The sequence below is a fragment of the Barbus barbus genome (assembly GCF_936440315.1).
Source record: "Barbus barbus genome assembly, chromosome: 12".
NCBI classification, from domain to species: Eukaryota; Metazoa; Chordata; class Actinopteri; order Cypriniformes; family Cyprinidae; genus Barbus; species Barbus barbus.
In genome coordinates, this window is record NC_136740.1 from 17,566,120 (window position 1) to 17,709,773 (window position 143,654).

Here is a 143,654-nt window from a genome sequence, read left to right on the forward strand (position 1 = left end):
CAAATACACAGGTTTGCACTTATGGTGTCTTTACATGAGGAATAACAACAACAACAATAAAAATAACAAGAACATCAATAATAATAATAACAACAATTATTATTATTACTAATATAATACTATATTATTGCAATTATAATAATTATTATTAATTACCATTTCAATAATTAAGATATTAAAAATAATAACAATCATAAAGAAAACCCATGTCACCCTGGACCACAAAATTAGTCATGGGGGGCAATTTTTGGAAATTGAGATTTACACAAGTTGAATAAATAAGCTTTCCTTTGATGTATGGTTTGTTATGATAGGACAATATTTGGCTGAGATACAGCTATTTGAAAATCTGGGATCTGAGGTTGCAAAAAGATCTAAATATTGAGAAAATCGCCTTTAAAGTTGTCCAAATTAAGTTCTTAGCAATGCATATTACTAATCAAAAATTAAGTTTTTATATATTTACAAAATATCTTCATGGAACATAATCTTTACTTAATATCCTAATGATTTTTGGCATAAAAGAAAAATTGATAATTTTGACCCATGCAATTTATTGTTGGCTATTGCTACAAAATATACCCGTGCTACTTATGACTGGTTTTGTGGTCCAGGGTCATATATGCTGCTGTTTACACTTAACTATAAAGTGCTTATTTGCAGAGATTGTCCTGAAAACATCAGGAACGACAGAACGTAAAAAGTTTGCCTGGGACATACAGTGCAGTGCAGTTCTTCTGGATGTTGTATCACTCAATGACGGCAGTGAAAATGAGGAGAGAATAGACATCAGCACCCTTGCAAATGATACTGCAGTGGTCATTACAGCCTGCACTTAAAGTGCGTAACGTCACCATCAGTGGACTTCAAGAGGACAGGAGCTCAAAACCACTTGCAGCAAATCCATCCTAATACAACAAAACACCAACCTACTGAGTAAAACTCCAAGTAAGTGACAGACTGACTATTAGTCTTGAGAACAGATGTAATGCAGTGACACGACTCAGTGGGCTTGTGCCTCTGAGGGGAGATGATGCAGCACAGTTTCACCTCGGTAACTCAGGTATGGCCATTTAAACAGGACTAAATTAACATGGTGTTTTATATAACACCCTTGAGATGAATGAGTAATCTCTCTCCCAGGGAGGCAGTTTGAATCACACACAAAAAATGTGGAAAAAACAAGGTGGAAATGCTCAGCAGTGCATTCAAGGTTACATTGTCCAACCAAAAAAAAAAAAAAAAAAAAAAAAATAGGCTTACAGAGACAACTCGACTGGAACAGATAACCAGAGGGCGTCAGAGTCTTATCGTTCCTCTCCCAGTTCTAGTTGTTTTAGTCATGGTTCCATGAAGGGACTACACACAATGGCCTTCACATCTACAAGCACAATGGCACTGAAAAGCTTTTCCATGCACCAAAATAACACAAAGTGCGACAAACAAGTTTCTGAACATGCACATACAGAACCAAACCGACTGAACCAGGAACCATCTGACAAAAATACCCAGAAGCACAAATGACTAGACGTGTGTAACATGCGCACACCAACAGAAACTGCAGAGTAACCAAGATTTGGTATTTCCAATCTGTCACCAGAAAGGAGCAGCTCTGACACGGTGAAAAGAGCAAGCAAGCAAATCTTTTTATATCGTGACACTCTTATAAACTCTCAAATGCTGCAATCAGCAGTAGATGGAGCATTGTTTTCTCTCAGCACATAGCTCTGGGTTAATCCAATCATAGACACACCAATAAAGAAGAGGCCTTTGCCAGGGATATATAAAGTCCCAAAAGACATGTCGCGCTGTGCCACTTAGCTGAGCGAAGCTTAAAATGACAGCAAGTTGAGTTTCATAATAAAGTCGATAATACTTTAAATAGGATATGTGCGCTATACAAAGCCACGAGCTGTCACTCAGATAAGCTGTGCACACAAAGGCACAAACCTCCCATATAGCAATAAACTTTATGGAGTGGCAAAACGTTGGCTATTTTGTTTTGGATTGTCAATAGAGTCAATTAGTGCCAAAGAGAGAGGCGACCTGATTCAAATAGAGACATGCCATCACAGCTGTATGCATCACACATGTGCAGGCTGAAAGAATTCATTGGCTCAAGGTTGCTGGGTGTTAAGGGATTCTGCTTAAAATACCTCTAGGAAGGGGGTTTGGGTGAGAATTGAAGAGTGTGCCCAAAATGGGTCAGTGTGCACAGGGACAGATGACACGATTGTTAACAGAGGGAAACAAACTGAAGGAACAAGGGATAGAGAAAAATAATGGAAGCTTGCGCTGACATGTCAGAGTACGACCCAGAGGGAAAGGCGGTGTCCAGTTTTTTAATCAGTATACATATATTCTTGTCTTTTTGACAAGCAAACTAATCTATAGTATAACTGTACAGATAAATGTGATTATAGTACGAGTATGATAAACAAACAAATCTTAACGAGTCAAATTATGCCACTTCAACACCACTTGAGACTTAAAAGGGAAATTCATCCAATACTGAAAATTCTGGCATTATTTACTCACCTTTGCGTCATACCAAAACTGTATGACTTTCATTGTTTTGTGGAATATATTCTCAGTTTTTTTGCCCATACAATAAAAGTCAAAGGAGCTCCGTGACGGTTTGCTTTGGACCCTAGTGGTTTTCATTGTTTGGGCAAAAATAGCTGAAACATTCTAAAAGAAATAGTCATACAGGTTTGAAATGAGGTGAGGGTGAAAAAATGATGACAGAATTTTCATTTTTTGGTTAACTAGCACTTTACAGCAAACCAAACACAATTTACCAAGCCATTATGAAGATAATATATAACAAAATGGACTATTATTTTAAGTATAACAAGACTGGACACCATAGAACATATATATCACAAATTCGGTGTGGTTTTGTGTAACTTGAGCTTTCCTTCCACAGAACGCTTGTGGGAAATTTGATCACGATTATCTGCATTTAATAAACACCCAACTCTATGAAGACAAAGCAGCATCAGAACGCTACTCGCACAGGACGTCCTCTAGGAGCCGAGAAACAGGTAGATTAATAAAGGGTGATTAACATACACAGTAGTAACACCACATTATAATTCGGTGTCATAATTCAAAAGCTACTATAAAGAAAAAAAATAAAAATAAATCAACCATTAATAAATGCTTTTGTCAGTTAGCCCCAGAATGCCTAGCAGCAATGCATTCTATGGAGTCTAAATTGTAGCACACGGGTATAATATTGAATCACAGTTTGTAGACCGTTTTCATTAACGTATAAGAACAGTTGTAGTGCTGTAAGGAGTGAGTGTTTGGGTTTATACATCCATTTGTAATGTCTTTCAATGACGGTTATGTGCTGGGATGTTTTTGTAGAAGGCAGGATATTAGTTTTTGTGCTGGTATAACGCAACAAAAGGCAAGGTAGTAAACAGATATCATTCAGGCCAAAATCTAAGCTGGAATCTTTTCAGCTTCAGCTTTAGTGGGATGGTAAAAACCAGTAAGCCCCTCCTCATCCACAACAGAGGCCCCTCCCCCAACAAATAGCCCATCCTCCTCCTCCTCCTGCACAGTCACTTGCGAAAGCGGAGTGTGGTCTCTTTTGGTAGCAGAAGGCTTCTGGTTGGTCCGTTCCAGTTTGCGGTGCTTGCGCATCTCTGGGGGAGGGTCTTTCATGGTGAAGACATCCCTGATTCGCTCCATGCATACGTTAGCAGCTTCCCGAGTCTCCCTCGAGAGCTGGGACAGACTGAGGAAGCCATGAGGAAGATCATCCACGACACACAGGGTCACTGGCTGACCGATATTTCGCAGCCTTTTGGCAAACATCACAGAGTCATCTAGCATGGGGTCCAGATGACAGGCCTGAGAAAAGAGGAATGAGACAGATGGTACAAGACACAAGACAAAATATGAGCTTATGAAGTGAACGTAAATCCTGAAAATAACTTTATTCTACCATATATTCTTGAATTGGTCAATCGAAAATGACTATGGCCACGCTTACCACTATGTGAATTGGAGGTAGTCCCTTTAGCATGCTGTCTGGAGCCAGAAGAGGGGACATGTAGGGGTTTCTGACAATGGGAGAACTCTGCACGTTCATCTCCGCTAACTGCTCCGAACGCAGAGGCTCGAAGCCCTCTGGAAACTCCCGCGGATTGTCAGAGTCCTCCTCACCACAAGGGGGCGGAATGGCCACAAATGAAAAGGATTCTGATACTGAGGGATCCACTTCTTTGCAGTGGAAGAAACTCACATCCTCGGGCTAGGAGAGATAAGATATGAATGCAAGGTGATAAGGTTGGATCAACGACTGATGATTTTTTAAAAATTATTATTTACGCCACCATTCATATGCTTAAACAATTATATTATAATAAACATTTTATAAACAAAATATACTTTATTCCCCGTGTGAAAACTGAATTATACTCTAGAAAAATGTATTCTTCTTATAAATGTTGAAAACTGTTGTGCTGCTTTTTGTGAAAACAGTGATACATTTTTTCCCCCAGAAAAATATAGATAATTGAATGCATTCTTGCTGTACTAAAAATATACATTTAAAAAAAAAAAAAACAACAACAAAAAAAACTTTATATTAGCAGTATATTAACTGTATAAATACATGTCTAATATAAATAAGATATGTCTAATATAAATATAAATAAGATTCAGAATGCAGCAGCACGACTGATCTTCAACGAGCCCAAAAGAGCGCATGTTACACTTCTCTTCATCTCTTTGCACTGGCTACCAGCGGCAGCTCGCATCAAGTTCAAGACACTGATGCTTGCGTACAGAACTACCACAGGCTCAGCACCCTCCTACTTCCACTCACTATTACGAACCAACATCCCCTCCAGAAGTCTGAGATCTGCTAGTGAGCGACGCCTTGTGGTACCATCACAGAGAGGCTCAAAATCACTCTCCAGAACATTCTCGTTCACCATTCCTGGCTGGTGGAATAATCTTCCCACCCCTATCCGGAACGCTGGATCCCTGTCAATCTTCAAGCAACAACTGAAAACTCATCTCTTTCGGCACTACTTGACTTCATCCTAAACTCAAAAAAAACCTTTCCCTCCATCTTTCTCTCCCCTTACTAGCTTGTACTTATTTGAACAATGACTGAGACTTGGTGTTAAGAGCACTTCCTCTGTCTGATTGCCTCTTCAAAATGAATCGCTTTTTGTATTCCCCAATTGTAAGTCGCTTTGGATAAAAGCGTCTGCCAAATGACTAAATGTTTTATATTAATTCACATATACATTTATTATAATTTTCTATATACATTTATGTTAAAAAAATACTAAGAAAAATTTCTTATTATCAATGTTGAAAACAGTTGTGCTGCTTTTTGTGGAAACACTGATACATATTTCAGGATTCTTTGATAAATATAAAGTTCAAAAGAACAAAATATTTTGTAACATTATAAAACATCCTTTACTTTTGATCAATTTAACGCATTCTTGCCATATTAAAAATAGAAATTTCTTGAAAAACACTGTTTATTAGCTGTATATTAACTATAATTAAATACATGTCTGATATAAATTATAATATCAATTCACATTCACATTGCTATATACATTTATGTTAAAAAACTTTAGTTATTGCATTTTTTAAATAGGACAGTGGATATTTGTAAGGAGTGTGGAAGAAGGGAGGAATGGGTTCAGGAAAGGCTGAGATGACTCATTTGGACCAGGCAGCAAAAATGAGCGTTTCAAATCCTGCAATTATTCACACATCTGACGTCATGGCATCATGGGATTCTCTGCGGGCTTTGAACACATACTTGAACAATGGCATGCAAAATCCAAATGACATCATTGCAGCATAATCCTTTGCACTTTCTCAGAGTTGTGCAACTAGATTTAACTCTCAGCACAATCCTTTCTCACTTCACTAAGCCAGACAGAGAGGAATACAGGGAATAACTGCGTGGAATCCAAAAAAAAACAAAAAACAAGCAAAGTGATTTATTTGCACGGAGTGTACCGGACTGAAATAACCAGATCAACAATTTACTGCAAGCTATTAAAATCAGGCAGTGTTAAGAGGCTAGTTAATTCTGTGCATTAGACAGCCTGCGTTCTGCCACAGCTCTGACTCTGATGCTAATTATGGCATAACAAACTCCTGTTTTTCTGCCACCGATAGCAATTTGATACTCTTTACAAACATCTGTGCTTCACTCCAGCAAGCATACCAGATTCTCACTAACAATGGGGCTGTCTGTTATTTAAATGTTATGTTTGACTATGATATAAGCAACACTGTTAAACTGTTGAAGGCTAGGTCATTCTCACTCGAGATAGCAAATTAATCAGCGCAAATATTGGCATATGTTTCACACACTCATAAAGCCATGAAAAACAGCCTGATGGATGCTGTGCAGCAGAGATTGGCATCCTAGTAGAATGCAAATCAGCCTGTTGATTAATATAACTCACTGTTGCAATCTGTAAAAGAGAGACCTTCGACACCGCAGGAGCTGTAGGGACACGGTGAAAGCAAGAATTTGATTAAACCCTTCTAAAGCACTAGATGAGCTGTACCTTGCTCTCGGGTGTCAGTGTGATGTCAAGGATGGAGTTGTAGTTGGCTGTGGTGATGCTTAGGTGGTTGGCATTTTTCTGTACGTTGCTGGCACCGCTGTTAGCGTGTGTGCCCAAGTCCTGGCACGTCTGGCTCTTCAGAGACCCCTTCTCCAGGGAGTATTCAGACACCTTGCCGGACACCGGAGGGTCTGCATGAGGAGAGGTCAGAGACGCTTCTGAAACACTCTTTCTTACAGCGTCTAAAAGGGGAAGAGTAAATATTTAGGTCATTTTTGGTGGTTATGATAACAAGAGATGCCATTTTAAAATCATTCTGGATATATAGATGCTTTATAATCACATATATTGACTGATGATGATCTCATGTTATTGTTTTCTTAGATAAATGTCTACATGACATATTAACAGGCCCAAAATGTGAAGGTGGAAAAAACAAAACCACAAAACTAAGGTAATTCTGATTTCCCAAAGCAAGTTAAGCAGTCAGCAAGAAAGGAAATTCCTCATAAAAATCTCATACAGAGATTTCGTAATGCAAATACGCAAAAAGGCAAAATGAGAAAGTAAAGAAAGGAGTACAAATGAGCAGAGGGTAGGAATTTTAAGCACAAGGGGTGGGGGTTTACAAAGACCCTCACACAGACATTGGTGGAGGCTGTTGGCGAGGAAACAGTTGCCAGGGAGAGGTAAGGCATGTGACTGGTTGATGTGAAGTGTGTGTGTGGCATTAAATAGACACTCAGGAAAATATTATACTATCATACAAACTGACATAAACACATATGACTGACAGACACACCAGTCACAACACAGCTGTATCGCTCATAGCCATAATCTAGTGAAAAAATATTCTCAGCAATGTTAGTATAGTGAATAATGAATTCATGGTCATCATGAGGCAATTATAATGCTTTGTGTTGTGTGACACACCACACTAATGATGCCTTTTAGCCACACTGCATTGACATCCTGCACAGCCCTACTCTTTCTCTCTCTGTGTGAGCTAATGAACTCAAATGATATGAGATCTGGGGTTGATAGTAGTCCATTTAAACCACTGACTTCAAAACCAACGGGCATTTGGCACAACAGAGTATGTGAAGCCATTACAAAAAGCTTTGTTTGAGATGGTTATTATCAGATTTCAGTTCAGCTGTGTGAATATGCAATCAAAACCACAATAAAAATGAACTGAGAAAGAATAAATATGCAGAGGCAATCAGAGCGGAGCACTTGTGACAGTTTAGTTAGAAATGCAAACTATATAGGTACAAATAAATTGGTTTCAGCTATCAGACAGCTATCAACACTCCACGATCATTAAGATTACCTTCGCGTCATCAAAAACTCACTTGAAAACTTAAAAAAAAAAAAATTATTAAATAAGACTTATGTAATCTTTAGCAAATCGACGATATACATTGTAATGTTGCACTGCCTAAATTCACTTATAGCATTTAAAATATTGATTTTAGAATTTACGGCCAGTTTTACTTAACAAGGCAAATTAGCACAAGAGCGCAATTCCAAAACAGCGCAGATGGGTGTGGAAATTTCTGCAGGTGATTTACTAACAACACGCAAATTAAAGAACACAGACGCAATATAGTAATAATATAATATAGACGCAAACGCAATATACCAAGTGCAGCACAAATTAGCATAGTCGCAAATAAAGAAATAAAGAAGCAACAGTATGCTGAAAAGAACCGGAGGCCAAAAAATGAAGGGTTGCAAAAAGTTGATAGAATTAATATTGTGTCACTTCTAGTTAAGGGTTTCCAAATCGTCTTTTATTTTCTTTTTTTTTTCTTTTTTTTATTTTCATTTCTGGCATTCTAAATAAATTAATATACGTGGAAAAAATCCTCTCTCTTCTACCACGCGCTCTCTGTTCCCTGCGGTGCCTCCTAGCAACAAAAATTGCAGCCATTTCACGCGCAAAACAGTTTAAGACATGTTTTTTTTGGGGCGTCAAATTTGACTAGCGCAAACGTAAGTAAATCTCGTTTGAACACTCTCCTCCCATAAATTTTGCATCTGAAAGAGACTCCTACAAATGCATATTCAATAAGGTGAGGTGCAAAAATAACTGTCCACACCTTTTCAGCGCTAATTCGTCACTGTGCATCTTTAGTAAAACCTTACTATTTTAACACCAAGATGGTTTGCGCTGACGCAAGCTGTTAGTAAAACTGGACCTTAGGGTTTTAGTTTTTATTTTGGCAAAATAGTATAGAATTATATTATAATTTTAATAATCTTAACATAATTATTAGCTCCTTTGTGTCATCAAGGATTTTAATATTGTTGCATCCCCTAATTTTTTTGTGTTTTTTTAATACTTTGAAATCATTCAGTAAGCAATCAGTTAAAACTGCAGCAAAGAAAGAATGGCAGCAAAGCAATGGAGGTGAGGCTACATTTCTGGTGATGGAATACTATGGGGAAGATCACAGAGGTCAAAGGGTTACCAAGTTAGAAACACTTAATACAAATGTGACTGCTGTAGAGAGAAGCGGAAAGAATCATGCGGTTGTGGCACCATAGGCAATTCCCTAGTTCCCTGGGACTTCCAGGTATGATTCATCAGCCTTCTTAGATGACGGATGCAGACTGAGCTGGGGCCTCCATTCAGAAGCATTCAGTCTGCACATGCTCAGAACCACCACTTTCCACAACACTATCTGTGGGTCACGCACCACAAGCTGGAGAGTGAGTTAGAGAAGCTACGACATATAGCTCTGAACAAATGGCAATTATCACCATGAAGCCAATTATATGAAGTAAAGCAGAGCGCTCAAGGCTTTGTATGCGTTAATTTAAACCTAATTAAAACAGATCAAATAATTAGCCAGCTGCACTATTACAAAGGCATCATCATCAGTGTGTGGAGGGATTATAATCATAAAAAGACATATTGATAAATGTCATTTAGACACTCAGCACAATGAGTTAGAAAACACAATATATCTAATACAGGTACCTGCACTCCCTCTGTCCAGCAATGAATGGATCCAGTTGGAGGCCCCCTGTTTGAAGTCTCTGAGCAGCAGGGCAGTATCTCTCCTCACCATGCTCAAAGTGCTCACCTTCTCCACCTGCTTCTCCACCTGCGGATCTGTGCCTACACACAGCAGAGAAGGAAAAAGGGAAAAAGTAAATAACATACAGTAGGGGTCAAAAAATCCAAACTGAAAGTGTGGGAATCAAAGAAACAAACAAACAAAATTGAATAAAAGAAAAAGAAAAATTTGTAGAAATAAGTAAAAAATTTAAACAAAAGAACAAAGCCTTTTTAAAACTAAATAAAATGTTAAATGACAAGAAATTCTCCTTTTTTTAGGTCATCAATGAAATTAGCAAATTTAGGACATGCATGTGAACATTTGTAAAAAAAAAAAAAAAAAATTTTTAGAGCTGTCATTAAAGGAAACAGGCGAGAAACCAAACGCTAAGTGATTATGATATTACAATCTCAAAAAATTATTATGAATCATATTGTGTTCCAGTTATTTAGAACTGGAGCAGATTTTATTTTTCCAGAAAATGTTAGTAAATGTTACCGAAAAATTCATAATTTTTGTACTAATAATATAATTTTTGGTAATTTGGGAGGATTTTTAACCCACTTTATTACACTTGTGTTCCAAATTCACCAGCCTACAAAAAACTGCTTTTAAATTATGGTTATGCAATATCATTATCAAATATTTGTTTCAATATTTTTATCAACTTGTTTTCCTTCAATTAGCACAGGTTTTGTATTTATTTTTAGAACTGATTGATCATAAGCCCATCGATCAGAGTTAATGCACCTACATTTTTTAATACAAAATAAATAAAAAACCTGTGATAAGCTGACAAAAAGATTAAATCCAAGACTTTTAATAATACAGCATAATGAGATTTACAAGCAATTTTTAAAAAGCCAGTCATTTCTGACAGGAACACCAAATTAGGTAAAGGATTTTCAGCAGAGCACAAGCGTTATATAATAAAAATGCAAAATAGAAGCATTTTTAACTTAATTCGCTGCTCTGTTCTCCGAGAACGAATCAGAACAGAAGAGATATAGATTTGAAATATCCAGTACTACTGTAACACAAAGACAATATTGCATTCATTCTCCAGCAGAGGAAAGAAAATACAAGCCGTGGGCCACCGATTTGACTTCACCATTACTTTGATTGAAAACACTACTAATCGAATCATTTATAACAAAATACAAGCCTATTAATCTATTCCTGACGTGTGTGGCTTCACTTAACTTTACTTGTTGAAATCATTCATCATCATTAAGGTGTCTACACTTCCTAAATTGCGAATATGCTAAACTTTTACCAGCGATAAATTACGCATCGGACCTGACCGTTCCAGCTCACTAACAACCTGAGTCACAACACAGCACTATTTGTCATAAAATCCTATTGCGGCCCCAGACTGACCTGCGTAAGCACTGAGGCAGCGTGAGAGCACACTGAGGGGCAACAGAGGGTCCATGAGGCTGAGTAAGCGGGATGGCGAGGCGTACACAGTGAGCAGGGTGGCAGGGTACGCGGCGACGATGCCATCCGGCATGCGCACACCGTGAGCAGCGGCCCGCATCGACACAGTCACACACAGATTTCCTCCTGCGCTGTCACCGGCCAAACACACACGCTCACCGGTCCAACCTGAGGAGGAGAAGGGCCAACAAAAGAGATTTAGGAAGGAGAAGACCAGAAAATGAAGTGAGCAATAGATCAAATAAAAAATGATTGAGAATCAAGAGGATAAATATACTCAATAATTTTCAACTTCAAATGAGGTCACATTTTTTGCACTGATTTGAGGCAGTTTTCACACCAAAGACACCCAAAGAGAGTTATTAGCAGCACGTGATCCGCGTCATGATCCTGAGATAGATAGCAGAGGTGAGAGAACACTGAATGATGAATATGTTTACGCTGCTGTGGTCAGACCGAGTGTGAGCTGAGTTTCAATAGGGGTCTTTGTTCCCTGTGAGATCTTGACACCAGCACAGCACAACAGTATGACAGATCGTCAAGTCGGCCGATTTTACTTGTCTTGTATCTTAATCAGTTTTCTTAAGGACTAATCAAGTGCCTGAATGACACAATGTCGAAAAAATTGAAATAATCATTTAAAAAGCAGTCTGGGAGATGGATGATGCAATTACTGTAAACATTATATTTCGTGTTTCATTAAAGTGGTAATAAAACTAACACAATTAAATTAATAAAATATTTCTCTACAAAATGTGATCTGGCATTCTGGAGCGAACTTTTTTTCTTTTTTTTTTTTTGTGGAGTGCAGGTTTTTTACCTCAGATGGATGAATGTCAACCTCAAAGAAGACAGCAGTCTTGCATGACAAAGCGGCAAGATTTTTGCAACAACAACAACAAAAAAAAAGTGTTGACAAGTGCTGCCACCTCCCACTGAAACTGGGAATGTTGGGTTATTGCATACTGTCTATAGCATTCAGTCTTAAAAGCATACATTTTTTTAAAAGCATAAAAGCTTAAAATCAGCATGAAATGGAAATTCACTATATTTTGTAAGTTCATGTAAAATACTATTGTGAAGTCATGTTTCTTATTTTCCACACAATATTTAATCAAAATGTCATAACTGGACCTTCCAGTGACTTTCTTCTGTTGACGTATGCCAGACTTCTCCAATAAGTTAGTCTGCTTAACCCCTGTAAGTTCACATTCATCTGCCTCCACTTTTGAGTGCAACATCTGCATCTCAAAATCCAGCAGAATGAAGTGCCCACCCAATATATTTTTCTTTTTCAATAAGCCATTACACACTGATGTTCATCACAATATGGAGAAAAAAGATATGTCGTTACTTTCATTTCATTGCAAATTTAAGAAACAAATATGAAATCACTGGTATAATGTGATCAGGAAGTATAAAGACAGGGCTATTCCCCTCACCTAGCAGGTTGTGGTTCTTGATGGCCCAGCAGTAGGCATAGAAACATTCCTCTAAAGCCCGAGGAAATGGGGCTTCAGGGGCCAGAGAATAGTCCACAGAAAGGATGGGGGCATTCAGGTCTTGAGACCAGCTTCTCAGATACGGCTGGAGGCAGAGAGAGACACACAAATGAAGAATCATTTTATGATGAATTATCATGAAGAATTTTTAGGATCTGGAATTTATAGATATTGTAGAAACTTAACTTTTATTGTAGTATTTCTAGTCTGTTTAACTCAAAAATGTCACAATAGGGAAGAGAAATTGGTTGCAAATTCCAGATAATGCTGACTTCAATGTTTAGCACTTAATTGCCTGTTTTACCTTAATTTATTACCTTAAACTTAATTTATTTACCATAAACAATTATGAGGCCACATGAGTTGACATTCAAAGCTGCCATTGATGAAGACAATGTCAACATGGTGAATGAAGTTTGTCCAAATTGAATTTATGTCATGCATTGCATATTTCTATAGTGTACTTTATTAGTGGTTAAGAGGTATGTTTGAAATGAAGTACATATTTTGCTTTATTTCTCTGGTGTGTTAAAGTGGTTCTAGCATTGCTGACTGATGGTAAAGATCCACATTTTCAAATCCTAAACTGCTTTCCTAGCTCACACCCCTAATTCCTCTCTGAATCCTGACATCTTGTAGTTCCCAGCTTTAAGACAGTGATTTCAGTGTGATTGAGCTGTAGAAAAGAGCCTGAATTACGATCCTCTAAAAGCATTCACTTCAAAAAGCTTCTGTCACCCTAAATACACGCCTGACGGCACCTCACCATGCATTTTCATAAGAGAAAGCACTTAAGGAATTAACATATTTCTTCTTCTCTGATATTTCAGTCTCTTTACCATGTTTTTCTCGTTCTCCCTCTCTCAGTTTTGTTTTGAAGTTTAAAGACATGATGTGTGCTGACAGGCATCACAAAATGTTGCTCTGACTGCCAGTTACATCTCATATCAACGTGTCCATTGTTGAGTGGCGCTCGTTCAAGCAGCTAATGCATTGTGTCGAGAACGCAGGCTCCCGCTGGTGAGTGTTTATGTAACGTGAAGGTGAATTTTGCATGAGAGCGGTGATAATACGATACTTTAACAGAGCAGCAGTCTCATACTTTGCACAAGACACTGGACACAAGTGAACGCAAATGACCAGTATCTTATTCCTCTTGCCAAGAAGCTACTCTGCATAACACTCAACAGAAGAGACACTAATAAAAACCACTGAATGAATGTTCAGACATATAGGTGGGATCCCGGGGGACTGCAGTTAATGCAAAAAAAAATTTAAATTCAAAACATTTATGCCATTAGCAATTCAAATCACATGGATAAGATGAATCTAAAGGTTAGAAGAAGCTCTTTATACTGTATCTTGGTGTTTCTTCAACTATGGGCACTTTTGTCTTTGCGGACATTTAGAAAATAACCTCTCATTAAAACAATTTAATCGTCCACTAATTATGACAATCAGTGCACAAAAATGTTTAATAGCCGACACCTTTATTTTGCTATGGAAAATTTCACAGTTAACATTTTATGTATTCTAAATACACAGAATTACATAATATTTTTGCATCATTTGATAAAATTACAGCTTGAAGTGATGCATAATAAAAAAAATATCCTGCAAAGTTTTAATTTTCTTCATACATTACTAGTCTAATTTTATATGAGTCAATGACACTGATATAATTTTTTTTAAATTAGCAAACAACTGTGGGACAGTCTTAATATTTTTAATCACATATTAAATATAGCAATATGTTATATTTGTTCCACTGTTTTTACTGTTATGTATTCCCACCTCACCTCCAAGACTCACTATTGGAGCCAGTTTAACTATCAACTTGCGCCAGTGCATACCCTCATTTGGCTCTAAAGAACTACTCAGGATTTACTAAAGACACAAAGTGGGAAATTAGCGCTGAAAAGGCCGTGACACAGTTGTTTTTGTGACTCACCTTATTTAACATGCATTTGTAGGAGTTTCCCTTTCGATCAGTAAATTTACAGGAGGAGAGAATTCCAATGAAACACGCAACACGATTTACTAAGATTTGCACTTGACAATTCACTGGTATTTGTGGCATTATTTAAAAGCCTGTTTTAAAGCAGGCGGTAATTTGCACTAATCTTGGTGGATTGCATTGGTCACTATGGAAATTAGATGTTGCGTCTGTGTTCTTTTAATGTGCACCTTGTCAGCAAATCACCCGTTGAATTTTCCCCTCCCATTGGTGCTTTTATGGACTTGCACTCTAACACAAATTTGCCCTGTTTAGTAAATCTAGCCCTTGGTCTACAAGTCTATTTTTTTTTCACAAGGAGCCAATCATATGCCGGATGACTTAAAAGTAACAGGTCTGCATGACTCAAAGTAGGATGAAAAAGAGGGGCATATCGAAAGTATAAGGAGAAAGAGACAAAAAGATACCTCATGTGATTTGGAAGTCTGTGCCACAAACCCTCCTCCGTGGAAGTGCAACACCAGCCATGGGGAAGGAGGACTGCGCTTCGTCTTCAGGCCCAAAGAAAGAGATATCGGGCCCCCCTCTGAGCGACACAGTGCTAGTAATTTCTCACTGTCCTGAAAATGGAGTACAAGCACCATAAGAATGAAGAGCAACATATTAAAAATTTTGAAAGTTTATTTCATTACAATACATCTTCTTGAACAATACTTATTTTGAATCTCTGTGCCCCACACATAGGCAAAAACTCTCATTTAGACAAGAGATGATTAATTAAACGTTACAGACTTGTGGTTCTTAAACACGTTTACACTGCAGCTGGATCAATAGGAGTTCAAAGGGTATGAAGCAAAGTCAAATAGGCTTTTTTAAACCCCATTACATCCAAGTCATCTATACTGCAACCAATTCAAGTCCTCCCATGACACCGAGAGGTATATCGGGAATTAAAGGGCTTTGAGTAAAGGATAAAAGGAGAAAGAGTCAAGCTCAACCACTTTATTTAGCTAAGCACACCTCATTACGACTGGCGGTGCTTTTATTCATTACTCGCTATCTGTGCATATTTATTGACAAGATAAGAGCATGTAGAGTGGAAAATTGACTATCTTTGAAGAACAGAGAATTCAGTTTGTGAAAATGAAAAGTTGCTTGAGCTTCTGTGAGAAGGAGAAGGAAGACGTAAGTGGGAGATGATTATGATTCAAAACTAATTAAGTCTGTCAATGACATTAGTGTGAACTGCTGTACCTGTCCTTCCCTCAGCTCATATGAGATCAATCTCATCTGCACAGGCCCCGGACCGATATGAGCTGCAGGAGGAGACACAGTCACCGTGTGGGTGGGATCTGCCACCAACGGAAGGTCAAAGGGCATGGGGGGAACAGAAAGAGCTCGATTCACCTTCACCTGCGTGGCCGTCATACACACCAGACTCTTGAAAGAGACAGAGAAAGATGAAATAGAGCACATATTAATTTCAGTTTCATTATTATGTGAATAGAACTTTGCAATATGAGAACTTACGCAGGTTATAAGTGCTCAGTGTGCAATCTGATCGGCTATAGCATAAGATTGTCAAGTATATTAGAAAAACACTGGTGCAAGGAGTACGTCAATTGAGTTTTATTACTCAAGGGAATAGCTTTGAACAATTCTGTTGCCTGAGTAGAGTACTGCAAATAGGGCAAAAAATTAATTTGGGGATTATTCTGACAAATATATTCATTGCAATTTGAACTGCTATGAGTACTCTTATGACAGAACTCTTTATGTGTTCAAACTCAAAAAAAAAAAAGTTTTCTGAGTTAAGCCAAACGTGAACAGAGAAAAAAAAGGAAGCCAGTTCTATTCAAACCCACATTGGGTTTAAATTTTTCATAATTTTTCATTGTATTTCACATTTGCCTGGTATACAGAGTTCATTTAGTATCTAAGCCTCAGCTTACTTTTCATTCACAGCTTTTTTTAATCCCAGTAAAGTCAAATAATGTAAAATAATATAATACAAAAAATAATAATAGTAATAATTAATCATCATCATCATCACTGTGAACAGTGTGAAGGTTACAGTTTCATCATTACAGCGATAATATGCTTTTGGCATAATTTCTTCACTTTCATGCAGATTTGTTTTTGTTTTTGGTTATTCGAAAGAAAATCATTTTGAGATGTGATTTGCATTATTATTAAAACTGAAGGTCATATAATTTTCTTTCAAATAATTGTGGTGTCTTAATGAAAACTGGCAGGATGGTAAATACTAACTGATAGAAATTCAGTCTCCGTTACGTTCCAGAATGTCTTCCAAAAATGAACATCCAGGTTCTGAGTGATGCGTTCATACTCCTGACCTCTCAGTTCAGGGTCTATGGCATACTTCCCAGAGGTCAGGAAAGAACTGGCTGCTACACCTGAGAGAAACGCAGACAAACAGACAGATAGATGAACGGCTGTCTACATACAGTAACTGGTATATCACACCAAGGCATCATACTTCAACAGTAAAACAGAGGGGAAAGATATGAAAGTGGGCTCCCAATCAACAGAAACACGCAGATAACCAGCTGGAAATCACATGATCTTACCTTGACAAAGATACACGAACAATAAGTTTAAAATTTACAAACATCACTAGACCAAAAAAAAACGGATCTGGAAATCTAAAATTCAGCATATTAACTAGAGGTGGGAGGAAAAAATTATCTGATGCATTGCAATTCTGAATGGAATCTACAAACTTCAGAATAGATCCTCATTAGTTTTTTTTCCTACATATGTGCAAAGGCACTTGTGTGCACTAAAGAGAGCCAGTATTTCAGTGTTTTCTCTTCATAACAGTTATGATTTAAGGACAGGACAAAACATCTGATATTCTAAAACAGATTTGTGCATTAGTGTGAATGCAGCCTATTAAACCTACTGTCTGTCATCAGTAATAATCAATCAGCAATAATGAGAAAAAGAGAACAATCCATCACTGAGCTTGTCTGGAAAACATTCAGATACTAAAAGCACTCTCAGATAATGAAGGCACTTTTTGTTTATTGCTTGTAATGTGTTTCTTTGTTCCTTTTATTACAATATATTAGCTTGAAGCTATAGTTATTAATAATAATTAGTTAATAATTCTTCACATACAACTGTTTAATTTATTAATTGGTAAAGTACTTATAATTATATAAGTCGTAATTAAAATACACAATTAAATTTAGATATTTAAATACAAACCAGATTCCAAAAAAGTTGGGACACTGTACAAATTACGAATAAAAAAGGAATGCAATAATTTACAAATCTCATAAACTTATATTTTATTCACAATAGAATATAGATAACATATCAAATGTTGAAAGTGAGACATTTTGAAATGTCATGCCAAATATTGGCTCATTTTGGATTTCATGAGAGCTACACATTCCAAAAAAGTTGGGACAGGTAGCAATAAGAGGCCGGAAAAGTTAAATGTACATATAAGGAACAGCTGAGGACCAATTTGCAACTCAATTGGTCAATTGGCAACATGATTGGGTATAAAAAAGAGCCTCTCAGAGTGGCAATGTCTCTCAGAAGTCAAGATGGCAAGAGGATCACCAATTCCCCCAATGCTGCGGCGAAAAATAGTGGAGCAATATCAGAAAGGAGTTTCTCAGAGAAAAATTGCAAAGAGTTTGAAGTTATCATCATCTACAGTGCATAATATCATCCAAAGATTCAGAGAATCTGGAACAATCTCTGTGCGTAAGGGTCAAGGCCGGAAAACCATACTGGATGCCTGTGATCTTCGGGCCCTTAGATGGCACTGCATCACATACAGGAATGCTACTGTAATGGAAATCACAGCATGGGCTCAGGAATACTTCCAGAAAACATTGTCGGTGAACACAATCCACCGTGCCATTCGCCGTTGCCGGCTAAAACTCTATAGGTCAAAAAAGAAGCCATATCTAAACATGATCCAGAAGCGCAGGCGTTTTCTCTGGGCCCAGGCTTATTTAAAATGGACTGTGGCAAAGTGGAAAACTGTTCTGTGGTCAGACGAATCAAAATTTGAAGTTCTTTTTTTTTTGGGACGCCATGTCATCCGGACTAAAGAGGACAAGGACAACCCAAGTTGTTATCAGCGCTCAGTTCAGAAGCCTGCATCTCTGATGGTATGGGGTTGCATGAGTGCGTGTGGCATGGGCAGCTTACACATCTGGAAAGGCACCATCAATGCTGAAAGGTATATCCAAGTTCTAGAACAACATATGCTCCCATCCAGACGTTGTCTCTTTCAGGGAAGACCTTGCATTTTCCATCATGACAATGCCAGACCACATACTGCATCAATTAAAACATCATGGCTGCGTAGAAGGAGAATCCGGGTAGTGAAATGGCCAGCCTGCAGTCCAGATCTTTCACCCATAGAAAAAATTTGGCGCATCATAAAGAGGAAGATGCGACAAAGAAGACCTAAGACAGTTGAGCAACTAGAAGCCTGTATTAGACAAGAATGGGACAACATTCCTATTCCTAAACTTGAGCAACTTGTCTCCTCAGTCCCCAGACGTTTGCAGACTGTCATTAAAAGAAGAGGGGATGCCACACAGTGGTAAACGTGGCCTTGTCCCAACTTTTTTGAGATGTGTTGATGCCATGAAATTTAAAATAAACTTATTTTTCCCTTAAAATGATACATTTTCTCAGTTTAAACATTTGATATGTCATCTATGTTGTATTCTGAATAAAATATTGAAATTTGAAACTTCCACATCATTGCATTCTGTTTTTATTCACAATTTGTACAGTGTCCCAACTTTTTTGGAATCGGGTTTGTAGTTTGTAAACTCATTAATTATTAATAATAATAAAAAAGATTCCCACCCCTAGCAGGAACAGGGACTGACCATCTCTCTAGAGGAAACAGGATAATCTACCAGCAGAATGGATGACAGTTTTGGGAAGGACGCAAATTTCTCTCATCCATACTGCCCTCTTTTGAGAGCTACTCACCATATGGAGCAATATCTCCTGCCTCCACTAAGGTGCAGCATTGAGCACAAGAGACAATATTAGAATTCCTCTGCAGGTCAGGGTCTATACAACTGCACTTTTGTGTCTTAAATTAACACTAGAGGAAAACCTGCTGTGCAGACATTTGCAAAGATTAAGTAGTGTGAAACAGTGACCTCCTCACATAAATCAAGGGGCATATAGAGAAAGCTATATCAGGGCATACTGAATGTGACAGCTCTACTGACCTATCCCTGACTGATGCTTCTTGTAGTTGTCTCCAAAGGCAACCAGGCTAATAGCAATTGACTGCAGGCATGGACGGATGGCAGGAGTAAACTAAAAGTAAAGAGAGCAAGATATTCAGATGGATAATTTTCACCTTAAAACAAGAAACATTATGCACCACAAAGTTGACAGCAAACACAATAATACTGTGAAACATTATTACAATTTAAAATGGTTTTCTATTTTTATAGATTGCAAAATGTAATGGTAACACTTTAGTTTTAGGGTCTCTTAACTAGTTGCTAATTAGCATGCATATTAATAGAATATTAGCCATTTATCAGTAGTAATATTAATGCACATATTAATGCCTTATTCTACATGACCTTATTCTACATCCCTAATCCTACCCAATACCTAAACTTAACAACTACCTTACTAACTATTAATAAGCAGCAAATTAGGAATTTATTGAGGGAAAAGTCGTAGGTAATAGTTAACAAGTGTTCCCTATTCTAAAGTGTTACCAATGTAATTTATGACCCTGGACCCAGTCATAAGTGTCTATATTTTCGAAATTGAGATATATACAACATCTGAAAGCTGAATAAATTAGCTTTTTCCATTGATGCATGGTTTGTTAGGATAGGACAATATTTGGCTGAGATACAACTATTTGAAAATCTGGGATCTGAGGGTGCAAAAAAATCAAAATACTGAGAAAATCGCCTTTAAAGTTATCCAAATGAAGTTCTTAGCAATGCATACTACTAATCAAAAATTAAGTTAATATATTTATGGTAGCAAATTTGCAAAATATCTTCATGTTACATTATCTTTACTTAATATCCTAATGATTTTTGGCATAAAAAAATTAATAATTTTGACCCATACAATGTATTTTTGGCTATTGCTACAAATATACCCCAGCAACTTAAGACTGGTTTTGTGGTCCAGGGTCACATTTATCCCTGTGATGGCAAAGATGAGTCTTTAGTGAGTACTCCAGGCTTTAGCGTCACATGATCCTTCAGAAATCATACATATATGCTGATTTGGTACTAATGTTTGGAAGCATTTCTTATTATTATCAATGTTGAAAACAATTGTGCTGCTTAATATTTTTGTGAAAACCGCATTCAATTTTTTTAGGAGCCATTGATGAATAGAAGAAATAGCATTTATTGAAATAGAAATGATCAATTTTATGTAACCTTGCTGAATAGTATTAATTCAGTTAAACTGAAATCTTATTGACCCTAACATTTTGAACAACAGTGTGAATATATTTTCACATATACATATCTGTGTGTGTCTATCAATGATTTCTGAAGGATCATGTGACTCTAAAGAGTGGAGTAATGGCTGCAAAAAAAATATCAGCTTCGTCATCACATGTATATTCAAATAGAACACAAGTCATTTTAAATTGTGATAATATTTCACAATATTACTGATTGTACTGTATTTTTGATCAAATAAATGCAAACATGGTGAACATAAAAGACTTCCTTCAAAAACAAAAAAAATTAAATGTGTTGTTATATCATATATTATTATATATTATATAAAAGCACATGGGAATACCTTTTTTTGGTTTTTAGTTTTAGTTCTTACATTTTGAATCCATTTGCCAACAACAATTGAAATAACTTTGGATTTCAACCTTATATTAAGTGTATAAATCACTGATAATCATCGGTCAATTAAATTCTGTAAGCCATAAGCTCATGTGCTCATAAACGAACACACCTGAAATCCAACACAGCGACCGTAGAAGCAGCCCTTGTGCATGGAGGCGTACTCTCTCAGGAAGCTCTTACTGAGGCCACTTTCCTCCTGGAAGAAGAGGTTACCGTGGCTGTTGTCATGAAGCAGTCTCTGAGCTAGATAGAGCAGCGCCCTGAGCTGACACAGAGCGCTACAGTACGCCTCCATCTCTGCTACATTGTGGCTCGCACGGAAAAAGATGCTTCGCCTGTTGGATGTGATATAGCGCCCTTTGTGAATGATGTGGAGGAGGCAACAGCGCACCACCTAGAGAAGAGGGTGACAAAAAGGGAGATGAGGGCTGAACGGAGGTGTATGCTGAAAACAATAAGCAAACGCATCATGCAGGAGAGAGGAAGAGCAATGTAAAAACTTCTTATTGAGAAAAACAAAGTCACTGAAATGAGATGAGGGGAAGGACAAGGACACACACCCAAAAATGAAAATTTGCTGACTCACTCTCAGGGCATCAAAAATATTATTTATTTCTTTTTCAGAACAGATTTGGAGTAATTTAGCATTACATTATTTGCTCACCAATAGATCTTAAACAGTGAATAAAAACACTTTATTCTTATATTATTATTAAGTTGTTTCTTTTTTTGGGGTTAACTATTCCTTTAACAACTGTAAGGTTTGTAAACCAGTTAACTGTGATGACTAACTGCTGAAAATTATGCACTGGGAGCAGCTATTTTTAACCGGGAGGAAATACACAAATGACTTCTCTTGCCCTCAAGCTAACTCATAATAATCATAAAAAACACAAGACGCACCTTAACAAGGGAGCGATATCCATTGGCGGGGATATGAGGGTCAAAGTCAAAATGGTGATAGATGGCAGCAAATCCAGAGATGACAGGCTCCAGGCTCCGGGCGTGTTCCTGGATGGTGGTCATGGCGTCCACCAGGCGCTGAGCTGTATCCCCAGCTTGGCCCTTTGTGGCCCCAGAGAAGAAGGTGGCATTTTCTTCACACACATCATATAAAGCAGTGAACACTGCCTTGGTGTCCATCACTACAGGGAATCAGATGGGTTGAGGACAGAATAATTACTTCAAATTGGCACATACTCTGACACACTTTAAAGCCAATATAGAGTGATTAAGCTCAGGACAAAAGCCAAGCACTTGCGTAGGCTGTGGTTATAAACAGCACTATAAACATTTAATAGATTCGTCAACTGGAAAAGCTTCAGCCAAAGCACTTCAGAAAATATTTTTTTTCATTAGCACTTTGTCATGTTTTCCAGTAAACATCCTTAAAACAAGATAAATGCACTTAAGATTTTATTAAACATTAGGATTTGTTTTAATATGTAAGGGTGTGAAAATTTCTTATCACGATTATAGTGACCAAAATGATCAAGGATATCAGTATTATCACGGTATTGTTAAAATGTGCTGGAATTGTTCAAAAAGTAAAGTAAGTTTTATATTTAAGAATTAACAAACAACAAATAAAATGACTTTTTGTTTGCATAATCACTAAAACAATAAAATTACCAATGATGTTCAGATTTTAAATGACTTGACTGACAACAGTTTAATAGCATGTTCAAATAAATAATGTAAATGTTCAAATAAAGCTTTGAAAAAGCTTCATAAAAAGGTAAACCTCACATTTCAGCCTTTAAATAAAGAAAAGGGTTAAGTCAAAATGATAATTAATACATGATTATATGTATTTTATATGCTCCATAAATAATTCTAGATGGCTTCTCTGAATTGTTTAAGTGTGTAGAATCCACATAAGCTCGTTTTTCATCAACCGGCCAAAATTTATAGCAGGGCATGCAAATTCGGTCCGACAGAAACTGCACACAGGCTGAAGGTAAATATAAGTCTCTGTAAATCCACTCACAGACACTAGGTGGCGCTTATGGAAAAGCTGAATTACAAACCCCTTGGACAAAGCAGTATTGTGATTTAAGAACACTTCCTTTAGGAGTGAACTACATGGAGCGAAGATGAAAACAAAATGCCATCAAATCGTTTCTGAAGACAGTCAGAACCTTCAGAGCTACATTCATACAATTCACTCATTCATTGTATAATTCCCTTAGCACTCTTTTAAAACCTCCCAGCTTTTCCGCCCTGTTTTCACTCAAAACTAAACTACTCTGCGTGCTGTGACTGTTACTTAAAACTCTACTTTATGCTGGACAGTATTTATTTATCGTGAGTTGTTCAAATCGCGGTAATCAGTGCCTATGAAAACACACTCAGCTAATAAGTCCTACGACTATCACACAAAGAACTACACATTCACGACTCTATGAGGACACATTATGATACACTTTCACCTTGAAGATGCTGACTCTTAAGAAAACTGCAACTGCATGTTTTCTCTATAGGAAAAGACAGGAGCAAACTAAAGGGGAGAGACGCTGTGGACAGTTTCACAGGACATACTAGTGAGTAACCATGGGCATCAGCCTACTACTGTACAGTCATTCACACACTCGTGCACATTTATCTGATCAGGATTGACATGCATGAAACAGAGATAATACAGGTGAGTAAGGTCTCTCAGTGACAAGATTATGACTAAGTAAATCTGTTGTACTCCGTGACCGACCAGACAACTGAGAGAATCACAAACAACTTTACAACACTAGACAATGACATTATTGGGATATTGACAACATTGGGACCCAAAACAAACCTTATTATGTTCTCAGACAAAACCAAAAACGCAAGCAAATACATCTTTAGCGTAATAATTTATATTGCAGGTACAAACTTGGGTGCTGCCCCACAACTAAAAGTGGTCAAACCCTAAACTTTCAGTCTTACTTTACATTGGGGTGGAAAGACATTTTACAAACGGCATAAAGGGTTTGTGCTTTGAATGTCAGAATCCAAAGTGCTTACTTTTCTACATCAAGAGAACATTTTTACTTAAATGAAATACATCTCCAGTGTTATTTAGAGCTGAATTCCCCAGATACCCTCTTATCTGTAGCACGGTCCCTTTTTCTTTCTGCCCTTTACCACAGATATGGTAAAGGGCACGGTTAGGCACGGTCCCTTTTTCTTTCTGCCCTTTACCACAGATATACCCTCCCAGCATTCGCCCAGTCATTCTCTTCTCAGACTTTCCAAACAGACTTTTTCCCCTCTGCCAAAGTATCCCATGTTGCCTCTCTACCTCTTCCCTGACTGGCGGTAATCTCTTCCCCTCATTGTCAAAAACAACCAACCCATCTTCCTCTCTCATGGAGGATTGTCCTCTATTCTCTTCCATTTTTGTCCCGTGTCCTCATTGTAAAGGCTGTAGCCAGACCCTGAGAGATTAGTGTCCTAATCTGTGCACGGGAAACCAAGTATGTTTCTGTCTCAACTGCTTCCATTGAGAGACTATAATCCAGCAACTGTTGTAAAACTACTCATGTGGTTTGAGAAATTACTTACTGCTATCCTGGGTTTCAGTTCAGAAGCAGGTATTGAAGTACTGACTAAATGAACTTCACGCTTGTGAATTATCTAAATCTTTTATTATGGAAACATGTGCAACAAGAGAACCTACCACTCAACCCCTTTACTCACTGAAAGACTTCCAGCACCCGTTTAACACAGCAGGACAAACACATGGACACTTGAAAACATTCCAAAGTTAAGAATTTTTAACTTTCATAAAGAATTCTTATCTTTCAATAAGAATCCCCTTACAATGGAAGTCCCTCACAGACATTCCTGTAACTACCACAGCACTGCTGTATTAGAAATTAATGTTAAAAGTAAAGAGTACAACTGTAAAAAAAACACTAGATTAAATATTTTCAAATTTAATACGTTTTAACATGTAATTTTTTACCTTTGATGGCACAACTTTATTTTCAGTTGTCTTCAGTGTCACATTATCCTTCAGAAATCATTCTAATATGCTGATTATCATCAATTTTGTTCAAAAAGTTCAAAAGAACAGCATTTTTACTTTTGTACATTATAAATGTAAACTTTTGTACATTATAAAATGTTTTAAAAAAACTTAGTGACCCCCAACTTTTTTAATTGTAGTACATACACACAAACACAAACACCAGAATTAAATATCTTTGCTACTATTCTCAAATTTAGTTGATGAACAGAAGATGCGAAGTAGAACATTTATCAACAACAGTCAATTGATCAATCAGCACTGTTCATTCCAAGTAGAACCAAAATCGCACTTGAAAAATCCATCAAAGAACTAAAGAACACAACTGAAGCCAGAAAACTACGTATTTTGCTATCTGGTTTGAATGTGATAATTCAGGTTTGCACTATACAGATCTGCTCAATTCGTCCAAACACAATACATATCTACAGACAAAGCCTGACCTAACCAGCTAAGCAAAATTACTCTTTCAGTGACACTGCTTTACAATATATGAATACAAGTTACCCATAAAGCATATAGCACAATCCACAGCAGAAGAGCAACAACACACGTTTAAGGTGAGGGGGTGAAGCGGAGCTTAAGTGTGAGAATCTACAACCTAAAAACATGCAGAACAGAGCACATACACACACATAAATACACAGGGACCGATCCCTGGAGAGTCTGAACGTTACCCTCGTCAGAACTCATGCTGGAGTCCTTGTGCGTCCTGTCCCATCAACACCCGCACAGCCATGGAGCCAGAGAAATAGAGACATAGGAAGGGGGAGGTAAACAAAAGGGGAAGACAGTAAGATAGAGTTTCGATTGGATGCCTACTCGCCCTCCCTCCCACCCGTTTCTTCCCCTCAGATCACAATGTGACTTTCTGTCACTTTCTATTTCCTCCTCTCTTCTTTTCTGTGAACTCTTCTTCCTTTATTCTCAGTCGCCTCATTCCCAGGAGAGAACAGCTTTGTTATTTTCTCCCATACCAACTGTCTCTGTTGTGGTAAGATGACTTTTCACCCAGTGTACAATGAAAATAAATTACTCACTGCAACATGCACATATGTGTGACACACACACACACACACACACACAGCCGTTTAAAGGATCCAGGCTAACTGTGTCCTAGGACCAACTAGCCTCCACAAAACCACAACTGCCTAAATAACCTTTGTCTCTATTGGTTGTATCACCAGGGGGTGGCCAGTGACCTTCAACCTAACTGGACAATCCAAAACTGCCACCTCTCTTTGACACAAGAAGGTCCAGACAGAAACAAACAATGACCTCTAATACATTATTTTTGTTATTGCTACAACAAAAGTGGTGCATTACACAGATGATACTCCAGTTAGGTCATAAATTGTATTAGGCAATTGCATTAGGTCATATGGTGAGACCGTAATATCCATGTCGCACCGTATAATAAATCAATTGCTAAAATGTATTTCTGTTGAAATTACACAGTAAACAACGTTGAGCATAAGTAACATTAGCATAAATCCACCTTCAATAACTAGGAATGCACCAATATTGAAATTCTGGCCGATACAGAACATTTTCATGCTATGGATGATATAAAAAATAAATTAAATGGAAAAATAGAACACTAAACATCAATTAATGCAAAAAATGTCAAGTATAGGCCTATTTAAGATTAGATTTAAATGAAGAAAAAAATATTTATACAAAATATTAATTTAACAACGTAAATAAATGATGTTAATTAAATTACTGTCATATGGTAATATACATGTCACACTGTATAATAAATTACTATAATTAATATACTGTCAATCAATTACTAAAATGTAATTCTGATGAAATCATATAAAAACTATACAGTAAACAACACTGACATTACTTTAAAAAGTTCACCTTCAATAACTGAGACACACAGTACAGATAATTATTTTTATTTCATAGATGATTCAAAAATCACAAAAATAACCCTAAAAAAATATTAACGCTAAAATCGTAAATGCTATAAGTGAATTTCCTCATTTTAAATGAGAAAAAAGATTTAGGCTTAGGGATGTGCAACAGTGATCGAGTACTTGAGTACTATTATGGAATATAATTAGAAATATTTCTTTATTATTGTTAAATATATAGCTTGTGTCACATTGCTCATGTAAAATGTTCTCACTATTTAGGTTACAAAAGTTCATTGCTCGAGATTAGCTGCTGGCAAATCAGAATTTCTCAGATTTTTTATGGTACAAACCCATCTTATTTTTAGCACAAACTACAAAAGGCTTGCATCCAGATGGATTTCCTAATATTCTAATGGGTCAAAGACCACACATTTCTACAAAGAATCTTTGTAAACCAAAGTAAACTGACCAGACCTGAACTTTCTCTCTCCATTCTACATACGTATCCAGGACCACATCCTTTATTCATTTGGCTAGCAATAAGGAACAATGAAATGACCTTTGTCCCAGATTATTTTGTAAATGTGGTAAAATCATCTCAACAGGAAAAGAAAAACAATGCGCTGGCCCTGACATCAGTGAAGAGTTTCCTCTCACTCTCATCCAAACCTGACAGCAGCAAGTAAACAACTTATCTACACATACAGATGTGATATGGTTATATGAATGTACAAGACTACAGATCTTTTCATGATGTTCTTCTGCACATCTGAGAACTCGGTTAAAATGGCTGAGTGAGGCTTTTATGGCAAATCCTCTCACTGATCCCTAGACAAGGCAGGGGTCTATGGTGAAAACCTGAAACCCAGACAGCCAGTGACGTACTGGCCATTGCAACACAGAGAACATGGGAACCATCTCAATAACACTGTGGTGAAATAAAAAGTTATTTAAAAGCCCAAAGTGGCCAACAGTTGCATTTAAATGAGGTCTAAAGCGGCTTTACTTACCCTTGTGCCGTTTTACAAAGCCTTTGTTTTGTGGAAGATAAATTAAGAGATTTTGGTAAATGTATCAGTGTTTTTGTCTATCCATACAGTGGAAGTCAATGGTCACCAAAATGGTTTGGTTACCAGCATCCTTCCACAAAACAAAAGAAAGACATACAGGTTTGGAACAACACAAGGGTGAGTAAATGATGACAGTTTTTCATTTTTGGGTGCACTATCCCTTTAAGAGCATCTACACTTACTACACATCTTTACTGTGATTATAAAGTTAAAACCACACAGACAGACGTCAATCTAGAGTCAGGTATCCTAAAGCATATCCTGATGTATTTCAGCAAAGTTTAGGCAAATACTCACAGGTCATTCAAACGTCCGTATATCCTCTCCTGTCTAAAACCTGCTGTCAACACACTTTGAATAAAAAGTCATCCTTAACTAGAATGCATAACTGCAATGCATAACTGCAACACTACACTACACTACAGTGTTACAGTTACCGTAGCCAATGTATTGCATTACACAACATAGTTCAAACGTAATTCAAACCTGTTGGAAATCATACGAGACATTTTAAAACCTATGTTTACATATTAGTAAGGAAAACAGTGCTCTCCCACATTGCACCAGCATTACTGTACAGTAAGCGCTCGTGCTTTAATCTTCTGTTTGACACTTCTGCAACTATCTAACCGGGAGCGCGGATGTCATTTACAAGCGACAACTCCCCCCTAAATAAAGCGGTTATGTTTATCAAATGAGAATATACCTATTGGACCCTCTTTGTTTTTTGACGAGCGTCTTCTGTTTACTGCTTTTTCAAGAACACCGCTCCCAGACTTCTTTGCAGACGCCATCTTCCTCAAACACGAATGATTACCTCCCCCTCTGTTCTGTCTGGACATACCTTACAGGCGCCACGCCCACATCAAAATCTATAGCCAATAACGCGTTAGAGAATAATCAAAGCATAGTACTGCCCATCACGCTGCCCATATTGAGCCAAATGGCACTCCTACAACGTCAAAATAAAATAAAATAAAATAAAATAAAAAACAATAAAATAAATATGCCAGTTTCTCTGGTGTATTGTCTTTAATTGCCAATTTGAGTATCCAGTGCATTTATTTAGAATCTTCCTCAGGACATACTTAAAATGTCACATTCATCAAAATGCTAAATGTTTTAATTCATTCAAACCATTAGCAGATATATTTGATTTACCACTGCAACATACAAACAAGCTTATCTTCAAACTAATAAAGAGATGCAAAGACATACTGACAGCAGGCTCATGAAATTACGACTCACAAAAACAATTTATCACAGTTCACTTTTCCATTGACTGTCTTTCTGGTTCCTTTTCCTCTTTCTCCAGCTCCAGCTACGGCTTCTCCAGCTGAATGTCTTCTCCACAGTTGGCCACATCCTGATAGGGGCCTTGCTGACTGGTGCGTTGAATTTGATGATAAGCTGAGTTGCAGTCATCCAGGTTTAGGCCCTGTTGAAGGTCACTTTTGTGAATACGCAGCATGCTAATAAGAAAAGAAAATGTAGTGGAAATAGACATACCTCATAGATATTCTCCTCCTCCCTTCCTTTCTTCCTCTCCAGTTCATTCAGCCTCTTTGACTAGAGGAATAAACGTCTATCATCATCATCATGGAATCACTTTATTTATTGTTTGTTTAATGTTTTGTCTGGAATGCATCCAATATGCCGAATCAACATTAAATCAACATTACACGATCAGTGTGTCTGACCTTACAGAGGAGCATGGTGCCAGGGAGCAACACACACATCAGCAGCAACACCCCTTCGGTTGTAATGATGCTGTTCTTCACACTCTCGCTGAGGTTCAAGGTCTTCTGCAAAGGTACTAATTAAAGAGAATGTCTTAACTCCTGAAATGACATGTAGATCAAACTGACCAAGGACCATTGTCCTAAAAAAAGGCCAAAAGAGCTGAAACTTTCACTTCATCTGTCAGTAAAACTTGCATGTGAGTTAAGAAACACAAACTTAGCATGAATGAGAGGAATTTGGGTTTATGTCATTGAATGGGTTATTTGTGTTTGCCTAACTCAGCCAATTGAATGATTTGAGGGGATTATTGCACAATGCAGCCTCTTAGAGAGCTTGAGTGCAAGCATAAGTATCTTTCATACTTATGCAATTAAGAATAAATAGTGGGCCTATGCACCAGATTATGTATTACATTAAAATGCATAACTATAAGTTATATATACAGTATTTATTATAGACTACTGTTCAAAAGTTTGAGGGCAGTAAGATTTTTTTTGAAAGATTTAACAAGGATGCAATAAATTAATCAACAGTGACAGTAAAGACTTTGTTACAAAAGTAATTATATTTCAAATGCTGTTCTTTTGAACCTTCTATTAATCAAAGAAACCAGGGGAAAAAAAAAAGTTCACTCTTTCCACAAAAATATTAAAGAGCGTGACACTGATAATAACAATAATGTTTCTTGAGCACAAATAGAAGGGTCAGTGGAGTAAAGGCTGATGAAAATTCATCTTATATTATAAACCGTACATTATAAATTATAATATTTCACAAAATTACGCTTTATTGTATATTTCTATATATATATATTTTTTATCAGTGATACTGACAAGAAACAAAATTAAACATATAACTGTGGCCTGACTCACTGTATACTTGAAGGTAGGTACCATGGGTAAAGATGTGAAAAGAGCTAGATTCCAGTTTACACTGGTACAAGCCGGTATCATTGAGATGGACCGTCTTGAAACTCAGCAAATGGCATGTGACTCCATCTCTCTCATCTAGCTTGTTCGTCAGAGAGTCGGACAGATTTACTAAACTGGTCATTGTGGTAAGATTGGTGCGAATATTCATGATCCAGGTGACACGGGGTTTCTTATTCCAGCGGTAACAGCAGCGGATGGTGGCTTCATGGGAGCAAGCCACACGTACCAATGGCTTATCTGCCTCCAGTTTCAGGCTTCCAAAACCAGTGTTGGCAACAGCTTATGCAAAGGACAATAAAACCAAAAACCATAGAATATGCTTTAATATTGGGTGGCACAACAGCACAACAAAGTATTCGAGTGTATCTCAAATCTTTAAGATTTGTTCATGTGTTATTAAAACCCTCTAACATCAAAGCAGCTTAACATATAGCTTTAATTTCCCCCCAAAGGGCTTTAACTTCAATCCACATGATATCAGCATGTTTAAATCGATTAGCTAAACTGAACACTTCCCACCCACAAAAAGCTGTATAGACAAGACTAAGCTACTTAATACAGTGTAAAATTAAATTAGACCCTTAAAATTGTACGTCACACTAAAAAAGACAAAAACTGGTGAAAAATCTAGACTGGCAGCAATAAGATGCAAATTTTAGCAGCTGCTCTGAGAGGAAATCAGCTTCACTGAAGCAGAACAGACGTGCAGATGGAAACTTTGTGTACTTTGTAGGAGATAAAAAGTTTATTGCTGAATTTGAAATGGTATGCTTTCGAAAAACTAAATTTTAATTTCTCTATACATATATTTTTTGTGCTCAAAGTGAGCTTAGATTACTTTATAACCAGTTAATTATACTGAATGCTTAACAAATATTAGAATTTTACAATAAAACTAACATTACATACACGCATGAAACACGTTAATGCTTACCTGCCCAGAAACACAAGAAAAAGACCAGTGTGAATGCCATTTCTTCTAATAAACCAGATACACCTTTAAAACCTTCTTTCTTCTCATCAGTAAATGTGCCGTTCAATCGTTTGTCTTCTCTTCCTGTCTCATCTACACCCACCCATCCTTCCATTTCAGTTTGTGGTTAGCACACGCAAATACAGGGGTTGGACAAAATAATATGAACTCCTGGGAAATAGGCAATAATTCATTATTAAGGTGTTTTACCACCATTTGCCTTTAAAACAGCTTCTAATCTTAGAAAAGATTCATACTTTATACTTTTGAATAGTCTCGAGTTTAATGTTGACTACAAAAACATCTGCCAGTTGCTTTACAGATGTTGGGGGAGGGAATCATTATCTCCAAAACTGCCTACAGTAGTCAGTTTTTGTGGAAACATGGTCTTCAAGGTGAATTTTGAAGTTTGCTGACACTCTGCTGCAGAAGTTCTGCATTGTTTGGCCCCGATCATTTACTTCCAGTTTTCATCCACCATTCTTCTCTGATTAGTCTTGCCATGCAAATGGCATACGCAGTTTACATAATGGATGTTCCCATTATTTAGTCCAACCTCGGTACATTCTTCTCTTTTTTGGATAATGCGATAATATAAACTGAATGTTGCTGAAAATATGGTCAATACAAGCTCAAGTCATTTTTGATAATTTATTTAAAAAAAGAAAAATTAATTAAAAAAAACGTACCTAAATTTTTCGTATGTATCTTACATATAAAATCAAAGCCCAAATACACCGAATAGTCCTTGCATAATCATTTATATAGACAGACAGCAATGGGATGCCTGTAATGAGTGGACTCCTGTACACATAATTACATAAAAGACAGTCATGGATTGCAGAAGGTTTAAAAAAAACTAACAAAGAGCACTCAGTACTAAGCACTCAGCCATTTTTAAGAACTACAAATGAGTGGAACTGCTATAATTTGGCGGGTCTGGAGCAAAATATCAGATTAATATTTAACACTGAAGATCACTAAATGAGGAGAAGGCAAGTACGCCTGTGGCTGTCAACTGGATTAAAAGAGCCCTTTAGAAATTAAAACAAACCCAATCTGCACAAGGCACCCTATAAATAGATTTAAACATACAGATATATCACTATGTATACATATATGTGACAGATACATATGAAAAGTTTAAGGAATGAGAGAGAATGACACCACACCCCAAACCCTGTCTTATCAATTATCAAGAGTTGAAGGGAATATCCAAGGCTCGATTTGAAACACACTTTCTAATCGAATCTAAACTGTGGTCAGTTCCACATCAAAAATAAGACTCTTGCCATGGGTAAAATTCAGTGAAGCCTTTTGTAGTTGTTCTGGTTAAGGGTGTACTTTGTCCCTCTCAGTCCTTCTTTTATAACAAGCAATGCACGTAGTATGGTAATTACATAATTTTCTAAGAAAACCAGAAGAACAAACTCTAAGGAAATGAATAAACTACCCATTCAAGCAATCGAAAATGAACAAAAAAAATTGTAGGTAGGTAGAACAGATCTTGCACCATGATAGTTTCATTACCAAACTTTAAACAGCTTCATTTGCTACTTCTAAAAGGAAAAAGCTACGAAAATTAACAAAAGGTCTTATTGACATTTACTAGGACCAACACTGCTGGCCATTATGCAAGACTTATGGCAAATTGTTCTGGTAAACCATTTAGAGAAGGAAATCAGCTGTGAAAACAGCAGGAAAAGGAACCATGACCTTACAGAAATCAACATGATCAATACAATCACAACTTAAAAATTAATTTAAATCACACTAATGTAACAAATAGGGTCAAATAAGTTGCATAAATTTGGAAGTCGGTCGAGAGTAGAAAGACCTGTTGCAGTAGCATCGTGAATCCATGAAAATAATTACAGTACTAGTGAAAAAACCTACAGTTTGTGTTCCTGTCTCTGAACTCTGAGATATAACATCATTTTAAACTCCTGCAAGTGCCTGATTCTCTGTGTTCTGGATTCATAATTAGATAAAGAGAACAAGAGAGAAAAAGCTGGTCCCTTAAGCTAGAAAAAAACTTCTCTATTACTCGTACTGCAATTCATTTCTGAACCAACTTAATTCCTTCTGTTTTAAATAGGATTATAAGCCAATCCATCCACTTCACCATTTTGTGGGTTGATCAAGGTGAGCACTTTCTCATAAAAAAAGTGTCAAGCCATTCCGATTGACAGCTGACCTTCCCATGCAAGGCAAAAGTGTTTTTATATCTAAACTTTGTCCCACTATCATTTCTTTGGTCCTGCTTATAAAGAAAATGAATTAAACTGAGAAACAATGACAAGCAATTACAGAAAAAAACAAATTTTGCAAACTGTGCTGTAGAACATAAAGGTAGAAAAAATGTAATTATCTGAAATGACTGATGCGTTTTACAGCCACAGAAAAAGAACTTGCATAGTGCACAAAAATAGGCAGTGTGTGATGATTATCATATGACCTGGGTCGATCTACTAGCGTACAATCTGCAACACCTGGGTTAGAGAACGCTATACACTGTGCATGCTTCACTTTATAACAGCACCGGTGTGTAGATGTTCCTACAAGCTGGTCATTCAAAATGCTACGTAATATGTGCATATTTCCTCACACCCACAATGTCAAACTCTAACGGTATCTCTTGACATCAATGCTTGCCTTGATTTCACTTCTGAGGGGTTAGGCATTACAAAGCAAGCCCACCTTACTCAAACCGTCTCTCTACTTCCTCTGCTCATCTGTTGATCTATCCTACTTAGCACTTCTTTTCTCATTCACAGAGCAACAACAGAACTTCTGGTAAGAAGACAAATCAAAACCAAAACAGGGTTAAAAAAAAAAAAAAAAGTCCATGTTTTTACTTTCCATTTTACTGCAATTTGGCCAATGCATGCTACAACGGCTAAATACTCTGCTAAAAGTCGACATATCTCCTTTTGAATATCTATTATTTTTGAAAATACATGTAATATAGTACGGTAGTAATTATTAGGATGAATGAACATCTTGAAATGCATTGAAAAAAAAAAAAAAAAAAAAAAAAAAAAAATGAAAGGGCACATATTCTGCTTAAATTACCCTTATTGAAAACCTGACTAAAGTACATTCTGAGAAACAGACAAAGATGCAACTATACTTTTCTATGAATATAGATAGTCTTTTGATACTAAATTACTTTTGACATGCTTAGACAGGCTTATCGTTGTGTGTGTGTTTGTGTGTGCGTGTGTGCATGTGCGCATGTTTGTGTATGTTACAGTGCTTTCACATGCACTCGTAGCATTTTGCGCTGGAATCTCTCTAGGTGTTGCACATTTCTTTGGCATCTTTTGGCAAGACTGTCTCTCATACCTCTCAACAGAAACACATAGGCCCTCATTCAAGGTTAAGGATCACTATAATTTCACAACACCCACTTCATTTCATTTCTCAGTGGCATAGAAAGTGCTGGAGGCCTGCTGACAATCTTCTGAAAGGACAGTTGAGAAGAGAGAAGAGATAGAGCAGGAACATTCAGGCAGAATTAGTCAATCAGTGAATCCCTCGAAAGCAAGTCTTGAGTCCAGCACATACAGTGATCTGAGGACAAACAACACAGATGATAGAAACTGAATTGCTGTACTTACAAAAAAAGAGAATGGTGCTACATAAAAATGAAGATGATAGATATAAAAAAATGGGGTTTTATATTAAGTATGTGGTAGTACCTTGTAACAGCAGGTTGTGATGTTTCTCAGTTATAATGGCCCCCCTGAAGTGAATATTTAGCAAGAGCTTCTTGCAACTTATAATGGTCCTCCTCGACAGCCTGGGAACAAACACAACACCAGAGATGTGTAATAGAAAAAAAAAAATCTACATTTCCTCCTCTTCAAGATCTAAAGCTTGTTCTGAGCCTGTTCTCTTTCACAAATGCAATCGCTTTCTCCTCACCTGCAGTCTCTTCAGTTGCTCCCCAAGAGTCTGCAGTCTCCTCTGCACCTCCTCCAAGCGTTCCTGAGAAAGCACTAGAGGAGCGCTGATCCCTCTAGGCTCTTCTTTATTCCCTCCATCTCCCCCACTCTCTTCTCCTTCAGTTCTTCCTTCTGTGCTGGATTCCTCCACTAAGAAAGAAAAAAGGAATTGGAGAACAATTAGAAAAGACACCCCAAGGCAAAATCTACGACTGTCTTCTACGGTTGGCCAATGTCAACAAAATTGCCATCGGACGATGTCTACAGTGAAACATCGCGATTGCGGGGGGTTGGTGGGTGTTAGTGGGTGTGCCCGAAGCGTGAATCCGTATTCAGAAAGGCACGGAAAACAACTAGCAATTGCTAACGGTTGCCTGTTACATTACATACATAAAATTTCACTTACCACATAAACAGAGTAAGAAGAGATGTCTGAGGACAATGGCGAATGATTTGCAGATCCTGAATACCACTGACAAACATCTTGTAAAATGTGTGATAAGCACTGCCACTCCATAGTATGTGCGATGGCGAATCTCGAAAGTGAAAGTGAAACTAAAAAGTGATCATGGCTCCCTCATGCCCGCTTTTATATAGGCTTTTCTTTCCGAACACAGTATTGGGATGCGGCGGATTGTGGGGGGTATGGGGGGGGGGGAGGGGGGGATCACAACGGCAGCTCAACATCGTGATATCTATCTATCGGTCTATCGGACCAACACTACCGGCTTCCATCTTTTCTTTTAGAATTAGAATAAATGACAGGCTGTTTGTAAGACTTTAAAGTACATTTCTTCTTTTTGCATGCTGAACTTATTCAGAAACTCCAGGTATTCAGCACAGCTGTTCTTGCTGTACTATGATTAAAGGGATCATATGATACTTTTTTAAAGATCATTATTTTGTGTATTTGGTGTAACAGAATATGTTGACATGGTTTAATGTTCAAAAAACATATTATTTTTCAAATACTGTACATTACTGTAGGTCTTCTATTCCTCCTCCTCTCTCAAACGCGTCTTTTTCTACAAAGTCCCTCCTTCCGACAAGCGCAGCCTGCTCTGATTGGCCAACTGGCACAGTGCATTATGATTGGTCGAACACCGCAAGCACTCGTCGGAAATGTAACGCCCCTTTCCATAATCGCTTTAAAAGTTTAAGACAGTTAATAATGTCCTTAGTTTTACCATCAGTTCAAGCCCGAAAGGGGAACAGAGTCGCGTGACAGACACAGTGAAGCTTGTATGTGTTTGCACACAAACCGCGATTAAGACAGCTGACTCCACTGTGATGTGACCCTGTTTCTCTCTCTCTCTCTCTCACACACACGCGTGCGCACACACACCGCGTAAAACTCTGCATTTGAACAGTCCATAGCAAATACTTAAACTACTAACAAACATACTTACAGTAGCTGATTCAGAAGCGCCAGATTGTCATAGCCAAGTCAGAATTACCTCCTCTCCTAGGTTCACGAAACTGTCGTCCATAAAATGCGTTGCTGTTCTGTTGTAAGTAATCTTAATAATTCCTAAATGCATCTACTTTCGGAAGGCTAAATAAAGTGCTTTTGCTTTCATCTAGAAACAGTCTCCCTGACATGGCTGCATCAACACCAACTGCGGTTACTGAAACCACACCTTATTTCTTTGCATAAACATTTGGGCAGCATTACGCAAATATATCCACATCGTAACTTAGACATGTGGGGGCGTGTTTGAATGAGCCGTTTTAGGGGGGCGTGGCAGTCTTAACTTTGATAAAGAATATCTCTTTGGTTTTGAGACTTTAGTCTTTGCAACTTCAGGGATCTTATCTATGTGCAAACAGCTTGTAACACTCCAAAGAAAAAAGGAAAACTTGAAATCGCATCATATGACCCCTTTAAGTGTGAGGTTGAACTTCGTCAGCTTAAAACCTGAAGTAATATGTGTGCAGTACCTGATGACTGACTTCCATCTGCCACCTGGCTTTCAGATGCCATCCCTCCATTTTCTCCAAGAGTCTGAGAGTCATCTGACAGACTAATACTCCCAACCATTAGCCTCTTTAAAGACACGACTGCAAGAGGTATACAAAAAAAAGAATAAGTACAGCATGAAATTGTAGGTGTTCACTGCTAGACCTGGATAAAATGACATGCATTCTGACCTTCATCCAAAGCACCAATAGCAGCCTTCTCTGGAGGGGCGTGGCTATGGCTAAGCAGGTCAAAACCATTGGCCGCTAGGAAGTCTATGAGTGAAGAATCAGTTTCTCTACTCTTCTCATCAGTAAGATTGTCTTTAAAGTCTTTAAATCGACCTATGGTGAAATAAAACACGGTCACAATATTATACTATGGTAAAATTACTTGGACAGACTTGATATCTGTTTCCAAGAGCAAAAAGTCTCACCTCCACGACTTTTCAACAGGTCTCCTCCATTCTCAGTGGGGCTAAGAGGGGGAAGAGAACTGAGAAAAGAAATGGAAAGGGTTTTAATGACTGAAGTCAGCTTTGAGTTTGCTAGTTCAATGCCACCTTCAAAAGGATCCCTAATTACTCTTATGGGCCTTGCTATTTGCCAAAAACACACTCACGGGCTGTATGCAATGCCACCGGCGCTGCTGGGCATGCTGCTACCTCTCTCTCTTTTCACCTTATCCCCATCCCTCTTCTTCAACTCGTCAACCGTAGACTTAATCACCTCTGTCCAACTGGAGCATAAAACAGACTGTGAGTGTCAAATGACATGTTTTGGATTTCAATTTTAAAGCAGGATTTCATATGATCTGCCTGTCAGTCATTCGGATAAGTGTTTCATTGAAATGACTTTATATGGTCAATACACTCACTTTTTCTTCTCCCCGACAGACTGAGTCACTAGTTCATAGATCTGTGCTCCACTGTCCCAGGTGAAGATGACATAGAGGGCCTTTGGGTCTGATCGAAAGAACAAAAGTAACTATCAGACTGATGTTCTTCAGAATACAACATGCCAATTCACTGAAACTCACTCACCAGTGGCCACGTCTCTGAGAAAAACTGATTCTAGTTTGATGATTGGACTCAGCATCTGTTTGCCTTCCTGAACTGCGATGTTGCTTTTGCTCTGACACTTCAAAACCATCTTATCATCCTGCTTCTGAAGCAAGACCAGCAGGTCTGACAGCAAAACACAGTGCACATCTGCAAACACACACAAAAATAGGGTGAGTAACAGGCCATATTCTTGATTACGGTAGCACTGAAAGCTAAACACATTTGTTAATTTGCAAGAAAATTTTAAATTGGGCAATGTGTCGAAGGGGCTTACCGATCGCTTTCTCCTTGGTCACCCTCCATGTCAGAGGTCCTTCAAACAGCATCGTTCTGGTGCTCAGATCAATGTTCTGATGAACAGAGAAAAGAGTGGATCACATCAGCCCCAGAGTGTCTGCATTAATAACATTAGTAACTCACACATGAAACATCAAGATGTTTCTCACCTTGTACTCACTGTAGAGGTCATTGCACGATTTCAGTCCCGAGGTGTCCAGCCGGCGCTGGTAGTCTTTCAAAATCTGAGTTGAAGATGGGCAGATATTTAAGAGAAAAAAAATTAAAGTGGTGGTTGGTAAAATGCATACTAGAAATTATGAATTAAGTTCAAACGATCCATATAGGGTGGGCAGTATGACCAAAATCTTATATCACAGTATAAATAATTTAAAGGTATTGTTCACCAAAAAATTTTTAATTCTGTCATTAATTACTCATCCTTTTATCATTCTAAACCTGTAAGACCTTTGTTCATCTTCAGAAAAAAATTAAGATATTTTTGATGAAATCTGAGAACTTTCTGACCCTCCATAGACAGCAACGCAACTACCACATTCAAGGTCCAAAAAGGTAGTAAGGACATCGATAAAATAGTCCATGTAATTTTATGACGCTATGAGAGTACTTTTTGCGCACAAAGAAAACAAATATTGTTGTCATTATTTTTGCTTTCTTTGCACACAAAAAGTATTCCCATAGCTTCAAAAAAATATCTTAAATTTGTTTCCAAGATGAATGAAAGTCTTACGGGTTTGGAATGACATGAGGGTGAGAAATTAATGACTGAAGTTTTATTTTTAGGTGAACTATCCCTTTAGTACAGTATCACACTAAATACATACATCACAACATGCTGTAATGTAGTAATGCCTGTATACTTCCAGACCACACATCCTTACAGTAGACCATGTTAATTCGAAGGAACTTCTACTGAATTCTCACCAGCAGGTTCTCCATTTGTTTGACTTGTTCATTGACATGGTTGAGGATCTTACGGCAAGATTCTGCTGCTTGGATAATGTTCTCTTTTTCTGCTTTATCATCTGTGAGAAATGGACATTGGTTATACACCAGTTTTTGTCTAATATATTGCATTTCTTCAGTATGCTTATTTATTAATGCTTATTTATTCCTGTGATGGCAAAAATTTCAGCAGCCTTTACTCCAGTGTTTAGTGTTACATGATCCATCAGAAATCATTAAAACATGCTGATTACATCCTCAAATTATTTATATAGCTTTTTATTATCAATACTATGGCTTACTAGAATTGTGGAAATCCTTTTTTTTAGGATTCCTTGATGAATAGAGTTCAAAATAACAGCAAACGTTTTGTAACAACGTAAAGGTCTTTACTGCCCATTCTGATAAATCCAATCTTGCTAAATGATTATAGTCATTTGATTATAGTATATATATATATATATATATATATAATACAACATCTTACTGACCCCAAACTTTTGAACTCAAGTGTATTTTATTTAATTGAGAAAATCAATGTGTTAAACTGATCATTTTATATTTGTAATATTTTTATTTAATGTGTTATATACGTTTATACAATTTGCAATGGTTTAGCAAGTGTTTGGTACAATTTGCCACAAAAGGTTTTATAGAAATAAAGATTTAAAACACTTACCTGTGTTCTTGGCAATGTTTTCCAGAAGAAGAGGATACTTGGTTAATCTTTGCATCTCTATGGGAATGATATCCTTCAGCTGTAGCCTCCGACACTGTGGCTTACTCTCTGCCTCCTACAACGCAAACACAGAATATTTAATTAAAGACATTTTAAGATGCAAGCCTCCAGCAATGTTTTTTACCTATCACAATATATTTATGTGAAAAAAAGTGTTTTAAGTGTAAAGGTACCAGTATGAAAGCATTAAAACGGGGATCCTTCTTCTGTCTGCTCTTTATCTGCTCCAGAGCCCAGGACTGGTAGCTACAGAAGCGTGCGGTGAGCTTCTGAAACCATTCTCCTTCCGATCCACTGAACTACAGAGATAGAGACAGGTCTATTTGTGTAACAGCTAATATAAGCTCATGTTGTCAAGTTGAAATGCTGAATGACAGTGTTTAGAAAGCATTTAAGGGGTCATATGATGTTGCTAAAAAGAACATTATTTTGTGTATTTGGTGTAATGCAATGCGTTTATGAGGTTTAAGGTTAAAAAAACACATTATTTTCCACATACTGTACATTATTGTTGCTCCTCATTGGCCGAATACCTCAAGCGTGAGATGGAAATGATGCCGTGTCCCACCGCGACGAGACAAAAACAATAAAACTCATTATAAACGAGGCATTTGTTGCATCCAGTAGGGGCATAATTACTGATTATAATGACTTATACTGTCTTTTTTAACATTACCATGTCTGCATTTGTGATCGGAGAAACGACAAACAACAAGTGAATCGTCAGTGGCAAATTCTTTAAATAAGAAAACGTACTTACATGCTGTGAGTCAGAAGCGCCAGGCTATCCTTGCAAATTTGGAATTGCCCCACTTTATAGAAACAACCTTTGTGCAAGCCAGCATTGTAGGTTACTCTTCCAGGTTAAGGAAACAGTCCTCCGTAAAATGCGCTGCACAGTGCACACACTCTAATATTTGGGTTGAATTGTTCTGGAAGAATGTTGTAAATACAACTTAACCACTGATTTCTAGTCGTGTCCTCTTTTGGAAGCCCAAACAAAGTACTTTCACAGCGTCTCCACGACATGGCGCCGGATAATAGTTCCGCCTTCTTTCTTTACGCATACATTTGGGCGGTGTTTTGCAAATCTTCCTACACTGAGACGTAGACATGTGGGGGCGTGTTTGAATGAGCTGTTTTAGGTGGGCGTGTTCGAGTCTTAACTTTTATAAGCAATTTCTCTTTGGTTTTGAGACGTTAGTCTTTGCAACTTCAGGGGTCTTACCTATGCACAAACAGCTTGTAATACTCCAAAGAGAAAGTAAAATTTGAAAATCGCATCATATGACCCCTTTTAGCACACTCTAAGCTACTTACCCTGTTGAGAAGTGGCGTGCTTATTATTTTGACAATGTACCCATCCTCCTGCCGCTGTATTTTCAGGTTCTCATAGAAAGCGTCTAGAAAAGAATTTATTAAAGCTATATCACAGCTGTTCATAATTTGAAGGGCCATCAAAATCTTTTATAGCCATGCAGATTTCAGTGCATTAATATATTTGAAGTGGATACGTACAGTGCATCTCTATGATCTCATCGAGGCTGGGGAAGATGGTGGCCAGCTCAGTCATGCTCATAATCTCTTCCCTCTCCAGCGGACGAGAAAACACAGTCTGCAATACACTCAGCATACGAACATGAGCATGCTCTGTCGTAAACAGCTCTGACAGACACAGAGAGAAAAATATGTTCATCATTGCACCCTGCTTCATAGCAGATTCAACAAAATAAGGCACTGAACGTATCAATATTTTCTCAACAATCTTGCTTGTATTACCATTGATGACTTCTTGTCTTTTGATTTCCTTCTTGCTCAGTTTTTTCAGGTCCTCAGGAGAAGCAAGGCCCCTCCAGTTGGGCGGGTCCTGCTCGAGCTCCAGGAGACGGGGCTCCATCTCCTCCTGCTGAGGGAAGGGGCCAAAAGCAGGACCTGTGACGAGGCCGTCAGGCAACAATCCACCTTCCGCACTAAGAAAGTCAAATTAAGGGAAAAAAATTGAAAAGGGAAAGGCGTGTTAGTCATTGTAAAATAAATTGTTAAGGTAGTGATGATTACAATCTCTGGATTCTATCAGTTAATGAGAAGCCCCTTGTGCTGCTGTCTCCTGTGGACAGTGTGTATGAGTTTTTCTAAATGTGAGTGATGGTTAGTCTTTGCCTTACGAGACTGAATGCTGTGGGGAGGGTGAGAGGGGGTGAGAGGTAGAGGTTGACTGCAGATCCACGTCGCTACGGGAGCGAGACTGCTTGGCCCGGGTAGAGCCACTACGGCGAGAGTGACGGCGCTCCACGCAAAGGCTCTCGCTGCGGCGCACATTCCTGAATACCCAAGAAAAGTGAGGGTGGGGGGGTTGAGGTAAGGGAAAAGGTAGAGGAAAAAGAAGAACCAGAAAAGGAAAGAGAACAGAAAAAAAGTGGAAGCAAAGGAATAGAAAGGGAAGGAAAAAAAGGAAACATAAAAAGAACAGGAAAATAAAGATAAAGAGATAGGAAAAATAGTAAGGAAAGACCAGGGAATGAAAAGGGGAGGACAGAAGATGGAAAAAGGGGAAATAAAAAGAAAGGAATGGGGGAAAGTAAATGAATTAGGAAAGAATAAGGAAATAAGAAAAGGAAAATACAGGGAAGAGGAATGAAAGGAAAATCAAACGGAAGGGAAAGGGAAAGGAAAAAAGGGAAGGAAACAAAACGAAAGGAAAGGAAAAGGAAAGGGAACAGGAAGGAAAGCAGAGAAAGGAAGGAATAAGGAAAAGGGAAAGAAAAGAAAATGTAATTAAGTTAGAGGAAGGAAATTAAAAAAAGGAAAAAGGAAATGAAAGGGAAAATGAAGGAAAATTTACATGGAAGAAAGGGAAATTATGGGACGGGACGGGAAAGGAAAGGAAAGGGGTAATGAAGTAGTAGAAATACGGAAAGAACATTAAATGACAGTGAGGTTAGAGACCACAGACCAAAGGTAACATGAACAGATGGTAGAAACAGAAAATTGAACAGTGATGAAGAAGAAACCGTAAGTGAAATGTTCAAGACAAATGATGACAAAACCACTATGTAACATGTTATTAGCACTAGTTCACCAGGGAGATTCATTCAGCCCCATCAGTTCAAAGACCCTTCTGGGATCCACATTAACAAACATCTCCAGCTCTTTATAATGTGCCATTAAAGCATCTCAGTGCATTTGAACACCTCAATTATACTGATATAAAAAAAACTATTGGCTAAGCGGGTTCCATTCGTGCAAAGCATCCCAAAAAGCAGGTACTTCTGCCCTCAATCCCTAAAGCCCAAAAACCCGAGAAGAACCATACTTAGCCATGCAGTGAGTATGAGTGTCTGTGTGAGTCTAAACATGAATTTAAATCTTAAAAACCATGACATTCATTGTACAATATTTTCTACTGTATGAATAATAAAATGTAATGTAAACTGTGTTTAGTAAAAGAACACGTGTGCATCAGTAGCAGTTGAGGCTGGCAGAAAATCCCAGAGACAATCACGCAGACCCACCTTGTCTTCTTTCTGTAAAAACATAGGGCGAACGAACAGTTACAGCATAACCAAGAACAAATCATTTATTAACAAACACCCAACCAAAAATTCCAAGTATAAAGCAACTAACCTCAACACTACCCTGAACAAAATATCAAGGCCAACAAAGCAGCGAGACAGAGCATACAACAACAGACACCAGCAATAAACAATGCTTCCACATGAAGGACAATTGCACGAGCAAAATAAAAATGCACAGCTAATCCATTAATGCTAGTTTTATGCCATACACTATAAACAGTAAGTAAAGGAGCTACATTGAGTTTTTAAAGGGTTAACTCACCCAAAATAGAAAATTCTGTTATTATTTACCCTCATGCCGTTCCAAACCCGTAAAACCTTTGTTCATTTTCAGAACACAAATTAAGATATTTTGATGAAATCCAAGAGCTCTCTGACCCTGCATAGACAGAAAAAAGCTACGAGAATACTTTTTGTGCACAAAGAAAACAAAAATAACATAACTCATTCAACATTCATGCATGCACTTTCCCCAGAACATAATCAACATAATCAGCGTTGTTTATATTCAGCATGCACGTGCTTTCTCCTGAGCGTAAACAACGCTGATTATGTTGATAACGTTCTGGGGAAAATGCGTGCATATGTCGCAATACTCTCCAAAATGGAGGAAGACGTTAACTCGGGGAGAATAATTGTTGAATAAATTATGTTATTTTTGTTTTCTTTGTGCACAAAAAGTATTCTTGTAGCTTTGCAAAATTGAAGTTGAGCCACTGATGTAATATGACCTGTTTTAATCAATGTCCTTACAACGTTTCTGGGTCTGGGAATATTCCAGTTGTGTTGCTGTCTATGCAGGGTCAGAAGGCTCTCGGATTTCATCAAACTATCTTAATTTGTGCTCTGAAGATGAACGAAGGTCTTGCGGGATTGGAACAACATGAGGGTGAGTAATTAATGACAGAATTTTCATTTTTGGGTGAACTAACCCTCTAAGTTATGTTTATGTTTGAAAACCGAAGGTTGTTGGTTCAGTTCCCACAAGTAACTATCACCACTGTACCATACCTGCAGAGCATCAGGTTACTACAGCAAAATTAGTCATACGTGCACAGTAAGTCACTTTGGATGACAGTATCTGCTAAATATCTACCTATTAAATGAAGAAGCAAAAACATAACTTTTCAAAAAGTTGGGCAGTCATAATGTTTGCTCAAATTCAGACAGAATCCATTTATTTTTATAGCGTCGTGCCTTGGCGCAACATTGCGGGACATAGCGCTGACTGGATGCGAAGAAAGACTGCGGTACGGATAAACTGTAAACTCAAAGCTAACAAAAATGACTGACACTGCAAAACATCAGGTGGGACAAGGAACAGACAGACAAAGAGGTAAAAAACAAAAGGAGGCGGCAAAATGCAGAGAAAAAAATGAAAGTGGGAAGAAAGGGAGTTGGGATATGAGGGGAAAGGGAGGGAGGCACGTCTGCGCAGTAAGAGATTGTCTTGGTCTTTGTTGTCCTTAAGGAGGGTAGCATATATTGCGGGCAGCAGCAGGAGCAGCAGCACAGGAGGGACACAGCACACTCCCCGAGACAAAGCAGGCAGGGAGTTTTTCCATCCTCCCTTAGTTATGTAGTACAAAGTAAGACTGTAACTATTTCTGTACAACTTAAAAGTATGCTAAATGTTTGTTTAATGTTTTTAATTTTTCTTATGTGTTTTTATATCTTCTGCTCATTGCTTCTCCTTCTTTCTTACCTGCCACTGTCCTGACTGTCATCTGGAAGCATGTCAATGACAGAGAGAGGTTCACAGATGGAGAGACTCCCACCAGTACTGACAGGAGATGCATCTCCACCTTCTAAAACTGGTTTGGGGTCTGAGCGATTGTTGTTGACACCTACAGGAGGAGACAACATTTTTGAAAAATAAACATTAGGGGGACATTTAATAATATCATAGCCCACTTATAGTGTTATTTATTTGTATTTGTTGTGTTTCACAATGAATCTAGGTATCATGACATATTGGTACCATACCAGTTATCAGCCAAGATTACTAATTTTTAAAAGATTTTATTGCTATCAGCTCATATTTGAGATTTAATTGTACAAGAGTTATTATTGTTAACTGAAAACCATTAAAACAATTTGATTATATAAATTACAAAATAAATAAATAATATTTATTTAGATCTGGTGAATGTGGAGGCCATTTGAGTAAAGTGAACTCATTGTCATGTTCAAGAAACCAGTCTGAGATGATCTGAGCTTTGTGACATGTTGCATTATCCTGCTGGAAGTAGCCATCAGAAGATGGGTACACTGTAGTCATAAAGGGATAGACATGGTCAGCAACAATACTCAGGTGGGCTGTGGCATTTAAACGATGCTCAATTGGTACTAAGGGGCCCAAAGTGTGCCAAGAAAATATCCCCCACACCATTACACCACCACCACCAGCCTGAACCGTTGAGACAAGGCAGGACGGATCCATGCTTTCATGTTCTTTACGCCAAATTCTGACCCTACCATCTGAATGTCACAGCAGAAATCAAGACTCATCAGACCAGGCAACGTTTTTCCAATTTCTATTGTCCAATTTTGGTGAGCCTGTGAGAACTGTAGCCTCCGTTTCCTGTTCTTAGCTGACAGGGGTGGCACCCGGTATGGTCTTCTGCTGCTGTAGCCCATCTGCTTCAGGGTTCGACGTGTTGTGTGTTCAGAGATGGTATTCTGCATACCTTGGTTGTAATGAGTGGTTATTTGAGTTACTGTTGCCTTTCTATCATCTCTGACCAGTCTGCCCATTCTCCTCTGACAACAACAAGGCATTTTCGTCCACACAACTGCCGCTCACTGGATATTTTCTCTTTTTCGGACCATTCTCTGTAAACCCTAGAGATGGTTGTGTGTGAAAATCCCAGTAGATCAGCAGTTTTTGAAATACTCAGACCAGCCCATCTGGCACCAACAACCATTCCATGTTCAAAGTCACTTAAATCCCCTTTCTTCCCCATTCTGATGCTCGGTTTGAACTTCAGCAAGTCGTCTCCACCACATCTAGATGCCTAAATGCATTGAGTTGCTGCCATGTGATTGGCTGATTAGCAATTTGTGTTACAAAGCAATTAAACAGGTGTACCTAATAAAGTGGCCAGTGAGTGTATATTATATTTATATGTATATATGTATGTGTGTGTGTATATATGTGTGTGTGTATAGAGATATATATATATATATATATATATATATATATATATATATATATATATATATATATATATGTGTGTGTGTGTGTATGTATGTATATATGTATATATACATGTATGTATGTATGTATGTATATATGTATGTATGTATGTATGTATGTATATATGTATGTATGTATGTATGTATGTATATATGTATGTATGTATGTATGTATGTATGTATATATATATACACACACATATACATGTTTACAGTCTACAGCAAAAATAAAGGAATTGACCTTACTTTTCCTATACTTTGAGGGCACTGTATGTATGTATGTATATATACATATATATATACACACACATATACACATATACATATATATATATATATATATATGCTAATTTAAAATAATAAAATATAAATATTCTAAAATAACACTACATTGCACACACTCATTTTTAGGTCACCTGCTAATCTAACACTCACTAAATGTCAGTAATTAAAAACACTAACTACGTAATAATAATAATAATAATAATAATAATAATAGATAAATGTAATCTTTACCAAATCTAAAAATGAAATCTTTTTTTCACACTGAACATTATAATAAATATAAATAATTAACAATTTTTATGTAATTATAAACACATTTTTGTTCTCATGTAGTCATTAAAATTATTGATTTTAGTTAGTGTTAATTATTTAGACAAAAGAGTACAAAACTAGGATATTGGCCATTTATTTGTTATCGGCCATAACATTAAAATAATTATGGACTTGTCTGTATAGAACAAAATTTTAATATTGGCGCATCCCTGATTATGTATGGTGGCAGTGCAGCTTTGTATAAATTGTTTTCATTCAAATTTAGATTTCCAGAAGACTCACATAAACCATGTTAGTCGATTTCCCATATGTCCAATGTGCTTAAATCTAAAACACATATGATGCATTTTCTGATCCTCACCCGTGTCACTCTGAGAGTCGGGACTAGGAGTTACACTGACGCTGATGGTCAACTCTTCACTGCTCTCCGAGCCATGCGTGCTAACTGACCCTGCCACACCAGGTTTCCGCCCTGAGGTGGCGCCACTATCAGTTATGGACACTCGATGAGGTGGGACAATTGGTTTGGTTGACTTTACTAGACCAAGAGAAAGAAAGAGAACAGATAAGAGGAAGAATCAAAAGCAACATGTCAAACATGTGCAATTGTATGCAATTATCAAAGATTGACAGATGATCGTTGTGTGGTTCTAACAAGAGGACAAGACAGATGGACAACTAGATGAAGGAGAAGGGGCAATCAGGAGTTTGATCAAATAGTGTTAGTCATTCACTGGCCAAGGGCATTTCAAAGGTCAATCAAGCCCATAAATCTTAAGTAAATGGGGACCCAAACACGAACAAACAACACACACAAAAATCTGAAATCTGTTCGTGAGTACATCACCTGTGGTATATTAAGATCATTAAAAGGTTTGTAAGCAAGCATAAAAAAAAACACGTTTTAAAAACATAATCACAACCAAAGTCATCTCAACCAGAAAACCAAATCAGATTTGATAAATAGATGGATAAGGAAACGAAAAACTACAGACAAACCCATGTGTTTGAAGTGTAACATGCAAACATGCATTAGATTTGATTAGCAAGGGAATGTACCATCCAAGAGGACAGAATCTACACAAAGAACAGACCATAATACCTTCAAAGTCCAATCTAGTTTGCTTACCATCATCTGCAAGAGGAAAACATGGCAACATAAACAAGTTCCTTTAAATTCTACATCCATCTTTGATCTTGCAGGTATTTCAGTAAATATATGCTGAATGTTTCTCATACTATAAGCTACAGAAGCGCCTGCTGGTTTCTGTATACATTGGTCTCAATGATCTTAGCAGGTTTCTGAGATGTTATGGGTAATTAGTGTAAATGGTTGAATGCACAGTGAAATAATACAGGTTTGGTCAATGAGCGTGTGATGTAAGTAGGGCATGTGTTCTGAGGGAGAGGGATGAAGAGATTTTATTGAGTACGTACGGGTGAATGTTTTCTTATTGTCTATTTTATTGGGTTTGTTGGTTCCCCATGGCTGTTCAACAGAAAAGGAAACAATACTATTAGACAAGATAACACAAATTCAGTTTGTAAAATGAAAATCAGAGGAATTATGTTGTATAATAAACTAAGCTTTAAGCATATCATCTAACCTTCAGCACGGAAGGGACAGAGGGCCGCCATCCTGACTTAGTCTTCTTGTTGTCAAGTGCTCTGGTCTTGACACCAAGGTGCTTCATATAAAAGGCCACTGCTCCAAAGATGCAGTTGCTGAAAGAAGGAAAAAGAACAGAACAGGTTACAAAGACTATTGAAATTTGAATACTGAAAAAAAGCTGCTTTATAAGCTTAATGTGTAATCGGCACCACTTCAACAACATACATTGCAAAAAAAGCAACAACAACAACTACAAAAAGGGTTTCTGAGACACAATTTAGGGTGGTTCATGAAATGTTGGTATTTTTAGTATTCTAAAACTCAAAATGTAATTATGTTATGAACACAAAGTGCTTAAAATTCACAATTGCATACATTGTGTGTATATGTATGTATATGTATGTATATATATATATATATATATATATATATATATATATATATATATATATATATATATATATATATATATATATATATATATATATATATATATATATATATATATATATACACACACACACACACTTCTTTTTTTAAAAGTAGACTTTCATGCTCGTTAAGGCTGCATTTATTTTATACAACAGAGTAAAAATTTTAAAATTTTACAATATTGTTCAAATTTTACATATCACAAATTTACAAATTTAAACATTTTAAAACAGAATAATAAAAAAGTAAATCTAAAAATGTAAAATGTAATTTATTCCTGTAATGGTAAAGCTGAATTTCCCAAAAGACATTACTCTAGTATTCAGTGTCACATGATCCTTCAGAAATCATACTAATATGCTGATTCGGTGCTAAAGAAACATTTCATTATCATCAATGTTGAAAACAGTTGTGATACTTAATATTTTTGTGGAAACCAATACACATTATTTTTTTCACGATTCTCTGATGAATTGATTTTTATTTTTTTTTACATTATAAAATGTATTTACTGTCAATTTTAATCAAATTAATGCATCTTTGCAGACAAATTCATTTCATTAAAACTCACTGACCCCAAACTTTTAAATGGTAGTGTATATTTTTAGCCCTCAAAGTTCACTATACAAAAAATTATGAATGTTACAGTGAGACGGTTGAGGTATTTTCCTCTGTGCAACTCAAATCATGTGATCTGCGACTACTCAGTGCAATCCCCTAGTGTATTATCAAATTGTCCAAGCATCTCTGAGGGGATCTTCAAGTGCCATCAAGCCATTTCCTTCACTTTAAAAGAACAACACACTCTCCATTGAAGGAGGAGAAAGAGAGGAGGGAGAGGGAGGAGGAAAGGGGAGGGACAGAAGTCTGGAGGAGGAGACTGTGCACGTGCATGTCCATTGTCTCATGCACACATGGATTAAGTGACACAGCTGTGCATGACAAAATGAACAACTGCAACAGCTGCAAGTATCCACTAACAGTCTTTCTCAGGGACACATTGTGCACCATCTAACTCCAGCCTGGAGGTTTTTTTTTTTTTATAATACATGCTTATATTGCATTTCTTAGCAATCAAATCCAACCAACCAAACAATATAAACTGTTATGAATGACTGATAAATTCATGAAACTTTACAACTACAGAAAAGTAAATAAGTGACCCTCAACAAAACCAGTCATAAAGGATACATTTTTCAAAATTGAGATTTATAAATCATCTGAAAGCTGAATAAATAAACTTTCCACTGATGTATGGTTTGTTAGGAAAGGGAAATATTTGGCCGAGATACAACTGTTTGAAAATCTGGAATCTGAGGGTGCAAAAAAAATCTAAATATTGAGAAAATTGCCTTTAAAGTTGTCCAAATGAAGTTCTTAGCAATGTATATTACTAATTGAAAATTAAGTTTTGATATATTTACAGTAGGAAATTTACAAAATATCTTCATGAAACAATCTTTACTTCATGTCCTAATGATTTTTGGCATAAAAAAAATAAATCTGTAATTTTGACCCATACAATGTATTTTTGGCTATTGCTACAAATATACCCCAGCAACTTAAGACTGGTTTTGTGGTCCAGGGTCACAGATATACTTTTACAACTACATAAAAGTGACTGAATTATGACTTTAATTTTATAAACAACAATGATCACAGAAAAAGACATGCAACTGACTTTTGCATTCTGCACTTAGAAAAAAAGAAGATAAGATGATAAAGAAAAAAGACTCACCTTTTGTCCTTGTCGGCAACAAGTGAGGGGCTGCAAAAAGCAAAACAGAAATAATTAAAGAGATATCAAAGGAAAAATGCAGAACAATGCTGGTCTAAAGGACTCACCGCTTAAAGTTAAGTAACATTTTTTCTTCCTCGTTCTCGACCGGTTTTTAACTCTGTTTTAGGACGATGGAATCTAAAGGTTTCTTGCTTTTCCTGACTTAAAGTGACAGTAACTGTTGTATTGTTTGTAGAATTCAAACTAATGAACATATTCTGTCACTTGCAAATGAAAAAAAAATAAAAAAATAAAATCTACAAAAAATGGTAGTGCATCAAAAATGCACTCGGGCTAATTTTTTGAAATACAAAACAATGCAATGAAACAGTCTCTTGCAAAACTAGATATCTGAGCTACACTATCTCCTCAAACTGCAAAACTATGATGGCACTCTCCTAAGGCACTGAGGTTGTCCTACGGCGATGTCCAGAATGCAAGCGAAGCAAGTTCTACTGCCAGATCGCTATTTAACTGTGTTTTTGCCTGATGCAACCGGCATGCAAGAACATGGAAATCGGATACTTATGTTTTCCTATGATAATAAAAAAGGAGGAGTGTGATAAGGAATCCCCAGCGTCTGGCCAATCAAAAACCTTGATCCGCCTCTCAGATTAAGAGTGCAGCCAATGAGAGCGTCTGTAAGTGAGGTCATTACTGTTGTACTGAGGGAGGAGAATGAATGAGGTGAAAAAAAACTGTGCGAGAGGAAGCGGATAGTGTTTGGGAAAACAGAGGACGATTGTGTGAAAGCATATGAAGACTGAATACCCATATTGAAACCACTAGACATCAAAAGAATCCGTGTGAAGTCTATGAGGATGCATTATGTCTCTAATAATGTCACTGAATGTGAGAGACACAATGCCTTCCATGCATGTTTTTGTCCATGCAGACACTATATCTCTTTACAATGTCACTTTAGTCTAGAATATATTAACTATCCTGTCTCGCTGCAAACCGGCTTTTGTCCCACGCTCTTTCCCTCTCTCTGCTGGCCTTAAACGTGACCCCTGCCTCATCCCCCTTTCCATCATTCTCTCTGGCAGACAGCCAGAGAGCAGAGACTTCCTGCCAGCGTGGCATTTCTGACTCCATCCTCTCTCTACCACTTCCTGTCTCTTTGCCACCATTTCGTGCTTCGGAATTAATAGGACAAACTTCAAGTTGAAACATTGTGTGTTTTTAATAGAAAGAAAGGGTGTGCCTAGGCAGAGCATCCAAACCACCTTGGACTGCATGAATCACTACTGCTGAGCACTAAAACAAATGGAATCTGAATCAAACGTTAAAGTATAGAGATGGCAAAATAAAATGCAATAAAATGCAAAAACAACACCTCATTCTGTCTGGCTGCATACTGAGCTTCTGATTCCTAAACAAATGACTCTTATAAGTCAGTTCTTTTGAGGGATGCACCGGTTGACCTGCCATAAATCAGATTTTTGTCTTTTTTTCGGCCGATTTTTCCAGAAGTGCGCCCGTGGGCACACTACATTGTAATCATTCACGAACAAATAATTTGTGGGGAAGACATTGGCACAAGCACAACAAACACAGAAAAACAGATACCAAGACGCAAACAGCTGTTGGTATACTGGCACACAAATAAGAGCCGCTTTCCTGCGCTCGCTGAAGTTGAAGTATCTGTCCGCACCCTGCACAAGCGTAGACAGTGAACGGATGTTCAGCGCAGTTTCTCACGTGTTGGATGAGAAACTAAACAGTTAACTTGACAAAGCTGAAATGCTTCTTTTTGTAAAGAAGAACTACATGCACTTTTGAAAAGCCAGACGTAAACGTCAGTTCTGTACAGGATGAATATTTTTATTTGACCTCAAAATTACATTGACTTAATTTAATTTAAAAAGCAGCTTCTGTAGACCTTTTTTCTTTACACCAAATTTTAAAAACAAGAACAAATGCTGAATGCTGATTAAGTAACATCTTTGTTTGGACTGTTGAATGTGTGCTGATTGTGTTATTTGGATTGCAACTATGCAGTTGTTGCCTTTATTTTCACATGGTTGCAGTTATTGTTTTCATTTAAGGCCAGTTTTATGTAGTTTCTACCCAATTTAAAAACAAAAGCTAAATGCTGATGTCAGTACCATCTACGTTTGTATTGAATGTGCTTACTGCGCAATTACTGCCGTTAATTTCAGATGGTTACAGTTATTGTTTTTAATAGCCAAAAGCCAGTTTGGTCTGTTAAATACCAAATAAACATCTTGTTTATGTATACTTTTAATTCTTTCTTGTTTGTTGCTTAAAGAAAATATATCAGTATCGGAATCCACCATGAAAAATCATGACTAGATCGTGCATCACTAGTTCTTTTAATCAATCACTTAAAAAGAATCCCAGTTTAATGAATCCTTACTTGGGCATTACTGAATCAACATCTTACTCACTATTCTCAGTCATGCCCGACACATTAAAGGAAATTAAAATACAATTTTAAAAAATAGAAAACACATTTCAAATTGCAATAACATTCACAATATTACTATTTTTACTCTATTTTAAAAATGCAGCCTTTTGAATGCTACTGTATATATTATGTATTGTTGTTTTCATATATGTAGATAGGAACTACACTTATCTGTACAATGGTGCACATGATAAATCTTTCAACAAAGGGACATGAGTGCTTCTTTTACTATATAGTGGGCAGTGAGCACCAGTTTATCCATGCTGGCTTTCATTGTGTGAAAATAATGAACTGAATCCAGATTGGCAATGTGTGTTCAGCAGAGGCGAAAGGCTCAGCGGTCTCCTCCTGTCTTACTTCCTGCACGGGGGTCCTCACTTTCTGTGGGGTGCAATATTAATACTTACAGCCCAGTGTTCACCCTATAATGTGATTCTAATGCACTCATCGACCCTATGTGATGCCTGACAATTAAAGAACCCAAGTTGCTTTGCTTAAAGGAACAGTTCACAAAAAAATTGTGTAGTTTTTTTTTTTAACTCTCACTCACATCATTGACTTTCTTTCATGGAGCACACAAAATAATTATATGAATTGAAAACAGAAATGTTCTGGAATTAGATTATGTACATGTGATGCTGAAAAATCACATGATACATGCATATATTTGCATTTATTTGATCAAAAATACAGAAAAACAGTAATATTGTGAAATCTTATTGCAATTTCTAATAGTGGTTTCCTATTTTAATATACTTTAAAATAGAATTTATTTCTATGATGCAGTGCTGAATTCTCAGCATCCTTTCTCCAGTCTTCAGTGTCACATGATCCTTCAGAAATCATTCTAATATGCTGATATATTATGAGTGAAACTGTTGTGCTGCTTCGTATTGTTTTTTGGAACATGTGATACTTTTTTTTAATTCTGTGATGAACACAAAGTTCATCAGCAAAAGAGCAGCATTTGTTCAAAATATAAATCTTTTTTAACATTATAAGTATTTACTATAACTTTTTATTTATTTAACACATCCCTCCCGAATAAAAGTATTAATTTCTTTAAAACAAACATTTTTTATTTTTTTGAATAGCCTTGTATATTGTAACAAAATGTATTTTTCTGAATAAATACTATTCTTTTTAACTTTGTATTAATCAGAGAATCCTAAAAAAATATATATATCACATGTCCCAAAAAAATATGAAGCAGCACAACGGTTTCCAACATCGATTATAAATCAGCATATTAGAATTATTTCTGAAGGATCATGTGACAATGAAGACTGGAGTAATGATGCTGAAAATACAGCTTTGATCACAGAAATAAATTATACTTTAAAGTATATTAAAATAGAAAACTGATATTTTAAATTTCAATAATATTTCACAAAATAACTTTTTCTGTATTTTTTTTTATCAAATAGATACAGCCTTGATGAGCAGAAATAATTTTGAGCGGTAGTGTACATACAGTCAGGTCCATAAATATTGGGACATCGACACAATTCTAACATTTTTGGCTCTATACACCACCACAATGGATTTCAAATGAAACAAACAAGATGTGCTTTAACTGCAGACTGTCAGCTTTAATTTGAGGATATTTACATCCAAATCAGGTGAAAGGTGTAGGAATTACAACAGTTTGCGTATGTGCCTCCCACTTGTTAAGGGACCAAAAGTAGTGGGACAATTAGCTTCTCAGCTGTTCCATCGCCAGGTGTATGCTATTCCCTCATTATCCCAATTACAATGAACAGATAAAAGGTCCAGAGTTAATTTCAAGTGTGCTATTTGCATTTGGAATCTGTTGCTGTCAACGGTCAAGATGAGATCCAAAGAGCTGTCACTATCAGTGAAGCAAGCCATCATTAGGCTGAAAAAACAAAACAAACCCATCAGAGAGATAGCAAAAACATTAGGCGTGGCCAAAACAACTGTTTGGAACATTCTTAAAAAGAAGGAACGCACCGGTGAGCTCAGCAACACCAAAAGACCCGGAAGACCACGGAAAACAACTGTGGTGGATGACCGAAGAATTCTTTCCCTGGTGAAGAAAACACCCTTCACAACAGTTGGCCAGATCAAGAACACTCTCCAGGAGGTAAGTGTATGTGTGTCAAAGTCAACAATCAAGAGAAGACTTCACCAGAGTGAATACAGAGGGTTCACCACAAGATGTAGGAAGGCCAGATTAGAGTTTGCCAAACGACATCTAAAAAAGCCTTCACAGTTCTGGAACAACATCCTATGGACAGATGAGACCAAGATCAACTTGTACCAGAGTGATGGGAAGAGAAGAGATTGGAGAAGGAAAGGAACTGCTCATGATCCTAAGCATACCACCTCATCAGTGAAGCATGGTGGTGGTAGTGTCATGGCGTGGGCATGTATGGCTGCCAGTGGAACTGGTTCTCTTGTATTTATTGATGATGTGACTGCTGACAAAAGCAGCAGGATGAATTCTGAAGTGTTTCGGGCAATATTATCTGCTCATATTCAGCCAAATGCTTCAGAACTCACTGGACGGCGCTTCACAGTGCAGATGGACAATGACCCAAAGCATACTGCAAAAGCAACCAAAGAGTTTTTGAAGGGAAAGAAGTGGACTGTTATGCAATGGCCAAGTCAATCACCTGACCTGAATCCGATTGAGCATGCATTTCACTTGCTGAAGACAAAACTGAAGGGAAAATACCCCAAGAACAAGCAGGAACTGAAGACGGTTGCAGTAGAGGCCTGGCAGAGCATCACCAGGGATGAAACCCAGCGTCTGGTGATGTCTATGCGTTCCAGACTTCAGTCTGTAATTGACTGCAAAGGATTTGCAACCAAGTATTAAAAAGTGAAAGTTTGATTTATGATTATTATTCTGTCCCATTACTTTTGGTCCCTTAACAAGTGGGAGGCACATATGCAAACTGTTGTAATTCCTACACCGTTCACCTGATTTGGATGTAAATATCCTCAAATTAAAGCTGACAGTCTGCAGTTAAAGCACATCTTGTTTGTTTAATTTGAAATCCATTGTGGTGGTGTATAGAGCCAAACATGTTAGAATTGTGTCGATGTCCCAATATTTATGGACCTGACTGTATATATGTGTATGTATATATACACACACACACACTCAAAACACTAAGAAATAAAGTAAATGATTTTACTAGTTATTTTATTTACATTATACATTATAACAGTATAGAAAAAATGTAATAAGCAACAACTAAGCATCTAATAACCAATACATTATTACTGGCAGCTAATCAATACGGTACTGATATACCGTGTATCCCTACATAGTAAGAATAGGATTATAGGATTAATATTAGGATTATAGCAGATAAATCTGATAAACTAGACTTATTGTTTTGTTTGTACTTTTTGTTCAGGGAAAAGAGCAGCCTGGTGATTGCACTATATATCTCCGTGTCATGAAAGACAAAAATTATATTGGTTTTGAACCATGCCCATTTCAGCTAAGCAACCATTTAACTTTTGCCTTACGTTTTCAAAAGGTGACTGAGTTGCATCAGTTTAAGCAAAGAAAGGCCCAATGCACAACAAAAGAACAATTTTAGAGCCAAGAAAGAAGCTTTAATGGATGCGTCAGCTGATCCTCAGAGTTAATTGAACTGCATATAAATCACAACAGTGAGTGGAGTGAATTCTGATACTGCTATTATAGAATTCACTGCAAGGGGTCAAACAGCCCAGCAGCAAGAAGATCCTGTGCCGTATGACACATTCAATAGGCATCACTTAGCAGCCGGTGAGTGAATATCGACAGAGACTCGGGGGTTCTTATCCGCTGTGAATGCAGATTTGACAATAGCTGTATTCTGTCTAAGCGAATCGAGAAGGAGAAGTGTTTGTGATTCTCTTCCCCACTGCATACATGGTGTTTGTCTCAGCAGGCCACCAAAAAAACACACAGCAGAGTTAGAAATCAGGCTTGGATTATAGGTTAGGCACTGCGGAGGGTAGCAAAAGGCAAAGGTCTGGCTCTGTGTTTCAGACAAGACCAGAGCACCTGCTGGGTCTCTCTCAGCCATGACAAGAGAGTCAAAGAGAAAACAGACACCCTGAAAACTGACCATAACAGATGGGCTAATTCCACTAAAACTAGGGATGCATTAATGCCAATTCTGGTAGTAATATACAGACATGAAATTTACTATAATAACAGTTCTTACTTGGCCTCTACCATCTTTTCCAGCAAGGATTCAGCTACTGCCTTCTCCTTCATCTCCAGGGGGATGCGGTCGGTTGGACGATGGGATTCCACGTCATTTAGTTCATGCTCATTGGGAGTCATTCCCATCATCCTCTTCTGCCTAATGTGGGACACAAGTACAGGTAGACAGGTATGGTAACTGAGCACCAGGGACAGATAAAGTACTTGTTACCAGGGCATGACATTTAGCATTTCCAAAACTTTACAAAAATGTAATCTTACATATGTAAACATAATGTGCACTGTGAATGCAAAGTGCTCCAGGTTCACTTTATTTTGAAATACACTTGCAGGCATGTGACTCTCACCTGAAGTCCTCCAGTTGCAGCAGTATCTCTGGACTCTGATTGTACTGTATTTCATAAGCATAGCGTTTTTGTTGTTCTTCGCTGATCAATTCTGGACGCATGCGATCTGAAGGACCACAGTAAGAGAGATTAATTAATTTTATGTAACTACAGCAATAATACAATATTAACATTAACTGCCGTCATCTGATTTGGACAGAAGCTTACTCACCCAGTTCAGAGGCTATGTGATTTGGCACATGCACTTTGAGAATCTGGAAGAGAGAAGGAATGAGTTGGAAATACTTCAATTCAAAACCCTGAGGATTTGTAATGCTGGTTTGACTAAACCAGTAGTTCATGTTAGAAAATTGTTTAATAAAACAAATCATAGAATTAGCACACATATAGGAAGGAAAATTATAAATGACAATTAACTCCAGATTTTAATTAAAATAAATACAATTATATTAAGTGTGGAGGACATTATAAAATACAAGTCAAATGTTTTATATTTTATATACATACAGTGTTACATGTAATACATTACAGCACCACCAGAGGTCACAACAATATAAATAACCAGAGAACAACTTTCTTCCATTTAATTTTAGCTCTGTCCACACCTCCATAGCCTTAATGTCAATTCCAAAAATGTGCAGAGAGAAATATTCAAAAGAAAAAGAAAGACTCAACATAAAAATAAAACATGAAAAGGAGGAAAAAAGCAGCCATTCATCAGGGGAGGTCATTCCCATGACCCAAAGCAGGAAGTCAGGGTCGGGCAAACACTCACGAGAGAGAGAGAAAGAGAACATGTCTAAAAGAGGAATACATTTTTTTTTTAAATGCAGAGACAAAAGTTACATTGGACAGAAGGGGCAGGCAGACAGACAGGAGGGAAACGACAAAAACTTTGAACAATGAAATCAAGTCTAAACAGATGGATTGGGGGAGAAACAGACAAGTGGGGACCTGATGTGACCTGATGTATCATACGAAATCCCAATCATACGTCCATTTCTAAAGACATCTAATGAATGTTAGATGTATTCAAAATATAGTCCGAAAGAACCATAAATCTCACCCATTCCAAAAATGACAAAGCACAAAAATAAAAAAAGATTAAATCCCATTACTGTAAAGAAAAACAGCCTAACTTGACAGACCTAAGATTTCAGTCACTATAATGCAATCTGATGATATAAATGTACTTATCTAAAACCATTTTCAACAGCTTTTTATTTTGTAATTTTTATTCAGTTTTTATGACCTCATTTTAATTGAGGTTACATTGAACATTTGCACTTAAAAAAATAAAAATACATTTGGTTTTATGATTTATAAAAACAAATAATTAAAAAAAAAAATACCATAAATGTCTTTACAAATTTCTTGTTTTTGCTGCACGTCTTTTTAGATTTTTCAAGTGTCATTTCATATTAATATAGCTCATTATTTCAGAAAACAATTTACTAAAACATTAGACCGCTTTCTTCACTTTGAAAGAAAACAAGCTTAATGATAAGACTGACGGACAGCAGATCACCTGTGTGATAAATAAAATACAGCTTCAAAAAAATCCCCAGCATTCCTTTAGGGGGTCTAACAAAAACATAGACAATAAAACGAGGGGTGGACTGAAAAGTGTGACAGAACAAAGAGGCAGACTTGTAAAGTGATAAACAAACTTGACAGCCGAATGTCTAGAACTCTTCTTGTTCACATACCGCTCCTTTTTCCAGGAAAGTGTTGTAGAATTCCCCAAAGTGCTTCTTGGTGTCTTTGGCATTGAAGTTTTTCAAGAGGTCAGCATGAAGGTAGCATAGCTAAGACAAGGGGTAAAGAAAGAGAGAGAGATCGAGTGAGGGGAATTAAAAGAAAGACAAGTGCAACAAAACTGACAGATTTAGAGACCAAGAATCGAGGGATAGTAATACGTGCCATGTTAAACAGGCAACTAAACATTTTGAAATTTCAGAAACTTTTTCAGAGCACATGCTGACCAGTGAGAAAATAGTATAAGGAGGGATGACAAGGACAAATTGACCAATCTAAAATTAATGAACACAACATAGTACCTGTTGGATTTGAAAGCAAACATAACTTGTCAAACGCAATAATATATAGGTAAATAAAAGGAAAACTGTATAGGGCAAGATGTCCACCTTCATTTTTTTTTTGCCTTGACCACAGATATCACTAAATCAAATTTAAAGAGCTCTAAAATATTTTTTTTTTCTGAACATCAACAGCTGTGAGATTCATCCTATTTGAACAATTCTGAGTTTAAATGAAGAAAGATGAAGGATTTGGGAGACAGTACCTGGGGTAGATCACATTGGCTGCATGCCAAATAAAGAAAGAAATACTCATGCATTAAATCACATGAAAAGGGCTTTATCTACATACATGACACCCCCACCGCTCCCCAAACACACACACACACACACACACACAACATTCACAGCTGAACAAGAGGTACTGTAAGAAACACATGAGCCTCACATACTAAAGTAAACGCATACATGCACTCTGACAAAAATAAACAACGTTTAAGTTCTTACCACAGGAGCAGTGTCAAACTGTAACATGACATGATGAATGAAGACCAGTAGGTGGGTGGGCCTGGACTTCAACAGCTCAATACTGTTAAAGTGACTGCACTGATCATCCACCATCTGAGATAAAAAGAGATGAATAAAAATTAACAATAATAAAAAAAGGGAAGATTTTTTTTTAAATGTTTCTGAAAAATGTCTCCTATACTCACAAAATCTACATTTGATCAAAAATACAAAAACAGTAATACTGTGAAATATCATAACTATGTAAAGAAAAAAACCTCTTCATTCTACTTGAATGTATTTTAAAATGCAATTTATTCCTGTGATGACAAAGCTAAATGTTCATCAGCCATTACTCCGGTCTTCAGATTCACACGATCCTTGAGAAGTCTGATATGCTGATTTGATGCTCAAGCAACATTTTTATTATCAATGCTGAACCGTTGTGCTGCTACATTTTTGAGGAAATCAAGATAATTTGATGAATAGAAAGTTCAAAGAGCAGCATTAATTTAATTTAAATATATATATATATATATATATTTTAACACTTCACATTTGTTTACTGTCACTTTTGAAAAATGTAATGCTCCGTTGCTGAAAAGTATTTTCTTCCAAAAAAAAAAAAAAAAAAAAAATGGAACAGTAGTGTATATAATCCTAATAGATATAACCAGGCTTGGTCTGTTTATATGATAATGTGAAGCTAAGGACCAAGATTTTGCTGATGAATGCCACCAATTGTTTAAGTATAGCGTTATTATTTAATACATTTATAAACTATTGCATTTACACTGTTTCTGTACTACATTATAAACTTTAGAATTGCATTAAATGTATTTCTAATAAGTTATATCTAGGGGTGACCCCGAATAGTCGAAGATTCGATGCTTCGATAGGAGGAGCCTGATTCGACTACCAATCTCACAGTCGAATATTCGCGGGGTGTTATGAACATGCCATTTTGGCTATAGATATGGGGGTGCTCAATGTCTGATTTCACACAGAACTACCGGTTTTCTCCCAATAAGTTAATATACAGCCTATTAGGATAATGTTGCAAATAAGAATCTGAAAAGAAAGAAGCTTTTCATAAATATTTTTAAAGTGCATGAATAAATCTTTAAGATTCACTTTCCATAATACGTGACTGACAGAGAATCTTGCCGGCAAATATTTAAATCTTTAACAAGACCGAGTGAAAGACTGGATTTTTTCGATCAGGTAAGGTACATTTCAGCCAGTTTATATATCGTGCATATATTATTTATCTAGTAGGGCCTATAAGATGCATTTGGTTGAGTTGTGCTGCAGTAAAGTGCTTTATTATAGTAGGCCTACTACGGTAATTATCTCTTCAGCGTGCAGCGAGAGCAGGACAAACAACAATGCAGAATATTAATAACTATGACGGTCATATACATAACATTATAATGAGAACACTATTATAATAAAACACTGAATTTTTAGAGTTTAGCTGCCGTGTTTCTGCACGTTGTTGCTTGAAGAATGCGTCCACAAAAGGAGCTCATTCAAAGCCGCACAGACACGTTCACTTCTGCATTCGGGGCAATTCTTGCATGCTATTATAGAATTTGTGATGTTGTATAAATAACGAAGTGTATTCTATATGAGATAAATGATAAGTTAAATCCCATTGATTAAAAACCTTCAATCTGGCCATATTCCGCGCGTGCAGCTCAGATGCAGAACAGTAATAACTACTGTCATATAGCCTACATAACATTATAATGAGAGCACTGTTGTAAAACAAATTGTGAATTCTTAGGGTTTCACTAATTTGAACTCTTTTAATCAAAACATAAAACATTATTTTTGGATTTGGCGAGGCATCCGTTACACATTTTCCCTGTGTTTTAACGTCAGTAATTATGACTTTCGAATGTCTGACTACTTGACTCTTAGTAATGTATTTTACCCCCTGCCCCCAAACATATGATTCGACTATCGGTCAACTATCGGCAAGATTTGAAAATTCCGATTCGACTATGATAATCCTTAGTCGGGGACACCCCTAGTTATATCTGTTTAAATTAGAAATATAAATGAGAAAAAATAATTCCAAATATTTCTCAAAGATTCTAAAGGAATCATTAAAGAAACTGAATCCTCACTATTCCCATCCCTGCTAGTTCTGAGCTAATATATCACTCACAGGTTGCTCGTCATTCTCAAAGTCTTCATCCTCTGCTCCAATTATATTCATGGCTGGATTTGAACTCTGAGCACCTGACGGCCCACGCTGTCAAGAGACAAAGAAAGCATTAATAGATATGATCTTTAAAACAACATTTGTAGGATTTGCTTTTTACCTAACAAAGAAAAACAGTTCTTTCCACACTAAAAATCATAATGGATTAAAAAGAAAGCCCTTAACAAATGTGACATGGGTATAACATTATATTGCCATTATGCGATCATTGAGTAGCTGCCACAGACATTCTGACTCGAGGCTAAACTAAAACATTCATGCTCTGAACCGGAGCTCAGGGAGCCAAGAAGAACATTTAAACACGGAGGAGAGTGAATGAATATTCATAGTCCAGTACCTAAAAGCAGCGCATTGTTTCACACAAGATAACACACGCACAACTGTGATCATATTTCCATTTCTTTCTACCTGTTGACAAACTTCAATTCAAACTATATTCCATAAAGCAGTCCAATGAATCTTGGCCATTGGCTGTAAATGTAACAGTGTTTTACTGTGAGAGCTGCTGAGAACAAATTTCCTCTGTTGCTGTTGTGCAATAATAATAACTCAGTAGAAAGAAGCTGAAAATCCCTGTGCAAGTCGAACTCCAGCAATTCAACAGACTAACAGTGTTTATTTTAGTAGAAACAAACAAGCAATTGTGACAAACACTACAAGCACAAATCGAGCTAGTGTTTTCCTTGTACAAACATTTTAATCTCTGATAAAATGTGCATGTGTTCACTAAACATTTATAGTTCAGTCAAAAATTTATATTGTCATCATTTACTCACCCTCATGTCATTCCAAACCTGTATCAAAAAGCAAGTCATACAGGTTTAGAACAACATGAGGGTGAATAAATGATGACGGAATATTCATTTTTAGGTGAAATATGCTGCAAAGCAGAAATAGATACAAACAAAGTCAACACAGATCAACATTTACATTTAGCAACACAACAGTGGTGTTTTGTTCCGAATGAATTAGTATTTTTGAACAAAACAGTTAAATAATGATTCATAAACACAACATCACTTGTTGCCACCTACTGGCAAAATACAGAAAGCAGAAAGAGAGGGTCCATGATAGTGTCTCATTTCTCTGCTATGTTTACCACTGTATGGCCCAGAGTCTGCGAGCCCCCCTCAGAAAGGTCAGACCCCCTCGGGCTGGTGAGAATATGAAGCAGTGTAACTCATGGCAAAAGACACTGAGAAACGATGTCAGCTGTGCCACCCCACCTACTACAGCACATTCCTGATTAAGCATCCAGAAACATTTGCGTCTCGGCAGCTGTAACGTCTGACAGTGTATGCCATTGTGTATTAGTGCATTCGTTGTCCTTAATCTGATGTGATTTTGATCTAAAAACACAAGTACAAACTCTCTTATTACCCTTCAATAATATACATGTCATATACAAATGGATTCAATAAACACACATTTTTGTGTTCATTGTTATTAAAACAAATGTATCTATTAGATTTCATGTAAATATTTCTGAATCCACCATTTCCTAGTAAGTCAGTTATGTGAAGATAAAATAGTATTATATAATAAAAATAACATTTAAAAATTCAAGTAGCATTTATTAATGAACATATTAAATAATAATAATAATAAATTATTTATATTATTAAAAAATGTAAATATATTTAATTATTAAATAAAACTCTAAATTCCCAAGCATTAATCTATTATAAGGAAAATATTATTTGATTAATTCAAATAACTTTAATAATAAAAATACATACAGAAATTACAGTTAAATTATATTAAATAACACCTTTAAAAATAAGACATTATTAAAATAAACATATTAATTTAATCAATTCATATTTTTTCTTACACATTTTTCTGTGAAAATGTTCAGTTTCCAAAGCACATTGCACTAAATTTGCACTAAAACCAAAACAAATGATTAATCAATTATCAGGAAAATATAATTTTATTAAATCTAATAGCTTTAATAATCAGAAATACATATAATTATACTTAACTTTATAAAAATGAATGATTTCTATCATTTTAAAAATCCTTGTTTTTATTATTATTTTAATTCTCTGTTTTTATTGCTGTGATTATTATTTTTAATGACTATTTCGCTTTCTTTTATGTAAAGCACTTTGAATTACCACTGTGTATGAAATGTGCTATATAAACAAACTTGCCTTGCCTAATGAAGGAAAAATATTTAAATTTTTTTTTTTTTTTACTCCCAAGCACCCCCCTGAAGCCCCCTGAAAACATCCTTGAAAACTCTTGCTGTAGCTCAGGGCTGTCCAAACTCGGTCCTGCAGAGTTTAGCTCCGACTTGCCTCAACACACCTGCATGGAAGCTTCTAGTATGACTAGAGAGACATTGATTAGCTGCTTCAGTTGTGTTTAATAAGGGTTGGAGCTAAAAATCTGCAGGACACCGGCCCTCCAGGACCGAGTTTGGACACCCCTGCTCTAGCTGGTAGGGATACACAATATTGGATTTTTGCCGATATCCGATATGCCGATATTTTTCAACTAATTTTGGCCGATAGCGATATATTTCCTTTTGTTTGGAAACAACACCAAATCTCTCCTGTGCGGAAATAAGCAAAATATTTTAAATTTTGGTTAGTTTTTAACGAGAACTTATTTATTAGAATTAAATAAAAATAATAAAGGTTTTTTAATATTTAAGCTTTGAAAATAACTATAAATAACCTCTCAATCATTGCATTTTCCCCCCAGAAAGATGCAGTGTTAACCCTAACATTTTATTTTAAGGTTTAACATTTGTAGATGGTCTAAAACAAGAGTTGTAAAAATTCTGAAAATCTTTTAGAGCTAATTATTTGTTTAAAAAATAAAACACTTATTTAATTTACTAGTGTCATGTTTGTGATTTTGTTTTTCCATGTCAGATCTAGCTTCTGAATATTAAATCAAAACTCTTAATCAATTACTGCTTTATTTAATCAGAAACAGTCTAAATGTTATTTGTGTAGGCTATTTTACTTTTAACTTAATTAGAAGTAGGCGAACAGTCCCACCTATGGAAATAAAACTCCTTAATTAGCGTGCATTAGGACCCGGGGGAGGCTGTCACTGCTCCTGCTGCACGTGCTATTACTGTTTACTCTACCACACACCGAACGCATCATTCTGTACGTGCTTTCACAGTCATTCAGGCAAAACTTTGCTTCAAGTATGAGCCACACTGCTGTGACGTGATCTGACGTGATCTAATCACTGAGCACATGAGAGTTAACCCATTCCTCTTATCGGCAAGACATATCGGCATTATTTTTCATATCAGGCCGATGCGGATATTTACATTTAAAGCCATTATCGGCCGATTCCGATATCAGTCCGATATTTTTGTGCTTCCCTACTAGCTGGTTTTGTAATAATGGTGGAGACTGTGATTATGCCATCTCTGTTATCAAATCACATGCAGGCCCCTTATAAGAACACTAGGGCTGCAACTAACGATTATTTTGATAATCGATTAGTTGGCCGATTATTCTTTCGATTAATCGATTAATCGGATTAAAAAATATTGACCAAAAAAAACACTATTCCACATTCTGCCCAATGTTCTACAAACAAACGTGACAACTGAATGCTATGAAAACATACAGTGCTTAATTTATTAGACCACTTATCATAACAAAGAGAAAACATATTTTAGAAATTTGTCAAAAATTTGTTTAAATTTAAAAATGTTATTGTCATTTATTGGACATAATAATAAAAAATGGCCTCATAACAGCTTGCATTCTTGCTGGTATTGTTTATGTACTTTTTGACTGCAATTGGGTATCGCGAAAAAAAAATACTCAAATAAAAAATACAAGAAAAAATAAGTTCTCTGGTTTTCTTTCATAGATAACAGCAATAATGATATTATAGCATTAAAAATAGCCTACTACTGTTACTAAAGAGCTTACACATATTGGAGTACTAACCAGTACAGAAAGCCGAAAAATGATTTTGGTTATCACCAATACTGTTACTTTAGAGCAGCAGTGGCACAAACCTTACATAAACACATTGTTAAACTTACATAAATTTGTTAAGCATTGTAAAAATTGAATATAGTTTAAACCTCTATTAAAAATTTAAATAATAAAGATAATAATAAAGACGAATAAAAACACAAACTCAGTGTTAACCAACAGGTAAGAGTAATGTTCTGCAGGAACTACTTTGATCACAGTCACCTCGTCATTTCTTTATCCTGTAAAAGGCCGTTATGGAGCGTCTCATGTTTATATTCAGACAGACAATTACACGCTGTTATCCCTTTAAAGTTCCTACTCTCATAAAATATTCGCACTGCATGTTGACTTTTAAACCTTAAATTAACTTTCAACAACAGATAATTCAGCACAGCGCTGAAAAGCCTATTAATTGTCTCCCTCTCTACTGTGTTCTGTCCGTCTGACGCGCGTGCGCGCGCCCGCCGCGCCGGCGCTCATTCGGTATTTTAAACTTAACACAGACTGTCAGGACGGACCTTTATGCAAAAATGGAAATGCTCGCGTGAATTTGTGGCATTTATAGATAAGGATATGACCGTAAACTGAACGTTTTTGCGCTGAGGACGCACACGCATCTGTCAAAGCGCCTGACAGGGCAAGCCATTACTCTTATGCATTAACTTAAAGCTTAAAATAAAGAATTATCATGTTTTGGGCAGCTTGGATCACGTGCTTCTCCGGCAGAATCTCATTCTGTTTCCTCCACTATTTTTAGATGCATTTTGTCCATAGAAATGCATTATTCAGTGCCGTAACTTGCAGTGGCGGAGCCAGAGGGCTAGTTGGGGTGGCAATTGCCACCCCAGACGAAGTCCTTGCCACCCCTGTTGCCACCCCGCTGAAAACATTACACTGTTTGATTTTTACGAACATTTCTCAAATCTCCCAGCGGACGTGAATGCATCCTTACGCAGCACGCACAAGCGTGCAGCGTGCTGTTGCTGCTACACTTTTCATTGGTTAAGCTGACACGCAGCTCTTTTGTGCTCCAAACGGCTCCAAAACATCGCGGCAGCACACACGGGACCGATGAAGAGCGTTTTGCTGGTATGTACGGCTTTTATTGGTATTAAATTAAACAAAGTACTGTTTTAACGGGAAGTAAGGGAGACATTGCAGACAGTGCTTAGCATTAATTAGAGCTGGGCGATTTTTTTCCCCTAAAAAAATCTGCGATTTTTTAATAAAAACTCGATTTGCGATTCGAATCGATTTTTTGTCTGTTACGATAGTCACTGTGTCAGATTACACGATTTTGACTCCTAAAAATTTTGTCACGTCGTGGACAAGAAACATGTCAGACTACAGGTTGTTTTCCGACCAGTCATCGCGAGCTGTCTCACACACTCATTCACTCGCACATACACAAGCTCACTCATATAGCCTACACACACACACTCGCACACACACTCTCTCACATACACGCACTCTCTCTCTCACACTCACAGACACACACTCACACTCACTCACTCTCGCGCGCACACACACACAGTCACACACACTCGCTCGCGAACGCACTCACTCTCCCTCCCTCACTCACTCAATCGCTTACTTTTTCGAATTACTTTTTGCTGCTCATTTATACACTCACTAAGTTTAATAAAAATACATAATACATTTATGTAATATTTAAAGGTGTTAACTGTAATCTTACAATGCAAAATTATAACTTACAAAGGATTAAATTCATTAATATTAATATCAAATAATTCACAATTATGTAAGTATCTGGATATTTGCCGCGGGCGAGGGCTTCAATAACCTCTCTCTTTTTTTGACCATACATGTGTTTGCATCCCTGAATAGATGTGACTGTAGAGATGTACTGAAGTAACTTTGTGTAGACCAGTGGTTCCCAACCTTTTTTAACTCACGGCCCACACAGCCAAACACATATGTTTCCGCGGCCCACTGCAAAAGAATTTAAACGATCCCGCTTTTTGTGTCGGGTTAACTAAGTACTCGGAAGCAAGGCTGTTAATTGTCTTTATTGAATAAACTGGTAATGTATTGAATAAACAGAAAATATACATAAATTATGATTTATTTGATTTTGACTAGACATTTTTTATTATATTAACATTACAATTTCTATTAATAATAATTGGCGGCCCCCCTGCAATACCGTCGCGGCCCACTAGGGGGCCGCGGCCCACAGGTTGAAAACCACTGGTGTAGACATACAATTTATTAGCACTTAACATAACATGTCTAGACGTCTTTAAGCAATTTTTCTTGTGTTGTCCTTGTGTTGTGTCTATGTTTTTTTTTTTGGATTGTTGTTCTATTATTATTCTTGTGGTACATATTTGAATGTGTACAACTGCCTTGTCCTGCCTTGTTTTGACAGGTCCAAGTTTACCTCAGTTTTTGTTTACTACTGGACTTGATTAGTCCAAGGAGCACTTTGAATACTTGTTCTATTTTTGCTGTATACTTAATACATATATAATTGTGTACATTTTGGAAAATAAAGAACTTTAATTAATCTGTATACAATTTGTGGAAAATAATTTATTTTTAGTGTAATTGAACACTTTGTATGTTGACCCCCAAAATAATACCTTGCCACCCCTTTGCCACCCCTGTTTTAAAAGTCTAGCTCCGCCACTGGTAACTTGACTAACCAGCTGAAGTTGGACGTACACTGTGGGCAGACCCGATTAATCGATAATGAGAATCGTTGTCGATGATTTTAATAATCGATAATAATCGATTTTATCGATTAGTTGTTGCAGCCCTAAAGAACACCAAGAATGAATGGAAACAAACAAATACGAGCAGCTTCAGATGCCTTTACCCCGTTATGGGCGTCTTCGTAATCCATGCTGTCGTAGGTTGCACCAACACCAGTTAAACGAGCTCCTGCAAAGACATGATATCATTAAAGGCTGGAATGGCGTCCTTTGTCAACAAGACAAGCATATACAAACACCCTGCCATGACCAAAGCCAATTGGGCCTTCCGATACAAGTATACAGAGCGGAGAACAACAGCATCAAGATCAGCCAATAAATCAATAACAGATACCCAATGTGGAAGAACTAGACCTAGATACGGTGTATCAATGAGGATGCTTTTGAATGAATAACAGTGAATTCAGTTCTCAGCGGTCAAACGATCTATAGCTCCTTTCCTTATTATTCTCCACCTTCAGAATAATATATATAAGATCTTTACTGCAGGAGAGATTTGAAAAGGTTTGTTTGCTGCTCAGTATCCTGCTAATGCGTTTGCCTAATCATTCTCCAATATAAAACAAAGGCTTCTTATGATCTAATCTCAAAGACGGCATTATCTGAATACATTGAATTTCACAGTGAAAGTGCACCAACTTTTGGACAAAAAAAAGCAGATAGCTCGGGAAAGTCTTTGCATACCAGACTGCTGTATGCAGCAGTTGAGAACTTGAGACAATGGCCTTGTCCTCTGCACTGGAGCAGTGTGATAGCACAGGCCTAAAATAACCGCTAATGGAGCTGTGTTTGTGTTCGGGTTTTATCTGCTGCTTTAATCAGCCAAGTCTCTGAGATCTTCAAAGCTTTCCAAAGAGCAGCGTCTACAGTGCAGGCAAGCATAAAGACACAAGTAAGAGAGAGAGAAAGGAAGTGGGTGTAATTTCCTCAGGAAACGATCACAGCCATTTTTGTCAAGCTGTCTGCAAAAGTCATGTTCAGAGCAACAGAGAACATTAAACAAAGGAAAAAGACAAGGAGGGACAAACACAGACACAAGTATATGAGACACAAAAGCATAAGGTGAAAATATTTATGCCACTTTCGACAAGTTGGGCACTCTCTGGTGTCCCATGATTGTTTCAATGCATTACAGACACAAATGATGTTTTAATTTGTATAGACATTTGTATTTTCATCCAACATATGTTCTATGTAATATTATCAAATTTCTAATTAATCAAGCATGAACAGTAGATAGTGTGCAACACATAAATGTCTGTAAACCACGTAAAATGGTGATTTTTGTCTCACATAGGTCTTGACCTTCAACTCTAACAATTAAAATAATACAAAAGCTAAGCCGTTTTGATCTGTTTAACTGATATTCAAATCATTTCAATTGACAAAATGTATAAAAAGAAGTTCATTTCATTTAAGTAAAGCAGACCTTGGCTTGCAGACCTTTCCTGATCCCGTCCCCCCTCTCTCTCTCCCACTTAGCTTCCTGTTTACATACTGTCCTATCTTAATAAAGGCAAAAAACAAACAAAAATGAAAATAAAATAAAATGACCAATAAATAAAACAACTATATAGTATGTATAAATATAAGTTGTTTGACCTCCTGAAGTTGACAATTAAGATTTTCTAAAAGTGAAGCAACTGGGGAAAATGCTAGTGATTATGCTTTCTCTCCATTTTCATGACATTGCCCTCATCTTTGTAAAAAAGAGGAAACATCGCAACATCAGCTGCATAACAACAATAATACTAAATAGAGGAAGAGCTAGCAAGAAATGCAAGAAGAGATGAAGTCATTCATGCACACATGTGATAACAGAGGAAATCACATCTTATTTCAGAGAAAACAAGTAAAGTGAGAACAGCGATGTAGGAAGAGAGAGACACTTATAAATAAAAAAAAGAAGTGGGTAGAAAACAGTGGAGAAAAAAAGAACGTCATACCACTCTTCTCTAACTGTAAAATTCATGAACTTTCAGTAGCACTCAGATTACATGCTAAACTGCAATTTTGATAAATGACAACCTAAAAGACATTTAAAAACACCCACAGCTTTCAATAAATCATCTCAACAGCTGTCAGGATCAATCAGCAAGCGTTAAACACAAACTCTCTTAAAGCAAGAGAGAATGATCTGCATGTTCTCCAGAGACAGTGTTTCTTCTCAATTTAATGGAGAATAAGAGTGTGGAGGCACTGGGGTGTTACAGGTGGGGTTAATGAGGTCTATCGCTATCTTCTCAAAAGTATGTAAAGACTGCGCGCTCTCTTTCTCTCTCTGATTCTCTCTGGACTGTGCGGTATTTCAATACTGCAAGAGATTAGAGCTCTCTGAGCTTCTCTCAGTTGCTCTAAAAAGAGCAGAGGAAGGGTGGCGTACAGGCATGTGGCCTCACTGATCATGAGAGCATGAAGAGCAAAGCGAGAAACTGTTTGAGGATGTATATATTAAAGAACTAAGGATGTGTGACTGAGAGGCGTTAACCTCTAACAACTATCTCACTATTTCTTTTTTGGTAACTTAGTTATTACTTCTGTCTTCAGTGTCACATGATCCTTAAGAAATCATTTTAATATGCTTATTTGGAAACATTTTCTTATTATTAGCAATGTTAAGATCAGATGTGCTGCTTAATATTTGTTGTTGAAATTGTTAATGTTTGTTAATGTTTAGAATTCTTTGATAAATAGAAAGTTCAAAAGTAGTTATTTGAATTGTTTCGTAATATGTCTTTTCTGTCAATTTTGAGCAATTTAATTCATCCTTGTTGACTAAAAGGATTATTTTATATAATTAGGATGACTTTCCATACATGTGTACTACTTTCTATACTGAGCTAATCATATTTTTGAATCCCCTAACCCTAATCCTACTATTAAACGTGACACTTAGAGACACTTTCCGCATTTTTACATTTTTTGAGGAGTGGTTATGAACAAAGGCGGAGTTTCTCGGCATCTGGAAAGCATCAGTGCCGCGGATCATTTCATAACGTTAACAGCTATAACACCAGCATTAAAGACTTTTAAAATGATTTTAGCTCAAACTCAATTTTAGACAGCAGCAAGTGTTTGAAATAACTTCTGTTTGAGATCCGATTTGGATTATGATCACCATACAAGGCAGAAATATTTATAAGTGATGCAAAAGACCATGCACGTTAGCCATTAATGTTACCATAGTAAACATGGTAAATACGACCGCTTGAAGAAATCAGTCATCAGCTTCTTATTCTCTATCACAATCAATCGTGCATTTATTTAGTAACCGAGACTTTAGCTCGGTGTATGTCATACAATTATAATAATGGTTTTTGTTTGGGAGCTCCCTCTGCTACTCTGGTCATACTTTTGATGGGGAAAAAAATATATAGAAATGATCATTCTTTCTAAATGTGATGTATACTGTGACTACAAATAAACAGAAACAGACTCTCTGAATAAGTAGGGTATGTGTCCTCTGTCTTTTGTGAAATAACGGTTCATACCGCTTTTTCTGTGTGACTAATTTTCAATCCTGATAAATTAATTATGATCAATGTATCACTTATTTATTGTAAAACATTGATGCTTTTGGATTTAAATCTTTTAAGCATGCAAACAAATGGGCGCTTTTATCATGTTCGTTTTGTGATTGTGCTAGTTCAAGTGACTTATTTCTTATTAGTTTTCTGATAACTCCTCTTTGTTGGTGAAATGATGGGGTTGCGTGACGTTGTTCCTGAGAGGTGTGTAAAGGGTGGGTTTTAGTGAAGCGCATCGGGGCTTGTGGCTCGACAGTGGAAACGCATCGTGATTTTGGGCACGGTGCTACAGGTCCGAGTCTATTAGCCCCGCCCAGGCCGTTTAAAGCACTGGCTCGCACTGGCCCGACAGTGGCAAATGTCAGCATTTTTATGATTTACTACCTTTGTGGGGACATTTGGACCTCAAAATTTTGGTTAAACAAGTACACACACACACACACTTTTCCTACTTCTTCCTTCACTTTTATCTTCTCCTGCTTTCTTTCTACAGCTCCAAGTTCCCATCATTGCTAATAGACATAAACGTTGCCTGGAATATCCCAGAGGCACGCGTTCTGAACATATTTAAAAGGTAATCAAGACCCATTTCACTTTTAGTTTCTTAAAATGCCAATTCCTGGATATTTCGCAAAGTAGCCTGTTCAGGGCTCGCAAAATCGCTAGCCCGACGTCCCGGGGCTATTGTGTTTTCCAGTCGGGCTACCAAAATGTATCACTGCCCTGCCCGACGGGCTACCTTAAATACAGGGCTCCCACGCAGTGTTCCCTCTAAGCTGACCGCGCAGAAGAAATAATGTGCCTCGTGCACACAAAAATGAGTTGGGAAGCCATTTGATTGAATGCCGCCAGTAAAAGGGAAAGAATAGCAATGCTCGGGGAAACCGCTATAGAGCTGATGTCATGACAGAGTTAGAGCCGGTGAATGTGGTTTACAGGTTTCATAGAAAGAGAACGATATGCACCAAACGAGTCGCTGTAGAAACTCAATACTTCAATGGTTGCGGTGCGGTGCGCTCAACACGAGAGACAACGCAAACGCAATAACATGAAATAAAACGTCCTCATGTATTAAAGAAGAGTGGCTTGATTAAGTGCTGGAAATAACGGAAGATGGGCAAAGAACGGTAACAAAACTCTGAAACATGTTCAGTCACACACAAGAGTATTGTACAAACTGTACTTCATAACGATGTTTAGACAGCTATAGAAGAATTCATATGTTCACGTTTTTTATATTTAACTTACAGATCTCAGCTTAAGTTTTTATTCTATTCTATTCTATTATATCCGTTTAAATTTACATTTACATTTACATTTATTCATTTAGCTGACGCTTTTATCCAAAGCGACTTACAATTGCTATACATGTCAGAGGTCGCACGCCTCTGGAGCAACTAGGGGTTAAGTGTCTTGCTCAGGGACACATTGGTGTCTCACAGTGGATTCGAACCCGGGTCTCTCACACCAAAGGCATGGGTCTTATCCACTGCGCCATCACCACCCCCTAAATAGTTTGTTTTGATAATATATTATGTTAGGGCTATATTATAAACCTGATAAATAATTGACCTTGTTTTTGAGTCTTTGACTTTGAGTCTCTTGCTCATCAAGGCTGTATTCATTTCAAAAATACAGAAATAAACAGTGATATAGTGAAATATTATTGCAATTTAATACCTATACTATAAAATAGCATTTATTTCTGTGATCAAAGCATTCTGTTAGGAGCTCGGGATCAGGCAGACAATCGCCATTAGCTAAAACAAGTTTAGAATGGTACTGTTCCCGGTCCTGTGGTGTCAAAGACCTTGACACAATATGCCGGTCTATTAGCCGCGCCATTTTTCTGACCCCACGCTGCGCGCACACCCAACCTAGGCTTTCGATGTTTACAAACATTGAAGGGGTCTATAATAGCAATACAATATGTTTTTTTTTTCCTGCGGGACGGGAGAAGACACAAAATCAATGCATCTCTATTATCGTGTGGGAATAAATTCTCAGAGTTTTGCGGGTGCGGGCGGGAGTGGACATACATATTGCGGGAGCGGGTGGGAGTGTAACACACACGTTGCGGGAGCGGGCGGTAATGGTCAGAAATTCGGCGGGTGCGGGCGGGAGCGGGATGAAGAAAACAGTCCCGCGCAGGGCTCTACCATGATACTTCAGAAATCATTCTAATATGCTGATTTATTATCAGTGTTGAAACTGTTGTGCTGCTTAATATTTTTTTGGAACCGGTTACTTTTTTCTTTGATTCTTTGATTAATAAAACATTTAAAAGAACAGCATTTATTCAAAATAGAAATATTTTCTAAGAATAGAAGTCTTTACTATCAATTTGATCCATTTAACACATCCTTGCTGAATAAAGTTTATTTAACTTTCCTTAAACTTTTTTAAAGTATCTTTAAAAAAATTTAAAAAATGTCTGACCCCAAAATTTTGAATAGTTTATATTGTAACAAAATCTCTATTTTGACTAAACACTGTTCTTTTTAACTTTTTTTTTTTTTATAACACAGGTCCCAAAAAATACAATATAAAAAAATAATAAAAAAGCAGTACAACTGTTTCCAACATTGATTAAAAATCAGCATATTAGAATGACTTCTAAAGGATCATGTGACTCTGAAAATACTGCTTTGCTTCACAGGAATTAATTACATTTTAAAGTCTAATAAAATAGAAAACATTTATTTTAAATTGCAATAATATTGCACAATATTATTTTGTGAAATAATATTCAGTATTTTTTATCAAATAGATACAGCCTTGATGAGCATAAGAAACTTCTTTAAAAAACTTTATTGATCCAAACTTTTGAACTGCAGTGTATTGTACAGTAAAAATCTTTTCTCAGGTAACCTAAAATGTACATCATTTAGTTACATCAAGGGTCAAATCAAATATAAATAGCACATTCAAGTTAAAAGTTGCGTGCTGTACAGGTCTGGTATAAAGAATGCTTTTGCTCAGGTGCCCGAAATGTCCGCCCAATAGAGAAAAGTTTTGCTCTTCAAGAAAAAAAACTCGAGGGAACATTAGCCCACGGGTCCTTAAATTTGATACAACTAAATTGAAGAGTTTTTAAGGCCTTATACCATTTAACATATTTAAAACTGTCTAAGAAATAATTTTTCAAATTGCCTTAAATAGATTTTTAAGAATTCTGCAGATACCTTGTAAATAGTCAAATAAAACTCTTTACTTAATATTCGTTGATATTTGTGTATTGAAAATGTTTTTGATTGACATTTATGGTTTTTATTTTATTTGGGCTAGTTAAATTAATTTTCGGGCTACCAAAATCTGAAGAGTATCTGCCAGAAGGGCTACCAGGGATTTAGACATTTTGTGAGCCCTGCTGTTACATAACAGGACAACCTTATCTATTACCAGTACATTTTTAAAACGCCTGTAATATCTGTGGCATCCATAGCATTAAAAGCACCTGTATAAGAATGATGAACACTGTTCGCTGGCAAATATGTTTCCCTTGTGATGGAAGGCAAAAATACATTTTCATCCTGTTGGTAGAGGTTGGCAAGCTTGTGAGTTTTCCAATTGAATCCCTCCTTTAGTCCTTCCATGTTTCCTCTTCTCATTTTCATTCGTCATTTTGTACAAACTCATGTAAGAACATCACAAATATTCTAAAATACTAACACTATGTTGTTCTATCAACTTACAGCTGAGGTCAAAAGTTTACACCCCCCTTTCAGAATCTGCAAAATGTTAATTATTTTTACCAAAAAAAGAACAGAAGGCAGTTTAACTGTTCAGGACAAACAAGGGACTCATGAACAACTATCACTAAATATATTATATATTACTTCTTACTTGGTGGTTCACCACCTGTGTCAACAGATTTAAAATGTTCTTGAAAATAGTACAACAAATCTAAACCAACATGAATACAAACAGCTTTTTATTTATCGTGGACCCTCTTGTATATCATTGACCCTTTTGTAAACATCAGCCAAAGTTATAATCAATATCATATGGTACGGTTAAGCAGTGGCGACTTGTCAGGGGAGGCAAGGCAAAATTTTGAGGTGAGAATGGGTGGAGGAGGACGATTTAATGTTAATAATGAGAATGTCTCAAAATGTGTATTTTTTGTTTGTAATTTCACAGCTGTAAAATCATAACATGCTACTGAATAGTGATAGAGAAGGGGAGGGGAGGGGGAGGCCGGGGGAGCGCTGCGTTTCCGTGCCTCCGTTGGTAAAAAAATAAAAAATAGCCAATCAGCATCGAGTGTTCACTTTCAGCGAGTCTTGAGAAAAGAAACCTGGCAAGGGAGGCTAGCCTCCTTCTGGTACATCAACCAATCATTATAGAGACGTAAATAACGTGATATTAGTTTGAACGTCTCCTGCTGCGCTGATAATGTACGAAGTTACTTATGTTGAGTAGCGATATTGAATATTAGATCGCCAACAGATTTACCAAGCTGTCATTCAAACAGTGTATATACTAATTAAAAATAAAGGGAGAACACTGGATGTAGGCTACAGCCGTTGGTTTAATTAAATGGCACAACAGGCAGCTCTCTTTTAACAGACTTTTAAGAAGGGATGGAGGTTTGCTTCAAGTGATAGGCCAGGTAAGTGAAATTATATTATCTTGCTCTATGAGTCGTCTTTTTCTTTACGTTTTCTGACTAAAAGCAACCAAAAAGCCATTTTAAAATGGCTAAGCAAATACGTTAATAATATTAATAGGCAAGGATCCCCAGACCAAGTGTGCCACCTCTATTTCAAAACCCACGAGCCGCCACTGCTGTTAAGATGTCACAATCAGAATTTGGGGTCTAAACGGGGCACCACCATCCACTGGGCTCAAATGCTGGGGAGCGGATCAACTGCAGTCCAACTACAGCAGCATTGATTGGTAGAAGCCACGGAAGCCTGCAATCTCCCTCTAAATGTTTCCAAATGTGGGCTGTGAGTCCAGGGAGTAATCAGCCTGCTTCAAACACAGAACCTTTTGACTGCACACAGACCAGGCCTGTACGGCTGCCCAACAGACCTCCAGCTCCACCACTGGCACGCCGACTAGGATTGACTTTGTGTGTGTGTAAGACTGAGTTAACGTCTGAGTATGCATCTGTGTTTCAGCGTGTACACGTGTCCATGTATGTTCTCACGTTGAACATCTCTGAATGGAGCACAGTTATTCAGGAACTTTACATCATGTAGCGTTTTGTATCCAATGGCTGAGCACTAGAGGGGCAGGGAATGCCAGGAAGCTCCAGCGCTGTGATCGGCAGCCAGGAATCAACCCACCCTCTTTACGGATGCAACCACATAAAGTTTATTCGCCCAAAACACAGTCCAAAAAACAAGCTTTTAGCTGTTGGATCATCCAACTTTAATCTCCATCTTGAGTCAGGTATGAGAAATGACTATATCTGTATCTCTTGAAAATGTTCCAATACCAACAGGAAAATGCTAGACAACTAAAAAAATTTGGTCAAAACAAGTTGTCTTAATGGAGACAGGTGATCACTCTGTAGCTCAACTCCAGATCTGAACACTGGCATCACCACATCAAATCATTTTCCTGCCCTCCACCAGCCTCGCGTGCTTTCCCCTCCGCAGTCCTGTCACCGCATCAATCATTCTGTCAGTTCATCACTCCACCCTGGGCAATCTGACTCAACCTGACTGCAACTCGTTTCTCTTCAGCAATTCCCGCCTGCATCACGTCTCACCGCCAGACATCTGAAGCAGCATCCTGGAACACCACATCATTTTTTGGCATATGCCCTTGCATGAAACATACAACACAGTGATGGCAATAAATAATTCCACTGGTTTTAACTATTCATTTGTCTTTTGAAACACCTAGTTCCTATTAAGGCTATTATCATTAACTACACCTATTACAAAGACTATAAGTGGAAAAATTATTTAATTTCTAAAATAAAAATGGGAGAGTGCAAAAAAATTGCTATTTTTTTTCAAATATAAATATGCACTACAATATGAATAAAAACAAAAGGGAAATACAGAGAAAATGGGGACATCGGAACAACTAACCCCAGCTGGCTTAAGACATCAATGACACCAAATGCAACAAAGCCTTCCTGTAGCTCAAATGTGGACTCTGAATGTAACTCACTTTGGATAAAAGTATCAAGACAAATGCATAAATGCAAATTAACATGCAACAACGTCGCCCCACCAAAAATATGGTGCGCACATGCTCTTAGAGAAACAAATTTTAGCCCTTTCACACATACAGAGTTTTCCGGAAAATTACCGGTAAATTGCCGTAAAGAGATCATGTGTGAACAGGACCTTTTCAAAAATACTGGTAAATTCGTTCTGGCAATTTACTGGTATGAGAAGTTGTAACATTACCAGTAAATTGCCGGAATTCTGCTGTGTGTGAACGCAGAAGGAAAATTACCGGTATGAGCACGTACGAGTTCAGAATGCGCTGACGTAAGACTCTACTCCGGGCCAATCATAACACACTGACACAGATGACGCATTCACTCCACACTTCCCCATGTATCCGCCCATGTCCGTCGCACAGACCTCTGCATTTGTGTAACATTGTGTGTTTTTTTTTTCAACTGTTCACATTTACTTAAGAAAAAACCTGGATACTCGCCAGGACAGCCATTTTTGCGAAATTTTGTGTGTATTTGGCCACTTAAGTACAACAGATAAACTACGTGAAATAACTCAATATGATACTCGTTATAGGCGGCTTTGGATGTGACTGTGAGCGCTCAACCTTGAAACAGCCTCTGGAGAGCGCGAGTATCTATTGGCTTTAAAAGACGTGCAAATTATACATTTTTGTGACGATGCAACAATGACCCGATTAAGCAAGGGACAATTTTGTCAACTGTACCGAAATGCGAGCGAGAGTCTTGGATCGGTGTGCAGCTGATGTGAAGCCGCTTTGAGAGAGAGAAAGAGAGAAGACCCGGACCAGCTGAATCACTCACACTGTTTTCAAATGACTGATTTAATCTGATAGTTTGTGTGGATTTATTTACTCGTATAACCTACTTGCTATCTTGAATAAATGTTTGCAGGAATTTCCCTCATTATAAACTTGAAATCTGCGGGGATGAGTACAACTATGTAATATACACACAATCCCCCACGAAATTCTGGACATGATTAATCATAACTAAAATTAGAAATAAAATGTCATTATTTTTCAGTTTCCCCCAGGCCTGGAAATTGCTGTTTTCAAAATGTAATAAAAGCAAGTGATGCACGCTGTTAATCACTTAAACTGGCCACCAATGTGATCGGCTGAATGCTCCGTTACCTCTCCCTCCTCTAATCACATGCCATATCCATCACCCCGCTTTGTTCCGGGACCTCGAAATTTACAAATTAAACACTGGTTTGTAGTCGTCTATTACGATGTCTCTGGGACAAAAGCAGCTGCATGAATGCAAAAGTTTGAAACAAAAATGATTGAAACCATCAACAAAAAGACTGATCGCATATACCCCTCCATGTTTACAAATACAAGGGCAGCTATTGGAGGTTAATGAGGCCACGGAATTTACCAGTATTTTGGAATGGATGTGTGAATGGTGCTTTTCCGGAAAAAAGACGGAATGTCGTTGCCTGTGTGAACAGCGCATTTTTTAATTTACCGGTAAAGTCGTTCCGGTAATTTTACGGCAATTTATTGGTATTACTGTGTGAAAGGGGCTAAAGTAAAGACAATGTGAATAAAGTTAAAATCTTATTTGGTTGATCCAAACAGCCTCAAGTATCTTAAGCACTCTATGCCATGAACTTTGCAAAACCAGTAAATAACTGCTCTCTATCCAGTGCAGTGCAAGCAATCTGATACAATCTGAGTGGATCTAGTCCATACTGCAGAATCATAAATGCCCCGGAGATGCAGATGCAGAGAGTGATGATAGTTACAATTTACTGCTGAATATAGCAGAAATATTTTTTTGTGTCTACAGTGCAGTTTCCGATAAAATGTTGTTTCACCAAACAATTTGTGGTGCTGTGGGAAAAGGTAAAACTACAACTAAAATAAAACTATATATGAAAACCATAAAATCAAATTTTTACAAAAACCACAAAAAAAGAGAGACTATTAATGAATTTTGTTACATAAAAAATAATAAATTAGTTCAAAAACATGTTACATTGTTAAAAACTGTTTGCATTATAGAAATACATGGGATAAATGCAATTTAATTTATCCCAGGTTCGCAAGTGGTAAAGCACCTGCATCAAGGAAAATACATTTAAAAAATTTCCCTCAGTTTCTGAAAATGAATGAAAAAAATATGACTTTAATATTGCTTTTATGTGGTTAATTACAAAGAAAAGAAAAAAAGACAATTAATCACATCCTCGTACGTAAATTTCGCAATTCAAGCCTCAAGTACCTCAATCACGCTTTTATGAGAGATTAAATCCTGTACTGTTCCTTCTCAACGCTGTTTCACAGTATGACCCTCCAGTTGAAAATGAATGACCCCAAACCGCTTTGAATTCCCTGTCAGTGTGAACGCCCCTTAAAGGTGCCATAGAATGCATTGATACAGTATTTTAAATTGTTCTCTGATATCTACACAGAAGGTATGTGGCTTAGGTAAGGGCAAAAAATCTCCAGAAACGATTTTACATGTCCATTTACAACCCTAGGATTTCTCCCTATAATGAAACGGTCTGTTATTGGCTTATTTGGCAGGGTCATGAATAATAATGAGCTCTGCTCTGATTGGCTGTTTCACAGTGCTGCTCAATGTTGAGCTCTGCTCTGATTGGCTGTTTCACAGTGCTGCTCAATGTTGAGCTCTGCTCTGATTGGCTGTTTCACAGTACGGCTCATCAGCAAGAAGGAAGCACAGGGAGGAAAATATATATTTAAATACTTTCTCTCGCAGTTATATCGTCAGGTAATTATACTGTATATAAAACGCGGGCATCAGGGAGCCGTTATTAATATGCGAGGCATTGAAACTGCTTTTGAACGATCCATCGATCGCGTTATAGTTTCACTTTCAAGAGACGCGATCACACAAACTATGTTTACATTATGGAGCAACAGTACTTACCACACATTTCACAAGATCAGATGCTTGTCAGTGGTGCTCAGGATCTGGAAGTCATTCGCCATTAGGGATGCAGCGATTAACCGGTTCCGCGATTAACCGCGCTTTAAAACGTCACGGTTAATTAATCGTAAAGGTTTCGCAAAACCGAGTGTTTCTGTTGCACGGAGCTGAACTGTTGCAGCCTGTGCAAAATGAAAACAAAGCCACGCTAGTGGTGCACCAGCTTCAAATGACGCGCTGCTTATCAGAGACACGGAGGCTACTACACTAATTACATTAGTGACACAGGGACTAAACAGCGAAGCTTTATTTCCACCAGAGAAATGCCTATCGATAGTAGTGTGCAGGGCTCCACAGAGCGAGCATTTCACTCGCATTTGCGGCTAAAAATAGATGTGTGCGAACTGGAAAATGTATTTAGGAGCACAAGTGCGAATACAAAAAAAAAAAAAATACAAAACAGCCTAACTTATACAGTAGCCTATAACAAACGTATTAATTTATTCTGTTTATTTATGGAAAAATTGCGATGCAGCCTCATATGATTACTTTAGAACTTTAAAAAGGCAACGGTTTAATTTAAATGAGCACAGATGAGAAGAAAAGCGGAGCGAGTTAAAGTGAAGACGCGCTGAATGACGCACATCCGTCACTAGAGGGCGCTGCCGTTACCCCGGTAACCCAGTAAACAAATCAGCTGCGCTACTTTCCTAAAACTGTAAATAATGTTTCACACTCAGTCATTTAGATATTTATATTCGCTTTAGTCTTCACAATAGCATCAAATAATTCTTACTTAAAGACTTAATGAGCTATTTATTTTCAAACATTGTTTCTAACCTAAAACATGGCCCATCCACTGATCTATAATAGAGAACAGTGGGCCTATCTATATATCAACGACTGATTCATTTTATTATTGTTCAGTAACACAAGTTCCATTAGTTAACATGAAAAAAACAATGACTGCATTTATTAATAATGCTATCTTAATTTCAACTTTTAATAATACATTATAAAATCAAAAGTTGTCTTAATATAATTCAATGGAGCTAACATTAACTAACATAGTTGTATTTTTTATTAATCAACATTAACAAAGAATATTAACTACTGCCTGCTAAAAAAAACAATAGAAGCCCAATGGAAACCATCACAGAAATTCCAATGGTTTCCATTAAAATACCATTATAAACCATTAGCTTTTTCCAGTAAAACCATTACAAAATTCCTTTTTGTAGTGTGTTTTGGGCATTTTTCCAATAGGATTTAACATCCCACCAATAGAATGCATCACATACCAGTAGACACCATTATAGTTTCCATTAAAACCAATACAATTCCCATTATAACCATTAAATCCATTACATTTTCTATTGTGTTTTGGGCAGGGTTCTATTGTTTTTTTCAGCAGAATTAGCTATTGCACATTTTTAGTTAATGTTAACCTGCTTTAACTAATGTTAACAAATGGGACCTACCTATTGTTCTTTCGTTCATTATTTTCAAAAGAGAAATACTGTCATGGATGTTTACAGAGCAGCGGTCACCTTTTTTAATTCTAATGGAAGAGATGGACTTTTGTTTGTTGTTTGTTTATTATTATTTTGTGCTGTATTGTTGGTTACTGTGTTATTTCTGTTTCAAAAGCCAGTAATAAATAACACTTTAACATCTAAAGAGTGTTCATGTGATTTTATACATTATTAATGTTGGGAAATGAATAAATGCCTAATAATCGTCATAATCGTAAAACCGTGATTATTCATCAGACAATAATCGTACCAGCAAAATCTATAATCGTTGCATCCCTATTCGCCATCATCCTCATCTCTCCTTACTGAGAGTGAAATCTTATGTACTGTAACAGGCTACCGCTAGCAAGGAGCTAACCATGTCCCTTTAGTGGCTCGCGTTATTTGCTTTCTGTGCCTTTCTGAATACAGACACCAACCCATCCCTGCACTGCACACCCCCTGCACGGCCTGGAACATAACATTTATTTTGTTATTTTCGCTGTTGTCCGCGCTTGTTTATTTACAATACCTGCAGAGCTTCTGATGGTTCGGCCGGCTTAGAACAAGGGCGGGTTTATGCAAATGTTGTGGGCGTAGTGATCCCGACTGTTGCGTCACAGTCGGTGTTATGTTCTGATTCGCCTGTTTTTCAGTGGTCTTTTTTAATCACGAGATTTACATATGAAGGAGGAAACTATGGTGTTTGAGGCTCACTGTATGTCATTTCCATGTACAGAACTGTTATTATTTAAATATGCCAGGGTAAAGACAGTTTTTCATTCTATGGCACCTTTAAGCAAACTACAGGAAACTCTCTGCGCCAGACCACACCGAACAGATGGACGAAGATAGACAGAATGGCGAAAAGCAAAACAAATCTTGAGACACACTTTTTCGTGTTTTTTTTTCGGTCATTGTGTGCATGACATTTAAAGCTGACAACTTTAAACAGCATCTTAAAAACCCAGAGCTCAAGGCAAGAAATGACACAACAGCCAATAATGTCCATAAAAGTCCTGTTTTCTTTCTTTTCTGCTGACATTCACAAGCAACTCAGAGGCTCCGTTAGAAAATCCTTTAGTTTTTCTTTAGTCAATTTAGTCAATCTCTCGTTCATTCTGTCTTCTTTAACTTTCAATTCCATGTTTCAGTATTCCCCACTCATCCTTCTCTATTTCCTGTCCATATGAAGAAACATCTCTCTATCATACCTTCTCTTTAAGACTCGGCATCTCTGTCACTCTTTTAGCTCTCCATAAAATAGACCTAGATCACTTTAAGCTTTGTATTTTCCACACGTGAGTAACTTTTCCACACACCTGGTTGCATCTGGATGAGGTTAAAATATCCACACCCACCTTTGCTTCCTAATAACATACAACCAAAATTCACACTGCGAACACATCCACTGACAGCTTCCACAAACATACCTCCCACCCAGACATACACCACTACTATTACTCATGACAAGACATAGGCTTCTTTGTTAATGTGTCAAGGAACACCAACAGTTTCTGTTGCCTCAGCAAAACATGCCAAAAACATCACATTACACACATCCTCAACACATTCAGATCTGTCACTGTGAACACAAATAGGAGACACTCTGCTGCTACATGATCTGGCCTTCTGATGTGAACTGAATGCTTATATATGGTCTCATTTCAGTAGCTATTTGCAAACTTGACTCACCAGAAAAACAAATTAGCTCATTTCTAGGTTCATACAATATAAGCATTCAAGCAATTCTTTATTCTTCTGCAGCAATAACCTACTGGAGTGTGTTCCCATTTTCTTACCTGCTCCACATACATTCATGTAAACAAACATACTAGACTTTTTACAAACATACTAGACTTTTTTACTTTTTTAAAATTAAACAACATTGTGTTCAGTCTGACTCCGCCCATTAAAGGGACAGTTCACCTAAAAATTGTGTCATTTACTCTCACTCATGTTTTTTCATATCAGGAGTTATTTTTGCTGTAAATAATGAATTTGAAATAATGAAATTTATTCATTTAAGATCAGTGAGTGATTTTCTGCTTTTCCATTCTTGTTTGATTAACAATAAGGACACAGACAACAGCAGATATATTAGGCTGCTATCACTTTAAGACCGAACACACGGATTTAATACAGGTAAATCTAAAAAAAATGTTATATCGTGAAAAACTGCATTTTTTTGTAACATTTCAAAAAGTGAAATTTTCATATATATTTTAGATTCATTACATGTAAAGTAAGACATTTCAAAAGCTTTTTTGTTTTAATTTTGATGATTAGAGTTTACAGCTCATGAAAGTCAAAATCCAGTATCTCAAAATATTAGAATATTTCCTAAGATCAATCAAAAAAAGGATTTGCAAAGCAGAAAAGTTCAAGTTCTTTAAAGTATGTTCATTTCTGCACTCAGTACTTGGTCGGGGCTCCTTTAGCACAAACTCCAGCATCAGTGAGGAATGGCATGGAAGCGATCAGCCTGTGGCACTGCTGAGGCACTACTGAGACTTCAGCTCGTCTGTATTGTTGGATCGACTGTTTCTCATATTTCTCTTGAAAATATCCCATAGATTCCATATGGGGTTCAGGTCAGGCATGTTAGCTGGCCAATCAAGCACAGTAATATCATGGTCAGCAAAGCACTTGGAAGTGTTTTTGGCACTGTGGGCAGGTGCTAAAGTCCTGCTGGAAAAGGAAATCAGCATCTCCATAAAGCTTGTCAGCAGATGGAAGCATAAAGTGCTCCAAAAACACCTGGTAGACGGCTGCATTGACTCTGAACTTGATAAAACACAATGGACCAACAGACTTTTATTGTATAAACAGTAGAAACATTCTTCAAAATACCTCTTTTGTGTTCTTCAGAAGAACGAAAGTCATACAGAATTTGGAAACAACATGAGGTTGAGTAAATAATAGCATTTTCATTTGTGGGTGAAGTATCCCTTAAATAAGATGAAACTTGCCCTGGGTCTATTAATGTGCATGTTCACTATTTCCATATTAATGTGTGCGACTTTTTATTACAAAATATAGTTTCCAGCAGCACACTATATTGCTTTGGCCTAATGACATTACTCTCCATTCCAGGAGTGAACACAAAGCACTCACTGTCTATGGTAAAACAACCCAGTGTATGAGAAGAAGTGAGGCACACGGTGAGAAAAAAGCAGGTGGAGGAGTGATACAAAATGAAATGGTGTGCATTCCTTCAAAAGAAAGAGTCAGTAGCTTTAGTCTGGACAAGTTTGCACTTGCCTCTTTGAATAAATGTCACAGAGAGAGAGAGAGAGAGAGAGAGAGACAAGCAGTGTCAGAACAGGAAAAGGAAGTGGTAAGGCACCCCCATTACTTCAGTTATAATCCAACTAGGGGTGTGCGATATATATCGTATGCGATAATATCATAATTGTTGTTTTAACGATGTGCAATTTGACATTATCGATTATTTTGCAAAAACCAAACAAAACACCTACGGAGTGCAAGCATACATTACGTGATGAAGTCTAGTGGGTTAAAAAGTGCGCGCACGCATTTAGAGAGTGTTCTTTCAGTGCATGATTCAGTCTATTAAAATGCATTAAGAAAGATCACAACATATATTTATATCATTTCATATAGTTAAAAATCACTTCAAAAATCAGTATGATTACAAATGTGATATTGATTTTACACAACAGTTCAATAAACAATAAGTTAATATTAAGAGACTTACGTTTTAGACACCGTATTTCCTGTTTTTGCTCTATTTCGCCAACAAAAAATAATTCCAAACAGCCACAGCACTGTTTTGCATCTCTGAGCAACATGACAGCGTTTCGGTCCTAAATGAATCAACCCTTTAAATGATTCGGTTCAATCGCAATGACTCACTTATTAACAATTCATTTTGTTTTATACTGGTTTCATTTGTTTGGTAACAGCCTAAATGTATTATTCTTATTATTCTAATTGACTGATTAAATGTAACAATTTGACTCAAAAGATGCACAATTTTTGAAAAAAAGAGGCTTTATTAAAGGTAAAAATGCCTATAAAAGTTAAAAATCAATTTAAACTTATGAAAAGGTTCATTTCTGTTCACTGATGTGAACCGACCACACAGAATATGAAGAATATCAAAAACTGCAGCTGTCCATGTTAGTCAGATATCAGCACAATAACACACTCTGCAAAATATCGTCTAATTATCGTTATCGAAAAAATCCCAAAATATATCGAGATATAATTTGTTTTCAATATCACACACCCCTAAATCCAACCCAATAATAAATCTGGGAGCAAAGACTCTTAATACTTCAAAATAACTAGGTTGCATGATATATACTACAGTAGTATAACAATGCCCAAGCCTCAAAATACCGGCAGTGCCACAGTACATCACAAAAGTAACATGATGCATGTACTGCATGAAAATATACTACCCATGCATCACGTGCAGTACTCAATGGCATGTACTACTTGAGGCCAGTGTTTCATGTGCCATTCACACAAGATGCAATATGGAGCACAACAGGGTGGAAAAAATGAGAGAATTTGACAGACCTAGTGGCCAGACATTTGTACATATGCCAACCATTCAAAAAATAGCTCAAGAGAAACACAACAATGTGAAAGCGAACTGAACGAGCACCACCAGTGATGAGCTCTGTGAATTTTTGAGAAGTTTGGGTTAATTATTACAGCAGAACAGATTCTGCAATAACACAATAAAAGAGTTATCAAGATACTACTTGATATAAGTGTGTTTTACATACATTACCGTTCAAATGTTTGGATCGGGTGACAAAAGTCTGGAGTAATGGTGGCTGAAAATTCAGCTTTGTCATCACAGGAATAGATTTTAAAAATATAAAGTAGAAAATTACAATAAGAGTCTTCTTTCAAGCACATTTAAAAACCTTTGAACAGCAGTGTATTCTAAAAATTATGATGGCGCAAATGGAAAGAGGATGATTGAACAGATTCAAAATTAGCACGCTTGCTTTTGAGAATTTTTCCTACAAACAAGCTTGAACCATACAGATCATGTACATGGCCAATCCAACTGGCTTCGTGACAGGCTAATCATTCCAGCTTTTCCACTGAACTACAGTAATTAGGAATCTCTTTGTAATGGGTTGTACCATCTAAAGCCATACATGCCTGAAGCTCTTCATTGTTGACCTAAACCTGTTTGCATCTCAGTGACTTTGTATCGTCTTCCTGTTTTTCCATTATCATCTACAGTTACGTAAAACCACAAAAAGCTACAAGTATAACAATGCTCGTGGCCTTTCCATGTGTCAGTCCCACATAACAGAACAATCTGAACTGCAATGACCTCTTAAAGGATTATACATTTTGATAGTGGTGCGTTTTAATGCAAATACGCTCAATAAAATGAACAATTTTTCAAAATGCAAGGAAACGAGAAATGAGAATGTTTACATACAACACAAAGATGAAAACAGAGTACCATCAGCTGACAGTGGAAAACAGGCAGGTTAACTGATGACTGCAATTTCTCTTCAAATGCATCCAATAAATATGAACAAGGCTCACTCCATGAAGGTTAAACTAATCTAATCCCAGTTCACTCTAGCTGTCAGACAGTCGTAGCTAAGAACTACATCAAGACTAACGATGCTTCTTAAGTGCTCCTTGCCCAAAAATGTAATGGACTACGGTGGTTTTCGGCACAACGAATTACCTGGAAGCCAAACATAAAATGTAAACAATGGCCTACATCAATTTACCTTGACATTTGCTTATATAACTACTACAAAAACAAACTGAGCCTGAAGTTAAAGCTACTTTATGTATGGACAAACACAAGGGGCTACAAGTTGTACTCAGTTTTTATTAAAGCATAATCAATAAAATTAATAATAAACTATTTTTTTCTGCCTGCCAGAGGTTATTATAAATGTATCACGCATTACACAGCAGGAAGTTTCAGGCTCAAATTTCGTTGGCTGAGCCGGTAGGGCTGGATGATATTTCGATAACGATAATTATCGCAATAGAATTTTCCTCAATAAAATGATATGAAGAGTTCGATAAATGTTCGATATAATGTTTATGCACCAAAAGCAAATCATTTGAATCGCGCCACATGGAGCGTTTATCCGCGCGGCACGAGCTCACTAGAGCAGATGCGTTTACTCGCTGATGAGACGGTCACGTGAGGACTAAACAGAGCTGTGAGATCCAGTGTGAAACGCTTGCATTCAGCGAGCAACAACAACAAAAAAAACGGTGATTTAAACTAGTCTAAAACCAAACAGGAGAAACACTGTGTGCAACAAGACAGTCAGAATGCTTTTCAATCTACAAATCGCCATCATTTACCATGGATTTACTGTATTAACACACACTGCACCATGGTATTGTGGCAGAAATGTGGAATATTCACATTGAATTTTTTTTTACTTTAGTAATGGTATATAATTATAGAGTATTTTTATATTTATACTGAATGTTTTTAGACTACTGTTTTTCATACAAATAGGCTACCTAAAAACCATATAGTTATATTTTTATCACGGTATTGAGGTGTTATATGTGTGGTAACTGTGTTTATCATGACTTGAATGTATGCTACTATGGGAGACCAATGCTTAAAAAAATTATAATAATTGGTCAGAATAAATTTATATAAAACTGAGGTTGCTACAATTTTTTTTACAAATGTTTCTGATTTAAAAAATGAACAAAGATTTACCTCTGCATCCTAACTCAAGCTACTATCAAATGTGAATTTCTAAGAGACAAAAAAAGTGATGATATTATTATTAATATTATCAGGTAACTCAAACCGGTTTTGTGATTTGAAACAATATCACTCATTAGAACATGCAGAAACTAAGAAATTTATTTTTCTAGTTAGATATTTATTTTAAGCTAAATTAATGGTCTGGTTTCTACAAATTTCACTTTGGAGCAAAATTCTGGCTTTAAACATGAAAGAAATAAAGATTTGACATTTATTGTGATAATTATCGATAACGATATGAAAAAAAATATTATTTTTTTGGCCATATCGCCCAGTCCTGGCTGAGCGCGTCAAGAGTGTAGTTATTTAAAATAACAGCACAGGGACACACACCTGAGTATGTAAGAATGCAAGGAGTAAGTTTTCTGAAAGGTAAAGTGCCTGTGATTGCTTTTATGAAGAGAATTGGAGCAGTGTGTGATTTTGTTTGCATCAATTACCAGGTTTTTAAAGGTCACTATGCCTGTGCTTTCTCTTCACCCGGGTTTCTCTCAGGGAGTACAAAATGCAAAACATGGGATAGAATTAAGGCCAAGGATTACATTAAGGCTTGGATCAAGAAGGGAAAATCCTCTCCGCTCATAAATAGCAATCCAGACCAGGCTTTCATTTTGCTTGCAAATATGTTAAAACTGTTGTCCTGGTTTATATTAAATTTTTTAGTACAAGAAATAGAACTGGCTAATTTCACCTGAAAAGAACTTACTATATTACTAATCTACCTGTGTACTAACTGTAGTAAAGCAATATCAATCACAATGGGGTGGAATTTCAGCCATGCTCTAATGCAGTACAACAGAACTTTCTCTATATTGCTTAAATATTAATAGAATTCATTACAAAACGTTATCTGACACGCCCTACACGTCTATCAAGAACTACAATTGATATAATTAGCTTATTATAAATCTATTAAATGATTTAGTGTAGGCTAGATCTAACATCCTGTCATTGCTTATCAAACCTGAAATATCAATAACAACGCAAACGGCGGTTATGTTGACATTGTTCTTGCATATACTGCAGTCCTTCTATCGTATCAATTCATTTCAAGCGAAACTGTTCAGCGGGCACAAGGCGATTTCACTACAAAAAACATCGCGAAGCAGCTCGATTCGAAAATGATCTTCGCTCTCTGTTGAAAAATAGAGGCGCTGATCGACGGAAATAACAGGAATGCTGGCAAAGGTTACATTGTAGCCAAACACAACATTCCTCTCGCGGAGCAAAGATAAACTGGCAGGATCGGATCGCTCGCCGATCATGTTAATCAAGCATGCGAAAGCTCCCTCTGATGACAAATCATATCATTGCGCAACAAAAAAATCATGAAATGCCTCAAAATCGTAACTTAAAACACAGGTTTATGCTTAAAACTTACCTCCTAAAAGGTGAAACGAAGTGTCAAGCGCCTCTGAAGGCTTCCTGTTGTCGTTAGAAAAAAAACATTGTACGCGGAAGTGGACACCAATTCAAGCGCGCGACGTTTGACAGTAGATATAAAAGCAGGACTAAATCATTCCTCTGTATGTGCGGATGATCATTAAATATGTTCACTGAACCCCGAGTGCACTCGACCGAAAACTGTGGTTTTTTTTCAGTTTGAGACGTAACTTTTTGCCGTCCACTGCCTTTTCCTGTGACTTGCGACCACCAGAGGCCGAGAGATGTCCAAAAACCGTTTCATGTATCCCCGTATGGTTCCGTTGTAGTGTTACACTAAATTTGTTCCCCTCCATTTGTATGGCTCTCATGGCTCTTGAGCGCGTTCAGGGACACTACGGCCCCCCGTAGCATTGCTATACACAGATTCACTATTTATGAATGTGTCCGTGCCAGGTCTGTATCTTACCTGAAACTCCACCATCCTAGCTTGCATTTATAAATATACTTCACTCATATTGATTTGTGTATGCACTGGAAATATGATAGGCCTTTTTGTACTTTATTTTTCTAGTTAATCTCTGAAATTCAGTGAGTTTGGTACCTGACAGGATGCAGGCCGCCTCATGAAGCTTTTCACACAGACAGAAATAAAGTGAACATTAAGTTTTTTTTTGTTTTTTTTTTATGTAATGCATTTGATCTAAAATCATGTAATGAACTTCTGAGAAAAATCCATACTCTCACAATTGAATCTCAAGAATATTGTTTATTGCTCTTGAAGATATTACTCTTTGCTCATTTTTTGTTCTAGTCATCCTTTCTGTTTTAAATTTCACAATAAAACAAAGAAAAGCTTTACTGTAAGGTAAATGGTATTTTTTTTCTTTTCAGTGTGTACACACAAATACACAAAGTCCTATGTACAGCTGAAATCTCCTCAAGTACGGGCAAGTCAAGGGCACAAACTGTCATGTAGCAAGTTTTTTTTTAAAGTTCTTATCTAGAATCACATAGTAACTTATCAAAGAATCAGAAGAATATCTGGAAATTTTGTTGGAATAGGTTGATAAAACCTTACTTGCATTTTGCTTTTGTATAAAACGTTATCTTTACCCACCAACTTGTATGAGTTGTATTTGAAGGTAATCTGTTAATCAGATTGTGTCATTCTGCTCCCATTTGTTTTTACATTCAAATTGGATGTTCATATATCAAACCTGATAACATTAGAATGAACACTGGTTAAAGAAATGAGCAAATGCTGCAACTAATATTATTCACACTTGATTCATTACAGTACATCACCACTGGGTGAATGAATTATTGAAATATGTGAGTAGCGGCGAAACTGAGTCCAGAAGGGTCATCTACTACGAGGTATCTGGGGAAAATTTCCACAGGGCACAATTAGAAACAGCTGATTTTTTCACACTTCCCTGTCTAAACGCCATTCTTATGAGCATGTGAAAAACAAGTGCTCTTTTTCTGTCAACTTTGGGTCACTAAACATATATCCATTTTCCCATCTCATATATCACTCTTCAATTAGGTACAGAGTAAAATGACACCAATACAACTATCCCATATAGTAATAGTAATTAAACAATGTACACAATAATAAAATATATACAATGAAATAGATACAAACTTTAAATATTCACTGGCATGAGTAGTATTGACTGTCTCTCATTCTCAGGCTCATAACATTTTTTGAATATTTTAAAAAAGACATGGGCTGGACATGAAAATTGAACGTGAACTTAAATAAATACAAAAACTTAATACATAAATAGATAAAGTTTCTCTTCAGAAACTTTGAAGGGCTTAGATAAACAAGATATGACCACAAGATGGCAATGTTTGACCATATATATGTCTGAATTCCTTGGAATCAGCACAAAACTAAAACCAAAAGTGCTTTATTGCAACACGACTGAATCACCTTAAAATTACTATGAGTGTTGCCGTTATTGCATTTTGCTTATGTTACACTGTTCATCTGAGCACTGTATTTCAGAGCTTAGCATAAATTTATGGAAAAGTCTGTGAATTACACCAAGCAGAACAAACTAACTGGCTATCTCAGCAGGGCCAGAATGCAGTGCAATTTAAAAAGTAGGTGATAAAAGATATGCATATTCCATTACTGTGCTGTCTTGGCTATAAAATCTCATCATTACTGTTTCCTAACAGAAATGAGAGAATTAAAATTCTTTAGATATTTAAACATTCTAATCCGAAAAAGCTGTTTTTTTGTGTGTGTGCTGAATTTTTACTCTCAGAATAACAAAAACTCAAATTGCATTGAGAGTCTCACTGTGCGATTTAGAAATTAAAGAAAGCAGAAATTGAAAGTTCTGATATTGGAGCGGCATAAGCGAAGAATGGTTTCAGAGGACTCCAGAAAAGAGGAAGGAAAAAATGAAATGGGAATATACAGCATCATTTCACAAATGCAAGAATACAATGACAGAAAAAGAGAAAGCAAGAACCTGCAAGACATCAAAAATCACACAACAGAACATATTAACTGTGAGCAACTTTAAGTGTCTCTGTTTCCCTGTGCCTGTCGACCATAGTGAGGGAGGGAGAGATGGAAGGAGGCAGGGATGATGGTGGAGGAGTCAGGGGTCCCAGACTTTTAATGGGATGCGGAGACACAGGTGGAGGAAGAGAAGAAAGAGGGGGCAAGACTCCCCCGATACCCCCAGATTTGGCCCCTAGAAGGTGTGAGCGACCACCCAAACCTGGCTCCTTCCCCAGAGCGAAGTCCGGCTCGTTCTCATTCTCCGAGCTGCAGTCGCTCAGGTCTGTGATCTCCAGCTCAGAGTCAGACTCCGGATCCTGCTTCACACCCTTCCTCCGCTCGGAAGGGCTTTGACGGCCTCCTCCTCCGCTTCCCACACTGACTCCACCCAAACCCAATCCAAGGCCTAACCCCAAAGCAAGACCTCCACCTGTCACGCCAGTGTTGGTCTCTCCTCTTTCCCGGTCGCCCACACCCGTACCCCCGTTCCCCAGCTCAGTCCGCCCCAGTGACAAGTTCCCTGGGTACGGTGGGATGCAGAGTCTGGGAGGCTGACCACCCGCAGATCCGTTCGTTCCTCCCGTTTGACCACGTTCTGCCCCGGTCGTGTCTCCAGGGGGTAAGAGTGAAGAGAAGGGGTGTGACAGCTGAGACAGGGTGGATTGGAGCGGGTTGGGATAGAAATGTGAGGAGTAGAGGGAGCCTGGGGGCAATTTTGGACAGTTGTTCAGAGAAAAGGCCCCTGGAAGGTAGGGGTTGAAGCTCCATGGGTAGTCAAAAGAGGGGTTCCGTGGGTAAGGACCCAACAGGGATGGAGGTTTGGAGTAACAAGGAGCCCCTGTGGAAACCAGTGTTAATGTTTAAGATCAGATGTTAGGGACATGGCTGAGAACAGAAAATGTGAGACAACTAGAAAACTAGAAGGTCGTTATGAATCATATAGCCTATTCCAAAGTCGTATATATATATTTCTGATTTAAATTGATTTAAAAAAGAAAATATATAATATTATTTACATTTGAGAATATTATGATAATTCATTCCTAAGCTGATTTTTATTTCTCTCTCTTTCTCTCTCTCTCTCTCTCTCTCTCTCTCTATATATATTTATATGACTTACATTTTGATACAAAATACAGTAAAAACAGTATTGTGAACTAATTTTACAATTACAAATAGCTGTTTTAATATATTTTCTAATGTAATTTATTCACGTAATGGCAAAGCTGAATTTTCAGGAATCATTACTTTTTTAGTTTGTGTCTAATTATTTGCAATTAACTTATTAATTTCAATAATGAATTTAGTGTTATATTTAAAGCCCCTTTCACACAGTAATACCAGTAATTGCAGTAAAATTACTGTAACGACTTTACTAGTAAATACAAATATGTGCTGTTCACACAGGCAGTCTTTTTACCGATAAAACACCATTCATACATCAGTTTCAAAGTACCAGTAAATTCTGTGACATAATTAACCACAAATGACGTCTAAACGGTTGTGCCTCCGCGTTCTGAACTCTTACGTGCTTATACAGGCAATCTCATTCTGTGTTCACAAAGAGCACATTATAATTTACTGGTAATGTTACAACTTCTCATATCTGTATTTTTGAAAGGTCTTGTTCACATGATCTCTTAACGGTAATTTACCAGTAAATACTTTATGTGTGAAAGGGGCTTATGTTTTATCATTTTCTACATTATTAATACAATATTATAAGATGTAAGATAAAATAGAATGGAAAGAGAAATAAGAAATCAGTCAGCTAAGTTTTTCCACTAATAAACTGATAAATTATCCAATATTCTCAAATGTACATAGGAACAAATGAGAGTTGATATTCCTGATTTAACACTCAAAATACTTTATATGGTTTTCACAAAGATTTTGCTTCCATTACAAACACCTTTTCTTCATATGGTCACCTTTACCTTTGTCCTCTGTCTCTTTCTTTCTTCATTCAAGCCTACTTCGCTTTCTCTCCTTTTCTCTCCCTCTCTTTTTATCTCCTCAGCCTCTCTCTGTGTTATTTGCTATGCAGCGCTAATTTGAGAGTGCTCGAGTGTGTGTGTGTGTAGGGCCAGGAGTAGCTGGCAGACACATGAATATTGAATCAGTCAGGCAGGCCTCACTTGCTTATGAAAACACAGTAATGGGCGCCCACAGGCCACAAACTGAAGCCTGCACCCTCAATTAGGGCCTTCCTGCTTGGGAAGGGATTAGGACAGGGGGTACACATGGGAGGCTGAGAGGGGTAAGAAGAGGAGGAGGGCAGAAAAGGACCTCAGGACAAACAAAGTTGAATGGGTGAGGGTTTTTGTGTGTGTGTGGGGGGGGGGGGGGGGGGGGGGGGGTTGCATTGACATACTCATGCCCTCATACATTCTGATACACCGGTATTTCAGTGTACATTCAGAGCATTTGAAAAGACGAAGGAGTGTGCGCATGACACCGTATCACTCTCAGAGGAAGTGCTAAAATGCACAAATGCAAGTGTATAATACAAATAGAAACTAACGCTGTCAAGAATGTAGCGATTTCATGAATGAATGAATGAATGAATGATTGGTGTACACAAAATACATGAATCTAAATGTAATAAAAATACTACTGATAACAGTCTTAAATCTTAACTCACGTTTATATAACATCACTGCTCTGAAGAAGAAAGAACCTTTCCTAATTAACATGAATCCATAATTTTCTCTGTTACATTTGTTAAATTGGCTGTTCTGTTTAATTTATGTCTCACCTGAGCTGAGGAAAGGAAAAGTGTCCAGTCTCAGCTTGTCCCCATCAGGCCCTGGGGCCCCTGCACTGCGCTCAAACAGAGAGGGCCCTCGACCTGATTCAGGCAAACGAGGGAATAAAGACTGAAGGGCCTAGGAAGGATGGGACAGAGAAAACACAAGTGTGTCAAGATCATTAGACAGTGAAAAAAAATGAGTGAGAAGTATTAGTTTAATAAATGACATAGTGTATAAACAGTGATTGAATGACAGATTAACAGACCAAGAAACATTTGTTATTATAATCAATTTTAAAAACAGTATTTTTGTGTACACTGAATCCTTGTTTTAGGATTCTTTAATGTACAGATAGCTCAGAACAACAGAATTTATTTGAAATAGAAATATTTTGTAACATTATATATGGCTTACTGTCACTTTAGACCTTGGTTACTAAAATCCTTTTAAAAATACATTTTTATATATATTTATCTTTTATATGATATATATTGTGTAAAGAAATCTTTGCCTCATTAAAAATGTCAATTTTAATTAAAAAATTACTGGTCTCTCTGTCTGTCTGTCTTTCCATCCATCCATATATATATATATACACACACACACACACATATGTGTGTGTGTGTGTGTGTGTGTGTGTGTAGATAGATAGATAGATAGATAGATAGATCGATCGATAGATAAATAGATAGATAGATAGATAGATAGATAGATAGATAGATAGATAGATAGATAGATAGATAGATAGATAGATAGATAGATAGATAGATAGATAGATAGATAGATAGATAGATAGATAGATAGATAGATAGACGCAGTGTTTTTTCGCTTACATTAAGTAGTAAAAAATGTAAAATAATTAGTTTAATATATAATAGTACATAAACAGTTTAAATGACTAATAGAGTAACATCATAAACGTGATGTTTATGTAGTACAAAATTTTTTGAAGTCATAAAATATTAAAATAAGTGATAAATAGACCAAGAATTCACTGCTGTAAATTCACAATCAGATGATGATAAGAAACGTGAAAATATCATGACATCTTTAACGCTGTCTTAGAAATCTTGAAATAAGTAAGCCTTTCTTAAAGACTTCATAAGATGTCAGTCAGAGTAGGCCACAGAGAGATCCTGGGGTTTACCTCCCAAAATGTGAAATGGCTTTTTGGAGCAGATTAGAAAAGTGTGGTGGGGGATAAAGCTCAATAAAGGAAGCCTGGAAGTCATCGCAGGAATCTTAGCGGATGAACGCCGTAAAGATTTTCTCACTTTTTTTTTTTTATTATTAGTGACATGAAGGTGATCAATAATTTGTCACTCTTCTCTTCTCAGTGAGAAAAGGCAGGACTGTACTTCGAAGCTACGTAATCTGGATTTCTTAACAAAACCGCATTAATGACATGCACTGATCTGACAGCCCCACCTTCTCTTTCATTTCTCACATGTCTTTCATTTTCAATCAATGGCAGTGATGAGCACGCCATCCCAGACAGAGATGAGAGGAAAGGGATAATGTCTTCTTTTGTTTTAAGGCTTCTTAACGCCATCTGTGACATTCTCTCTACTTTCTTCTTCACCTCTGGCTCTCTCTCTTTCCTTTCTCCTTCAGTCTCCTCTAGTCAAGATGTACAGCAGATAACTTTCTCATAGAATGACCTGGGTAGATTTTTTTTTTTTTGGACGTTTAAAATAAAGATTATTATAAAAATAATAATTTTATGAGCCTACTTATTTTACCTTACCATGTATAGCAAATTTGCCACCATTTTATTCTTTTAAACCATTTATGTTAAGGTGCAGATTTTAAGTGAATTCAGGTTTCAGATTTGGCTAAACCTTTATTGATGAAACCTATTCTCAGTCTTTTTGTATTCAAGCAGAACATATAAATTTATGCTTTGCCCCTGGTGTTCAGATGATAACTATAATAGTTTAAGTTTAACATTGACTGAAGGCAAACATTTGCTGAACACCAATATTATAGAGCAATTACAGACAGTAGAAAAGAAATAAAATAAATACAAAAAAGATACCTACATATTGATTGACTCTGTACAATGAATAGCCTGATCCCTCACATCAAAGCTAATACGGAGGGCCTTATACAGTATGGATAAAAAAAATCCCATCAATTATTAAACACTGGCAATAGAACTGTTATTACCACAGAGCACATCTTCAGCTCTTCAGGTTTTTGTATGACTTCATTCTTCTGTTCAACCTAGCGGATCATTCCTGTCTCTCATTACCCTGAGATCTGGTCTGATGATATTTTGCTTCTGTAAACGCACTGCATATGATGTATTTATTTTCTTTGTACCTCGGGTGTGACAGGGCTGCAATCCGGTGTTGCGGCTCCTCCATTGAAGTGATTCTGGGCCAGCAGGAACGGAGAGCTGGCCATGTCCAGCAGTGGGTAATTCACCAGAACCACCTTACTGAAGTTGAACTTGTAGGTGAAGCGCTTGCCTTTAGTTTTGTGCAAAATGCGTTTGTTGTAGTAGTACCTGCAGGTTGGAGAACAACAATCTAAATGTTTCGATTCTGTCATAATTTACTCTTGTCCTTCCAAATTGTTTTGAAGAATGTCTCAGAGGTTTTTGTCCATACAATGAGATCCAATGTTGTTTTGTACTTCAAGGTTTGGAACGACATGAGGATGAATAAATGATGACATAGATGACAACTATCCCTTTAAAGGGGGGAAAGGCTGCCTCCTCCTCCACCCGAAACATTTCCAGGGTCATGGCCTTCATTCGGGAATGCCACCCTTGTCAGCTTCCTGTTCTGCACGGTGATGACTGCTTAGATTTCCCTTAACATCACACAACCGTGTATTGCTCAGTTGGAAATAAGAGATGGATCTGTCCAGACTATTTGAGTCTTTTCCCTTGACCATCACCCGTTTGCGTTCATCACGTATGTCAGAGCGCTTTGAGGATGCGCACATGTGCATGAGAGCGAGGCTCTTTAATCTCAGCACACTTCATGCTTGACTTCACCTTACCCGGTCCGGCAGCCTACACGAGCTCCCGTGATGCAATCTGCCGGTGCAATAATTTGTAAGCTTTTATTTTATGTGCCAATTGTGCCCCTTAATTGAGCAATTAAGCAAGGCTAATCAACGAGGCTAATTATGGCCTGTGCCTATTCATAACAATTAGCAGCCAGCGACAGCATCTATTAAAGGGAGGTTGGGGGAGGAGGGAGGAAAGCAGAGCGATAAAAGAGACGGGATGAGAAATGGATACGCATTTTTGCAGAAGTACTTCAACCAGGGTCAAAGTTCAAACCTTCAAAGTTTTATGTTGGAGTTTGGAGTTTGAAAGGAGATCAGATATAAGTTTGGTGAGGTACGAATACATTTTAGAATTAATTTCAAAATCCCCATCGACAAGTATTCTTTTTTATGAGGCGCTCGCCGGAGAACATCCAGTATCCATTTAGATGTTCAAAGATTCCACAAATTGGACTGTATTGATGTTCTTCAGAGGGAAGGCAGCACTTAAAATATCCACAAACTATCAAGCATGGAGGGGCCAATGCTATTGTACAGGATATTATGTGAGGAAAAAATAAATGATGTTTTTCCCCCCATCAGATGCAAGATAAAAACATGCACACAGAGAAGAAACAGCCAAACAGGCTGTATACTCAACAAAGCACACATCTAGAATCTACATATTGCATGAGAGAATGATAAAAGGCAGCGATTAAGCATTAACACAGAAAACAATCCTATGAATATGAAACACGCACGATGTGCATACCTAAGTGCTCGGCTGAGCTTGTCGTAGTTCATGTGAGGTTTGCACTTCCGAAGGCCCCACAGTCTTGCCACCTCATCTGGGTCTTTGATCACAAATTCACCATAGTCTCCCTGCCAGGCAATCACCCCCTGGTATTCCTCCTTCTGCAGCAGCTCCAGGATGAAGTGCCACAGCTGGATCTGCCTGGAGCCTGGGCTTGATTCTGGCTTATAGGCCCAGTCTGGGAAGGCGATGCCTGGGGAGAAGGAGGTGAGTAAGTGAAAGGATTTGGATAAGGCCTGTTAGTTTTGGTACTTGCTAAGAGCATTTCTGTCTAAATATCTGATGCAGTGATGGGTGGTTTAATAGGGGATTTTGATCCTTAGGGGAGTAGTTAGCCTGTGTTTTATGTACAAGTATATGTAAGTGAACTTTACATTTTTGAAAAATAATTTTTAAAAATCTTTAAATTAGGCTACGTTTAAAGTGAATAATTAACTCAAACTTAACGTTGGAGTGTGAAATATAGGCAAAGGAACAGGCAATAGACATTAGTTAGGTTAGCCGGCATATTGACTTTAAAGCGGATGAAAACGAGGCTGTTGAGCATAGACTTGAGTTTACAATGGCATACATTGTATAAAGGTCCTATTACGTCATTTTCGCCAACTTTCAAAACTGTTTTTCGGGGCTTTTGTCTACTGAAAGTTTGTTTTTGGAAAGACATTTCTTCAGCTGAACAGTCGGTATGTTCTTGTTATTAAACAACAGTACAATCCATTGAATGCACTTCTATCCCTCACAACCTCACTTTAATTCCAGTCAAACATGAAATATGATTCTACCCTGTGCCTGACTAGTCTATATTGTGTCTAAAATGTAAGTTGCTCAATATTAACTTCTATTTTAATAAACTGCAATATAATAGCATATCACACTTGCAGCCATGCCGTTGGTCAAAACAACACCAGTCCTATTAGTGTGATAATTAGCTTAAATATGTATCAATATGCAACCTTTTTTAAAAAGCAATGTAACATCTATGCATTTGTTTCTACTGTCTTGTCATACAGAACCATGACGGTGAAGAAGACGACATTTAAGATTGATGACAAAACCTCTTCCAGTGTCTCACCTGGTGTCCAGAGGGTTGGGACGGGTGGCGTGAGCAGCAGGTCACTAACACAGTTACAGTCCATACCTCCACTACACCTGCATTCACACAAAATTTGAGCGTAAACCGTTGAAGTTAGAACACAGAACACATGGCTAAAGGCTAAAGCATAATAATTTGACTCAACAAATGTGTGTCATGGTCTTGTGGACTTATTTCACCCACTATACACCAGTGTGTCAGAACATGCTGTTGTAAAGCATGAGGGCATGTCATTCCAGCGGCCTCTAAAATCAATCAATGCTTTTCATTTGAAGGGTTTCTTTAAATATGGTTGCCGAAGGCCGTCCCTTCAGCCTTGCAGAAGATCACTGAGCATTTTTTCTCAAAGAGCAATGTTCAAAAGACTCCATCTCATGCTGAACACATGACCGTGCGTGAGGCCCTCAAGCAATTAGTCCATATAGGTATTTCTTTGCATTTTACAATGTTATATTTTGTTCAGAATAAGTGCAAAAATGTACATGATGTTGTAAAACAAATAAATTTAAGAGTAAAAAAAAAACAATTCCAGTTTCCACTTGTTTTGCGCTAAAACTGAACTTCATTTCCAACATGAAATATTCACGTTGCAGCAAAAGGAAATAAACACACCACGGCAGGCATGTGTTCATACAAATAACTTCAAAGCAGGATATCAAAAATCATTGAAGATTGCATCTGGTATCAGAACAACTGGGAGCATCAGTAAAGATCCATCTCTCCATGCAGCAATTCAGTATACATGGCTAGAGAAATTCAATCTCTCTTCAGCCATCACAATTTCATAAAGGTTGTTTTACAAAGCTCGGGTGGAAGAAAAAGGAGCCGGTACAAGGGTATCTTTAATGCTGGTCTCTCCCTCTCCCCCTCTTCTCTCTCACTCTATTTAATTATGCTCTGTGAATTTTGGATCTTCCCTCCAGCATTGAAATGGAACGTGAATTATTGAGGTGTGTTTGTATAAATTATTATTGCTAACTCCAGGCACTTCTCTCTCACACACAAGTACACACACACACAAACACAACCTTTGTTGCTTTTACTCTTTGGACTGTCCACTTGCTCTCCACCACCATCTTACCAACTACTTCTCATCTCGCTCTTTTTATTGTAACATTCATCTATCGTTATTTTTTTAATGGAGTATCTTTCCTATTCAAGAAAGCTGGTATGTCAATTCAGTCGGCTGTATTCTTACTTACTATTCCGGTAGCTTTGCAAGGGCATAGAAATGTAGATTCAGACTTTCATGATTTGCCTTAGCAGGACAGTCTTTTACTTTGCGATACTAAACTATCAAGTTAAGAATTGATATTACTTGAACATTATTTAAAGCAATAACTGAGCACAATGCAACTGGTGCAGTCAATATCACACCTGTAAATGAATTCATTCAGAAATTTCCATCCACTTTCTGTGAAATTTGTATTCATTGCAGCCAGCCTATCATATCAAAGGAAACCTGGCCTTACCTGGCACCTAACTGCACCCTCGCTCTCTTATTCTCCTCTGTATGTTTTGCTCCCGCTCTGTAATTTTCCGTTTGATTTCGGAGGTTATGCATTTTTTACAAATCAAAGAGGAAGCCAGGACGCCCCCCCACCCCTTCCCTTTTCTCGATCTCCTTCTTTTGCCCTGCTCTTCCCCTCCAGGCCAGTGAGGAGATAAAGGAGCCCCCATCATTTCCTTGTTAGTTTTGATTTGGGCAGCACAGGGCTTTCAAGTTCTCCCTATCACCCCCAGAAACATTATAACTAGCAGCCAAGGGAATACATCTTCTCACAATCTCTTAGATATGAAGAAACTGATTCAGGGAGAGAACAACCACCGCACACACCAAACAAAAAAACTCAGAAAAAGAGATGCACATACACATGGACAGGGCAACACAAAGTAACATCATTCCCCAAGACAACGTGCTCAAATGCACTCTTGAGAAAAGTAAAACTCTTCTGTGACAGGTACATACGATCACATCAAGGTAACAAACTAACAGCAGCTCACAATTATATCATCTGTGAGTAGACCCATACACACACACAAAATATAATGTGTGTTTATGGGTCTAAAAAAAAAAGTAGGGGAAAATTAATATAAATAAGCATTCTTTAAATAATTAAAATAAAATCTATAATTTATTGTTTATGTAAATATATCAGTGTATCGATGTATACATATATGAATGCTGAATGTGAAAATATATATCACTTAATTTTTAATTTATAACACAATATAAAATGATATAAAGCAGATTTCATGCTTCAATATTAAATATTTTGCACGTATGTAAAATAATTTTAATCATTCAGTAAATCTTTCTTTTGTGATGGTGTGGGGATTTGAAGAATTTCAGTTTAATGCTGTGGAAAAATGATTTGTGCTAATCTTATAGCAACACTAAGTATGAAATAACAAGTGCACTGTTATAAACATTATTGCATTTAAACACAGGCATTGATTACTCATTTATTATGGAATAGTGATGCCCTACAGATTTAACGCGTTTACCCCTGTGACTAATTACATTTAGTGAAAAGCTCTGTTGATTGCACATTAATGTTTCGACCAAACACGGCCGCTGGAAACAAGGTTGTGTTACGGGTGAACAACAAAATAAAATGGTAAAAAGGTGATGTACAGAAGTGGACTAAAGAGTGGAGGAAAAGAGAAAGAACTGAGTAACAGATGGCCGACATTGTTTCTAGTTGTGAAAAAGATGGACAGCAAGGTTCTGAAGCAAAAATACTGAGGGAATGTGATGAGTCTCGTCCCTCTCGCTCTCTGCTCCCAGGACATGAAACAAACCCTCCGAATCGGTGTCATCTTTCTGTTTCGGGCTGCCACTGAAAAGGGACTTACTGAGCACCCTCGCCCCTCTCTCTCTTTCTCCCCCCACTGTTCCTTCCTCTTTCCTTCTTTTACTTTCTCTCGATCTCTCGATTTCTCTTGACTCTGCTCTGACAGTCTGCACAGCCTCAGGGTCAAAGAACAGAAGGACTGGCTTGTGTGTTTGTTATGAAGAAGGAAAAAGAGAGAGCAGGGGAAGAGAGGGGTAAGGGGAGAGATGGTCAAGATGGAGAACTTGAGATGGGGCGCATCTGACACATTGTGAACGCTGCCAGACAAAAATGACAGTTCCTATGTAAACTTGTGGAAGTGAAATATTTTCAGGTGGCTCACAATCATATTTCTGTGAGACCTTCTGTTTACAGAAACTAAATTTCAAACATTTCATAACAACCCTTAACAATCCACAAATAGGTAAGACATCCTTGTCTTTCAGCTGCATGGAGCGTGCAAAGTGAAGGACATTTAATCACATTATTAAAAACTATTAATTTCTCTACAAAGGTTTTGGATCCTTCTTATACTGGGTTTCTCTACAGTGTAATAAATTCCAATTTCATTTTGTGTTTCATTTATGACAGTTATTTTAGAGCACACCACACGAACTTGGAGAATATTGCACCACATTTTTGCTTAAATATCTTTGGTTACTCAGTATTTTATTGCATTGTGTGTCTCCAACATTGATATCATATTTCCAAAGGCTTTATATATCAGCTTCACATTAAAGTTTAGAATTTCTGCTGAGACTGTGTAAATCAATCAAGCACAAAGAGTGCAATCTACCTCAATGCTGTGGACATAACCTAACAACTCTAAAAGCATAACAGGCAGTGTGAGTGTGTTATCACTCTCACCGTTGTGGCATATGTCAGCTGTATGTCGTTATTTGTGACATAATTGTTCTTCTACAAAATCTTAGTATATTAAATGAATTTGTATGTAATTAAAAAGAGTCTGCTGATACCATTTTTTTTCGTTTAACATCACTTAACATTATACAAATCAAATTGGACATGAGATTCCTTACAAGGAACTTGTTTTTGTCCTGTAAACGTTTTATATGTTTACAAATAGAGACTTATGTTTCTGCTGTCACCTCAGGAGGGTGGTCATGCGTGTGGTGATTTCACCCCTGTAGCGCACGTCTAATTGGTTGCGTCTCACCCCGTGTTACTCCTCTCTCCCCTAAACAAGCGATCTTTCCCAACAGCAGACACTAGCGAAGTTTAGATATGAAACCCAATAATTGAGATAATAAGGTAAAGAGACCGTGAAAGCGAAGTTTCGGCGGTGCTCAACATTTGCGGATGAGAAAGCTGAGGAAACTTGGTAAAAAAACGAGATGGAAGAACTTGCTCAACTTTAGGAGCGATGATAGGAGCGAGCGTGCGATATGGTATCAGTTTCTTATAGAACATCGGACTTAAGATACAAGGAAAAGAAGGGGAAAAAGACGGAGAAAAAGTATCAATCGATAGGGTTAAATTATTCATCGTCATTAATTATCGATCGCTCTCCGTTGCCGACTCGTCCGCCTCGCGCCAGAGTTGAAAGGAGGGAAAGTGCGCTTTATTAAAACCGGCTCGAGCCTCATTGTTTCATGTCCCGCGGCAAAGAAAAAGCTCGAGCTTGGTTCTGCCCGCGCCAGTGAAAAATATACACACATCGCCCCCCTTAAAGCTCTTTTTCTCTCTACTCGCTCGCTTTCCCTCCCGACGCGCGGGAGAGCTTTGGAGAGCCTCGTACGGTGTTCACGGGGCGGCTGTGTCTCGCGTGGATCGATGTGGGATCAATGGCTCTCGCTGACTAATAGCCAGAGAGCGCCTTTGATCTCGCGACTGAGAGATCAAAACCTACGCAAGAGGGAAGAGAGAAGGGAAGAGAAAGAGGAAAATGCGCGGGAGAGCGAGCGGACCTTAAACTTCACACAAACACGCGCGCCGCTCGCACTTCGTTACATCTGCAGTCGTCTTGTGAGGTGACATCACAACGTATTTTCCACGACTGTTTACTTTCCTTCAATGAGCAGGTAGCAACGCCCTGCCTTCATACACACATAAACAGGCAAATTTTGCGGTTATTTCAGCAAATGAGGCTGTTTTTACAGCAAGTGGAGCCTGTGCAGCGTGTTGTAACTCCCGAAGTAAATATTGAAAATATTTTAACATTTAAGTCTCTAAGTTTTCACTAATTTGAGTTCTACTCACTTAATACCACTAAACATCTATATGTGCCATAGTTCTTACCTGAAAAAAACTTTTGTGTATCACTTTGTGCACCTTTTAAATTCAAAACCAAGACACCTTTATTCTGCTTCAAATTACTGTTCGAATGGTGCACATGCAACTTTTTGTCTCCGCTAGATGTTAATTTAAAAAGGTGTGGAAAAGTAATTAATATAAGTATTTAAAGAAAGACTGCTCAAGGTCTTGAGATCACAGCAATTTAAGTGTGCATTTCAACACCAGATGATCCTCCATTAAATCGCTCTAAAGACGAAACTAGTGAATCCTGCTGTTTTATGCTTCCTCCTTATGTCTTTATCGCGTACTGTTCTACAGGACAAATAGCTTTTGCGCCACATTTCTTCCTACTTGCTATCCCCCTCTCTCTTTATCCCTCCTCCCTCTGGTCAGCGAGTTACTCTCTCTATCGCTCTCACTTCCCGAATTAACCACTCAAGAAGTCACCACCGACTCAATCAATAGCTCATACATAAACCCTACTATAATCGCTCCACATGCCTGTCTGTCTGCCCCCTCATCCCTCGTTACCCCTTCATTCTCTCTCACACACATTTCTTCTGTCCTCCCACCCTCTGTTTATGTTGGCTGGACAACCTGTTCTGTTAATTAAACTTATTTTTCACTTTTTTATTGCTGCCTTCTTATAACATCTTGATTTTTATCCTTAGATTTTATCTGCGCAAAAACTGTAATTGATCTAATTACTGTGTTGCTCTGCATCGGTAAAATGTGGTACCTCATTTAGAGTCAGTCTAAAAGGCATTTTTGCTTTGTGTTGTGCTTTCTCTGAACAATGTCATCTGTGACAGACACACTTATTGTATTCTGTTGTCTCTACACTACACAGTAAATTACCCGGTGTTAAATCAACAATGTACACCGAGCAGTGTTGATTTAACACTGGGGAATTTACTGTGTAGGTGTGTTGCACAGATTTGACTATTTCTATCAACATTTAGTAAATGTACATAATCATCTATCAGTACATGATAAATATTCGGTTTTAAAAAAAGAATCTCTTACTACTCCAGCAAAGAATGTTGGATAGCAGAGTTGGCAGCCAAGAGTTTTCTCAACATTTAATTTACAAAATGTGTGGTAACATAAATTAACAAAAAAATATTATTATTGTCCGAATCAACCTGTCTACATTAGATTATGATGATAAGTGCAAATACATGGGAACAATTGCACTAACCACTTTTTACAGTGCAGTTAGTAGCTATTTTAATTTGACAGTCAAAATAGCTAAAATTGTGCTGACAAAGAAAGGTTAATCAATATTTCATGCACTGTTTAAGTGTGTAATATAAAGTTATTTCGAGCTCACTGATTAATTTGTTTTTGCCAAAGCAAGTAAATATTCAAGCTAGACTCTCTTTAGTCTCTGTTGATCTCCTTTACATATTCAAAAATATTAAAACACAGAAACCAACCAACACGCGCGCGCGCGCGCACACACACACACACACACACACACACACACACACAAACAGACAACACACAAGACACACAGAGAATTTAAAGATTACACACGAACGGGCCCCTGCTCATATTCCCTGTTCTCCAGCCTCTCTTTCCCTCTGTCTCTGTTTCAGACTCTTTGATTCGATGGAGCGGTTTGATCTGAGCGAGAGCGAGTTTTGTAAACACATTTTTGCGATCATATAGCCATGGGCAAGGGGAGAGTAAAGCGCGTATAAATGAGGGCTAGAGAGGGAGTATGGCGAGGCAGGGAGAGAGCGACGTTTAATGAGAGGGTGAAGTGGAAAGGCACACGGACGGATTCAAACTAGCGCAGAAATACAAGAAATGTAGAAAAATCAGCCTTCCCCACCGGATAAGTTGATGAAATATAATGTAATAGGCTAGTAGATGGCTGGCTCTGCTTTTAAACAAACAACTCGTGTGAAAAGTGCTATATAGTATCTAAATCGACATTTCCCCACGGAGACAGAGAGAGAGAGAGAGTACAATTTTGCAAAAGAGACATGGCAATCACAAGCAAGGACAGACACAAACACATTACGGTGAGAGCAAATAAAGAGAACACTGTGGCGAAAAACGGATTCGGTGCGAGCTAAACTAATAAATGTGCGCGGTCCTATTCTTTCTCTGTTTCTTTTCTCCACATCGGCGTCGCGAGCTGCTAATTCGTTTAACTTCGATTGCTAGCGCAATAATAGCGCTAACCCATCGCCTCCGTCTCCTGTATTGCAGAGACTTCAGATCACATCTTATTGGGAGGGGAAGAAGCTATGACCCCGTGTCACTGATGATGGCTATAATATACAAGACGAAATAAAACACTAGGCCCATTTAATATTATAATTATACTTTAAAATACTTAAATCAATGCATTATGTGAACAACAAAACAATTAATGTATATAAATATATTCATATAAACATTAATGCAGTATTTCGGCAACAGTATGCTATTAATCTCTTTTAGGAGTTTGAAAGCGCAACGGGACTAAAAAAATATGATGACATTAAGTTGTGAAACGCTTTACATAGCCTAAGTTATGGCAAGTTCTTTCATTGTAATGCCATTATTAAATATCAATTTACACTGTCTCTTTTATCTGTGTGTATTAATTGGAACATGACGCAACTTCTCATTATCAAGTTACTCAGGCACATGCACCATCAAGCCCCGTATCGTTTATTTGCATAAAAAAATCCCAGCTGCTCATGCCTCAGTCCCTTGCGCAGAAAAGGAAAGCTCTTCTTTCTGTCCTTGTTTAGTGTGTGCTTTTCCAGCAATTTCAAAAACGAATAGCTCGGAGCCGTAAGTGTGTCTCTGTTCTGCAGTGGTAGTGAGTGTGTGTGTGTGTGTGTGTGCGCGCGCTCTTTTTCTTCCTATTCTATCTACCTCTGTCCAGGGAATTGTTCTCAACATTCACAAACACATCGCAAATACCCGCCGGCTTCACAGTATCGATTTCTAATTAGACGGCAGGATAATCGTTGGAGAGAGAGAGATGAAAAAGGGAAGAGGGTGGCAAGAATAAATAAATAAATACAAAGGTCTCGTGATTAACTGAATTAATAAGAGAAGTACAAAAACAAGAGAGCAATGCAAAATAATGGCCTTACCTACAATCTTGCAGACATTGCGAACAAAAGGCCTGTAATGTGGCAATGTGAAATTAAATTAAAGGATTTCTTCCTGTTTGGCATATTTTCTGCTATAATGCTGAACCGGTAGGCTGTATTCTCAAGAAAGGTGACTGTAGGATCGAGTTTTAGACTGATTTTTTTAGTTTGAACTAATTCTGTAAGTTTTCTGCCCGCATTTGCTGCGATTTTTTGACGTCAGTCAGGCGACGTCACTCTGAACTCTACTCTGTTTTCCCTTCATCCTCCTCCTCCACCTTTCTCTCATCCTTCTCTACCCTTCTTGGCAGTGCGCGTCACAGAGGTTAGTCCAGGGCTCAGGTAGCTCATTTACTTTAATCAAGCTTTCATCATCACACGCACGTTCAAGACGCTCTTTCGCTTTCTCTTTCCTTTACTTATCATAGAACGACTCTCTCTCTATCACTCTTCATCTCGTTCTTTCCCCGCTCACTCGCTCCTCAAGCATATGCTAATAACTCGGGTGAATACACACCTACTTAACTCTTCTCTCCTTTGTGCTCTCGGTCATTATGATGGTGATAAAGTGTAGGATTACTCAGAGGGCTAAAACAGTGACTGCCCTGCCCCGAACTCAGCGCACACTATCAATCTCCCAGAGTGCTGCTGGAGTCCTGTATCTTTTGCTGTTTTTATCTATCGTCCTTATACTTGCATTCACGCAACTTATTCCTATGCAGCGTAGGGTTAGTCATAACAGTCTTGTGGGTTTAGATTTTCTGTTTTGTCAAAACTGTTTATGAAGTCGCTTTTAATAAGGGATGAAACTTTTTTTGCCTTGCAAAAAAAAAACAAAAAAAACTTGAAGGCAGATGCACGCAGTGAACACATTGATTTCTTCTCTCTCTCGCTTGTATCAGAGATCCGTTAGGATTTCTTTTTTCCGTTTGTTTGAAGTTCTCTGCACGTCTCATTACCGACATGCAAGAATCTCTCAATAAAGGAAGCTCGTTTTACAGGCAGGTGTTACTCCTTCCAGGTGTCGTTTCTGCATATCACGCCCACAATACCATTAGGCCTATTATTATTAATAATAATGGTATTGTGGTATTATAATAATTAATAATAATCATAATGCTGTTGTTGATGTTACTTGTAAATAATAATAATAGCAATAATATTTTTTCCTTGTATCCTTGTGTAGGCTATCCTATTGCGATATTCATCACAATTGGGTCGGACTGATATTGCGGAACATTTCCTTCCGAGAATCTTCTTAAATTAATCAGCATATAGGCTAACTCATGATGTAACTGCAACGCAATTCTCTAGTAAAGTCCGTGACGAGAAGGTCCATGATACAGCAGACGCGTGGCTGTGCGTGTCACCTGCGGCGCGATCTGAAATATAGGCTGGGTTCAGGTTTTCCCAGACTAGAAGTAAATTGTTACAGGAGCCGTCAGGTCACTACACAGAACACCTCACCACTATCTCAGGGAGTTTGTCTCCCTAAGAGAATAGTGCGAAAATACTGCTAAAATAAAAGGTTGCATGTCATCTGTCGAGATTTTAGTGAACAATAAATTATTATGGGTACTGGTAAGTTTCAGAAATGTTTATTTTAATTTACACAGAGATCAATAAATGTGCCCAAAATAAACGCACGTAATCACGCATTGATTAAAAGGGGTGACATCGCCAAAATGTGAACTATAGTCTAGACGCATATCTGAACTCGCTTTTGGAAGAAACACACTCTAACTTTATTTCTTAGAAAACTATTGCAGCGTCACGCATTTCTGGTATAAATAATAGCTTTATGAAGAAAATCTTGATCATAAAAAGACTGAAATTAGCTTAGCAAAGGATACCTAGGCTACATAAATATGATCTGTCTGCCATGTAAAGTCAGGTCTTGTGTTATGTAGCGACTGCGGGTGTTTTTTTTCAAGGCGATTTTACCAACACAGTTTTATTCACAGATATGATTTTGTGTATAATGACTTTGCATTGATCAAAATATATTTATATTGTTTATGTTTTAACAGTTTTGTTCTTTTCTCTCTTATAAACTGGCGAAGAAATGAAAAAGCTGTGCAAATTCTAGATTTATCTGTGGCTGTGTATGGACCGAACCCTAATAAAAATACTAAGTCAAATATTTGTGGACCCTAGATATTCGTAAAACAGGCAGAGAAGAGAGAAATTATAGCTAATAGAAAAATAAAAAAATAGGTTAATTGTAAACTTTTATCCTTGTTCAGTGTGAAAACAGCATGGTTTCCAGAAAATGAAGCAAATCAGGGTCTTAAAGAAATATTCAGTGAAAAAATTAAATGGTCATTATTTACTCACCCTCATGAAACTGTGTGATGTTCTTTATTCTGTGAAACATAAATGGGTGTTAGTTATGGCAGAATGCTTAAGCTGCTTTTTCCCATAGAAATAAAGGTGAATGTCAAGAAAGATTTTCAGTAAATATCAACTTAAATTGCACTGAACTGTTCTTCACACAAAGCTAAATATGGCTTCAGAAGGGTTCCTCTTTTCATGCTATTATGGTGTTTTATTGTGTGCTTGTGGAAGAGAGCAATGCACATTTTTCAAAACTTAATGTGTGTTCCACAGAAGAAAGAAAGGTATTTACAGGTATTAAACATCGGTGTGTTCAAATGATGAAGAATTTTCATTATACAAACCAGCACACAGATCACTCTTAAGTAGAATTTTTTGAAGAAAGTTATCCAGCCCATTCTGCTGAACTAAGCCAAACTTCCATTAATATGTTTATAAGTTTTTCTCTCCAACACTAAAATGTAAATGAAATTCCCATATAGTGTATAATGGCTTTGTAATGATCAATATGGATTAAAATGTGCATTAAGTGTTCTTTTGTCCCTGATAAACTGTTTGGAGTAAGATCCATTAAAATTGCAGGTAAAGGGCTGTTCACATATTGAGCATTTCGCAGAAACAAATCAACCAGAGATCATTCATTTTCACTGAGCGTTGATTTCTGTGACGTGAGCAACAAACACCACTGGAAATGAAATGAGTGTGCCCAGAAAATGATCTCCAATAGTCCATTGGCTCTAATGGTCTCTACAATCTGCTTATGCTTATGATGCTTTTAGGAAACACACCCGAGGGCAGTGGATAAACATCATCAAAACTGAGATGATAGTGGAGCTGGTTGACATCAAAGGTACAAATCCTCATGACCTGCGAAGACAACTTCTGCACTGTTACCTCGTGTCAGGTCTTACCTAGGATCAAAATCAGTGCTTGTGAAATCTCACATTTGGAGTCAGCTGGTTTACACTTTTTAAACCAGTTGGTGTAGAGATACAGGCTTGAACGAGACAAGTCTGTGGGTCTCAGTCCCAAATGAAGCAGTGAGTGTTCCCAAACTTTCTGATGACAAAACAAAGGAGGCAAAGGAAATAAACCCTCACTAACTGCTATTAACCCCTTAACAAGACTCCAGGATCAAGAAGGTGCTCAAAATTACTTTCAACGTCATAGCATTCTCCTTTACCATCTAAATTTTCATCAGTGCAGTGGGCATGGGCCTATATGATGTTTAGATGTTTTATTTGTGTCCCTATAAACACAGAGTCAAGTTCATCATAATAGCATCACTGAGGACTGAAGACCGCAATGCTCTTGAAAACTGGAGCAGAACTGTAGACTAAGAAAGTTACTGCAGCATTTATTATCCTCACTGTAGTTAAATTTAAATCAGAGAATCAATAAACACTGCAGAAAAAATATCAACTTTACTTTTTTGGTTGCTGAAAAAAACAAAGGCTGGAAATAAACCAAAGTTGTAGGTGTTGTTTAACCCTAGAGGGGGCACATAAAAAGAAAAAGAAGGGTGACTCATCAACATACATGGAAAGAATAAAAATGTTAAAATATTAAAATGAGCCCGAAACACAAACTAAACTAAAATTATTACAAATATTCTGCATTGTTTTGGTTGAGATAGAACAAATTGAAATGGATAGTGGTTTTTAAGTTGAATGCATTTGAACATGGTGAATGGGAATATTGATATTTTACACTACAGCAAATTATTATGGCAGTAACCACAAAGCAGGAATTTATTTAACTTTTGACACAGAAAGAGCCTTGTTCTGCTATTTTTTAAGGAATTAGACTGGAATTAAGGAATTAGACTGGGTTTACACAAGCTTTGAGCTCTTATTTATTTAAAGATACATTTAAATGTTACATGAAAGGAACAGTTCATCCATAAACAATACTAGGCCCCGTTTTTAAAAATATATTCATGTTCCACAAAAGAAAGAATATCATGCAGGCTTGGAATGACACGAGGGTGAATAAATTATGACAGTATTTAATTGTCATTTTAAGTCAAAGTTTTATCATAAAGCAAAAGATATTGCATAAACTATATGGAGCAACCCACAACCTCTCTCAAACTCTTACTACCCTTTGTCTTCAGTCAAACTCGGGACCTTATTTCCACTCTTGTATCCCCCCTCAACCAAACAAGCCCACCTCTGCGCGTGTCAAATCGAATCTCCACCTCAGCGCCTACTACACCCGCTGTGTCCATGTATAATACGTCGTACACACAGGGAGTGTGCGATGACGGATTACTGAATTAGACGAATAATGACACCTGACACTTCTGTTACCGCTCCCTGAGCTGCCACAGCCTGCGCCGCAGCACCGGTAAATAAAGACCAGAGATGAGGAAATACAGAGAGAGATGAACAGGGAGGGGGAGCAGCAGGGAGATGAATGGAGAGAGCGAATGAAGGTGTGTAGGCCTATATACAAAGAGAGATGGAAGGGAAACCGAAGACAAAGAGAAAAAGAAACTCGACAAGTCAGTTAGATGGATGTACGAGGGCATTTTTGTTTGCAATCTGCTTTGTTTCACAATAGTTCACAATGGCGTAGCGCTGTTTTCAAAACCAATAAACGCACGAAAGGAGATGCTGTGTATTGGCTAGACTTTAGGTCCACACAACTTGAGTTGCATGTGATGTTAGTGTGGCCTGACCTATAGTGAGTGCACTGAGACCTTGGCCTGAAGTTTAGATGTACAAAAATGTAGAGAGAATATATGCAAAGAAAATATTTATTTTCAGTGGAACACAAAAGAAGATATTTTGAAAAATGTTACTATTGTTTTTGTCGATAATGAATTTTTCTAAATATGTTCTTTTGTGTTTCACAGAAGAATGTAAGTCATACAGACATTTCATGTTTTGGCTGAATGGTCCCTTTTATGCTGTAAGAAAACGATAGAGAGAATAGAGTTGTTGTTGTATGCAATAGTACTTGGATTGGCCTACAAAAAATTACACCATCATACAAACACTTTTAACAATCCAAATATCTGTCACTGTCACAAGTTTTCTATGGCATCTACAGGTTTACGGCAACATGACACCCACATAACCTCTATGAGAATGTGTGTGAGAGAGAGCCAGAAACAGAGTAGGGAGCCAGAAAGAAATATTGACAAAGCCTAGATATACACATAAGTCACTGAGTCTGGCCTGCCCGGCTCTTGTATTTTACAGCTACGCTCTGTGCTGGCGGAACAAGATGACAGCTGAGTTCCTTCAACGGAAAATATGGTGCCTCTCATATTTTCTCCGTCTCCCTCCATCGTTCCCGTACTCTGTCTATCCCTCTTTATATTACTCTGTCACCTCACAATTTTGTTCTCTCCCCCTCCTCTCTGTTTTTTGCTTTCTTTTTATGGTTGCCCTCTGTTCACTTGCCATGCATTTTTCTTTCTGCTGCTTATCTTTGTCGCCCTTTTTGATGCTAATTTTTCTTTCTTTTTACCTCAATGTCTCAATCTTTTGCTTTTGGCCATTTTCTATATTTGCTCTACAGGTTCCTTATAGTGTTGTGTTTGTCTCATTCATCTCTTCCTATCACTGGACATTTATTTGATGTGAAATGAACACTATCATTCAAAAGTTTAGGGTCAGTAAGAGATTTTAATGTTACTGAGAGAAGTCTCATATTTTCACCAAGGCTGTATTTATTTAATTAAAAAATACAGTAAAAACTGTCATATTGTTACATATTCTTCAGTTTCATCAGTGTCACATGATCCTTCAGAAATCATTCTAATATGCTTATTCTAAAATTTAATGATCAGGAAACATTTATTATTAGCCTATCATTGTTGAAAACAGTTGTGCTGCTTAATATTTTGTGGAAACCATGATACATATTTTTTCAGGGTTCTTAGATAAAGAGAAAGTTAAAACCAACAGCAACTATTTGTGCTGTCCCCTTTGATGCATCCTTGCCGGACATAAGTATTAATTTCTTTAAAACAAACAAAAAAAAAAAGTCTTACTGACCTCAAACTTTAAACTTCACATCAAAAAATAAACTTGAAATGTCTCTTCAACATTAAATTTTCCTTTTTCTGTTGAAAACTTTCAAGTTTCTTTTTGCTGTTTTCTTTGATGCTCAGTCTTCTCTTTTTGTATGTGTCTGTCTTCTCTCTGACATTTTGTTTATTTGTTCTACAAGTGTTCATCTCTCATTTATCTCATTTTCACTGCATCTGCCATCTTCTAACTTTGTAGGCTACAGAATGGGAGGAATGAACTTGTAGGTTCAAATTTCTTCATATTATCTGTAGCCTACTCCTTCCTGCCTTACATTTGAAATGAAATAAAAAAGACAAAATATGAAAATATACCAATAGAATAAATTTCAAATGCATATTAAATGCATATAAAAGTCGAGAATCAACTTGTACCTTTAGGCCTTATCTTATTCACCCTCATTTCTTTTGCTTGTTCCTCACCACTTCCCTCTCACACTCTCTACATTCCAGCCACCCCTCCCGCCTTCTTCCGCAGCCCGAGCACAGAGCCCCAAGTGTCGGAATCAATTAAGAGTGAGCGCCGTCGCGCCCGTTCCTTCACGGAGGTAAATATTAAACTGCAAGGAACGGCGGACAGAGAGAGAGAGAGAAAGAAATAGAGAGAGAGAGACGGAGGAGGGGAAGGGAGAGCGAGCCCTCCGTCCCTAATCCACCGCATCGATCAGCCGGGGATGAGGGTAATATATTATTTTGACAAGATACGATCCTCCGACGCGCACCGCTATCCCCAGCGATCGATTTCTTTTTCTCTCTCCCTTTTTTCTTTTTCTTTTTTCCCTCCAGCAGTAGGGACACTGCGTGCGCGCCTCTGTTTTGTTGTTAGTCGCTGTGCAAGTGTGACTGAGCGAAACAGTGTGAAGTCAACAATAGTTGAGGAAACGCCTGGAGAAATCTTCTCATCTGAGCGGCACAACCTCAGCGTCATGACAAAACGATAGCAGATGTGAAGTCTTAATAATGTCTTTATGGCGTCGTCTAAGGAACATAAATTTCATAGTGATCACCCAGTTTCCTGGTCGTCAAACAACAAACCAGTCATAAAGACTAAGAGGAAAGCCATTCACTTGTGCTACAAACAGAAGGGTATTAAATGACAAGACTCTTCCAGCTGAGATTTTCATATTTTGGAGCCGAATCGCCTGGGTGATGCTGACCAATTGTAAAGTTAAGTGTCTGGCCCCTCCGGTCCCCTGTGCTCTTTTGCCTTCCCTCCATATCGCTTTGTAAACTGTGTCTAAATGCTAAATTCCCAGATCAATTTTTTTCATTCAACCTCTCCCCCCATTCCTTTGTGCCCGCTGCCCCCTGCCTCCGCCTCCGAAGTGGATTGAAGTTCACTGTCTCTTTGCACGTGCAGTCTACGGTGTGCTCATGTGTATGTGTTTGTATGTGAACAAGCACACCGAGATTTAGAAACCTATGAAGGCAGGTAAACGCAGAAATATCTAGTAAATCAGCTTGTTTCATAATTTAAAAAACACCTCTCAGCAGGCCGCTCTGCCTCCCGGAGCACTCGAGGACCAGTCTCAGTCTTTCGTTCACTCGCTCCCTTTTTTATTGTGCCATTTTCTGCCACTTCGGCTGCTGTGAGGGAGGCAGTAATGCAGTCCCTGTCCCTCTGCAGCCCCCTGCTGTGTGTGCAAGTGACTTGGCCTGTACGGAGAGGGGGGAGACACGGGGTCAAGGTGAGCTCTAATACACTATTGATCCGCCCCAATTGAAAACCTGATGGAAATTTTACCCCCCCTCCCCTTTCCTCCTTCCCATCTGTGTATCTCTGTCTTTCCCTTGTCTTTCTTTTTTCTCTCTCCCTAGTGAACAACTTCTTCTGTGCTTCCTCCCTTTTTGCAAATTAGATCCTACCCAGAGGCTGTCTTTGTGGCATCTTTTTCTCTCATGTTGTCCCCCCTTCTCCTTCTTTGTCCCGTTTTACATCTTTACACTTTGAAGGCATCTAACCCAGTTTCTTGCTTTTTAGGAGACCGTCACAAAGTGACTCTTTTCTCTCCAAGTTTGTCTTTTTGAGGTATTGTATTTGTAGATTGAGTCTTTGAATGTATCTAAACATGAGTGAGTGTATAAGAGTGTGACTGAGTAAATAAGAGCACACACACATACGTAGTGTGGCAGTATGGTCACCAGTGCAGTGTATTAAATGCCATTGTGGGTTTGGCCTCAGGGCTGCACAGCAATCCCTCAGCAGGAAGAGCCAGTCGATAGCACTCCATCCTGGTCAACAATGAGCAACACTCCACAAAATCTATGTCAACACTTCTGTATTTTCACTTCTGGTAAAGTGGAAAACGAGACGGACTCTGTCCATCACGTTTTAAAGATATCTCTCTCTCTGTCTCTTTCTGTTTAATGTTACAATGGTGCGACCAATAACAGATGTGTCATGGTTGGGGATCATTCATGTGAATTTGAGAATTTGACTGAATTTAAGGAAATTCAATGCAGGAAATGCATTCTGGGAATTGAAGTGTTCTTCCATCCCAGTTCCACTAAGGTTAGTTTATTAATTATTATGGAAAATGGTCTGTTTATTATTATGGTCTGTTTATTTATCTCTCAGGCTTATAAACCTTCAAACGTCAAAGCTTTTTAAACTTCTTCAAAACTTTCAATTAAGGCCTTGTTCACAAGTCAACATTTAAACTTTGCCTTAATAAACCTTGATTTTAAAAACGAGTTACAGTGGTGGCCAAAATTGTTAGAACACCTGACAGATCTGAAAATATTTACCTTTTTTGCCTCCAAAACATGATTTCATTTTATAATGTTCATGAAACATGCAGATGGTTGCTCTGAGCACAAAAAAATATCAGATGAAGAGAGTTGTACTGTTTTTATCCACTTTTAACTTTAATATTTGGTATGTCCACCATTTGCAGCAATTACAGCAGCACATCTCATGGCATAGTGTCAGTATATTTCCTGAGAGCTTCAACACTGTTATCCCATGCCTTCTGCAAATCAAGCCAAAGACTTTCCTTTGAATGTACAATAGATCTGTCCGGTTTATTTTCCAACTCGCCCCAAATTTGCTCGATGGGGTTGAGGTCCAGACTTTGAGAGGGCCAGTCCATAATTTTCAATGTTCCAGCAGATTCCTTCTGTCACAGGTAGTTACAGCAATTTTATGGGTATGTTAATGGCCGTTTCAACAAAAACAACTGAAACCTCTTAAATTTGCCAAGTGTTCTAACAATTTTGGCCACCACTGCATATGAGTTTTGTTGAATTTCATTCTATTTCCTTACACTAGAATGTCAATTCTCTATCCTGTTTGCTAACTCAGTTCGAATTCAGCAACTGCATAGGAATTAAAAATGCATTTTCAATTAATTTCAGAATGGTGTACAATCCTGACAATCTATAAATCCTACAAATATGAGGCTTGAAACACATTGGATTTCTTAATGATCTTGTTCCCTTATAATGAGTGCATTATAATGAATCCCTTACAGTTAGTGACCAGACTACACCTGAATATCATGTTTGCAAAAATAAGAAAGAGTTCAGCATCTCTTTGCTTTGACCTTTCCCTGCTTGCATAGCTGTTAATTACTTTGTAGAACAGACTGCATGATAAAATTGTCTCTCTGTGCGTGCCCAAGAGCTTCCAGGTGTGATTTATGTTCTGTTGTGTATCTGTCAGGTGGTAGCGCTATCTGTATCACAATCTCAGCGTGGACGCAGAAACATTACACATGTGGTGAGGCCTGGTGTCGACCTGTAGCCTGTGATAAACATCTGGAACATCAATGACCATGACGCACACTAAGAACGAGGAACGAGACAGTGCTGGACAGAAAGACTGAAGCCTTAGGGACAATAATCTAGGCTGTTCTATCTAATTCCTTACTCCTTACACAGGTTGTATGTGCTAAAGAGCCAAATAAACCCAAAATAATCACATTTTCTCTTTCTCTTTTTATCTCACCCTCTCTTTTTCTTTCTCTCTCTCAGAGAGTCTTAGCTTAATTGCTTTTAAACCGGATTAATGACTGACCGGGGACATGTTGCCTTAATCTCCGCTCTTGTAAAGCTGCTGTATGTCTCGGCTGTGCCTTCTCCCTTTCCTGTCTTCATCCATCCTCTCAAACCATTTACTCTTTGTCTCCCTCTCCTGCACTTTCACTCAGTCACCATCAGTCTCCCTGTCCGTCCTTCCCAAGCACCGTTCCTGCTTCTTCTGCACATTATAACTCAATTCCGTTTTGCCATTTGTCTCTCTGTCTCTCTCATGCTCTTCGCTGATGTATTCTTATCTTTTACTTTCATCTCTAGCTCTGTCCGAGTTATAAGCTCACTTACTCATAACACACTCTCAAACCCCTCTGCTGTGTGTGTGTGTATGTATGTATACGCTGTAGTCATGATGCATGGCCAGTTGTGGAGTCTTGTATTAGCACATGTCGATGGGAGCCTGTCATTGCCTCCTAAGTGTTTTGACAATACTAGGGATCTCCTGTCATGCCAGTGCAACTAATCTCAATCGAATTACATTGAGCTGGTATTGAGACGGTGAGAGAGAACAAGAGTAGGAGGCTGTGTACTTGATTAAGTACATCTCATGGCCAACAAGTGTTAGTGTGTGTGTTTGCTACAGTCCTAAATATCAAAAATCATAACTTAAAAAACAAAACAAAAGAAAACTGTATTATATGCAGATATGGGTCATGGATTACAAGTTTCTTGTGCTCTAAACATTTTACAGTGAGGTTCATTTAAATTGTGTCATTTGTTCACCCACATGTCATTTCAAACCCGTATGATTTCTTCTGCAGAACACTACAGAAGATGAACTTTTTCAACTGTTTTGTCTGTATAATGGAAGTCATTGGGGTCCAAAACAACATTAAACCCCAGTGATTTCATTATATAGACAAAAAAATAAATAAATAAAAAATTTTCACAATATATTCTTATGTTTCACAGAACAGTTAAAGCCATCCATGCAGGTTTGGAATGATATGAAGTAAATGATGACATAAATTTTACTTAACCATGGAAGGCTCGAATTCTATATACTGCTAAATTGCTTTAGGAATTTAGTAAATGGTTTGGGAATTCTTTCTCTCGCCACACTATTCTGTCTGTTACAAAAGCCTAATATGTCTAACCTCTGAACTCTTTTATTTAACCTACACCCTCTGTTCTATACCCGTCTCTCCAACTTTCTCTCAAGCTTATACTGTCTCTTTCTCTCCCACGGACATTTCTATCTCCTCCTCTCCCCTTGCGGTTGCCGTCAGGATTAAACAGTTATCTCGGAGGCCCTCTATCGCCCCTAAATACTGCGGATGATAAGACTCGCTTGGATTTGTCAAATTGGGCGCCATCGATTAACTGACCTTTCCTTACTCTCAGGCTCCCAGGCACTCTCCACACCGCCGACAAGCCAGATAGAGAGATAGATGGATATATATTGGTGTTATTATTGTGTACAAGTTTGTAGCTACTAGGGGTGCACAGGAGGTGGACGAGATAGGAAGAAAGAACACAGTAGGTAGGGAGAAGTGACAGAGTAGGATCTAGGAGAGGAGAAGAGAAATGCCTTTGCTTTTCAAAGAGTTGGAAGAAAATAAAAAGTTGTATGCCTAAAAACAAAAGATTGTATACATTGTAAGCCATCTTAACTCTTTTTGCACACTGTAAAAATGTATTGTTAGGTAACAAAGTTTGCTTCATATGGTAAATGATTTTATTCAGCTTGATACAAAATTATTGAATATGACTGATTATCAACCTGACCACATTAAAAGTATTTTTCAGGTTAGATCAGCTTGAATTAGACCCATATACAACGGCTTTAAATATCTGAATTAATTGTTAATTAATTCATTTGTCTTTATAATTTGTTAATATCCCAATGGTTCCAAAATACATGAAAACATAAAGATAAAAATTCAACACAACAATTTCACTATTTAACTTGTGAGATAGGCTACACATTTGAAACTATTTATATATATATATATATATATATATATATATATATATATATATATATATATATATATATTTATAGCCTAAATAATTTCACAGTGGGTGACAGTATATTTCAAAGCTTACAAATGGAATAACAGATACTGCGAATTAAGCCGTATATGTTTTAACAGCTTGTTGTGAACAAACTCACGATGCGATTTCTCACTGCAGTGCGTCGCTCGAGCAACATTTACGAAGCAAAATAGATGCGAGATGTAAAATGATGCGAGTGTTTCCTGCTATAAAAGCAGACCCGAGTGTGTGAGTGTTTGACGGAGCTGAACTTACCGGCACTCCCAAGTGGCCTCGCCTCAGACGGAAACCAAGGGCCGGAGCCGGCACCGTGGCTGCTGGCTGTAGGATGGACCGGGAATCGCTGGGCTTTATCTGATCCAATTCGGGGAGCAAAGATTGTGCTGTTCCGTGCAGCAGTATAATTGATGCGCTGAAACGGAAAAATAAATTGTTGATAAAACAAACTCTTTTTAAAATGTCTTTTGTTAATTATTCTTCATTAACAAACATGAGTAACTGCAATTGTGAAAGTAAGAAATACATAAACAGCCTAACCTCATAACATCAATCACTTCTTTTAGTGTAAGCTATGTGACAGCAAAGAGTTGGACTTACAGTTCTTTTTACCATTCTCTAACATGTCAGATAAAGCAGAGTAAACCTTTAATTATGAATAAAAAATACATTAACGACACTCACTGCTTTTTTGAGGCAATTTATTTATCTACTTATTATCCAATGCAGTAATTTTATAACGCGACATCGACCTGGAGTTGCACAAACCGCGTTGAGCTAAAAGAGCTCTAAAAAAGCGAAAATTAGGTTTGATGATAAACAAGAATGGAAAAAATCGGTTGTGCTTTATATATAAAAAAAATATTGCTCAAACTAAGCATTGAGTTTATTTTTTAATCACTGAATCATTTATAACAGCAGCGCTCATATAATTATAAATAGGCTAAAAAGACAATCTGAAGACTTTCAGAAATATAGAATCAGAAGAAAACATACAAAATGTAAAGATATAAAATGTGTTGGATTAGAAAAGTGTTTTTATCCAAACGAAACAGTCTTTGTAACAAGTGTCAGCCGTGACTTGCCTACAAAGTAAAGAGGGAAGCTTCACAAAAAAAGACAAATATTTCAGGATATGATAAGATGTGAAGGTAAATAACAGTTTTCGATATGAATGGTTACCGAATGTAAAATACTTAAAAATAATAATAATTTACTTTGTATGAAAATCATTATAGGCTATTTATTTCTTATTCTTATTAGAATTTCAATTAATTATTTTATTTCATTTGTAATAATAATATCCCTAATTATTATTATTAACACAACCATGACAGTAGCATTATTACATTTACATTTCATCATTTTCAGCTATAGCTATAGCTTCCAGTAACGAAGCATCGTGATTCCAAAACAAAGTTTGGCCAGGTGAGCAGTTTCGGTATCGCAGACTAAGCAGGGAGAGAGGGGGAGGAAGTGAGTGATGTGGAGAGGAAAGATATCCCCAAATGCCATTTAATGTCGGAAATATTTCCAACATATATTGACAGAGAGATAGACGCAAGAGGGAGCCGCAGAGGAACAGCGCAGGCGGGCATGTGATTGAATTAATGGATGCTCTGGATATTGTCCAAATTCGTGGACTGACATCCTGCGGTTAATTACTTTGATTGAAATCAAATAATGTGAAAACACGTAAAGAATGCAGTGAACTCGGAAGATGCAATGGGCCCTACATGTTCAAGGACTGAGAGTACGGCCTCAAAATTACAATTAGGGACATTTACATCAAGTGACAAACAAAATCAGCAAACAAAATCCCAGTAGGCTAATTCTCAATCGGTTCTTTTTTCCCCCATAATTATTTTGATGGAATAATAATATTAGGCCTATTATTATGCTATTATATTTAACAAAAATCATATATGGCCTATTAATGTTGTTGTTTGATGTTGTTATTATTATGCCTATTAGTCCGCAACAATGTTATTATTTATTACTTCCTAATTATACTTATTTCATATTTATCGACAAAAATTCACCCAAAAATAACTTATGTAAATTACAATATTACTCTGCCTCAACCGCCAGATGCATACTTTCAAAGTCATTATATTAAGCAAACTTCGAATTCAATATATAAAACTAATTACCAAAATTATCCACTAACTGTTTTACACTAAAATATTATAACCGACTAAAGCATACTTTTAATAAATTGTAGCCTATTTAATATTACTATATAAGACGATATGTTAGGGCAGCAAAAATAGTGTTTCGTTTATGATTCTATTTAATAAACAAAAAAAAAATCAAATTAAAGTTTTTTAAAAATTGGAATTCTTTGAATCATCAAATTGATTAATATTATTGCAGTGTTATATTTAGCATACAGGTCACATTCGAAGTTTTTCTTATTCAACACTTTCAAGATTTAGTTCAGTGTTGAAACTCTACATCTTCAGATGGTCATCAACGAACTTTAAAGATGAGCCGAGTCAGGACTGTTAAAGAGCAAAAACAAAACCAAAGCAACTTTGTACGTTTTCAGGACTTGCACGTTTTTAGTGAATAATTAAACAAACCCAAACAGAATCTTTCGGTTGATTTAAAAAAAAAAAAATCATGCATAGATCAGAACATCTGAAATGATTAAAGCTAAATATCTGTTTATTGATTTATAAACACTTGTCAAAAACATTGTGTAAGTAATAATTGATGAGATATATATAGGCTATAGGCTATGTTACCATGGATATGCATCAAATATAGTCTGGGAATAACATTTTGATTCCACTTTTTCAAACAAACTAACCGAGAGTTATGGATTAAATACATGCTCAAACTCGAACTCTTGAAGATGTAACGGGAATATATTGTGCAGGATGCTTTAAAGTTTAATAACAGTATTAACATGACATGTGCTGAATTATTTGTGCAAACAAAAAAGTTTTCAAGTTCCAGATTTCTGGCCACAACGTTATATTAAACCTACTAAAATTATTGACACATTTTTTGACACAATCTACAGGGATATTCAAAATTAAACGCAATACCACATGCCTAATGTTATATATATATATATATATATATATATATATATATTAAATGTAGCTAAGAAACATATTTATGCTGGTCCATTCTTCAATAAAATTGCATTGTAGGCTACTAAATTTCCCAAAATTCTAAACCCCCCTTCCCCCTCCCAAATGCAAAATAAAATGAAAAGTAAATATGGGTAGAAAGTGAATTTTGTCCTCTCGCTCGCATTTGACCAGCGGCCAACATGACAAGGATGAATGAATTGAGCAGCACATTTTATGCACTTGTGAGAGTAAATTGAGCTTGGTCATTTGGCAGATCGAAGGGATACACACACACACGACGCTTAGTCCACATTAAACGACTCTAGTTGCCGTGAGAGTGACTGTTTAATTGACTGATTGATAGTGTGGCGTGTAGGTGAGGGCTCAACGAACAGCGTTAACAAATAGAGACACTTAACAGCTAATCCGACGTGGCACGGACCGCACGGCTCGCGAGGATGGTTGCAAGTGTGCACGCGGACGTCAGCGCTTTTCAAAATTACACAAAACTCAAAGGGTTTTTCATACTGTAAATTTGAGCTTATACGATTTACGAAAATACATTTTTCAGCTAAATATTCTCAAATTAACAAGAAAAGTTTCATACTTAAGTTTAAATAATTGTAATAATAGGCTGCCAATAATAATAATAGCCTAATAATAATAATAAAACACAACTAAAACGCATCCATAACGAGTATTTTCAAAAGCGACAAAAAGTGTCATCATAAACGTTTTGATAACACAAAGCGTATGACATAGCCTACCTCAGCCTTTCCTGATCTTGTTCTCCAAGCGTCCAAAGTAGAAACTATCTAACCCTTGTGCGCTTTCACTCTCCTGGTGTGTGATCCGGGGCGCGCGGAGCCGGGAACCGTGGAAGCACCTCTACACTAATAACCACGACCGAGGGAACTGAATGAGAGGGAGGGAGGGCGCTGAGGAGGTGTGCATCTCTCGGTAAGTAGTTAATTAGTAAATCCCCATTCGCTGTGCCTCGGGTCGGTTTGTTTTCCCCGGTCGACAAGCGGAGAGGAAAGAGAATTTGAAGTAGGATTCGACCCGTTTCCGCTCCTCTGTCTCGTATATGAAGTGCGTGTGTGTCTGTGTGTGTTGTTCTCCCTCCTCCCTCCCTTCTTCTCTCCCTCTCATTCTTTTCGCCAGAAAATCCCCGTTACTCGCGTACTTTACTCGATTCTCCAGATACTGTGTATTTTGCTTTTGGACTTAATGTCCACTGCCACTGTCCACGCTACTTTCAGTTTAACACTCAGCCACATGCAGCAAAATAGGCTACTTCACGTAGTCATCATACTTTCATCAGCACCATTTCAAAAGCGTTTAGTTTTAGTCCGCAAAATGTATCAACAACAAAAGTATCTTTGATCATTTGATCATCTCCTTAACTCAGGCTGAGGCGCTGCCGTCGGTGAGCTGCCTTAACACCTTTGCCTGGTGATATATGAAATGAAAGTCCTTTTAAGACTTAATCTTAATCCAGTATCAGATCGTTTATCAAATTGTTAAAAACCTGAACACTGGAAACAAGTAGCCAACAAAACTAGAGTTGATCTCAGTGGCATTTACCCTGATTCTGGATTTCAAACAGAAGTAAACATCACTTTAAGTCTTCACGGCCTTTTCCAAGCCATTGACTCCACCTAACAAATTTAAATGACTTAATTGATCCGCTACGTAATAATCCATTAGGTAAACCTATGGAATCCACTGGGGTGTGGAAGGAGGCATATGATCTAGGAGTCTAGGAGCAGATGCATAAAGAGAATGAAATGAGAAAGATGGATTGAGTAGGGAAAGGATACAAAGGTTCTGCCAATTATACAGTCTCAAACAATAGTAACCTGACTTGTACAATACCGTCATGCACCTCGTTATCGCCCTCTAGTGAACACAATGATTAGAGAGGGTCACAAGTCCATTCTCGTGAATCAGCGTTACAAACTCAGAAATAAAATACTCCTTATTAAAAACTGATTTCACAGTGATCAAGTACAGGTAACATGCAGCCCGGACAAGTTAGGAAACGATTAGCTAATATATTAATAATATTGTAATGTAAAATAAGGAAAGAATATATTTGTTATTAAATATCTTATACATTTATGCATTATGAAAAATAAAAAAAAATATATATTTAGAGGTGTAATCTTCTTTTTTCAGTTTTCCTTTTTGCTCACTTGCTCACTTCTTAACACACACATTGACATGCATACAAACACACATATGGATCATATATCACTAGCAATGCTAAGGTCATGTTTGTATCACACAGGGGTGCGTTTCCCAAAAACAACTATGGTCGCAAGTTCCGTCTTTACCAATAGAGTTCAATGGAACTAACGACCATATTTAGTTAACAATGCTTTTGGAAAAAGCACCCCAGACTGCATGGTTAAAATATGCCTGAATGAACTGAAAGTCACATCTTCCAAATGTTCAGTGAGAGGATGTGAATACAAGCCCAGACACATGTAATAGACTCTAATGTTCTGTGTATTACAGGCCTCTCTGATGGCATTATGGATGCAAGGTGCGTGGTTTGCTCTAATGTCAGTGACTGTGGTGACAACTGATGGTGCATCTATTAGGTGGGAGGGGGAAGACTGACCTATCACATTATCAGTGATTGAGGTTATTCGTATAGGTAGAGCTGAGATTTTTAAAGCTCACTTTGCACTGTATGGATTTACTGTCCGCTTCCTTACTGTATGGTTTATTACTTTACAATGTGGATCCGATTCACAACCACATCGTGCTAGCAAAGGACATATTGTGCTGCGGTTGTATAATCATGCACAATTTAGGTCTCTTGGGATTTTCATGTATTAAATCTAAGCTTGAATAAAAGTAAACATGAATAATTATTATTTTATTTGCTATTTTGATCTTTATGACATCACACTCCCCCCTAAAAAAAGAAAAAAAAAAGAAATAGCTTATTTGCAGTAAGTTTGTGTTCACTGAAATATGGGAACCACAAACAGAGAAAGCAGGAGAATGAGAAAAGAGAGAGGCCTCTGTGCATCTTTAGACACAAATGGATAGAACAAGGTACAACAAAAAGAAAGAGAGATAGAAATAAGAGGAAAGAAAAGAGGAAGAACAGACAAGCTGTGAGAGAACTGAGGAGAGGGATGGGAAAACGAAGAGAAAAGGAGAGGGAAAGAGAGCAAGAAAGAGCTCCAGTCCCCAGTCTTAATCTGAGCAGGTCTGATCAATAGCCCATTTCCCATTGTTGCCAGAGCTCTTCGATCGCTACACCACCGAATTAACACACCCACTTTAATCTGGAGGGGAGACGGGCCCCATGGGTTGGGGGTGGGGTTGTTGTTAGGTGCCGGGGTTCAGAGTGGTCTGTTTGTGGGGTTGGAGGACTATGGGGGCAGGGGTAGCAGCTGTGGAGGCATCCTCAAATGAAATCAAATCTAATTGTTATCACTGTTGGGCCTGGTGTTATTACTACTACTGTTTACAATTATCTCTAACTGCATTGCCTTTTCTGGGCTGCCTCTCTCTCCAGCAACAGAGCATGAGGTAAACTTGACATTTATAAGCACTATGAAAGTATTAGGCTGGTGATGATTATAATAATTCATACCAGTGGATGCTCTAGTGCAGGTAAAATAGCATGAGCCTAAACAGCTAAAAGTAAGATGAGTGCAAGCAGCTTCTAAAGTCAATACATCATATTTATTCTGTGATGATTTACTACACCTGCTACCTCAGTCTGATGAAGAATTTTTAGATCGTACAATGTGCCCAACTCGTAAAAGTAGTTGCTTTGTTAGTGAGGCATGGTTTGCCTTGGTAAAGATCATACAAAAAGACATGTCTACTGCAAACATATTTTACTATGTAAACATCATATCTGTCAGTCCTCTGTTGTGTGTGTCATGTGTTCCTGCCTCTTGTGCCCTTATTTGGTTTGTTTCCTGTCCTTGTCTGATGTAGTCATTAGTAGTTTATCCTTGTCCAGCCGTGTTCGTTAATTTACCTGTGTATTTATAGTCCTGTCTGTGCAATGTTATTTCGTCTGGTCTACTCGTTACTCCCCGGTGTTTGATGTCTGCCTGGCCTTGTCCTGCCCTATCCTCATCAGTAAAGTATGTTATTTGAGTTTACCTCCTCGTATGCGTGTTCCTTGTTCCTCCCTGCTGTGTGCACCGTGACAGTATCTCCCTTTCTAATTTATGTAATTTAAAAAAGAAAAAACTAATAAAATTGACAAACGATTCTCACATAATTGTGTATTGATACCTACACAAAACAACTTTAATGGCAGACAGACTATCTGCAAAATAGCATGGTTTCATTTATTTCACTTAATTTCTATATTGGCAACATTTTGCCAAATCTATTTTATATTCAGAAAATATGGTTCCCAAGTACCAAAAAATTATTAATTTAAAACAAAGATTATATGGGAGAAAGTTGACAAACTGACTCATGTACATGCTCTTGAAAAAAAGAAAAGTTGCAGAAGTGTCCATTTTCATCATAACAGTGTTAATTTGTCTTGTTAATTAGTTCATCCTGTTAATCTGGCCCCAAAATGTCAAATTTAAACCCTATTACTTGATCGGACAAAAGTTTGGACTGGTAATAATATCGGCACCGAAAATCATGCTAGGAATAAAATCAATTTCACACTCACTAAATGTCAGAACAACGCTCTCTCAAGCATTGCATTATTTGATATTTGTTTTTATGTATTGGCCCGAAGCAAGACAACTACATCCCCCATAAACTTACAATTCTTTCTCTGAGACCTCATAACGCCACACAGTCCAGCAGCCCACCAGAGTCTGTTCTCGTCACGCTTCCATGTGCACTATTTCATATCAAAGTAATTTTCTCGTTTGCTAAGTGATTTAATTGAAGGTAATTAGGCATGCTTCTCGAGTGGATAGAGCTGTGTGTGGCTAACTTGGGTTAAATTAGCTTCAGTTCAGCTGTGAAATATGGGGTTAAGTGGGAGTAAAGGAAGGGAGGTTGGGTGGACTGCAATGAAAAGTGTTACGTTTTTACTTTGTACTTGGAACACTGAGAAGAAAGTTTTGTCTCCACTCCTATCTTGCTGTGCATAATATTTTAATTACTCTTTGTAAACTGAAACCCTACTAGATCTTAAACCTTATAACTGTATGGTAAGCATACGTGACTATTAGCAAAGTACATAATCTGTTGTCTGATCAATTTAACTAACCTTAAGTGCCAAATCAGACTATCATGGTTTTAAGTCCATTGCACAGATATCACTTACAGCACCCAGCTGAATAAAACCAGTATCCTGATTTTCGTTAACTCTTACTTAAACCCTCTGGAAAGCCCATAAATGTCTCAGAGCTATAAAAGGAATGAGGAATGATGTGGCCATTGACTGTAGAGCAGTGTGCTGTCATCACTGCAATAAATGGGGATGAAGGGCATATTAAAGTAAAGTATTATGAGTGTTTTATCCTCACTGGAGCAGTAATGAGTCTGTTATATCCTCCATAAATTTGGGTTTATAAGCTTAGCAGACATGCTTGTGTATCTGAGCTGAAATCTGGGAGAAGCTTAACTACATTTCCCATCATGCCTAACGAAAGCTATACACAACATAGGTTCACACCATGCATCAAGAAGTAACTGCCACAGGTTCACTACAAAACACTTACTGACTTATTCTACTTCTTCTGAAGATATGTCAATCATCAGTCATATCGCCATTCAGAAAGAATAAACACAAAGTGTTGTATACTTTGTAGATTTTTCACATTACTGATTGTTGTTTGAAGGCCTGACTACCTTACTTCTAGTGATCTAAGTGAAAGAGAAAATGTGTTTAAAAACAGCATTTTGGTTAATATAAAAGTTCATAGTTTCAAGTTGATTTGAAAAAATCTATTCAAAGCACAATCCTGCACAAGATGCATAAAATAAGTAAAATATTACATTTAGGTGCAAAATACTCCACATATTATCTTGTATGTAGGTTAGAATAATGCATAAGAAAGGTGTTTTGGTAAGTCTGCCATGTAGCCTTCCTTTTAAACCTTGAATTATGATCAGTACGGCACTAACTTAAAAGTTTAAAACAAAACATGACACCGACCAATGAGCACAAGGAATCATCACCAATAAAGCAATAGCTTCGCGAGTACAGGTGTACCGTGCATCACCTTTCAATTCCCTTTCCTTTCTCACCCTTTCCCATCGCGCCGTTCCGCACCCCGCGGCTATAAAACACCACACTGCGTAATGTGACACGTTTTTCTAATCATTGTCATGAAAAGTAAAATGCTGTCTGCAACAGGGGCAAATTCACAGACACCCAAGGTGGCAGCATCCTGTTATGCTCTCTCAGTCATTCAGTTATATTTTCCTGTAAATGAACATTCTTTGTTTTGAAACCGGGTCTGCACTGAGACGTAGTCTACAGTCAAAAAGTAAAGAGCTTTACTCACCTGCCGCTACGCATTCACATCGACTTAACACTTGATTTTTCGGGGTCCGGTGGATAGCAATATCTGCAGCCCACAACGGCGACTGGAAACCACAGAAAATCAACTTGTGCATTAAGTTGGTATTTGTCTCTCCGAATTACCGTTCACAATGAGGCAACATATTGTTATATGGCTGATAAAGCAATAGCACGACGAGTGAGCACGAGACAAAACACAAGTGTAAACAAAACTAAGGAGGAAAAGAAAAAAGAGTTTCCTTTAGGATCACGAATTTGGTAATGAAAGAAAATGACGCCCACCCCATAGGTTTCTGTAGTCCCTCGCAAGTCCGCCTGCAAAGTGTGCAGGATGTGTTGGAAAGAGTGAGCTCAAACTGAACTGCACATGACGAGTCGCGCGCTAGTGTACGAGGAGCAAGTGGAGCGCACCGGTGAACAGAGGAGGAGAGAGGGGGACATGTCAGGGAGGACCAAGAAGATAGGTCAAGGGGGGATGGAAGAGGTAAAGAGTCTGGGGTACATTCCCCTAAAGCTACGCTAATCGCGGTTTGGGAGCGTTCGCTAGTCTGCACCTGCTATCGCGCTAAAGGGTCAGAAAATTGACCGGCGACTGAGAGCAAAAACTGAGACCGCCGCGGAAAATATATGTAGACAGTAGGCAGATAGGAGATCGATCGGGTATCATTTTGTCCAAAGTCGGGGAAAATAAAGTTCATGGAGGAATGAGATTTGAAAACACATGGCGAATCCCGTCGCCCTAAATGAGTTTCGATCTTTCGGAATAGAGTGTAGATAATATTTGGTTGGACGTTTGATGGAAAATGACGGATTTTTCATTTTGGACAGGTGGGGGTGAAGGAGGACTGGGCTGAGGGGTGAGCTCAAGTCAAAGAACGTGTTGCTTGCGTGGAATACGTTGCTGCAGCACGCTTAAGTAAGAAAACTAAACTTACTGGACGAAAGAAGTCTTTTTTCCGCTTCTACCCCCTGTGCCCACTTTCTTTTGTATCACAAATGTGCCCCCCCCCCCCCCACCTACATCTCCAACTCTCTACAAGGTGTCGAGGGCGAGGGAGAGAGAGAGAGTGAAAGAGAGAAAACAAGAATACCAAATAAATGAGAAATTTTCGTACAGGCACCGCTTCCGTACGTTCCATGCTAGCAATAACAATTAAATATCGACCGCTTTCCTCGGCCGGAGAGAACCTGAGATACTCAGAGACTGCCAAGTACCAAGACCCCGCTCACCCCCTCCCTCTATTTCTCCATCTACCGCACACATCTACACTCTCTTCTCCATCCCTCTCTTGAATGCAATCCGAATCCATCTCTTCTATCTGCCTTAACTCATCCACTCATTATTTTTGTTCTTCAGGTGCTTAATTAATATTCATATTCATCTGACCATCATCTTTTTTATTTAGCTATAGCTACTTAACGTTTATGAAGAGCATGCAGTCTGTTATAATCCCCCCAAAAAACTCTAACAGTGTGAAGTGTTAACAACATTAAATCTAAATGCTTAGTGGGCCTGCTTTTGATAAAGGAGTTCATTCCTCATCTAACATCTGTTCCAGTCCAGAGTTTGGCCACAGATCACAAGCCTAATTGAATAATGGAAGACTGTAATAGGATAGAGTGGACATGCATGATCAATTGAAAGGTTTCCCCTCTCTGTCTGGTGGTATAAGCATAGAAACCTATGACCTAAGATCTGTGACAACATTACAGTGATGAGAGGTGCGATCCAATATCAAATATCTGCTTATAACCTATTTTAATAATATTTTAAATTTTAAATTCATAATATTTTCTGTGTTGCACCAGCCAATATGTCTCGAGACTCACTGACACACACGCAGCCTGAATGTAGCTTAACATCATGATACCTAAGCTCTGTAGGCTTAAGCAAAATTCTCTGATAACAAGGGGATTGTGGAGATAATCATAAGATCTATGTTAAGTCTATGTAAAATAAGCTTTTATTGGGCTACTGATAGCCTATTACAGTTTTTGTAAAGCTTTTTTTTTTAATCTATAAAAAAAGACTCCGTGCACCTTTAAGCACGTTTTCAAAGTGATGAGATTTAGACGTTTGAACTGTTAGTTATCCAATTGCATCCTCCTTGTCTTAAACCGCACAAAAATACGTTGTACTATATAACTGGAAAAAAAACCTTAAGAGCAGATGCATAACAGTGATTGGAGCTGAAATGGCCTATCTGTGGTAATCTGAGTGAGCCAACATATAAGAGGTGAGACTGGTGCCCTTAAAACAACTTTTCAGGCTGAACAACTATCAAAAGTTTCTCAATCAACGTCATCGTCTTTCACTCTCCCTATATATATTTTTTTTCCGCCTCAGAACTTCTTTCCTGAACTCAAACCATTCGATTTCTATTCCCCCCCCCTCCCCCCCCCCCCCCCCCCCCCCCCCCCCCCCCCCCCCCGTTCACTCAGCCTTCTCATCCGATTTTACCATTTTCACACCTCCAAGCCTCAACTCCAGCTATTAAACCCCATTCTTTGCGAGCGGTGCCCGAATGGCCGTCACTCTCTTTCCTGTCGCGTTCTCCATCCCATCTCGTTTTCTCATCGTTTTGTATTTAATTAGTTAATGCATTAATTATTTACGCCCCAATACCTGCACTATTAACATAGCTTTTCCCCCTAAACACCCCCCTGTCAACTGTGGGGCTGTTTCCATAAACGCTGGAAAAAAACACGTTACTCGGCTCCGGTTTTTTCCCCTTTTACCCCATACCTCTTTTTCACTCTATTTCTCGCTCTTCCCCTCTTTGCCCCCTACCTATTTCCCCACAGCCATCTCTCCTCCGTCTATCTTTCTTTTTGCCCCCCTTCGCCCCATACACTCTCTCCTTTTCTCAGTGCCTTGCAAGTCGCCTCCGTCGGCTAGTCTCTCTCCCCGGCGTTGGAATTATGAAAAATGCGCCCATCGACAGAGCGCCTCAGCTTCGATTAGCCGAGATGGGACATGACAGGCCGCGATCAATACTTATACCGTCCTATAACGTGTCAACTAATGAATCAATCTCGGCTAAATTTTCCATTTTTCAAAAGCCGACGCGAGAGACTGGAATATCCTCTTTTGTAAAGATATTATTATCGATTTCGTCGGCAATTTGACATCGGGGGTAGTTAATTCCACTCTAGAATAAAATTGAAAACACTTGAGATTGAAGTGAGAGAGGTAGAGAGAGGGAGGGAGGCAAGGGCAGAACAGAGCGGGAGGGGGAGAGACGGTTGTTGACTTGATAAAAGAGGATGGGAAGGGATGGCAGAAGAGAAAAGGGGAAGAACAGATGCTGGGGTGGTAAAGGAGAGAAAACAATATCTATCTATCTATCTATCTATCTATCTATCTATCTATCTATCTATCTATCTATCTATCTATCTATCTATCTATCTATCTATCTATCTATCTATCTATCTATCTAGTCTGTTCTCCGTCCATCCATCCATCCATCCATCCGCCTGTCTATCTATCTGTTGTTCTATCTAGTCTGTTTTTCCTCTATCTATCTATCTATCTATCTATCTATCTATCTATCTATCTATCTATCTATCTATCTATCTATCTATCTATCTATCTATCTATCTATCTATCTATCTATCTATCTATCTATCTATCCTGTTCTCCGTCCATCCATCCGCCTGTTTATCTATCTATCTGTTGTTCTATCTACTCTGTTTTTCATCTATCTATCTATCTATCTATCTATCTATCTATCTATCTATCTATCTATCTATCTATCTATCTATCTATCTATCTATCTATCTATCTATCTATCTATCTATCTATCTATCTATCTATCTATCTATCTATCTATCTCCTCCACCTACCTACCTACCTACCTACCTATCTATCTTGTCTCTTCTCCATCCATCCATCTGTCTGTCTGTCTATCTTGTCATCTATCTGTCTGTCTGTCTACCAACCAAACAGGAATTACACCTGCACAAAAAAAACATGAAGTTACATAAGTATTGCAGAATATTGTGAATGTATCATAAAGATTTGTTTATAATTTTGCATTGGTTGTTTTCATGAAGTGGTATGTACAAATTCTACACATATATTATAAAACAAGACATTCTGCACATTGTGTTACAGTGTGCACATGAATTTGTTCAGTAAATACGTTTCAAATTTAAGGTGAGAGCGTTCATGTGCTATATCCTGGGGTTGTGTGAAAAGAACGCAAGAAAAGGAAGAACTAGAAAGAGGATTGAGGGATTAAAAGATAGAAAGGAATAGAGGGGGACAGAGAGAAGGAGAAAGAGAGAGGGGCAGTCAGCACGTGTGTCAGAGTGAAATATAGATGGAGGAGGCCAGTGTGTGTGGGGGTCAGAAAGGTGCAGTGTAACTGTCGACAATCACAGCCTTATTTACCTGTCAAAAACACTATCATCCCACACAGCCCCAGCCAAGCAATTTCTGCTGTCGCTCCCTCCCTCTTCTTTTTCTCTTTCTCTGCCTCCAATTACAAGCTAGAGGGCTATTTCTCTTCAGGACAAAAACACTGCCCGCCAGCCCTCCCTCTCTCTTCCGATCACCCTCTTTTTCTCTCCCTCTCTTGCCCCTACTCCCTTAGCCAACAGTTGCAGAGTGGAAATGAACAAGCTGTAAACACACACCACTTAGCACCGTGTGTGTGTGTGTGTGTAAGTGCGTATCTGCCAGTGTGTTTGTGTGTGTGAAAAGAGGTTTGTGGAAACCAGTACTGACTAAAATGACAAACCTGACTGCTGAGTGATTGACAGCTGTGATGACCCACACCTCTGATCAGTGACTGTTTCCTTTTTGTTTAAGCAAAACATCAAAGCTTATTTTTAAACATTATACCACAGTATCTTCAAGTTCAAGTTTATTTGTATAGAGCTTTTTATGATACAAATCGTTGCAAAGCAGCTCTACAGGAAATTAAGTTTCCACAATATATTTATATATTGCAGAACCTTAATATATTTAACTTATGGCAAAATTTGGTAATTCTGTATGTTGTCTGAGTGTTGGCATCCTCTGAGGGGTTGGCATCATCTTTTCTCAGGTGTTCGGTCATCTCAGATCATTTAAGGGTTGGCTCCAGACTGAAGCTTCTGTAATTCCTAGTTACCATGGGATGTTAATACCGTGGCAGAAACAGAGAAACAAATAGAGACATAATTAGCGTAGCTGCTGTTCCATCTAAGCAAAAATGATTTGTTCAACCCAAGCTAAAGAATAATAATAATGTACATTTGATCAGATATAACTGCAGTACAAGATTATAAGATGCATTATGTGAATGCTTAGCTAAAGAGATGTGTCTTTAATCTAGATTTAAACAGATAGAGTGTGTCTGAACACCGAACGTTATCAGGAAGGCTATTCCAGAGTTTGGGAGCCAAATGTGAAAAAGCTCTACCTCCTTTAGTGGACTTTGCTATCCTAGGTACTACCAAAAGTCCAGAGTTTTGCGACCTTAGGGAGCGGGTTGGATTGTAGCGTGGTAGAAGACGAGTTAGGTACGCAGGAGCTAAACCATTTAGGGCCTTATAGGCAAGTAATAATATTTTGTAAATGATACGGAACTTAATAGGTAGCCAGTGCAGAGACTGTAAAATTGGGGTAATATGATCATATTTTCTTGACCTGGTAAGAACTCTAGCCGCTGCATTTTGGACTATCTGTAGCTTGTTTATTGAAGATGCAGGACAACCACCTAGCAGTGCATTACAATAGTCCAGTCTAGAGGTCATGAATGCATGAACTAGCTTTTCTGCATCAGAAACAGGTAGCATGTTTCGAAGCTTGGCAATGTTTCTAAGATGAAAGAATGCTGTTTTTGTAACATGGGAAATATGATTCTCAAAGGACAAGTTGCTGTCTAATATAACACCCAGATTTTTGACTGTAGAGGACGTAACAGTACATCCGTCTAGTTGCAAATTGTAATCCAAGAGATTCTGTGTACTGTTTTTTGGTCCAATAAGTAATATCTCTGTCTTATCTGAATTTAATAGGCAGCTTTGGCAGCTTTTATAGCCTGTCTATAGCTGGACATACTGTTTTTCCACGCAATTCTAAAAACTTCCAAGTTAGTTTTTCTCCATTTGCGCTCAAGATTACGAGTTTCTTTCTTGAGAGAATGGGTATAACTGTTGTACCATGGCGCAGTACGTTTTTCTCTAACCTTTTTAAATTTGAGGGGGGATGTATTAGAGAAGATAGTGCCCCTGTTGCTAGTTATTTTGTCTAGTTCATGTGTATTTATGGGTACACAGAGCAGTTGAGATAAATCAGGCAGGTTATTTGTGAATCTGTCTTTGGTGGCTGGAACAATAGTTCTGCCCGGACGATAACGCGGAGCTATATAATTAATATCAGTAATACGCAGCATGCACGATACAAGGAAATGATCAGTAACATCATCACTTTGAGGTACGATATCTATATCGGTAAGATCAATTCCATGCGATATAATTAAATCTAGCATATGATTAAAACGATGAGTGGGCCCCGTGACGTTTTGCTTGAATCCAAAAGAGTTTATTAGGTCAGTAAACGCAAGTCCTAATGCATCATTTGTATTATCAACGTGAATGTTAAAATCTCCGACAATTAGCACTTCATCAACATTAACCAATAGATCTGAGAGGAAATCTGCAAATTCTTTTAGGAAATCTGTATATGGCCCTGGCGGTCTATACACAGTAGCCAGAGCAAGAGAAAAGAGAGATTTATTTTGCATATCTAACAGTGTAACATTAAGCAGAAGTATTTCGAATGAGTTAAACCTCCTGCCTCCTGTTTTCTGAGTAACATTGAGAATATCACTATATATTGTTGCAACACCGCCACCACGACCAGTCTGACGGGGCTCATGTTTATAACAGTATCTTGGTGGAGTAGACTCATTTAGACCAAAATATTCATTTGGTTTAAGCCAGGTTTCAGTCAGGCAGAGTACATAAAAATTATTATCTGTGATCATTTCATTTACAATAACTGCTTTGGGTGCGAGTGATCTAATGTTTAGGAGCCCAAGCTTTAAAAATTGTTTTTGTTCATTTATTTTGCGTTTTTCTGGTTTAATCACGATCAGATTTTTTCTAGATCCTGCATTAAATTTATATTTTGACCTCGTTATTCGGGGAACAGACACAGTCTGTATAGATTGGACAATGCAAGTACTTCTATCATTTAAGTGGGTAGAACAAAAGTCATCATAGCAGTTATTTGAGAATTGGCTTACTAGTCAGATGGAGCCCGACAGGAGTTCCGCTCCGACTCTGCTGGGGTGCAGGCCATCAGCACGAAAAAGCCTAGGACGCTCCCAGTAAAGATTCCAATTATTAACAAAGAGCAGTTTCTGTTCTTTACACCATGACAATAACCATTAGTTTAAAGCAAACAATCTACTAAACCTTTCGTGTCCTCGTCGATACGTGGGAAGCAGACTTGACACGATGATCGTCGTCGCGGGCGATGTGCTGCGTACCGTCTCGATCAGGCTCCTGAAGTCCCTCTTCAGTGTCTCTGTCTGCCGCAGCTTGGTGTCGTTAACCCCCGCATGCAGCACGACAGCACCGTTGCTCTCATCGCCCTTCAGGATCACGGGTATCTGCGCAGAAACATCGAGAACACGAGCACCAGGGAAACAGTGAGTGTGCACTTTACCTTCAGCTAACGTAGCACGGACGTGCCGGACGATGGAGTCTCCGGCGATCACAGCGTCGCGTTCCATCTCGCGGAGGGGAGCGAAGCGAAGCGGTTCCAGGTGGAGATCTCGAAGACGGCGGAGGGGGAGAGGTCGTTGCCCGGGGCCTGGCTCACGTCTTCCGCTGCTGGTGCACCCAGGGTCCGTGGCGTCCCGGCGCCGGAGTGAAGGACATCTGGCAAGATCGCGTCCTGGGTGCACAGGGCCTGTGCAGAGAAACACACAGAGTAGAGGTGGTGGGAGTGTTAGCAGCGTGCTGTGTACTTACCCCGGTCTTGTGAGCGTCAGCCCAGGATGTTTCCAGTGCGGCTCTCCGCTCTCTCAGCTGGGCCTGTTTCTCCACCAGGTCGCGGATCTGCTTCTCCACGGCCTCCAGTTCCAGCTGCACTGAATGCAGCTCGGATGTGTCCTCACCTGCACTCAAAAGGTAGACACAAATCCGCCATTTAAGCAAGTAACAGTGAAACAATGGTAATGTGCATGAATAGAGTATTAGCAATCTAAGCGAGATTAGCGGCAGCCACGCTGCCGATGCTAACGGGCTATAAGCTAATAGCAGACTTGAGAAATCAAAATAAAACTAGTGATAACAAGGCGCTCTGATTGGTTTTTGTTTTAGAATGCTATAGGGGATATATTCACACGTTATAGAAACGAAAATGATAGTGTATAAAATAGTTTTTAAGATAGAAAATAGACGATAAAGAATCAATTTGATGGAGCTCAAACTCAAAACACGCAGTCACAAATCAGTGCATGCGTAGAACGGTCAATGTATATTGACATGATAAACACATTGAGGTGACGCAGAGCCATATATGCTCTACCTTACAATCTAAATTCAATAAAACATTATTTGTGCTTTCAGACAGCATCCACTCAAATATGCTGTCATTGACAGCAATGAGAAGCAAAAACAAAAAAAATCCAAGTCCACAAGTTGAACCACCAAAACTGAGCTGTTGCTGAAGGACTGAATGCTAAAGCTGCTATTGTGCCATCTGAGGGGAAACTGAATGTTTGTAACAGCATTAAAAACCACTGAGAGCTTTTCATGTCACCACTGACAGAAAGAAAATGGCACACAGTGATTGTGTGCTGATTGTATAAGGCTTGTGATATTTATTTCTTAAAAACAAGAGATAACCTAGTGCTGAAGAACAAATTCACACTCGTAAAGTATTTTCAGATTTGTAAACCACTAAAGTCATTGATCTGTCCTTAAAGTCACAATTAAACAGAATTTGTGCTCAACATATTGTGAAGAAAAATTACTATGATGTAGCGCAAATTTTGACCTTTTTTGACTGAAGATTGCGAAGCCAAACATTTATGTATTGTTCAGAATAAAACCAGCAACATGCACTAAGTGCAAAAATTATTTTGTCAACTTCAAGACTACCAGCAGTAGGATAAATATCTCCCAGGCCTTCTAAATAAGAGTCCCACATCTGTACCTTGAAGCTGGTCTTGCAGCTAATTCTCACTCGTAAATATCACAACCTCAGTGGCCAAGCTGACCCAGGTACTGCATTTAGAGCATTTCCACCAGCTTGTTCACTGACACAGAGTGACAGATAACAAAGGGTGGATGGGTACGTGGGTGGCATGTTTTTGTAGTAAACTGTCACTCAGTCACATTGACACACACGTACGGGCCTACATACACAACCACAAACATGCACATCACAGTCATCTGTCTGAAAGATACTAGTCTGAGCTGTTCATTTAAGATCAGTCAATGAGTGCCTGAAACATGATGCAAGACAATATATATATATAGACATTTACATTTATTCATTTAGCTGACGCTTTTATCCAAAGCGACTTACAATTGCTATATATGTCAGAGGTCGCACGCCTCTGGAGCAACTAGGGGTTAAGTGTCTTGCTCAGGGACACATTGGTGTCTCACAGTGGATTCGAACCCGGGGTCTCTCACACCAAAGGCATGTGTCTTATCCACTGTGCCATCACCACCCCAGAGAGAGAGAGAGAGAGAGAGAGAGAGAGAGAGAGAGAGAGAGAGAGATTTTGATTTGATTTTTGAAAGAAACTTTATTACAATTTTAACAGTATCTCTTCACAATAAACTGACCATATAATACATTCAACACATTACACAGAGGATATTAATACCTAATGAAATTACAAAGAAAAAAATAAATCACCTTCACAAACTGCACACAACGCACCATGACCACACCATATCAATTCAAAAGTTTGTAAGATCTCTCATAGTTTTATAAAACCGAAAATCAATGAAAACTCTAGATTTTATCAAAGATAAAAAACACACGTTCACATCATCGCTACACTTTTGTTCCACTCTGTTTTTCCTGCTTATATAAATAGCCATTTTTGCTTGCCCTAAAATGAAATTCAACAATTGACATGTGAAACGTTTTTTCTGAAAGTACTTAAAACCCAAAATAAAAGTCTCAATACAAAAAGTTTCATCAAACCTACAAAACAATTCTTTTAATCTCATAAACAAAGGTTCTAATCTAAAACAATGCATAAAAGCATGAAAAACAGTCTCCCTTTGAAGACAGAAAGGGCAAGCAGAATTAACTTCTGGATTCAGCACTGAAATAAAGGAATTGACAGCAATGGCACCATGGAGAATTCTCCATTGTATATCACCAACCCTTTTAGACAATGGTGGCTTATATAATGATCTCCATTCAGGTTTTACATCATTTCTTAGTTTAAAAACAGAACGCCATGGTGTATC

At 37.7% G+C, this 143,654-nt stretch overlaps 4 protein-coding genes across 7 annotated transcripts; all 4 read right to left on the reverse strand.

Moving 5' to 3' along the window:
- Window positions 1-2,304: 2,304 nt before the first annotated feature.
- On the reverse strand, window positions 2,305-29,163 carry LOC306878486 (hormone-sensitive lipase-like; the record flags this gene model as incomplete). Of its 3 annotated transcripts, XM_079430895.1 has the most annotated exons (14): window positions 2,305-3,867; window positions 4,010-4,270; window positions 6,573-6,814; window positions 9,562-9,702; window positions 11,024-11,251; window positions 12,526-12,670; window positions 15,010-15,162; window positions 15,797-15,982; window positions 16,814-16,959; window positions 19,541-19,567; window positions 19,789-19,879; window positions 21,521-21,805; window positions 22,315-22,556; window positions 29,065-29,152. In XM_079430895.1, the coding sequence occupies 14 exons, from the start codon at window positions 29,150-29,152 to the stop codon at window positions 3,454-3,456; spliced, it is 2,649 nt and encodes an 882-aa protein (XP_079287021.1). In that variant the 3' UTR covers window positions 2,305-3,453. The 3 variants fall into 3 exon arrangements, with proteins under 3 accessions (XP_079287021.1, XP_079287022.1, XP_079287023.1); XM_079430896.1 differs by lacking the exon at window positions 19,541-19,567 and having other exon boundaries at window positions 29,065-29,163; XM_079430897.1 differs by lacking the exons at window positions 19,541-19,567; window positions 29,065-29,152 and adding an exon at window positions 26,098-26,159.
- On the reverse strand, window positions 29,065-32,217 carry LOC306878487 (B-cell antigen receptor complex-associated protein alpha chain-like). The gene is made up of 5 exons (XM_079430898.1): window positions 31,968-32,217; window positions 30,974-31,312; window positions 30,059-30,174; window positions 29,868-29,927; window positions 29,065-29,796 (listed from the first exon to the last, which is right to left on the reverse strand). The coding sequence occupies exons 1-5, from the start codon at window positions 32,119-32,121 to the stop codon at window positions 29,680-29,682; spliced, it is 786 nt and encodes a 261-aa protein (XP_079287024.1). The 5' UTR covers window positions 32,122-32,217; the 3' UTR covers window positions 29,065-29,679.
- A 434-nt stretch (window positions 32,218-32,651) lies between these two features.
- LOC306878485 (rho guanine nucleotide exchange factor 1-like) lies at window positions 32,652-93,166 on the reverse strand. 2 transcript variants are annotated; one of them, XM_079430893.1, is made up of 32 exons: window positions 92,838-93,166; window positions 70,681-70,745; window positions 63,817-63,903; window positions 61,641-61,754; window positions 60,804-60,902; window positions 59,306-59,348; window positions 59,095-59,200; window positions 58,746-58,886; window positions 52,074-52,103; window positions 49,899-50,016; window positions 49,729-49,780; window positions 49,394-49,426; window positions 48,653-48,829; window positions 46,241-46,382; window positions 43,126-43,281; window positions 42,740-42,930; window positions 42,479-42,625; window positions 42,281-42,363; window positions 41,134-41,259; window positions 40,901-41,015; window positions 40,201-40,301; window positions 39,426-39,500; window positions 39,254-39,329; window positions 38,959-39,126; window positions 38,793-38,880; window positions 38,538-38,654; window positions 38,353-38,411; window positions 38,108-38,260; window positions 37,898-38,017; window positions 35,937-36,106; window positions 35,711-35,811; window positions 32,652-35,582 (listed from the first exon to the last, which is right to left on the reverse strand). In XM_079430893.1, the coding sequence occupies exons 2-31, from the start codon at window positions 70,705-70,707 to the stop codon at window positions 35,737-35,739; spliced, it is 3,189 nt and encodes a 1,062-aa protein (XP_079287019.1). In that variant the 5' UTR covers window positions 70,708-70,745; window positions 92,838-93,166; the 3' UTR covers window positions 32,652-35,582; window positions 35,711-35,736. The 2 variants fall into 2 exon arrangements, with proteins under 2 accessions (XP_079287019.1, XP_079287020.1); XM_079430894.1 differs by lacking the exon at window positions 43,126-43,281.
- A 2,202-nt stretch (window positions 93,167-95,368) lies between these two features.
- LOC306877561 (ETS domain-containing transcription factor ERF-like) lies at window positions 95,369-103,075 on the reverse strand (the record flags this gene model as incomplete). The annotated part of the gene is made up of 5 exons (XM_079429398.1): window positions 95,369-96,207; window positions 98,128-98,257; window positions 100,448-100,634; window positions 101,898-102,132; window positions 103,012-103,075. The coding sequence occupies 5 exons, from the start codon at window positions 103,073-103,075 to the stop codon at window positions 95,369-95,371; spliced, it is 1,455 nt and encodes a 484-aa protein (XP_079285524.1).
- Window positions 103,076-143,654: the final 40,579 nt, after the last annotated feature.

Bases quoted from the DNA above. Each gene is read 5' to 3' on its own strand.
- LOC306878485 (XM_079430893.1), bottom strand. From the start codon at position 70,707: ATGGATTACGAAGACGCCCATAACGGG. The intron at 59,201-59,305 runs GTGAGTAAGCTT...GTGGTCCTTCAG, and splicing joins TCACATAGCCTCTGAACTGG to ATCGCATGCGTCCAGAATTG. The intron at 41,260-42,280 runs GTAAGTAGCTTA...CTATCTCTGTAG, and splicing joins GCACGCCACTTCTCAACAGG to TTCAGTGGATCGGAAGGAGA.
- LOC306878487 (XM_079430898.1), bottom strand. From the start codon at position 32,121: ATGGAAGGATGGGTGGGTGTAGATGAGACAGGAAGAGAAGACAAACGA. The intron at 31,313-31,967 runs GTAAGCATTAAC...CCTTTGCATAAG, and splicing joins TTTCTTGTGTTTCTGGGCAG to CTGTTGCCAACACTGGTTTT. The intron at 29,797-29,867 runs GTATGTCTATTT...GACCTTCAACAG, and splicing joins AGGAGGAGAATATCTATGAG to GGCCTAAACCTGGATGACTG.